Source organism: Sus scrofa, chromosome 13 (genome assembly GCF_054392235.1).
Source record: "Sus scrofa isolate SSC_HxYL_T2T_F1_AM1 chromosome 13, Sscrofa_HxYL_maternal_Yorkshire_Landrace_v2.0, whole genome shotgun sequence".
Classification (NCBI taxonomy): domain Eukaryota; kingdom Metazoa; phylum Chordata; class Mammalia; order Artiodactyla; family Suidae; genus Sus; species Sus scrofa.
In genome coordinates, this window is record NC_139395.1 from 213,426,080 (window position 1) to 213,570,258 (window position 144,179).

At 47.4% G+C, this 144,179-nt stretch overlaps 1 protein-coding gene across 4 annotated transcripts; it reads right to left on the bottom strand.

Moving 5' to 3' along the window:
* Window positions 1-16,791: 16,791 nt before the first annotated feature.
* RCAN1 (regulator of calcineurin 1) lies at window positions 16,792-116,369 on the bottom strand. Of its 4 annotated transcripts, none has more exon segments than NM_001243913.1 (4): window positions 16,792-18,584; window positions 22,152-22,311; window positions 23,952-24,125; window positions 26,870-27,079. In NM_001243913.1, coding segments are annotated over 4 exon segments (594 nt in total). In that variant the 5' UTR covers window positions 26,957-27,079; the 3' UTR covers window positions 16,792-18,411.
* Between the last annotated feature and the right edge of the window lie 27,810 nt (window positions 116,370-144,179).

Below are 144,179 nucleotides of genomic sequence, written 5' to 3' on the forward strand. Positions count from 1 at the left end.
ATTCAACCCCTAGCCTGGGAACTTCCATATACCATGGGTGTGGCCCTAAAAAGATAAAAAAAATTAAAAAAAAGAGTGTTTTGGGGGGACCTGGATCATACAGAGTTAAAGAAAAAGGAATCGGGTTGGATTATAAGCCATTCATTTGATAAATATTTATTGAGGGACAGACTTGCAGAATAGGCTTATGCTGAGCAAGTGCTGAGAAATTAGAGGCAAATAAATGGAAAGAGCTGGGGAACTGGCTGGGGGCTGGAGGGAAGCCAAGCCCTGGGTTCTAGATGAATGGGGTGAGTGCGGTGCTGCAGACCCAGTGGCTTTGCAGGAGCTGGAGCAGGGACACGTGGCTCTGATTGGTGGGACTGGCAAGTGGCGGGCAAGTCTTCCCAAAGACATGCTGTGTGAGCAGGGCCCTGGGGCACAGCTGGAAGCTGGGAAGTCAGAGACGGGCACTGCAGGTGAAGACAGCGGTGGAAGCATGGCAGGCGCGTCCAGAGAAACACAGGTGCCCTCCGTGTGCACAGTCTCTGCAGGGGGGGTGGTGGTGAGGGAGAATGCCCAGGGCAGATGATGCTCCTTCGGAGCCTGAGATAGGACTGTGGCATGAAGATGAAGGCGGTAGGAAGATCAGACACACGTGCTGGAAAGCTCAGCCCGGCTGTGGTGTGGAGAACGGATGGGGGCGCATTGCCTATAATAAAATCAGGAGTTCCCATTGTGGTTCAGGGAGTTAAGAACCTGACTAGTGTCCATGAGGATGCGGGTTCAATCCCTAGCCTCGCTCAGTGGGTTAAGGATCTGGGGTTGCCGCCAAGTTGTGGCATAGGTCGAAATGGCAGATCTGGCGTGACTGTGGTGTAGGCTGGCAGCTAGAGCTCCAATTCAACCCCAAGCCTGGGAACTTCCATATGCCGCAGGTGTGGCCCTAAAAAAGAAAAATAAATAAATAAATGAATACTAAAGAAAGAAAGAAAGTCAGAAAGATGGGGGTCTGATGGGGTTGGAGCACAAGGGGCATGTCCTAAAGATAGAAGAGAGAGACCAGGACTTGCAAAGTGACGGAAGTGGCGGATGAGGAGACAGAGCCTCCTTCCACAGCCCTAGCCTGCGTCACTGGGAGGACAGGGCGGAGATCTGGGGATATGGACCAGAAGTCAAGGAGCCCTGCAGGATATGCGGTTCTGGAGCTCCTGAGAGACGGCTGGACAGAAGAGTTTGTGCGGAGCAAGGAGCTGATCCACACAAGCGTGTCAAGACTTCCTTCTGAAAGAAGGAAAGCCCATCTCCAACGGTGAGAGACATGAACACACATCAGCCTGGCAGCCTCCAGTCCCTTTCTTGGGGGAATCAGTGACAGCCCAGGGATGGCAAGTGATGATGAGGAAGCTTTGAGCAGGTCCTATGCAGCTTCATACAACACCCCGCCTCGGAGCTCCCCCGGCGGCACAGACCGAGGAAGATGTGAGAAGGCCACCGGCGAATAGCAGCTTTGGCATCTGAAAACACTCAAAGACATCCACTCTAGCTTATAGAATATTTTTGTTTGTTCGTTTTGCTTTTTAGGGCTGCACCTGCGGCATATGGAGGTTTCCAGGCTAGGGGTCAAATCAGAGCTACAGCTGCCGGCCTACACCACAGCCACAGCAATGCAGGATCCAAGCCACCTCTGCGACTTACACCACAGCTCATGGCAATGCAGGATCCTTAACCCACTGAGCAAGGCCAGGGATCAAACCCGAAACCTCAGGGTTCCTAGTCAGATTCTTTTCTGCTGAGCCTCGATGGGAACTCTTCTAGAATGTTTTTAAAACAAAGACTGCCCCTAATGACACCACCACCTGGAATTTCAGGTCCCCTTTCTTCCAAGGCATTCAAAGAGCCTAACACATCACCTCCTGTCCAGGTTAGCTAATCAGTTTAACTCTTACTTTTGGTGTTTCTGGAAGGCCATCTGTGAGGCTTCAGGATAATCAAGCATTTGAATAGGATATATATCTTTTTGTCTATTTTTATTTTTTATTTTATTTTTTTAATTTCTTATTTTATATTTTTCTATTTTTATTTTTTTGGGGGGCTGCACCTGCAACATATGGAGGTTCCCAGGCTAGGGCTTGAATCAGAGCTGTAGCCACGGGCCTATGCCACAGCCACAGCAACACCAGATCCTTAACGCACTGAGCGAGGCCAGGGATCGAACCTGCATCCTCACAGTTGCTAGTCAGATTCGCTAACCACTGAGCCATGGGATAGGATGGGAACTCCCAGGATATATATATTTTTTAAACTCAGGAAATATGCAAAAAGTGGGGAAGCAGTCACTGGACATATTTATAAAAATATGCATAGACGTGAATGTGTATGATAAAAATGCAATCCAGCTAGAGGTCTTTCTTCACCCTTCTTTATTGATGTGCAAGTATATGCACCCAGGGTTCTTCTCACACATAGAATTGAGTTGTGTTCTCTACTACAGCACTGGTCTAGAGTGTTTATGCTTCACTAATTGTACAAAGTTAGCTAAGAGACGATATCAAGCAGAGACAGCGCTGAGATGAGGTCGGCAGCTGTAGCTCCAATTGGACCCCTAGCCTGGGAACCTCCATATGCCCCAAGTGCAGCCCTAAAAAAAAAAACCAAAAACCAAACAAACAAAAAGGCAAAGATCTTGACATCTGGCGGAATTGAAAGCCCTCTTATGGCCTAACTGCAAGTTCGCTCCCGACTCTGCTACTGTGGCTGAGCCCCTCCAGCCCCCTACCAAACAGCCCAGGCTCAGCGCCTGCTCACCCCTGAGTCGCAGGTTTCAGTTCCCTCCCAGCTGGTGGAATTGCTCAAACAAGCCCATCACATCCTTCCGGGGGGAACCAGGGGCCACCCCCACCCTCTGTTGGGTGCCTGCCTCCCGCAGCCCTGCTGGATCCCTCTGTTCTGGGTGTGACCCCCAGGTGCCCCGCCATGGAATGCTGCATCCCCTTCCCTGTGATCTCATTTGTCTGTCCTGTGTTGGGTGTTGTGTGTCATCCATCCCCATAACCCTGGGGCTGGAATGTCTCAGGGTGAACAAGGTGAAGGGGAGTTGATTAAAACAGAGAAGCAAGGGGTTGGAGGGATGCAAGGAAGAGGTCACGAGCCAAGAATGCAGTGGCCTCTGGAAGCTGAAAAAGGCAAGGATTCTCCTCCAGAACCTCCAGCATGAATGCAGACCTGGTGACACCAGTTTTTTTTTTTTTTTTTTTTTTTTTTGGTCTTTTAGGGCTGCATCCATGGCATATGGAACTTCATAGGCCAGGGGTTGAATCAGAGCTACAGCTGCCTACCTACACCACAGCCACAGCAACACAGGATCCGAGCCATGTCTGTGACTTACACCACAGCTCACAGCAACGCTGGATCCTTAACCCACTGAACAAGGCCAGGGATCAAACCCAGGTCCTCGTGGATACTAGTCAGATTCGTTTCCGCTGAGCCACGACGGGAACTCTGAGACACCTCGATTTGAGAAATCTGATCTCCAGAACTGTAAGATAAACTTGTGTGGTTCAAGGCACTGCATTTGTGGTAATTTGTTCCCAGCAGCCATAGGGAACTTATAGATCTGGTTTATCTTCTTCATGGCATCTCTCAGTATTAGAAGTTATTTAATACTTAAATAAGTTTAAATTTATTTATTTACGTGTTTACTGCCTAGCACCTCTCGCTAAGAGTGGACACGGTGTTTCCATCACCTCATCTCCAGCTCTGCCAACAGTGCCTGGCACTTCTGGGTGCTGAATAAATACTTATTGAACAAGCCTTAAATGACTTATAACAATAGCGCAATGGCCTCTGTGTGGTATTATCTGGGTTTCTACTCTGCTACTGGTTTTGATTATCATGGGAAGCCTGATTTTTAAAATCATAATAACTCTATTTGCTTATTTTTATAACAAAGCTTTGCACCAAGAGTACTGCATCCTTGGAAGGAAAAAAAAAAAAAAACTCACCCAAATTCATAGCCAGTCGGCCCAGAGTTCCCTAGTGGCTCTGTGGGTTAAGGACGGCATTGTCACTGCTGTGGCTCTGGCTACAGCTGTGGTGCAGGTTTGATCTCTGGCTCGGGAACTTCTGTATGCCACAGGCAGGCATAAATGCGTCATAAAAGAGGAGCCGAGAGATCTGTGTTTGAGTCAACATAGCTTGCAGCATACAGCAAAGGGATGGTTTGCAGGGAGCTCAGGTCCACTGGAGGCTGATGGCCCACAGGGGGCGCACAGGCTGCCCCAGAGGTGCCGGCCTTGGGCAGTCCACGTGGCACTGTGAGTCTGGCCCAATGGAGACATCATACCTCCTTTTTGAGGTTACACCTTACACCTCGGTATTAGTTTTCTAATTATGAATTACCACCAACGTGGACATTTCAAACAGCACACAGTTTTCACCTCACAGTTTCTGCAAGTCAGGACCCAGGTCTGCCGTGGCTGGGTCCTCTGCTCAGGATCTTACCAAGTGAGACCCCCTTGAGGTACAAGATGTTAGCCAGCACTGCGATCTCACCCAAGGCTCAGAGTTCTCTTGCAGACTCACACTGTTCTTAGCAGAACTCATTTCCTTGCAGTCGTAGAACCAACATCCCCTTTTCCAGCTGGCTCTTGTTGGAACTGCTCTCAGCTTCTAGAATCTGCCCTCAGGTGCCTGGCACAGAGCCCTCCTCTCAAGGTTTCCCTCTCCCCAGCCAGCAGGAAAGCCCCCTTGCAGCTTCTGGTCTCCTTTAAGGACTCACCTGATTAGGTCGGGCCCACCTAGGAGAATCGTCCTTTGGATTAACTCAAAGTCAGTTGAGTAGGATGCAGAGTTTTATCTGCAAAATCCCTTTTGCCATATAAAGCGGTATCTTCATGGGAATGAGAGCCCAGCATAGTCACAGGTCCTGCCCACACTCAAGAGGTGCCGGTGAGAAACCTAAGTTTCTCCATCTGGGCCAGTCCGCCCCTGTCCCCAACCCTCCACCCATATTCACAACTACCTCCCCAGCAATCCCATTCTCTCCAACCCCAGGAGGCGCAGCCACAGCTGGATTTCAGCTAAGCCCGGGGAACTCTCTTATGTCCGGGGACAGGGGAACTATCTCTTCAGACCAAGGCTGGCCTCCTGCTGAGCCCCCTAACCTGCCCAGCTCACCTCTCTGCCTCCTCTCCCATCCTCCTGGCCAAGTCAGCATCATGCCTGGATTCCCTGCTTTCTCCCTCTCCTCCGTGCTCTCTGAGTGTGTACCGCTCAGGATGGGCAGCAGGGGGCGCTGGCCGTGGCTGGCAGCAGGAGACTGACGCTCAGCCACATTCCAGGCTGGGCATTGGGCGCTCAGAGGAGGTGGGCTGTGCTTCTGCCTGAAGTTTTCTCTCCCCAGCCTGGTCTTTGGGGGGAGCCCCGGGGCGGGGGGCAAGCGCATGGACGGGGGCTTCCCTGTCGGCCGATGAGCACACCTCCCCCTGCATCCCTGTAGTAGAGGTGAGGCTGGAGGTTGTGGCAGAGTGGTCTCTATTTGAAGGGGGGCTATATTGTCCCTTTCTTGTTTCTGGACACACACACACACACACACACACACACACACTGCAGTGTTCACATCCTCAGTGGAAGCTTCTCTGCAGGGCAGTCTGGGGAACTTGGCTGAACTCTTTCTATCTCTTCCCTCTGAGCACACTTCCGCTGGGTGAGTCCCCTGGCCACCTCATTCTGGGTCCTTCACGACAGGCCACGGGGCATGTCTGTTTGGCAGTGTACCGGGGTCCCTTGTCCCTGGCTGCCAGTTTCCACCCGCCTGCAGGTGAGGGCCCTGAAATCTGCAAGGCCGGCACTGCGCCCCCTACAGGCAGGCCTTGCCTGGCGCCGTGACTCTCCTTCCTTCACCTCCCCTTTCCCTCCTCCGGGTCTCCATCACCTCCTGCAGCTGGAAGAGGTTGTGAGCGGGGCTCAAGCTCCTTGGGGTGAGCTTAGAGCAAAGCATGTCCTTCAACGTGCCCTTGCCACAATGCCTGAGTCTGGGCCCTTGGGATCAGGTGGACCGCCCGTTATCATTGCACATACAGCTTCCGTTTCCGGTCGGCCCACCCCACCCCCCCTACTTTGAAGGCCTTGGGATCTTTGCTGCAACTGCCCAAGATCGGGCATTAGGAGTGGGCCTGTCCTCAAAGCCTGAGCCTGTAAGGCCATCTGTGGATGACTTGCTTCTGCCTCTCTAAGAAGCATCACCCTTGGAGCATGGCAGGAGTGTGTCCCCCTTCAGATGCAAACACTTTGCTTCCTGCGGAGGAAGATTTATGCGGTAATTCACGATTTCCATCACTGCCTTGGGGACCCACCTGCTGCCTAGCCCACGTGGGACAACCCGTTGGGGTCATTTCCTGCCCTGGGTGTCCAGCCACCTTGATCTGTGGTCTAATTTCCTCCCGGAGAAGAAATCCAGTAGTTTCTAGTATTTGGGGCCCAAGGCAAAGGGCTGCAAATCAGCACCTGTGCTTCTTTTGGTCTTGTTCTGAGAACTGCGTAGAAATTAATAGCTTTGGCAAACTTGAATGGAAGGGAGTGTGTTTGGCACGTTGGTGTAACTAGCCAGTGCCGAGCCAGAGAGAGTGTAGACAAGGAGGTCAGAGATGAAGGGTCAAGGCCAGGACCAAGAGGGCTTCAGAGTTGGGTGAGGATTTTCGATTCCATTGTAAGTCCAGGCTGGGGGTGGGGGGCAGGAATTAGCTTCCTACTCCTGCTGTAACGAATTAGCACATGCCCGATGGCTTCATATAGCATTTATTCTCCTTCAGTTCTGGAGGCCGGGGTCAAAACCAGTCTCATTGGGGAGTTCCCATTGCGGTTCAGTGGGTTAAGGATCCAGTGGTGTTTCTGTGAGGATGTGGCTTCCATCCCTGACCTTGCGAAGGGGGTTAAGGATCTGGTGTTGCCAAAAGCTGTGACACAGGTCAAAGATGTGGCTCGGATACAGCATGGCTGTGGCTGCAATGTACGTCGGCAGCTGCAGCTCCAATGCAAACCCTGGCCCGGGAATTTCCGTATGTCAGAAGTGGGGCTGTAAAAAGAAACAACAGCAGCAAAAACAGCTACACTGGGCTGAAGTCCAGAGGTAGGCAGAGCCATATGTCTCTGGAGGCTGTAGAGAAGCATCCTCTTTCTTGCCTAGTCCAGCCTCAACAGCTGTATGTCCTGCATGCCTGGGTTCACGGCCCCTTCCTCCATCTTCAAAGCCCACTGTGGAGCCCCTTCAAATCTCTTTTCTTTTTTTTTTTTGTCTTTTTGTCTTTTGTTGTTGTTGCTATTTCTTGGGCCGCTCCCGCAGCATATGGAGGTTCCCAGGCTAGGGGTTGAATCAGAACTGTAGCCACCGGCCTACGCCAGAGGCACAGCAACGCAGGATCCGAGCTGCATCTGCAACCTACACCACAGCTCACGGCAACGCTGGATCGTTAACCCACTGAGCAAGGGCAGGGACCGAACCCGCAACCTCATGGTTCCTAGTCGGATTCGTTAACCACTGCCCCACGACGGGAACTCCCAAATCTCTTTTCTGTCTTCATCTGTCTCTGCTTCTCTCTTATAAAGACTCTCGTGATGACGCTTCGGGCCCACCTGGATAATCTTCCCACCTCCAAATCTTTGTATTTTTATTTATTTATTTTTTTAAGGCTGCACCTGCGGCATATGGAAGTTTCCAGGCTAGGGGTTGAATCAGAGCTGCGGCTGCCAGGCTGTCCCACAGCCACCACAGCAACGCCGCATCCTTAACCCACTGAGCAGGGCCAGGGATTGAACCCGCATCCTCATGGATACTAGTTGGGTTCATTATCACGGAGCCACAGTGGGAGCTCCCTCATGTCCAAATCTTAATCACACCTGCAAAGTTCCCTTTGCCCTCTAAGGTCATAGCCACAGGTCACAGGGATTAGGACCTGGAAATTTTGGGGTTCCACCATCCAGTCCATCAAACAAAAAGTCATGGCAGGGGGGCAGAGGTGGCAGTGAGAAAGGGCCTGGCAGGACCTGCTGTATTGTCAGCAGGGTTCCTCTGGTGATGTGAACGAGGACTGGAGGACAAGGGCAGGTGACCGCGCAGGAAGCTCTGCGTCACCCCAGGCCAGAGACCTTGGAGGGCCGGGTGACCTGAAGGAGGGGGACTCCGCGTGTGTTTTGAGCACAGAGGTGAGCATATTTGCTCATGGATTGGAGGTGAGGCAAAGAGGATGGTCAGGCTGGACCCAGGGCATCTGAGCTGAGCTGGACGAATGGTGTTGCCATGGACGGGGGTTCAAAAAAAAAAAAAAAAAAACAGGGAAGGAGGGACAGGTCTAAAGGTCCGGTGTGGAAATTAAGATGAAAAAGGAAGTTTGCATTTGAGCACATTTTGTCTAAATGAAAAGCAAAATGTGGGGTTCTCATTATGACTCAGCAGAAACGAACCCAACTAGTATCTACGAGGATGTGGGTTTGATCCCTGGTCCTGCTCAGTGGGATAAGGATCCAGCATCGCTGCAAGCTGTGGTGTAGGTCTCAGATGTGGCTCGGATCCTGTGTTGCTGTGGCTTTGGCGTAGGCTGGCAGTTGCAGCTTCTATTCAACCCTAGCCTGGGAACTTCCATTTGCTGCAGGTTCAGCCCTTAAATTAAAAAACAAAAACAAAACCAAAACAAAACCAAAAAGCCGGAGTAGAGAACAAAATGAAGTTTGCTCAGAAATCCACCTTTGGAGACTGGCTGGCAATTCAATGGAGGTCAAGGTAGGGTGCTCTTTCCAGGCACACAGGGAGCCCGGGACTCTGCCTTCCCCACTGTGAGGGTGTCTTGATCTACAGTGGCTGCCCCTGCCCCTTGCTCAGGCCCGCACAGCCCAGGCAAAGAAGAGCATCCTCAGTGGAAGAAGCCATTGACTCTGGCCATGCCGAACTTGGCCATGAGGGACCTTGGGAGAAGCTTCACACCGGGCCCTGAGACCCTCACAAAGACAAGCCAAGCTCTTCCAAGGTCAAGTCTCTCCTTTTATAGCCCCTCTTCTGTTTCTTCCCCCACCCCAACCCCATCATCTCCTGACCCCTGGCCTTCCCACTCCCAGCTCTGAGCACAGATTCTTCACTCTCTTTTTGACCTTGAAGCTTGGCCACCCACCAGGAAGACCCTGATCTTTCCAAGAGGGAAGCCCCGGGCCCCAGGACCCCAGGATATCTTGCTGACCTCATCTGGGAGCTAATGGAGCCCCATCTAAGGGGCATCTTATTACTCTGCTTTCCCGTTTTGGAAGGGGGAACTCTTCCCATTCTTTTCCTAGTGAGCCTACAGGGGTTTAAAAAAAGAAAAAAAAAAAAAAAAAAAAAAAAGGAAAAGAAATACATCCACCCAAAGGATAACCTCTCAATAGGTTCTGACCCCAGACTCGGTTCAGAGACATCGAGCAACTTCAGGGAGAAGGACACCTGTTTTGGCGAAGCCGCAAGTCCTGTGAGGGGGAAATCCACCAAGAATCGGGATCAGAGCAGCTCTCAGCCGAACAGAAAGACAAACCATTGATGACATTTGGCAGAGAAAACTTCAAGTAACGGATTTGAGGCTAAAGCAGCTCAGGGTCCGGGTACAGTCGGTTTAGGGAAGCAGCAGATGGGCAGCCAGATACCAGAGGAAAACGAGTCATACCTGGGTGTGGTTTTTAAGCCCGTTTCCCTGTCTGTCTGCCTCCTGGATTTGGCAGTTGCCCGGCATCTCTCACTAGCCTTAAAGCTCCCTGAGGAGGTCCCGTCGTGGCGCAGCGGAAACGACTATGACTAGGAACCATGAGGTTGCGGGTTCGATCCCTGGCCTCACTCAGTGGGTTAAGGATCCAGCCTTGCCATGAGCTGTGGTGTAGGTCATAGACGCAGCCCGGATCTGGCGTAGCTGTGGCTGTGGTGTAGGCCTGCAGCTGTAGCTCCTATTCAACCCCTAGGCTGGGAACCTTCATATGCCAAGGGTGTGGCCCTAAAAAGACAAAAAGTAATAATAATAATAAAGCTCCCTGAAAACTCGGACCAAACCCAAGCTAGGCAGGGTCTGCTCACCCCTCAGGTTTCATCATCCACCTTTTTTAATGTTTATTTTTTGCTTTTTAGGGCCTCACCTGCGGCATATGGAAGTTCCCAGGCCAGGGGTTGAATCCAAGCTGTAGCCTCTGGCCTACACCACAGCCACAGCCACACCCGATCCGAACTGCATCTGGGACCTACACCACAGCTCACGGCAACGCTGGATCCTTAACCCACTGAGTGAGGCCACAGATCGAACCTGCATCTTCAGAGTCTATATCAGGCTCTTAACCCACTGAGCCACAACGGTAGCTCCTCACTGTCCGCCTTCACATCTTTTCTCAGGCAATCTCCTAGTTTCCCAAATGTGAGTGGTCCCTTGGGCTTCCTGGGCCAAAGCTTCCAGTTTCTGATATTAGCAAAGGAAGCAAGCATCAAACTGAGGTGGTGGGGCGAAGGCTCAAACCACTTTTCCCAACTTCATGTTTATTTCCATGGGAACACTTCACATTGATGTCTTTATGGGTGTGCAGTATTTTAACAAAACAAAAACAATTGTATGTCACACTACATACAATTTAGTCTAGGTGATGTCTTTCCTTTTTTTTTTTTTTTCTTTTTTTAATTTTAAGGGCCGTACCTGTGGCATATGGAAGTTCCCAGGCAGGGGTCCAATCGGAGCTGTAGCTGCAGGCTACACCACAGCCACAGCAATGCAGGATCCAAGCCACGTCTGTGACCTACATCGCAGCTCAGGGCAAGGCCGGATCCTTAACCGCCTGAGCAGGGTCAGGGACTGAACCCACGCCCTCATGGATACTAGTTGGGTTCGTTACCGCTGAGCCACAATGGGAACTTCTGTCTTTCCATTTTTGATTATTCACCATGAAGATATTTTAAGGAACATCAATATACCTACTTGATGGTCCCTCCACAAAGCAAGTTTCTTGCTTTTTTCACCAGAGATCTGCCACCAAGACCAAAAACTAAAGCTGGGACTACTTTTACCTCATAAAAAGCACAAATTCAAGTTAACTCAATTAAAGAAATTATTTGGGAGTTCCCGTTGTGGCTCAGTGGTTAACAAATCCGACTAGGAACCATGAGGTTGTGGGTTCGATCCAGGGCCTTGCTCAGTGGGTTAAGGATCTGGCATTGCCGTGAGCTGTGGTGTAGGTCGCAGGCACGGCTCGGATTCCGCGTTGCTGTGGCTCTGGCGTAAGCAGGTGGCTATAGCTGCGATTGGACCCCTAGCCTGGGAATCTCCATATGCCACGGGAGTGGCCCTAGAACAGACAAAAATAAATAAATAAATTTAAAGAAAGAAAGAAATTATTTGGCAACTTAGCCTATGACAAAATCATATAAAAATAATAGGTTTTGGAAGGCATATAAACATGCAGATGTAACTCACTGTTTATAATGGTTGTTGATGAGCTTCTATTGCTTTTAAAGTTATCTCTCCATTATTCGTGGTGCTTAAATTTTTAAAAATTTCTGAGACAAAGAAGGATGAGCATTTGTGTAATCTGCAGGAAAAAATGCTTTAGAAGCTTCAGAAATAAAATCGACCTTGCAGAGACATAGCGGTTTTGTTTTATTTTGTTTTTGTTTCTTTTTCTGATAGTTCACTAATTTCAAATGCATCGTGGCAGATGTGTCTCCTTGGTCCGATATGTCACTGCTTCCTGATGAAAGTCTGATGAAAGCGTGGACTGACATTAAAGACAAGCTGAAATGAATTCCATCTGCCAGTTATAAGTGGATGTGTATATTCTTGAAGTAGCATATGGTTGGTTCTGAACATATGAACATTAGTCATATATTAAACTTTAGGGAAATAAATATGACCCAAGTTGATTTTTAAAGTTAACAGATTGTCATGGACATTTCAAGGTCTTCTAGAAAAGCTTCATGGGAATGCTCCCATTCTAATTTTGGACGTTGCTTTGCCTTGCTGTATAATACTGGGTTTTAAGAATTTTATGAAAGCTTTGCACACTTGAAAAATGTTTTTAGGAGTTCCCGTCGTGGCGCAGTGGTTAATGAATCTGACTAGGAACCATGAGATTGCGGGTTCGATTCCCTGGCCTCGCTCAGAGGGTTAAGGATTCTGCATTGCTGTGGCTCTGGTGTAGGCCGGTGGCTACAACTCCAATTAGACCCCTAGCCTTGGAACTTCCATATGCCGTGGGAGCGGCCCTAGAAAAAGGCAAAAAAAGAAAAAAGAAAAAAGAAAGGAAAATGTTTTTACAAGGATATGGTGAGAATCAAGACCTTCCCTCCCCAACTTTTGTCCATTAAGATGAACATTTTGGAGTTCCCGTCATGGCGCAGTGGTTAACGAATCCGACTAGGAACCATGAGGTTGCGGGTTCAGTTCCTGCCCTTGCTCAGTGGCTTAACGATCTGGCATTGCCGTGAGCTGTGGTGTAGGTTGCAGACGCGGCTCGGATCCCGAGTTGCTGTGGCTCTGGCATAGGCCAGTGACTACAGCTCCGATTCAACCCCTAGCCTGGGAACCTCCATATGCCGCAGGAGCGGCCCAAAGAAATAGCAAAAAGACAAAAAAAAGATGAACATTTTTTCCTTCATCCTAGTTTTTAAAAATGAAATCAACTTTACGGAGGCACACTTTACATAAAAGAAGATGCACTCATTTTAAGTACGCAGTTCGAAGAGTTCTGGACGAAGGTATATTCTTGTTTTACTGTGTGTTGTTGCTGCTACTCTTCTTCTGTTACTCCATCAAGAGATAAAACGTTTCCATCATCCGAAGAGTGCTTTCCTGCTCCTTTCTGATCACCCGTCCTCTAGCCAATCACCCTGGTTTGAAAAGAAAATTTTGAAAACCGAGTATTTTTTCTCTTCGTATTTATTGCTCTAGCCCAACACAATTATGTCTCCTTTTCTTTCTCTTTCATTCTCTTTGCTCCAGCAACCTGGCAGTTTGTTGAAGTAAAGCACTGATCTGCGTACTGATTCAACTAACTAGGGAGAGGGGAACATACCTTGTTCTTTTCTATTTTTTTTTTTCTCAGTAACCTCTCCCTCCTCATCCTCTGAAATCTCCATCCATCCATCCACTCACCTACTTACCCACCTATCCATCCATCATCCATTCTTCTACCAACCCACCTATCCATCCATCCATCCAATCTATTATTCATCTATCCATTCACCCACCCATCTATTCATCATCTATCCATCCACCCATCCAACTTTTGTTGAATGTCTACTGTGACCCACAGGCTACCAGGAATTCTGCCTCCATCTGATTTATGTTTAACAGGGAAAATAAAAGGCAGTACATATTACAACAGGGGAGGATGGGACACAGCAAGTGACACAGCAGGACTAGGTGGGAATGGTCCTCCGGGGGAAGAGACATTACTGATGGAGACGTAGGGCAAATATCAGTGAGTGGGGTAATTATTTCAGTAATATTTACTGAGCACAACAGGCTGGGCACAGAGGTAGCTGCTAGTGATTCAGACAGAGGTGAGTAGGGCAGACATGGCGCTGTTCTCACGGAGTGCATAGCATCGTGGGCTTAGCCCAGGCCGGGCTGGGGCAGTGGGATCATATTTTAAGGCAGAGGGAACATGCCTAATGGAGCCTGGGGAACAGAATGAGTTAGAAACACTGCAAGTTCCTTTGCAGCAACATGGATGGAACTAGAGACTCTCATGCTAAGTGAAGTAAGTCAGAAAGAGAAAGACAAATACCGTATGATATCACTTGTATCTGGAATCTAATACATGGCACAAAGGAATCTTTCCACAGAAAAGAAACTCATGGACTTGGAAAACAGACTTGAGGTTGCCAAGGAGGAGGGGGAGGGAGTGGGATGGACTAGGAGTCTGGGGTTAATAGATGCAAACTATTGCATTTGAGTGGATAAGCAATGAGATCCTGCTGCAGAGCACAGGGAACCATATCCAGTCACTTGTGATGGAACATGATGGAGGATAATGTGAGAAAAAGAATAAACAGATATATACATATATATGACTGGGTCATTTGCTGTACAGTAGAAATGGACAGAAACACTGTAAATCAACTATAATGGAAAAAATAAAAATCATAAAACATAAAAAGAAACACTGCAAGTTCCATGGGATGAGAGTATGAAGGTCAGCCAGGAGGGGTCCCTGATGGCCTTGAAAGAGAGCAGGGGCTATAGCAATCGCTTGGCTCTCAGTGGCCGTGAAGAATGGTCATCGAATCCTTAATCAGAATCTTGAAAGAAAGAGAAAGGTTGAATGTGGGCACTGCCTCTCCATCACTCGCAAATAATCTCCTCTGGCTTTCATAAACAGAGCCATGATTAAAATGACCTTTCACGAACAGCAGGGAGGGAGAGCTGAAGAAAACGAGGTATGTGAGAATAAAATCCATCTACCTGCTTGCCATGGAATTTTGGTGAGTCACAAGAGTGAGAATTTCAGATGTGAATTAAAGATTGCCAAGAGTGGTGGCGTCTTTGAAAAAAATTCCCCACATGTCCTACTTTAGAATCAGAAGACAGGAGAATTGGGGAAGGAAAAAAATGTATTTCTTATTTATAGTCCAGCTTCTTTCCCTGTAAAGGTTCTTCACAGGGTTCTTTAAATGCTGTTAAGTATGACATACCCTAGCTGCCAGTTCAGTTTTGCTTATAACATGTCCCTATAGTGTATTTAATCGTTTGCAATTAATATTTAAGAAAATCTATTTTTTTAATTTAATTTTTTTTGGCCATACCCTTGGCATATGGAAGGTCCCAGGCCAGGGATCAAATCTGAGCCACAGCTGCTGGGGCAACACCAGATCCTTAACCCACTGTGCCACAGTGGGAACTCCAAAATTCTATTTCCTTAGCAGTGAGTTCTGTGCAATTTCACCTGAAATTAAAGCTCTCTGAAAACCCAAATCTCATGGGGGTGCTCATTTTCACAACAATCTGGAAATGTAAAATCCTAAACGCTCACTGATGGCAGATCAATGTTGATAGCCCGAGTATTAATAGCTGCATGAAATATTATACCTCGCCCATCATTCATCACCTTTTGCTTGGATTTAGCATACATTTCCAGGGACTGATTTTCTTTTCTTGGATGGATGGCTCTAAGCTACCTACCATCAGAGGGGAAATATATTCTCTCAAAATCTATTTGAGGAGCATATCCAATCCATGGCAAAGAATGTATTCTGCCTGAGCTCACCTGTTTGGTGTCCGTCGTTTCGTGTTTTATGGAGCCTTCTCTCTAGCAGGGCTAGAGAGATGCATGAACCCTGGGCATGTGATTTGGGGCCCTTCATTGCCATCTGCCTGGTCACCAGACCGTGAGCATTTTTGGCTTCGGAGCTTCAGGTGAGGCTGCCCCACTCACCTCTCATCAGACATCATCTGTCAGGAGTGAGGCTGGCTATTGACTTGATTTCTACTCGGGGATCTGATGGAGCATCCACCTGTCTTTCCCCACTTGTGAAAGGGGACCTGCTGGAAAGCTCAGTTACCTGACAACACGACTTGACATTACTCCAGGGCTATTTATGAAATCCGGTCCTGGACCAGCACGCTGCCCAATCCAGCTCTGCTCAGTAGTGGCTCCTAGTTGTTCAACCGGATGGCAAATAACAGCACCCCACCACCACCACCCAGGGGGTCCATGATTGAATCAGCGCAACAATCACATTCAGCCAACCTGATGGAACGTGACTTTCCCACCACGTTTAAACTTCCACCACACGTAGCTTTAATCTGTGCAACTGCTCTTGCGGAATGACAGCATGAGGCTGCTCATGCAAGGAAAACGGGAGCACGTGAATTTTCATGGAAAAATGCCTGATGCTGATCTCGATGAAGATTAATGCCATTTGCTTGAGCTCAGCAGATGAACATGGGGTTATTTAGGCCTTTGAGGGTTGGTCAAGAACTCGTCACACTGATGATAAGATTTCCAGGTGAGGTTCAGGTAGAGGCTTAAAAGACAGAGTTCTGAACATAACCAGCCTTTGTAACTTAGTCTCTTCCGTGGACATCTTATCTCTTTTTTCTTTTGGGCTGCACATCGCTCCACTCCCCCCACCCTCATCCCACCCCCGCATGCAGATGTTCTGGGGCTGAGGATGGAACCCAGGCCACGGCAGTGACCTGAGCCACAGCAGTGACGATGCTGGATCCTCAACCCGCCGTGCCACCAAGGATCTTTGACGTCTTTTCTAACAGGAAAGACAACTCCTCAAATTAACAATCAAAAATGTTTAGTGGAGCTGCCTGTGAAAAGGGTTTTCATTAGAATATCATCTCCCTGGACAAGGGAAATATTCAGACTTCTGCTTTCAGCTTTGTCCATTTTCCCCTCCCCTAAGTGACACACGGTTACTGTGGGTGAACCATAGCAAGGAACTGTGATTATTATTTTTTTTTTCCTTTTTAGAGCTGCAGCGGCAGCATATGGAAGTCCCCAGGCTAGGGGCTGAATTGGAGCTTCAGCTGCCAGCCTGCATCACAGCTACAGCAATGCGGGATCCAAGCCACATCTGTGGCCTATGCTGCAACTTGCAGCAATGCCGGATCCTTAACCCACGGAGGGAGGTCAGGGATTGAACATGCATCCTCATGGATACTGGTCGGGTTCTTAACCCACTGAGCCACAATAGGAAGTCCCCAAAACTGGGAGTTTCTAAATTCAAACTGATGAATGAATGTATCCTTCTAAGACTGCAGAATTTGAAGGGGTCCCAGGTTGACCATTAGCAATAAAATGACAAGCGGATAACTTTTCCATAAAGAGCATATTGTGTTGATTTATTACAGAATGCAGTTAAAAAAAATATCTTGAGGTTAGCCTCTCCAGTTGAAAAGCACTTAACTAGGAACACTTGAACGCTATGCAATGGTCTCTCCCTCACCTGCCCCCCATGCCCCACCAAGTACTGTAAACAGGGTTTGGAGAACATTCGGTCAGTTTTCTTGATATGAGCAACCAAATGTATTTGCTCCTTCAAGAAAATCCTCTTCTGCATTTCCAAAGCATGCATTGTTACTTGGCGTTAGGTATTTCAAAGGGACAAATCTTGCTATGGTATTGTAAGGCCAAAACAGAATACCTATCAACCAGACATACACATGACACACCTAGAAAAAAATGACAGATGTTAACCTCATGTGACAGTTCCATCAGGGAGTAATGGGGAAAGGCACTGCATTCTTTTCATACCACCACACACCTACTATCCACTTCACATGCTTTGAGTTCAAGTCCCGTCGATCATTTGAAAGGCGTTTTCTACAACACAGAGTTCACAGGTAGGTTAAAACATCTTTCGTGATTCTTCCACTGCCCTATTTCTCACCCAAGTGCACAGCAGGTATGAATATATGTTACTAGCTTTATTTACAGGTTTATCTCGATGTTTTTGTAGGGTTCAAAAAAATTAGTTATCTCAGCTGATATTTTCCCCCCAAAAAAGGGGTTTTGGCTAATGATTCATGTATCTAAACCACCATATAAAAGAAAGAAATGAAACCAATTTATTGTCTGACCTAAAACATTGAAACATTTCTCACCCACTAAATGTTGGCAGTGAAACTGCTATTCTCTGCATTTGATAAGCGCAACGCTAGCTCGGACTTTCAGATCGACTTCTTTTGCAAAAGCACAGGTTCTAGGTTGCTTCGCAGAGGATGCTGAATGAATGTACTCCAGGTGTTTTCCCACCTGTGTGTGCTGTTGCAAAGACAGTCAGGAACCTGGAAAGGTGGACAGATATTTCTAATGCTTCTCTATCTTCCCCAAAGGTGCAAAACAACAGTGGCGTAACTCTATACACGAACAAAGGTTAGTTCCGAAAATCAGTAATATACATGCACAAACATTAGAACATGGAGGGGGAAAAAAAAAAGAAACACTACAATTTCCACACTGCCTTGTTGTTTTCACAACCTTTCTTGCACCAGATGCCTTGTGGCTTCCCCACGGTGCCTTTTCCTCCCAGGAGAGAGAGGGTCAATCCTGTAGGCTGGTTAGAAATTCTACAAGTCTCTCCCTGGACCCTTTGATCAACCTGCCCCTGGCGAAAACAGAACCTACCAGAAAAGAACAAGTACAAAACACTATCGTTATTGGTTTTCTCGAGACATTCCCAGATGTCCTTGCGGATCAACCCTAAACTCAGTGATTGGCTCAGGACATTCCCGGGAGCCACGAACAGGGACGGATGCGCAGCGTTGGAACCGGAAGACAAAGCCTCGATTCTCTTCTGAGCAACATGAACTGGAATTTCTGCCACAGCGCTCACGGCTGCCGCCTCCAAGGTTGTGACCGGCCACTTCCACAGACAAAGATTCCTTCTCGGGTGTTGGATTTGGAACGCTTCTTCGTCCGGGTCCCAGTTCAGCTTAAGTGGATGGGCGTATACTCTGGCCTCCTCGTCTGGATAATTTTGGGTTTGGGTCTCTTCATTCTTTCCATCTCGTCCTCGTCCTCGTTCTCCTGATCGCTCTCACACACGTGGACCACCACGCTGGGAGTGGTGTCGGTTGCGGCGTGCAATTCATATTTTTCGCCTACGGGGAGAAAATAATTGCAGAGTGACTCAGGCAAGCACCCCAGGGCCAAAAAGCAAGGGCAAATGAATGCGCATCAGAGTCAGCTGGGCTGAGCTTCTGTGGGCATCCGACAGGGGCTGAGGGATGCGGCCAGACACATGCTGGAGTGCTGTATCTTTGGGGCTTCATTATATGGCTCACCACAGTAAATGACTCTGCTTTCAAACACCCTTGAGTTCAGGCAGATGAAAGATATGGAAGGGATGTATTTTCTTTTTTCTTTTTTCTTTTTGGATAGTATTATTTGCCAAAATTTTTAAAAATTTTATTGGAGTATAGTTGACTTGCAATATTGTGTAAGTTTCAGTTGTACAGCAAAGTGAATTAGTTATACACATATCTGTTCCTTTTCAGATTCTTTTCCAAAGGAAGGATGTATTTTATTTTATTTTTTATCTTTTGCTTTTTACGGCCGCACCTGTGGCATATGGAAGTTCCCAGGCTAAGGGTCAAATCGGAGCTGCAGCTGCCAGCCTACGCCACAGCCACAGCAACTCGGGATCCAAGCTGCATCTGCAACCTACACCACAGATCAAGGCAGCTCGGGATCCTTAACCCACTGAGCGAGGCCAGGGATCAAACTCGCACCCTCATGGATACAAGTTGGGTTCATAATCCGCTGAGCCACAACAGGAACTCCAGAGGGACGTACTTTTAAATACACTTAGCAGGTCTACCAGGCCCTCTAAACGACTAAGGGGACTTTGCTGGTGTGATGCAAAGAGCACCTACTTAGGACAGGACACTGCATGAATAAAGGCGTTAGGAAAGGACCTCTTGAGCCTCCTTCCAGGGGCTCCTGCTGAAGTGCACAGCCCATGCCAGGGACAGGAAGCAGGGGGAGGCCCTGCATGAAGACACAGGTGTGCTGGTTGAGCCAGGTGCTCTGAAAACATTTTTGACCACATCATCCTTTTTCATACAACTATCAATCCCCTTGAACCAGGCGTGTCCTGCTCTGTGGTTCCATGTCCGCCTGAGGTCATCAGGTTCGGTCAAGGCCTTTTGGTTTTTTTTGTTTTTTGTTTTTGGCTGAATCTGTGGGCTTTTTTTTCTTTCTGCTTTTTAGGGCCACACCCGTGGCATGTGGAAGTTACCAGGCTAGGGGTCGAATCGGAACTACAGCTGCAGGCCTACACCACAGCCATAGGAAGGTGGGATGCAAACCTTGTCTGCAACCTATACCAAAGTTCATGGCCATGCCAGATCCCTGACCCACTGAGCCAGGTCAGGGATCAAACCTGCATCCTCATGGATACTATCAGATTTGTTTCCCCTGCGCCACAGTGGGAACTCCCACACCTATGGTTTATGGAAGTTCTTGGGCCAGGGATCAAATGCGAGCTGCAGCTGTGACCTATGCCACAGCTGTGGCAATGCCGGATCCTTAACCCACTGTGCCGTGGCTGGAACTCCCAGTCAAGATCCTTATATTCGTAAAAGAGGTGTTGCCTCTTCTCTGCCCCACACGTGAGACTGGCAAGTTATCGTAACTGTATTTGGGTGAATGAGCCTCAGCATGCTCAGGGGAAAAAAATCAAGGTCAGACAGATTCCTCAAAATGTTGGCCAGGATCCCCTTTCCAAATCCTTTTCTACCTGCCAAGGAGTCACAATCCAGAAGGCATGGATATTGGATCATGTTTGCAAAATCTTCGCAGGAGTTCCCGTCGTGGCACAGCGGAAACGAATCCCACTAGGAACCTACCCTCGCTCGGTGGGTTAAGGATCTGGCATTGCTGTGAGCTGTGGTGTAGGTCACAGATGTGGCTCAGATCCCACGTTGCTCTGGCTGTGGTGTAGGCCAGCAGCTATAGCTCCTCTTGGACTCCTAGCCTGGGAACTTTGATATGCCTGGGGTTTGGCCCTAAAAAGAAAAAAAAAAAAAAAAAATCTTGGCAATCTTGTCAGCTGAAGAGAGAGCACAGCTGAGATATGAAATACTATTCAAGTTCATTGCTAACTAGGGGCTAGGTGATCTTATTTTCTAAGAAGGCTTCTCAACCAAGCCTTCTGTAAAGAAGTGGGTAGATTCTAGAGAGTGAGGAATGTTCGCTGGCAGCCCCTCCTCGCTTCTCTAACATCCCAGCAGGTTCCAACCCTCGGCTCCGCTAAGACACCTTGGCTGGGAGGTGCCAGGAAGAGCACTGGCCACCTCCCTCTTGACCTTCACGCCATGATGAGCAATAGGTAATATGATGCTTGCTCTCCACCACAGAGGGAATTTCCATCAGAGCAATGTTCACAGAAATGTAATCTTTTCCATACGAAATTGCTGATGGTCCAAGAAAATAAAACCCTCAGTGAAAAGAACATCAGATTGCTGGTCAAGGAGAAAGCTGATGGTCTCAGCGCTTACTGCCTTTGCTCCACGGATAGGGCAGAAGGCGGGCTCCAACCTCTTCACCCCAAGAGCCCTCCCTGCACCTGTCAGCTCACCCCATCGGGGAGGACAGGACCCACCATTTTATTGTTTCCAGAAAACGTAGCGCGCACGGCCACTGAGCCAGGTGCTGTATGAAGAAGTCTTTTTACATGATGGTCTTATGTATTGCTTATAACTCCACTGGGTAATACCCATTTTCTGGATGAGAAGCCTGCCTGCAGCCAGAGTATCTTTCTTCCTAAATGCTCAGGCCTTTGTCCCTTCAGAGGACTGGAGCCTCTTCCCCTGGCAAACTCAGCAGCGGAGCCAGGGGAGCCCAGGGAGTCCAGGGAGGGGAGCGCCCCCCCCCCCCCCCGCATAACTGTGGTCCTCCCATCCCCCTCACACATTGAAAAGGGCAAGTGACAATCACAACAAAGGACACAGTTACCTTGACAAAAAATGTAGTGTATACAAGGAGAGGGGAGTTCCCTTCGTGGCGCAGTGGTTAACGAATCTGACTAGGAACCATGAGGTTGCGGGTTCGGTCCCTGCCCTTGCTCAGTGGGTTAACGATCCCGCGTAGCCGTGAGCTGTGGTGTAGGTTGCAGACACGGCTCGGATCCCGAGTTGCTGTGGCTCTGGCGTAGGCTGGTGGCTGCAGCTCCGATTCGACCCCTGGCCTGGGAATCTCCATATGCCGCGGGAGCGGCCCAAGAAATAGCAAAAAGACAAAAAAATAAACAAACAAATAAAAGGAGGGAAGTTCTGCTTTCCCTTTCCCAAATCCAACCTCTCACTCCCACTTGGAGCGACAGGAATAAGAGGCCGGGTTTTGAATCACCCACACAGGCTGTGCTCAGTGGGAGGGGAATGGGGTCAAGCGATGTGCCCGCAGGTCATGGTGCTTTGTCCTGTGGACCAGCTGGCATGCCTCCCTAAGAGAGGAGGCCGGAGGCAGGTGTGCACGCTCCTGGCGTGGGTTACTTTGATTCAGAAGAAAGCAAAGAGAGACATTTCACAACACACGTTTGCGCGGATCGCTGCTCAAGAGGTGGAAAGAGCCATGGAGATACTGCCACCCCTGTGGCAGGTGAGCCCCGGCCTTTCACACTATCCCCAGGTCGCCTTGCTCCCTCGCCACCAGAGGGCGCTGCTTACCTGGCCCCAGCTTGGAGATAGCATATAAAAGATCATAATTTATGACGGGAGTAGCGTCTTCCACTTGTTTCCAACCGACTGGCGGCGAGGCAGGAGGTGAGATCAGAAATTGCTTGTCTGGATTGGGTGGGGCCAGGTGGGAACTTCCTATGTGTAAAGTCTGAGGAGAAAGAGAAGAACAGGTGGATGTTTCTCTAGGGAAGAGTTGAAGCAATGCCACAGCACTTAATGACAGCCTGCAGAAGAAGGCACGAAGGACAAATCCATGTCCAGACAGCAGAACAGGTGCAGCCCAAGGATGAATGTAATACTGTTTATAAGGGGAGGGGAAGGGAACTTGGATTATGGGGCAAACATGATTAGAGCCCCCTCCCAGGACTGGGACTCCTGGGCACAGAGACTAATTATGCTTGCCCTAGACTGATGGAAAATACACAGAGATAATTTTAGTATAAATGGAAAAAATAAAGCACTGTGGCTGAGGTCAGAAGGGATCTCAGAATCGATTGCTTCCAGCTCCTCACATCTCAGAAGCATAACATACCACAGAAGCTCCAAAAGGCTAAGCGACATCTTTAAGATGACATCATTTTTGGGGGGCTGGGGCTGAGCCACCAGGGTCTCAGGCTTCCCTCCCTCTGGGGCTCTGAATCAAATGCCAAAAGTGAGGAAGGAAAAATACATCCACTTTTCAGGGCACACACTGAAAAGAATACTGATAAGGAACAATAACCAAGGTCCTTGTTTGGGCTTTAAAATTATACCAGTGATTAGAGGCGCTGTTGCGAAAGATCTTACGTCAAAACCTTCCTAGTTTGGATTTTCTTAGTTCTTTAGCAATGAACTTTAATAAACCAGAACAAGTCGTGGAGGGAGGGACTAAGTAAGTATTTCTATGAAACCCCACCATACACAGAAGCAAGTTTGCTCCCAAGGATCCAAGGTTGAAGCCTGCGCTTGGCAGTCACCACCACCAGGGGGCAGGGCATCTCAGCAATCGGTTAACCCCGGGAGGGCCTGCACTTTCGCCTTTTGGTGAAGTCAGGAAGCCCCTCTACAGGGTGTCTTCCAAACTGACCTGAGAACTCAGGGCCCCAGTGGGGTCTCTTTTACTAGGCAGCAGCATGCAGCATCCACGAAGCCCCACCCCTCCCACTGCGGACCTGTTAGATTCCTGTAACATCTTTAGAGGGAATTCTGAGAGCTGCCTAGACGGTGGATGGCTCATCATCAAAGGACCTGGTGGGGAGGGGGAGGAGCAGGAGAAAAAGCAGACATACCCCTCCTCCGCCCCACCCTGCGCCGAGGGTCCGGGGCCTGACCTCCCCTCCCCTGCTCCTTACCAGGAGGATTTTTTAGCACTTGCTACCTGCCAGGTGAACCTATTTTTTCCCCTTCAGGCAGGGCCAGGCCGCCGTGTGCTGATGCGCAGTCCAGGCTTGCAGACACCAGCTCTCTGAGAATGAGGGGGCTGCAGGGACCTGCACGCAAAGCCACAGGGCTCTGGCGCGGGGGTTCCAGGGTAGCCACGCCCACGACCCTGTGTTCTAGACCACCCTGAGTCGGGAAAGGCTCTTTCCCCATCGTCACTCAATCCAAGAAAGTCATTTGTGAGGTCACTTTCAAATGCACCCCGATGTCTTCTTAAAATAGGGGACATGAAAAGTTATTGAATAGAATTCTGCCCTTCTCGACATGAGTCCTTGGAGTTTGAAATCAACATACACATCCTCGATGTCTAAGCTACTTTAAGGTCAGAGGGAGAAGGGAGAAGCATGCCAACCAGTGACCTCCACTCACCTGAGCAAAATATAATTTCATTTCCTTTCCAAGAAATTCAGTCTTATGTAGTTGGAGTCTCGCATCTGCTGCAGACAAGGGGTTGCTGAAGTTGATTCTGACTCTTTTGAAGCTCTTAAAATACTGAAAGGTGATATCTTTGTCATATGTCCTAAAGAGGGATTCAAATTTGGCCTGAAAAATGAAAATAAAAGGAGTTGAAATTTACCTGCCTAGGACATTTGATTAGATGATTTCATTACATCATTTCTTATGAAGGAACTGAACTATGAATCATTTCAAGAATTTGACTTCTTTTTTTCTTTCTTTTTCTTTCTTTTCCTTTTTTTTTTTTTTTGGCCTCGCCCACAGCATGCAGAAGTTCCCAGGCCAGGGACCAGGCCAGGGACCAAACCCTCACCACAGCGGTGACAACTCTGAATCCTTAACCCATTGGGCCACCAGGGAACTCCCCTAACTTCTTTCTTGAGAAGACAGAGAGCCTGCCTTTACCCTCGGGGAAGATTCTGCCCTTTCTGCCCTTTTAATATAGGAGATTTTATGTGACAGTAGTAATGTTTTTTAGAATAATCCCCGCTACTATTTTTCTATTCGGTCGGCTACTTTTTAACTCTCTAAAATAATCCTGGGTTAAAAAAATGAACATACTGCAAATGAACCCATTTCTGCATGCTGGCTTTACCACGCATACTGATCGAGGCTAGTATTCTAAGAACTAGTGAACATCAAGAAACAGCATGAGCTCTTAGAATAGCCCCAGTTTAACAGTCAAAGCCTAGATTCAGGAGGGAGACTGTGGGCTCCTGGGAACAGCTCTGGGGAGTACTCCTTGGCCTGAGTCCTGGGTGGGAGTGTCTGTTGTGCGGGGGTGCTAGGAGGCCACTGCAATCTTTCCAACCAGAGAGGGAGTTGATGGACAGTCTGGAAACTTCCAGGGAGATTTTAGTCACTGTGTTTTCTGAGTCTTTTTTTTTTTTTTTTTTTTTTCCTTCAGGCTAAACACTGAGGACAGTGAGAGGCAGGTGGTGGAGGGTGGCTGAGAGCCTGGAGGGGGCAGGTGCCCTCTACCCAGGTGACTGGTGAGAGGAGGAGGAGCCACAGAGCTTCGCAGAGGGGAAGAGAGAATGCCCAACAAGAGGGGAACATCTTTGGGAACATCCAGCGCTAGAAAGTGGGGGAGCGGACGGCCCTCCCACAGCCCTGTAGTACCTGCTGTCTACCGCAGGGCAGGGCTGCAGGCAGGTCCTGCGTTCCCTGCTGGCAGGCCGTTCACCAGGAGTGAGACCAACTCACAAACTTTCTCTCTTCAAATATACTGGCTTTTCTTTAGTGGATGGAAACATCTGTGATTTTCCAACGAGGGGTGTTGCAGAGGCAAAGAAGAAGAAAGCAAGCTCGACAGATGATCAACCCGAGAGATTTCATCTGGCTGCAGGTGGCTTGTTCTCCCCCTCTTCTAAGCTGGGGCAAGTGTGGCGGGGGAAGGGTGTCTGTGCAGATTTGGAATCTCACACAACCTCATCCACGGGCACTGTGACCCACTGTTTCGTTTTAAAGTTATTATTCATAATTTAGGAGAGATGCCTTTTTTTTTTTTTTTTTTGGCTTTTTAGGGCCACACCCTCAGCACCGAAGTTTCCAGGCTAGGAAACTTGAAACTTGAATTGGAGCTACAGCTGCTGGCCTACACCACAGCCACAGCAACATGGGATCCAAGTCGGACTGCGACCTACACCACAGCTCAGGACAACACTAGATCCCCAACCCCCTCACGGAGGCCAGAGGTCAAACCCACATCCTCATGGATCCTAGTCAGGTTCGTTAACCACTGAGCCACGAAGGGAACTCCTAGGAGAGATGCCTTTGATGAATGTTCTTAGAATACAAGTCAGGGCCTAGGACCAGGACGCAAGAGAACCCACATTGTCTTGCTAATTTCATATTGCTATTGTACTGTTCTCTTAGAAAATAATCGTGTTTATTCTACTAACTGATACCTAGTTATGGTAGTGATTGGAGAGCATCTCAATTAAATAAGTAAATCAGTGATTTGACACATATAAAGCTAATATTAAATGGCTGGCTTTGTAGTATTTTTACCCATGCAACATCTTCTAATACTGGTTCTGAAACGCCAGTCTGGGCTTGCAAGCGTAGCACCCAGTGATGGAGTTAAATTTGATTAGCTTTGGATATAAAGCTATAACATGACCTGTGCCCTCCAAAAAGAACATACAGAATCCATTCCCTAGTGGTTGGAGATCAACTAGATACCTGCACAGCTACTGCTGAAAAATCTTACATTTTCATCAAATGAAGAAGAAAGCATCGTAATTAAAATGGCTAATTATATTAACTACCACCAATGAGAGCTGCTTCCCAGGAGGTACACTTATAAGTTATTTATCCAGTTTTATTATTTGCTATGGCTGCATTTTCTCCAGCGAGAGAAAGCTGGAAACTTGAAGACAGGCCGTTGTAATGACGGCAAACCCTCAAATGTCTTTACAACATTTATTTCCTAAGATAAAAATCCAAGTACTCTGAACTTCGGATGCCAAAGCCAAACGTTCTGTTCTTTGTCAGACAAGCCCTCCCTCCAAAGTTTACTTACGACCTGTACAGAATGACAAAAACCCAGTGCCAAAGGCTGCTTACTAATTAATTGGTCTGGAGATGAGGATGGTTTTTAAGCATTGAGAGCTTTGAAAATGCCATCACAGTCAATTCCTCCGGCAACACCTTCTGCTTTTCAAGGTTCAAAGTATTCTGGAGGACTTTCAAAACCCCAAAGCCACAAGAGAACCACCTACACCCCTCCCCCACCCCGCTCCAAACAAAGATTTCAGTTCGTACGTAGTCCCAGTTAACACACGCTTTGACAATGTTCAAAAACCACATGAGAGTAGAAGCCTTACCCTGGTTTCACTTTCGCTGAAGACATCACTGTTTGCCACACAGGCAATCAGGGAGCTAAAACTGTAGTTAAAGTTTCTAAAATGCATCTTGCTTTCTTAAGGTGAAAGCAATAGGCTCCCGGAGACGAGCTCCAAGTGAAGTTCCTTTACAGAGGCTGTGGGTTCTTTCCCCAGCCGGCGCTTATAAAGCATGAGGTCCAGCCCCCCCGGGGAAAAAAAAAAAAAAAAGAAAAAAAAAAGCTCCACTTCCAGAGCATCCTGTTTGGACACCAAATTCCTGAGTCAAGTCCTGCTTGCTCGCGGCAGACAGGGACAGAGTGTAAGTTTCTACTGGAAAGAGGTGACGTCAACACCTTAGTCATTTTCCCTATGCTAATTAACTTTGCTTGGGGAGGATGGAAAAAGAGCGGAGGTTTGCTGTGCAGCTGCTCTATCTACCCCTCTTGCAGCATAGTTTCCATTGGTAGTAATTCCATTCAGCCACTCAGTCACCAGGCTCGGCGGCTGAATGGGACGACCCTTCTTCAGATGGAAAATGTTACAGAAGAAAAGGAGGAAGGTCTTCAGCAGTAAATAGCAATTAGCCTCCAGGGAATTTTTAAGGCTTGGAGAAACCTGGAAACCACCATCTTGGCAAACTGTTTGAGCCCTGTAATTTTCTGAACCCTTCAATCACAGTTTCATATACCGGGGGGATTAGAGAAAACATTTGGAAATCTGTCTTGGTCAATGAACTCTGTTTCTAAAGAAGAAAGTGCAATTCATTTTGAAATAAGGTCTTTTTTGTTTCCTCTTCCAATTGAACTTTATTGGATGAATGTCCCAATTCCCCACTTGTACGCCCCAGTGAGAATGTGGGAAGAGATCCTAAGAGTATCACTGGAAAATCTATGACTGTAATTTGAGAACTAGGACTATGAACCACTTCGATCACTTTCGAACAGCTACTGAATTCAAAGATACCAAAACATTCTAGAGAACCTAGTCTCTGAAACTGAGAAAAGAAACATTAAGAGCTTGTCCTGTTTGAGAGACTCATAGCCTGAACATTTTCTGTTTTGAATAGGAAAAGAATAAATAGAAAGAACGTATGTTACAATTGAAAAGTTACCTTGGCTCGCCTTTTTTCAGGTTAGATGTCTGGTGGCAGGATTGCTGGTTCTTTTATTTTTAATTTTTATTTTTATTTTTATTTTTTTTTTTGTCTCTTGTCTTTTTAGGGCTGCACCTGCGGCACATGGAGGTTCCCAGGCTAGGGGTCTACTTGGAACTGTTGCTACCGGCCTGTGCCAGAGTCACAGCAATGCCAGATCTGAGCCTAGTCTGCAACCTAGAGCACAGGTCATGGCAATGCCAGATCCTTAACCCACTGAGCGAGGCCAGGGATCGAACCCGAAACCTCATGGTTCCTAGTCGGAATCATTTCCGCTGCGCCATGACGGGAGCTCCAGGATGTCAGTTCTTTTAAAAGGCTAAGACTTTCTTCCTCCCAGCTTTTTCTATTATTATTTGTTAAATGAAGTATAGTTGATTTAGAATGTCATGTGAGTTTCAGGTGTACTGCACAGTGATTCAGATACACACATACACATTTTTTACAGATTATTTTTCCTTAAAGGTTGTTACAGAATATTGAGTATACAGTTCCCTGTGCTATACACTAAGTCCTTGTTAGTTATCTATATTATATGCAGTAGTCTGTATATGTTAATCCCATTAAAAAGCTACAACTTTCCCGAGTTCCCGTCTTGGCTCAGTGGTCAACGAATCCGACTAAGAACCATGAAGTTGTGGGTTCGAGCCCTGGCCTTGCTCAGTGGGTTAAGGATCTGGTGTTGCTGTGAGCTATGGTGTAGGTTGCAGACGCGGCTCGGATCTGGCATTGCTGTGGCTCCGATTCGACCCCTAGCCTGGGAACCTCCATGTGACGCAGGAGCTGCCGTAGAAAAGACAAAAAAAAAAAAAAAAAAGCTACAACTTTCTGACCTTCCAAATACTTTGCAAGTTTAGGTCCCATGGCAGTTGGAGTCCCAGGTCCTTTCCCCTCTCCCCAACTTTATGATCACCTAAGCGCAGTCACGCTACTACTAAAAACAGTCACACTACTACTAAAAACACTCTCTAGTCTAGAGGCACACAGGGCCAGCTCTTAAGCTTCCAGAAGTTAAGTGGAATCCTGCCATTCCCCTTTAAAGATTAACTCCAAAGAATCACTGAAGTCAGCCAGTCATAAGAAGAATATATGCAATGGCTCTGAGCAAACCAGAGCATTTATCCCTCCATAAAAGGAAGCTCACCTCCCTGGATGAGAGCGTTGCTTAATCTCTGAGCAAGGTGCCCTGCTGCCAGCTTAGGGTTACGTAAGAGACCAGTTATGGTGTTTGCTTTACCAAATTACCTGTAACTCCCAACCCAAGAGATCTAAAGGCATGTATCCTAAACAAGTCTGGACCGCTGTGAATGAACAGGATGCGATGCCTCAAATGCCAAGAGGAAAGCTTCCTGCTGGGTGATGCTTGGTTCTGGGGACAGTGCGCTTAGATGAGCTGCGATTTCAGGGCAAAGCCTGGAGTGTGCCCTAGGTGGCAGCGGTGTGGGGATGGGAGGCTTTGCGGGTTGGCGGTGGGGGCGGGCACTGAAGGGAAAGGGACTGGCAGAAAGTGCATTCCACTCCCCCAGAGGGGCTGGAAACATCTCAACTCCCTCCGCTCCAACCCTCCTTTGCTGCTTCTGCTGGAGTCCACCTTGGAAATAAGGGTTAAAGGGGGATGAGAGGAGGGAGAAGAGGTGGATTTCACTGTCTCCTCCGCCCTTTCCTCCTCCTCCTATGAAAACATATAGCGTGAAGCTCCAGCTCAGTTGTGTGGGCAAGTCTGGAACATTCTATTCATTCAAGATGACACCACTGAACTCACTCAGATGAACAATTGTGGATTCACTGTACAGATGGGGGGGGAAATAAAGGAAGAGCGAGGTATTTGAAGATGGTTCCACTGTCTCTGCTCATAAAAATAAACGATCAATGACAGATCTTTCATCAGGCTGTCCAAAAAGCCTTCCAAAACATGGAATTCCGGACCCGCCTTTGACTTGATGGCCAGCTCCATCCAAATCCTGCTTGGTGAAGGTGAGTGGCTCCAATTCCAGATCAAGGAAAGGGGCTCAGAAGAGTGGCTGACTCTAGGGAGGCTGGATTGGATGCTGGCAGAGAGCACTGGGTCACCAAGTTGAACCCAGGAGGGACAGCACATACGGTCCAATAGCACAGGCCTCCTATGGCGAGAGAGATGGAGTGGATTGGAGCTGTCAAAGTATTGTCACTCTGGGTAGCACAGACCCTTTGCGGTGCTCCACGGCCCCAGCTGGCCAAGGGGACAGACACCTGTCCCTGAACCTAGAGGTACTTCCCCTCATCTGCCAATCAGACATTTATTAGGAATGTCCGCTCTTGGACTGTACGTCTCTTATACATGAACTTGGATGTCCTTCCAAACGTCCTATGGAAAAGACTTTACTTTATAAATAGCAATTTTTCCCACCGAGAATAAAAATGGATCCAAAGCAAGTGTTTAAAAAAAGTTGACTTCTAGGGGGAAAAAAAAAAAGGAGCTCCCGTTGTGGCTCAGTGGGTTAAGAACCCAACTAGTACCCATGAAGACACAGTTTGATCCTGGCCTCGCTCAGTGGGTTAAGGATCTGACGTTGCCATGAACTGTGGTATAGGTCGAAGATACAGCTCGGATCTGGTGTTGCTGTGGCTGTGGTGTAGGCTGGCAGCTGTAGCTCTGATTTGACCCCTAGCCTGGGAACTTCCAATTCCTTCGAGTATGGCCAAAAAAAAAAAAAAAAAAGTTGACTTCCCTATTTGTATATCCCTTGGAATTTGGGAGACGTGCACCTTCTTGATTCTCGTTTGTTAGCTGGATGTAAGTGATTTGAAGATAGCAGTGCCCACAGCAATGTCTCGCTAGAACGCTTGAAAAGAGTACTAAAAGTTGCACTTAGGCTGGTAAAACTGAAACCAGAGATTAAAGAAACAAAATGCTTTAGTCCACTGGAAGCTTTAAATGCTTTGCATTTCTTCCATTGATAGTATTAAAAATCTTTTTTTTTTTTTTTTTTTTTTTTTTGGCTCTTTAGGGCCGCACCCATGGCATATAGAAGTTCCCAGGCTAGGGGTTGAATCGGAGCTGTAGCCACCAGCCACAGCCACAGCAACGCAGGATCTGAGCCACATCTGCAACCTACACCAGAGCTCATGGCAATGCTGGATCCTTAACCCACTGAGCAAGGCCAGGGATTGAACCTGAATCCTCATGGATGCTAGTCAGACTCATTAACTGCTGAGCCAAGATGGGAACTCCCTATTAAAAAAATCTTAAATGAACCTCTCCCACCTGCATTTACCTCTTCTGGCTCCAAGCAGTTAGAGCATATTTTCATTAAGAAGTTTCTATTTTCAGTGAGGAAAAACTGAGGTTTATGTTGAAATCCACCATCCCCATTACAGCACTCCGAAAGCAGAGTGAGGATGATCTCAGCGTGCCCATTATAAACCCCAAGGAGTTTACAACTATGCCAAGAATGTGCCACCAGTGAAACCTTCTGCAAAGTGACCAGAGAAAGAAAAAAGGGAATTTTGACTTGGATGCTCAAACCAAAGCAGAGCCAGGAACGAGGAAATCTGCAAACGATCTCCTGGGAGGGAAACTGACACACCTGATTGAGATCAAAGATATCATCAGAGCATTTATCTTGAATGCCAATGAAACTTGTGGTTTCCTGGTGTTTTAGCTTCTGAGATAATGGGACAGCTTTGTTGTTATTTAATGCTAGCCCTTCCCTCTCTGAGGTGGAGCCTTGTCCCCCTAACCTAAGCTCTTAGACAAAACAAAAACAGCGGTTTGCTCTCTTGCTCATCTTTCTCGCTTCCCAGTCTACAAAGTGTTATTACTCCAGGGGACAGTTTTCGTCCTCAACTTATAAATGGGGTTACTACCTAGTTCAGGGTTGCCGTGGGGACGGAACAGTCTGACACAGGCAGGGGCCCAGCATGGTGCCCGGAGCGCAGTCAGTGTTTGATGCATGTTAGCTCTCACTTCATGGCTGATGATACTGAGGTTCAGAGGGGCACCCTGTGTTGAGAAGAGCCAGGACTCACCCTGGTCCTTTGGGTGCAGATTCCATGCTTGTTCCATGGAACTGTGCCGGCCTCACAGTGCCTTTGGTATTTCCCCAGCTCTGTCCTCTTAGTCCCTCTGGCATCTTGGATGGCTGTACCCTGCTGGCCAAGGGAGAGGTCCCTTGTACCACCCTCCACCTGGCACTCCCGCATGCTGATTCACGCAGAGCTCTGCAACCACCATAATACCTCTTCTTTTCTTTTTTTTTTTTTAATTTTAGGGCCACACCTGTGGCATATGGAAGTTCCCAGGCTAGGGGTCGAATCAGAGCTGCAGCTGCCAGCCTACACCACAGCCACAGAAAGGCAGGATCCAAGCCACATCTGCCACCTACACCCCAGCTTGCGGCAATGCCAGATCCTTAACCCACCGAGCGAGGCCAGGGATCGAACCCGGATCCTCATGGATACTAGTTGGGTTTGTTTCTGCTGAGCCACAATGGGAACTCCCACAATACCTTACAATAAGAATTCCCACAACAGAAAACACCCCAAAGCTGAGCCTGAGCACATTCTTCGCCTACTATAATGATTTCAGTGACTTCCAACGCTCCTTAGGTTAAAGGTGAAGGTTTTCACGTGGCATTCATCTGTTTGTCCACCTGTGCATCCATCCATCGAGCCATCTACCCATTTTTTCCTTCGCCCCAGCACAATTTCACCTCCTCATGGACACTAGTCAGGTTCTTAACCTACTAAGCCACAACAGAAACTCCCTGCCTTGTCTTTTTTAAGTGCCTACTTTTAGGGTGTGTTTTATAAGGTACACAGTGCAGGGTGTGTTTTATAAGGTGCACAGAGTACGGTAGAATTTGTATAAAGTTTACAGATGAACTGCTTTTATTGGCAATGTACTCAAAAGTCTTGCATCCATGAGGTTCATGATCCAAAATGTTTGGAGCCCTATTGTCTAAGCGGTAGTGTGATTCAATTCCCAATTTTCTGCTTTTTCATGACAATCATGGGCAAGAAAGAGAATAGGAACATTCTCTTCTTTCTGGTCTCTAACGGCATTTCCATTTTTGTTCTCTCTGGGGGTGATCAGGGAATGGGTGGGGAAGCAGTCCTGGGCCAGACCGGGCTCAGGAATTTATTGCTCACTGAATTGCTTTATTGCTGGTAAGATCTGCTCAGCAACAGGGAGCGGCCTTCATTTGAAAGAAAACATAGGAGTTTCCTGGTGGCTGAGTGGTTAAAGGACTTGGCGTCATCACTGCTATGGCTCTGGTTGGATCCCTGGCCTGGGATCAAACTTCTCATGCCGTGGGTGTGGCAAAAAAAAACAAAAAACAAACCAAAAAACAAAACCAAAAACAAGGAAACAAACAAAAAACTAAAAGAAAGCCGATAACCTTTTTTTGGTGACGGATTTGTAAAGTTCTAACTAGAACCCCTGAGACAAACTTCTCCCACCACAAAGGATGATGCCTACGGATTCTGAATCTGAACTGAGAACATGTTCTTCAATGAAAATCTTCTTTACGTCTAACAACCATTAATCTTCTGAACCCGAAGGATAACACAGAAGAAATGACATTAATATTGAACGTCAGCCCGGGCCATGTCTGATGCTTTGGAAAAAAACGGAAAAGCCTGAAATGTCATTTGATACTTTGCACGGAGTAGTACAAAGATGATGTACAAAAGATTTGTATGTCGGAGATAACACAGAACTTCCTATTACTAAATTTTTGAAAAAGTGCCCAAAATGATGGCTGCAATGGTGAGAATGCTAGACATCTGTTTTTAGCAGAATGACAATCACGCTCTGTTAAAGCTTATGGTGGAAAGAAAGAAAAAAAATTGCCATCATCCAAAGGAAATAAGAAAAGACATAAAGTAAAATAAAATAAAATATAAAATAACCAACAAATTGGGGGAAAGGCGGGAGGAAGAGGGTGTTCAAATTTATACCTTAAGAGAGAGGTCACGGTTCATCCAAGATTTCATCTTGTTTGTTAAATTCCATGTGCACTTGAAATCCCATTAACTCTTTTTTCCTTATTGCCTCAATCTTTCCTTAGTACATGGAGGTTAACCACCCCTCTGAAACTTCTTGGAAACGCACTGCTTGCAACGCTGACGATGGAGAAATAGCCATCGGCAAATCAGAGCAGTTCTTAACAGCCTGGCGACCGGCAGCCTCGGATGAAGGGAGGTAACAATTATTCTGAGAAGATGGGGGCCAAAGCCACCCTAATTAATCACTCTTGATTTGCTCCCTCTAGTCTGTCCCTTCCGGGACCCACCTTGCTCTAGTGACTGATTTTCACTTCCGCTTGGAAGCTGTTCTCAAGCCGGAGCACAAGCCTGTGGTGACCAAAGCCTGGGCAAGGTCAATTGTGCAGGGCGGGCTGGTGGCAGGCAGCCCCTATATTCATCAGTCCCCTGGACCTGGTTAACTTCCATTCCAGCTCGAAACAGCTTTCACTGCCCCAAGTCAACCCCTTTACATTCAAAGGATGAGTACAGCACAGGGAACTCAATCTAGTTACTCGTGATGGAACATGATGGAGGATAATGAGAGAAAAAGAATGTATATGTGTGTGTGTGTGTGTGTGTGTGTGTGTGTGTGTGTGACTGGGTCACTTGGCTAGAAGCAGAAATTGACAGAACACTGTAAATCAACTATAATGAAAAAATAAAATAAACAGAAATAAAATTTAAAAAGAGGATGAGTCCTACACGGTCGTGTGAACAGCAACAGAAAAGCCTTCTCCCTCTCCGTCCCTCCCTCTTCCACACTCATCTCGGAAGAACTGACACAACTAAACCCCAGCTGGTGTGTGTGCTGCCGTGAGGCAGAGGCCGGATCCTGTTCTGGTAGGTTCTCCTGGGGAACCTGGCGCAGAGCGGGGTTCCCGTAAACACCCCATCCGTACTGGTGAGTGACTAAACCAGAGGCGGAGGTCAAAAGGAGGAAGGGGAAAAGAAAGGCATCAACCCGAAATCAGAACCACTGGAGAGAAAACCCGGTTTTCAAGAACTTGGCGGTGCAGCGTTTGTATCCACACCCAGTTTTAAATCTCAGGATCTCCGCTCAGAAATCGTTTGTTTGCCAAGTGTGGGGAAGAGCAACGTATGTTTTGTGTTCCTACCTACTCTTTTCCGTCCCTACCCACAGGCCCTCGTTCCATGTCTGTAGTTGGGAAGTTACCAGGACGAGACCACAGCCTCTGCTGTCTTTCCACACTTCCATTTGCCTTCTTTGAGGATTATTTAAAAGTCTGATTAACAAGCCGCCTGAGAAAGTATATCCTGTCACCTCCATGCGGGTAACAGTGATTCAAAACATACTTTAAAAGCAAAAACACAAAGACCCTATAAACACAGAATGACTAAGACACCACCACGACTTGGATATTAACAGTCACCGTGGAAAACAAGACCTCGCCAACTTTGTCCATTAGGAAAATTGGGACATTGGTGTCATGTGACTTGAAACACACACACACACACACACACACACACACACACACACACACACACCTTTAAACCAGAGCATCTCAGAAGAGCTGCCTTCTTTCCATCAACTCTAGAGGGGCCAGGTCAGTGTACTGGTTGTGAACTGGCAGCCCACTATTCCCCTCCACCCCGAAGTTAAAAAGTTAGCCAGGGCGTTCCCGTCTTGGCTCAGTGGAAACGAATCTGACTAGCATTCGTGAGGACGCATGTTTGATCCCTGGCCTCGCTCAGCGGGTTAAGGATCCAGCATTGCTGTGAGCTGTGGTGTAGGTTGCAGACGTGGCTCAGATCTGGTGTTGCTGTGGCTGTGGTGTAGGCTGGCAGCTACAGCTCTGAAGATTTGACCCCTAGCCTGGGAACTTCCATATGCCATGGGTGTGGCTCTAAAAAGACCCAAAAAAAAAAAAAAAAAAGTTAGCTGCTAGTATTTTAAAATGTGGAAGTTTCACATAGAAATGGAATTTCTGGTTTCTTTGGGATTAAAGAAGAAAAAAAAAAAAAGGAAGATGTGGCAATTTGGGGCCCATGTAGCAATGGCTGACCCAGTGGCTAAGCCTGTGTGCTCTTCAAATACCAATGGCCTCATTGCTCCCGTATCTGAGTTTTTGGCCTCTGGCTTAATTTACTAAGTCATCAAAAATAGATTAGTCACTTGCTAGGAGCCAGACACGGAGAGGTAGGAATACACACCAAGTTTACACACTGTATGTATCCCCATGGCTCAGAATGTTCTGGGTCAAAGAATCTACTCCATATATAATACAGGGAGAGAGCGAGTCCCTCACTCCTTATACAGCAATTCTCTCTCTCTCTCTCTCTTTCTTTCTTTTTCCTTCCTTCCTTCCTTCCTTCCTTCCTTCTTTCTCTTTCTCTCTCTCTCTCTCCAAACACATTTCTTCGGGTGACTCCCCGTGCATTTGCAAAATGTTCCCTCCACTCCTGAAATTATACTGTTATGCAAGTGAACGGTGGGGACGTTATTATAGGGCCGACCTAGATTCCATCGAAACGCTTACAAAGCACAGTTGGTTTCTTTAGCAATCTCTAGTGAGACGCGATTGGGCCACACCAGGGAGGCGGACAGCACGGCTTGAGAAGCAGAACCTTAGCGCGCTTACAGATTTCTACAGAATTGGCTTACGATGATGGGATGGAGACAGCGGGGTTTCGGCAAGACCAACGTTCAATGACACGATTAGAAAGATAACCTGAGGGATTTCCCGCTGTGGCGCAGTGGTTAACGAATCCGACTGGGAACCATGAGGTTGCGGGTTCGATCCCTGCCCTTGCTCAGTGGGTTAAGGACCCAGTGTTGCCGTGAGCTGTGGTGTAGTTCGCAGACACGGCTCGGATCCTGGGTTGCTGTGGCTCTGGCACAGGCCAGTGGCTACAGCTCTGATTAGACCCCTAGCCTGGGAACCTCCATATGCCGCGGGTGCGGCTCTAGAAAAAGGCAAAACGACAAAAAAAAAAAAAAAAAAAAAAGATAACCTGAAAGTAATCTGAGGTCCCAGTATTCTTCCGGGTGAGGCTTTTAAAATAGTTTCCGGAAAGATCATTTTGAGAAGGCAGCGTTTTAAACTGCTCTTGTAAGATCCTCAGATACAGTTGGATCCATCTTCTGCTGAAACAACCCTCAGGAAGCAGGAGCCTGTCTTCATCCTTTTAAGAACCCCTCCCCTTGAGTCTGGGCTGCCCTGGCTCTTCCGTCCAGAGGTAGGTCGTGGTAAAACTACTAATTTCCGAAAAGGTGAAATTATGTGATCAACTGCTGGGATCTGCTGAGCCCCACTTCTGCTCCTGTAACCCCCCAACCCACCCCAAACCCAAGAGTCTCTGGCTGTTTTCAGACTGAGACAGAGGTGCTGCTGCAAGAGGTTTATTAGGGAGTTCTTCCGGGATCTACACCCAGGGAAGGAAAGGGAGGGAGAGGAGAGGGAATGGGGGGAGGGGAGAAAACAGGACTGGGCAGAGGGAGAGGGCCGTGTGGTCCAGCAGAAACCTTGCTGACCTTGTGGGAAGTTCTGAAGATGGGTGACCCGCGTTGGAGCAGAAGGGCTGAGCCTTGATATTCCCATATCGCTCAGCTCTGGGATAGGAGCTTACCACAAGAAGGCGGAGACTGGAGTTCTGGTTGTGGCTCAGTGGTTAACGAATCCGACTAGGAACCATGAGGTTGTGGGTTCGATCCCTGCCCTTGCTCAGTGGATTAAGGATCCGGCGTTGCTGTGAGCTGTGGTGAAGGTCGCAGACACGGCTCGGATCCAGCGTTGCTGTGGCTGTGGCGTAGGCCGGCAGCTGTAGCTCCGATTGGACCCCTAGCCTGGGAACCTCCATATGCCGCAGGAGCAGCCCAAGAAAACGGCAACAATACAGAAGGAAAAAAAAAAAGGTGGGGACTTAGGGACAGGGCTGTCAGCTGAAGTAATCCCTAAAGGGGGCAGCTGAAAAGAACAGCTGGGGGACAAATCCACTATCTCTGAAGGGACCTGGGTTGTGTCACTGTGTCCCTCAACAACCAATGAACCAACAAACAGCCGATGAAAAACCAACCAACCAGCCAGCCAATGAAAAACCAGCCAACCAACCAACCAGACCCAAAGTCAACAAGCTAACAAAACCCACATTCAAAGATTTGTAGCTGAAGTATCTCACAAATAGGACAGACTTTAAACTGGACACCATGAAAATACTACTGGGTCCACACCAAACCATGAGCTCCTCTCCGCAGACGGGAACTTCTAAAGGAATATGGTAGTGAGCCGTGTCATAAACTCAGTAGTTTAAACTTTCAGGGTAAACCAGATCAACTAAAACCCTGAGTATTTTCACCAGTCTCCCTCCTAGGAGTTTATCCCAAGGAAATCCTCCTGGCCGTGGGCTTAGATTCAGATGCAAATACAGATTCAGATGCAAATACAGTCCCTGCGAGGTCTTTTATGCAAATAACACACTAGAAACAAGTTAACCGTCCAGTCAGTGACCAGCTAATACCCATGTTGAATCCATTCAATAGACTGTAGAGTTGCTCACACCTCATGGGAAAGAGGTGAAAGCTATTTAATGACATAGATGTCACAACTTGCTGTCAAGAGGAAAAAAGCAGGTTACACAGCAAATTTTATTGTTGTGACTCCAATTTGGTGGAAAGAAAAACTACGTGTGTTTGTATTAAGAATGCAGAGCTCCTGCTGTGGTGCCAGGGGATCGGCAGCCTCTTGGGAGAGATGGGACCGGGGTTCCAGGGTTTGATCCCTGGGCTGGCACAGTGGGTTAAGGATCTAGTGTTGCCACAGCTGGGGCTTAGGTTGTGACTGTGGCTTGGATCAGTGTGGCCACAAATGAAAAAAAAAAAAAAAAAAAAAGGAAAGGGAAGATTGCAATGATCCCCTTTTGCCTTTCTTTGGACTTAACTAGAATTTCTACAATGCACATCTGTCACTTTTGTAATAGCAAAACAGCTTTCCTCTTTCCCCTCCCCTCCCCATATGTTGGACAGCAATGATCACAGAAACTGTGGTTACAGATACACGAGGTAAGGTTGAAGTTTAGTCGGAGAGGAAATCTACTTTTTTTGCATAGCAGTCTGGCACCATGACCTTTAATTCATTATGTACCATTCCCAAACATGATGGTTTTTTTTTTTTTTTTTTTTTTTTTTTTGGCTTTTTAGGGCTGAACCTGCAGCATATGGAGTTTCCCAGGCTAGGGGTCTAATCGGAGCGACAGCTGCTGGCCTACAGAACAGCTCACGACAATGCCAGATTCTTAACCCACTGAGCGAGGCCAGGGATTGAACCCACAACCTCATGGTTCCTAGTCGGATTCGTTTCCGCAGTGCCATGACAGGAACTCCTCAAACCTGGTGTTTTTAACTCATTAATATTTTAGAGTACCAACTGTTAGAAGAATCGCATTTCTTTACCTAAATATTTCTTTTTATCTTTTGGTCTTTCTGTCTTTTCTAGGGCCGCACCTGAGCGAGGCCAGGGATTGAACCTGCAACCTCATGGTTCCTAGTCAGATTCCTTAACCACTGAGCAACGATGGGAGCTTCTACCTAAATACTTTTAAAGACAGGGATTTTAGGAGTTCCCCTTGTGGCTCATCAGTAATGTACCTGACTAGTATCCATGAGGATACGTGTTCAATGCTTGGCCCTGCTCAGTGGGTTAAGCATCCAGTGTTGCCCTGAGCTGTGGTATAGGTCACAGACGTGGCTCAGATCCTGCGTTTTTGTGGTGTAGGCCAGCAGGTGCAGCTCTGATTTTACCCCCAGCCTGGAAACTTCCACATGTGCAGCCCTAAAAAAAAAAAAAAAAAAAAAGACAGGGATTTCATCAGAAAATATTTATTTTGCCTTTTCTTTGAAAAGCTCCTTGGTGGTCCCTTCATGGCTCAGTGGTTAACAAACCCAACTAGGATCCATTAGGATGCAGGTTCGATCCTGGGCCTTGCTCAGTGAATTAAGGATCTGGCATTGCTATGAGCTATGGTGTAGGTTGCAGCCGTGGCTCAGATCCCATGATGCTGTGGCTGTGGTGTAGGCCAACAGCTACAGCTCTGATTCGACCCCTAGCCGGGGAACTTCCTTATGCCACAAATGTGGCCCTAAAAGAGAAAAAAAAAAAAGCCATACACTTCCACCTTGTTCTTTTGGAACCTGGTCACCATGCTGTCAGGAAGCCCAAGCAGCCTGGGGAGAGGCCCACATGGCGAAGAACTGAGGCCCGAAGCCCAGGCCAAGCTCCCACATGACAACCAGCACACCTTGGTGGCCATATGACTGTGACATCTTGGGAGTGGATTCGCTGTCCAGCCAAGCAAACATGGCAGAGAGAAGAACCATCTCCCCACAAATTGCAGATTCATGAGCAAAGTACGTGGTGGTTGCTGTTTTAAGGCACTAAGTGCTGGGTGGCTTGTTTCCCAGCACTACTAACTCAACAGCCTTTCAGAGGTGGGCAGAAGTGACAGCGCCTTGTTACCGATCAGGCTTGGAAAGCACGTACAGAAGGACCAAAGTGACTGACTGCTGTCCCACCTGAGAGAAGGGGCCCTTACCAGGCACAGTGGAGTTAGACGAGGGGCAGGTCAGGGGGAGAGGGGGAGAGGCGGAGATGGAGACGTTGGCTTCTTGCCTTTTTTTTTTTTTTTGCTTTTTAGGGCTGCACCTGCCCCATGGAAGTTCCCAGGCTAGGGGTTGAATCAAAGCTGTAGCTGTCAGCCACAGTCACAGCAACACCAGATCCAAGCCTCGTCTGCGACCTACACCTCAGCTCACAGCAACACTGGATCCTTAACCCACTGAGTGGGGCCAAGGATCAAACTTGCATCCTCATGGATACTAGTCGGGTTCTTAACCCACTGAGCCACAGTGGGAACCCGTAGTTGCCATTTATATCAAGTGGCCTGCTTTGCCCCTGTCCATTGATGAGAGCTACATAACAGAGTGGGAAAGACACAGTCTCTGGAGCCAGACTGTCTGGGGTTGAGCCCTGGCATTGCCGTTGCTTAGCTGTGTGGCCTCAGGCAAGGTTCTTCACTCCCACATGCTTCGGTTTCCTTGTCTGTTCAAGGAGGACCATAATAACAGAACCCACCTCTGAGTGCGGTTGTGACACAAATGACCTCATGTTTACAAAGGGCTCGGCTCATAGAAAGTTCTGGGGAAGTCTCTGCTCTGTGCTCCACAGACATGTGGGCCTTGGGCATGAGCCTCTCAGACATCCACGCCCTAGTCCCTGAGACTCTGAACACATGACCTTACAGGGCAGAGGGGCTTGTGCAGGTGGGATTCAGTTAACAACCTTGCGATGAGATGGGAGATGACCCTGGATTGCCAGGCAGCAGGTGCTTCTAAGAAGCAGGCAGGAGGGTCAGGGTTGGAAGCAGAGATGGTAGTGATAGGAGACTGTGACCCACTTCTGTAGCCTTAGAACCTGCTAAAAGGCAAGGAAACAGACTTTTTTTTTTTTCCTTTTTAGGGCAGCTCCTGCAGTAGATGGAAGTTCCCAGACTAGGGGTCAAATCAGAGCTGCAGCGGAGGTCTATGCCACAGCCACCGCAATGCAGAATCTGAGCTACGTCTGCGACCTCCAAGCAACCCACGGAGTGCGGCCAGGGACAGAACCTGCATCCTCATGGATACTAGCCGGCTTCTTAACCCACTGAGCTACAACAGGAACTCCAGGAAACAGATATTTGATGATAGGCCCCTGAGGTGGATTTGAGAGTCTGGCATCCAGCACTGTGAGACAATAAGATCTGTGTGGTTTCAGGCACTAAATCTGTGGTAATTTGTTAGAGCAGCAGTAGGAAACTAATCAGATTTTAACCTTGAGGAAGGTGGCTTTATAGTGCATGGAGCAGAGAGAACGCAAGGAAGAAGATGGGTTTGGGAATCAGTAAACCGTCTCTTTATTCCTCTTCTCCTGACTTAGCCTTGGTGGGGCATTTTCTCATTCATCTTAGCTTATGGAGCAGCCAAGTCCCAGCTCTGGTCTGGGTGCTGGCTCCAACCCCCTCTTGCAGGGGCTCCTTGGGCAGCAGGTGCGGACCAGCAAGGGCACAGCGGTTACACACGGCCAGAACCCCTCCCGATCACCTTGACGTTGCTTCTGATTGGTTGGGCCCACGAGATACTAGTTGCTATAAACTTTGAACGTTACCTCTAGACTTAAAACACTCAGTGTCCTATTTGTAAATTAGGCACAATCTAAGCCGAAGGCGGTGCAAGGAGCCAACACAGGTAAGTCGTTCTCTGGCAATGCCATTTCCAGAGCAGCAGCATCTCTTTAGCTGGGAATTTGTTACAAGCGCAAATGTTCGCCCCACCTACTGTAGCCGGCAGAGTTCTAGAACGGCCCACAATTCCCTTTCCTAGCGGGGAGGGGGAGACGGGGGTGGGAGGCATGCCGGGAATAATCCCCAGGATGACGGCCATGACGAATTTTACCCATGACTAGGTTCTGTTACACCGCCCAGTTTGTGCAAGGGAGATCAACCGGACTGAGCCCTTGAAAGAGACCAGGCTTTTTCTGAAATCAGGGTTGACATGAGAGAGATGCCTGGTGGCTGGCTGGAAGGAGGAGGGGACAAGTGGCAAGGCTGTAAGTGGCCTTCAGGAGGGATGACAGAAAACGGGGCTCTGCGTGTTGGCAGATGCAGACTCTTGCCCAGCCGCCAGAAAGGAAGGAGCCCAGCCTAGGACTTGATTCCATCCTTACACAACCTGGAGCAGAGAAGCCAGCCGTGCCGCACCCAGACTTCTGACTACTGACCTGTCAGCTAATAAGCGGGTGTTGCTAAGCCCCTCATTCTGTGGTATTCCGTTACGCAGCTAAGAATGAATTTACTGAATCAGGAGCTCTGTGTTTTAACAAGTCTCCAGGTGGCTGGGATCACGTTCAAGTTTGAGTAGCTGATGCACAGAAAGGGCCCACCCAGCACAGCCGGGCACACTTAGGTGGGTGGGTAGCAGCTGGTGTTGTACCATCTATCATATAGTCCGAAGATCTTTCTGCTTCTTTGTTGCCTCTGAAAACCTTTTGAAAAGCACAGAAGAGAAACCACTTTCAGGCTGGCCCTTTTCAGGTGTAAGATCAGATTGAGAACCTGGACATTCTGCATACACCAGACAAGGGCGTGAGTCCCCCCCTTCCCTTTGCCCACGCAGACCCCTCCACGCAGCTGGAGGGAATGCCCAGAAAGCTACAGCAGAAGGAAAGTCTGAACAGAAGTGGGGCCAGGGAAGGGGGACCACATCCCATCTTCCCATCTTCTGAGAGGCTGCAAGCAGGGGCAGGTTGCCCAGAGTCTTTGAAACTTTAAAAGCAGGACCTACCTCCTAGGGTGGTTGTGAGGCTGCAGCAGGAGAAGCCACGCCCAGGGCTCAGCACAGCACCTGGTACAGGGACATGGAGTCAGGGTGAACAAGTCTGTGTTTGTTCCCTTTTCCATTGTCCTCCATTCCATCCTTTTGGCATCCTTCTCACTTCTCCCAGTTTTTTTTTTTTTTTTTTTTTTTTTTTTGTCTTTCTAGGGCTGTACCCAAGGCATATGGAGGATCCCAGACTAGGGGTCTAATAGGAGCTGTAGCCGCTGGTTTACACCACAGCCACAGCAATGCCAGATCTGAGCCTCGTCTGCGACCTACACCACAGCTCACATCAATGTAGATCCTTAACCCACTGAGCGAGGCCAGGCATCGAACCTGCGTCCTCATGGATACTAGGTCAGATTCGTTTCCATTGAGCCACGATGGGAACGCCTTTTGACTTTTTTTTGATGAGTGTGAGCATGGTTTATCTTTCTCCACCCATTTATTTTTAAGCTATACATGCCATTTATGGTTAAAGTGGATTTCTTACAGACAATATATGGTTGGTCTTGTTTTTTTGATCCAGTCTCCATTTCTGTATTTTTTTTTTTTTTTTGTCTTTTTGCCATTTCTTGGGCCACTCTCGCGGCATATGGAGGTTCCCAGGCTAGGGGTCCAATCGGAGCTGTAGCTGCCAGCCTACGCCAGAGCCACAGCAACTCGGGATCCGAGCCGCGTCTGCAACCTGCACCACAGCTCACGGCAACACCGGATCGTTAAGCCACTGAGCAAGGGCAGGGATCGAACCCTTAACCTCATGGTTCCTAGTCGGATTCGTTAACCACTGCGCCACGACGGGAACTCCTCCATCTCTATATTTTAATTGGTGCATTTGGACCACTGGTGTTCAGAGTGCTAACTGGCTTGGTAAGATTCATGCCTAACATATTCATTACGACTTCTCACTCTTTTAAACATTTCTGCCCATTTCTCCCCCACCCTCCCCTGCATCCTTCTTTCCATCTCTCTGGTTGGTTCCTGAGTCACCCCCCACCCCTCTTTGCTCCTGTAGGACTCCTTCACTGTGGGCTGTCCTGAGGGTCCTGGGGGAGGGCAGCATGTGTGGATGGGGCTGGAAGGCCCGCCCAGTCTCTGAAAGAGGCCCCACAGACAGGACCAGGAACACAAGGAGGTGGACACGTCTTGGGGAGGATGCTCGAGGGTGAGCCTCAGAAAATGTGCTGTCTCACCCTCTTCTTTGAGACATTCCCAACCTGGGAGTTAATCAAGGGCCTGTCCATCTCTCCATGTTAGCACTTCATTTTTTTTTTCTGTCTTTTTGCCTTTTCTAGGGCTGCTCCCGCGGCATATGGAGGTTCCCAGGCTAGGGGTCTAATCAGAGCTATAGCCACCAGCCTACACCACAGCCACAGCAGCTCGGGATCTGAGCTGAGTCTGCGACCTACACCACAGCTCACGGCAACGCCGGGTCCTTAACCCACTGAGCAAGGCCAGGGATTGAACCCGCAACCTCATGGTTCCCAGTTGGATTCATTAACCACTGAGTCACGACGGGAACTCCCCATGTTAGCACGTCTGTGGCCTCCATTCACTCAAAGGAGAAAACACGGCATGGGGACCACGTGACCCGCTACCTCTTAATGCAGGTCCTGCCCTCCACAAAGTCCAGCTCTGGCCACTGTCCCGGTTCATCTCGGCGGCCCAGGTCAGTCTTCAGGTCTCAGGACCTGTCTCGGTGCTGCTCTTTGCTCTTTGCCTCCCACGTCTGCTCCGGGCTGAGTCCCACTTGAAGAACAATTTAAACATCACTCCTCCCCGAAATTGGATTGTGATGATCATTACACAACTACAGATGTGATAAATTCATTAGGTAATAAAAAAATAAACAAATAAAATAAAATAAAAATTAAATAAATATCACTCCTCCCAGAAACTGCCCCCGCCCCCCAGGCAAGGCGAAGTCCTCTATTAAGCACTCCTTTTCCTTCATGGCCTGTGTGACAGTGGTAACGGGTCCAGGTCTTAGGGCTGGAAAGTGATCTTCCTGCTGCCTGCCATACTGCCACTGCTAGCCCAGCTCCTGGCACTGGGCGATGGCTCAAGGACCAGCCCCTGAATGGCTGCGTGAATTAGTGATCGTGTTGTCAACTCCAAAAAACTGATATAAAAAGAGGAGTTTATAAAAAAGAAAACAAGAAAGAAAAAGGTAACTGGCACCTTTTAAAACTGGTAAATGAGGAGTTTCCATTGTGGCTCAGTGGGTTAGGAACGTGACTGGGATCCATGAGGATGCAGGTTCGATCCCTGGCCTCAGTCAGTGGGTTAAGGATCTGGCAGTGCCACAAGTTCAGCATATGTCACAGACACAGCTTGGATCTGGCATTTCTGTGGCTGTGGTGTAGGCTGCCAGCTGCAGCTCCAATTCGACCCCTAGCCTGGGAACTTCCACATGCTGCAGGTGTGGCACTAAAAACAACAATACAATAAAATAAAATAAAATAAAACTTGTAAATGAGTGAATTGAGGAGAATCTGATTTTTGGGTATCAGTCACCAAACATCCTTTTCCTTAGTCACTCAACAAGCATTTTCTGAGCATCTTCCCTGAGGGACCACACTCGTCCCTGAGAGAGAGCAGGTGAATGAGACATGTTCTCAGGAAGCACCGACTTTAGGTCAGAGTCAAAAGCACATATGAACTCCAAGATCCACCCCTGAAGGCCAAGGGCAGTTAGAAAGACGGTCGCAGTGGAGACATGACTTTATGTTGATGAAGCCTCTTCTCTGGCCCCCTGTCAGTGAGAACTGCTGGGACCACATTTCCCGGGTTCCGCACCCGCCATCGGGGGCAGGCGGACTGGCCCTCTTTGGTTCAGCAGCCCTGGTGAGAGCAAAGCAATGTCACGAGGCAGTGAGAGCAAAGCAATGTGTCACGAGAGCAGCACCCCCCGCCCCGCCCCCATCCCAGCCTTGTTACAACATCACCTCGAGTTTGCTTCGTGCTCCGGTGGGGAGATTACAGCATTACACGGCGGGCAGTGTGGGCCGGTCAGCACGTGCCACCCACCCTTCCAAAGCCCGGCTGGAAGAGTCTGAGCACTGGCTTGACATTTTCCAACCAGAGATTGTGTCAGTGACGTGCGTGATCGCGGGTTCCCACAGAAGACTGATCTGAGCCCTGACTAAGAAGGCCATTTGGAAATGAGGAAGTGTATCTTGGGCTCCTTGTGGTTTCTGATGAAAACTGCTGCAATGTGGGGCACGGGTGAAGGAGCGCCGGGAAAAGAGCTGTGTGTGGTCGGCACGCTCTGCTGAAGGTGGGGCGGTTGAGGGGAAGGTCCTTTAGGTCCTTCCTGAGTCCGTGAGCCACGGCGTCGCTCAGCGTTTCTCACGCTTTTACACTCATGACACTTTGGATGCAACAAATTTTCCTGTGCGGTCCTGTCCTTTGCATCCTAGGCTGTTTCACCAGCCCCTTCCCATGTGCCAGCAGCTCTCTTCCAGTTTTTGCTGCAACCCCAGGGTCTCCCATGGGTTTGCAAACATCCCTGGGGAAGATCATGACCCTGGGATCTAAAATCAAGCAGGTGTGGAGTCCCCGCTTTGGCTCAGTGGAAATGAACTTGACTAGTATCCATGATCATGCAGGTTTGATCCCTGGCCTCGCTCAGTGGGTTAAGGATCCAGCATTACTGTGAGCTGTGGTGTAGGTCAAAGATGTGGCTTGGATCTGGTGTGGCTGTGGCAGTGGTTGTGGCTACAGCTTCAATTCAACCCCTAGTCTGGGAACTTCCATATGCTGCAGGTGTGGCCCTAAACAAAAAAAGAAAAGAAATGACATAAAATCAAGCAGGTTTGTTCTCACATTCTAAGAACAGCTCCAGGATGCCAAACACATTAATTTAATTGCTTGTTCAACAGGAAAGAATGACCTCTTCTAATACAGAGCTCCTTTGAAACGCATCCTTTTAATGGGTCCAGAGGAGAGCCTGTCCCGGTCTCAACCACTCCATTAAGCACGTGGAGAAATGTTGGGAGATTTCAGTCCATCTGGAATAAGATGAAATCCCTCAGAGATAGGACACGCTATTTGATCATTGGAAGGATGGTAAAAGAAAGTGATTTACAGAGGAGTTCCTATCCTGGCACAGCGGAAACGAATCTGAATAGGAACCATGAGGTTGCAGGTTCGATCCCTGGCCTCAATCAGTGGATTAAGGATCCAGCATTGCCGTGAGCTGTGGTGTAGGTTGCAGACATGGCTCAGAACCCTTGTTGCTGTGGCCGTGGCAGAGGCCTGCAGCTATAACTCTGATTGGAACCATAGCCTGGGAACCTCCATATGTCTCTGGTGTGGACCTGAAAAAAAAAAAAAAAAAAAAAAGAGAAAGAGAGAGAGAGACAAAGAAAAAAAAGTAATTTACAGAAAGAAAATGGATAACAGCAAACATTTCAGTGACTCAGAAAACGCCTAGAAATCACGTCAGGTGAAAGTTTACTTTTTCTATTAACCCCTCCCCCAAAAACCCCCAAAACTCTACCTAATAATAACTTCCCACTACAAACATTTGCTGGCACACTGAGAACCTACTAAATTCCGGCTCTAAGGGTGATCTTTTAATTTTTTATTTTTGGTTATAGATGTTCCTGGGCCAGGGATCGAACCTGAGCCACGGCAGCAAGTTGTGGCTCTAAGGGGAAATGACATAAAAATCCTGACTTGACATCTTTGTTCACAGTTTCTTCCTTACCGTTAGGTTTTGTTTGACTTATTTATTTATATTTTCTTTTTAGGGCTGCACCTATGGCATATGGAAGTTCCCAGGCTAGGGGTCTAATTGGAGCTGCAGCTGCCAGCACCAACCACAGCCTCAGCAACGCCAGATACGAGCCACATCTGTGACCTATGCTGCAGCTTGTGGCCACATTGGTTCCTTAAATTACTGAGTGAGGCCAGAAATTGAACGGGCATCCTCATGGATACTAGTTGGGTTCTTAACCCACTGATCCACAACAGCAACTCCTAGGTTTTTTTTTTTTTTTTTTTTTTTGTCTTTTGTTGTTGTTGTTGTTGTTATTGTTGTTGTTGTTGCTATTTCTTGGGCCGCTCCCGCGGCATATGGAGGTTCCCAGGCTAGGGGTTGAATCGGAGCTGTAGCCACCGGCCTACGCCAGAGCCACAGCAACGTGGGATCCGAGCCGCGTCTGCAACCTACACCACAGCTCACGGCAACGCCGGATCCTTAACCCACTGAGCAAGGGCAGGGACCGAACCCGCAACCTCATGGTTCCTAGTCGGATTCGTTAACCACTGCGCCACGACGGGAACTCCAGGTTTTAAGTGTAAGAACGATTTTCTTTGTTTCAGACTAAGTAGACTTCAACTTAACATCATTTACTGGAATAATCGAGCATTAAATTATTTGAAAAATCCCAACAACACTGCTAATATATTGTCAATCGGCGTGCAACTACTCTTTGTTTAAAAAGCCAATGCAGGGAGTTCCCGCGTGGCAGGGAGTTCATGGTTAATGAATCCAACTGGGAATCATAAGGTTGAGGGTTGGATCCCTGGCCTCGCTCAGTGGGTTAAGGATCCGGCATTGCTGTGAGCTGTGGTGTAGGTCGCAGACACGGCTCCGATCCCGTGTTGCTGTGGCTGTGGTGTAGGCCGGCAGCTACAGCTCTGATTAGACCCCTAGCCTGGGAACCTCCATATGCCGCGGTGAGGCCCTAGAAAAGACAAAAAAATCCAAAAAAAAAAAAAAAAAAAAAAAAAAGCCAATGCAAAGAAGGTGCCACACACATGAACATGAAAGAAAATTCATCATAGCTTCAAAGCAAAACTGTCCTTGTAGTTGGAAGATAAACACAGTGTTCCCAAATACTACTGAGCAAGAACGTTATTATAACTCTGCAGCTCAGAAAGTAGAAGTCAGAGGGCTCGAGCAATGTCTAGTGTACCAGGAACTGAAGAATAGGAGGAAGCAGGTTCAAAATGGCCATGGGTTTTTCCCCGAGATGTATATTTTACAAGAAATGTTTGATTCCATTTTAGATATGGAAAGAAAGTGTGTTTTTCCCATGAAAAGGGGAAACAGGAAACGTATAAGTAGCTGGCCCTATTACTATGTCCAACCTGGAAAATTAAAAAGGTGGAGAGAATGATTAGTCATATGAGCATGACTTATTAAAAATGACTTTCAGGATAAAGTCCCTTTCAGGAACATACATGCATGAGGGAACATTTCCCAAAACCTGACAATGGGACCCTTTTATTCTTTTTCTTTTGCCATGCCCAACCTGTGGAAGTTCCCGGGCCAGGGATCAAACCCAAGCCACAGCAGTAACCCCAGCCTCTGCACTGGCAATGCCAGATTCTTAACCCGCTGAGCTACAAGGGAACTCTGGGATCCTTACTTTCGAAAGACCTACTCAGTGAGCAAGATAGTGGGTTTGGGTGGAACCCAAAAAGTCATAGAAGGAGTCCACCAGGCTGCAGTCATGCCACCTCGACAGATGAGCAGTGGTGTCTGGGAGGGACACAGGCCCCAGCACCCAGGCATCTCAGCAGTCTGGGCCCAGGGGTGGGACTCTCCCAGCTGAGCTGAGAGACCAGGGCATCTCCAGGGGAGCCAAGAGAGGAGCTTTCATGGGTGATACTTCTCCCCTCATCCTCTCCCTGCCAGGCAGCAAATAGTCCCTAGGAGATAGAAAATCTGGAAAAAACAGTCCCGGAAGGAAAAGTAAACGTTGTCACGAAGAGGTCAGGAGAGTAAGATAATAAATTAAGTACCTTGCACACTGCTGTGGATTGAATTATATCTCCTTTGTTTGAATGCTGCAGCCCAAACTCCCGATGGGATGGCATTAGGAAGTGGGGGCTCTGGGAAGCAGTCAGGTTGAGATGAGGCGCTGAAGGTGGGGTCCCCATCTTCAAGCCTCGCCACGCAGGCAAAGAGAGTTGCCAGCAGAACCTGTGCCAGGCCGGCCCCTGACCCCAGACTTTCCAGAATCCAGGACCATGAGAAATATAAATAGAAATAATAATAGAAATAAGAGAACCTGCTTCAGCCACCAAGACTATGGAGCCCGAGCTAAGAAGACCCCTGTCACTCAGGCATCTTTGGAACCAGGACTGTGAATCAATGTCTGTGGTTTCTAAGCCTATGTTCTTAAGAACTGTTTTCTCCCTTTGACAGAAACACTGAATGAAAGCATTCAACACGCTTTAATTAGCGGTGGTGCACTGTTTGCTTTCGAGGGTGACATGTGACATTTGTTTTGCAGGGTTAGATGTGAGCTGGAAAATTGGACATCTGAAATTAACATATCAATAGTCAAATCAGTTCTCTTAATAAAGGGACATCTCTCTGATTTCTGTAAAAGCTCTTTAATGACCTCTGAAACTCGGACAGCTGAGTTTCCGAATTTAAACTGGGAAAGTGAAGGTTTCAAAAGGGTAAAAGTGATCAAAAAGGTTCAGTCAGTACCTGCTCAGGATTTAAATTCACTGCATGACTGAAAAGTGTGAAATATGAGCAGAGTCCTTTTTAAAACACTGAAGTATAGTTGTTGTACAATATTATATAACGTACAAGTGATGATATAGTGATTCACAATTTTAAAGGTTATACTCCATTTATAGTTTCAAAATATTGGCTGTATTCCCCGTGTTGTACAATCTACCCTTGTAGCTGATTTATACCTAAGAGTTCGTACCTCTCACTCCTCTACCCCCATCTCACACCTACCCCTATCCTCTCCCCAGTAGTAACCACTAGTTTGTTCTCTATATCAGTGAGTGTAGTGTTTCTTTTCTTTTCTTTCTGGCCGAACCTGAAGCGTATGGAGGTGCCCAGGCTAGGGGTTGAATTGGAGCTACAGCCGCTGGCCTATGCCACAGCCACAGCAATGCCAGATCCAAACTGCATCTGCAGCCTACTACACTGCAGCTCACAGCAACGCTGGATCCTTAACCCACCGAGCAAGGCCAGGGACTGAATCCGAATCCTCATGGATACTGATTGGGTTCTTAACCCGCTGAGCCACAACCGGAACTCCAAGCATAGTATTTTTATTTTTATTTTATTTATTTATTTATTTGCTTTTTAGGGCCACACCCACAGCATATGGAGATTCCCAGGCTACAGATCCAATCGGAGCTACAGCTGCAGGCCTATGCCATAGCCACAGCAATGCCAGATCCAAGCTGCGTCTGAGACCCACACCACAGTTCATGGCAACGCCGGATCCTTAACCCATTGAACGAGGTCAGGGATCGAACCCACAACTTCACGGTTTCTAGCTGGATTTGTTTCCCCTGCGCTACAACAGGAACTCCCAAGCACAGTACTTTTTAAATGGATTTATTACGATATAATTTAAATACCATTGTGGTACTTTATTTTTGGCCACACCTATGGCATGCGGAAGCGCCCGGGCCAGGGATCCAACCTGCGCCACAGCAGAGACTCAAGTCACAGCAGTGACAACCCTGGATCCTAACCTGTGAGGCCACCAGAGAACTCCATAATTTAAATACCATCATGACACTTGAAAAATTGTTGTCTTTAACTCCATTGGGATAAAACTGATATTCTGCTTAACATCGCTGGAAAACATTACTCATAGTAATTTAAAAAGCTGTTACGAATGTCTCTATCTCTCAGTAAATCTACTAATAGGTTGGCAGAAGAAGGTTAAATTCTGTCTTGATGCCATCTAAATAAAACTTTCTTCTAAGTTTATATTGTAAATACAAGCAAAAGACCATAAAAGTATAAAGCAATTACAACGAAATGCATGCTTTCCCTCCTGAGCTTATTTTTTGTGCTTGTTTCCTATTTCGAGTAGGCTGGATGGTTTCGCCGGCTTATACTGCCCACAAACTGTCCTGTGGTTAACAGCCGGAAGAGGGACCATGAGATTTCTTTTGCCAGATGCTGGGATATGACCGAATAGTCATGTCTGAAGTTCTCCTTTATGGCCTTCTCTTACTCATGCTTTTTACCATCTCCATCCTACATGATGAAAGAGAGTGCCGTGTCTATGGCCAATGACTAAGGTACCCTGTCCGGGCATGCTCTGTTTGGGTCCTGGCATCTTCTGACTCAGGCTGTCAGCGCCATTCGGAGGTATCGGGCAAAAGTTAAGAGTCAGACAGCCAGCAGCCCCATGGCTGTGGCCACCTGGGTTCCAAAAGGCAAACACTCAGAGTTCCCACTGTGGCTCAGCGGTAACGAACCTGACTAGTATCCTGAGGATGCGGGTTCAATCCCTAGCCTCACTCAGTGCATTAAGGATCTGGTTTTGGCGTGAGCTGTGGTGTAGGTCACAGATGAGGCTCGGATCTGCATTTCTGTGGCTGTGGGGTAGGCTGGCAGCTACAGCTCTGATTTGACCCCTAGCCTGGGGACTTCCATATGCCACAGGTGTGGCCCTAAAAAGAAAACAACAAAAAACAACCCCAAAAGCAAAATCTTACCCTGAGGGCACTTTCTAGGACAGCCTATAACTTTGTATAATTACAATTTTTATTTCTTCATAACAATGTTCATTTTCTCACCTGGTGGTTTAAACGTGTTTACTACGTGACTCGCTGTGGTTGCTCAAAATCTGCATTAGTGGTGGGTGCTTAAGACCCCCAAAGGACCAATTATGGACGTAAACTTGGCAAATTAATACCCTTTCCTGGCCAGGGTGGTGCTGATGCCCCTGGTGTTAAAACAGGACTGCACAATACAGCCTTGCTTCCAATATACCTAAAGCCAAAAATGAGAGTTAACTCCACGCCTGGACTCTCCGGCAGCTACACAGGGTGGAGGAAAATAATGGAGGACTAGGAGGTCCGTAGCCTCGATGGCTGACATTCTTCTGAAATGCATTCACTCGTTGGTTCATTCATTTGTTCACCCATTGGTTGAAGATCTACTTTGGACCAGGTGCTACCTATGCCAAGGGCTGGGGCCCAGCAAGGATTCCATCGTGGTTCCTCGAGGAGCTGGCTGGCCCACAGGGCAGACCATGCTGACCCCAGGAGCTACTGAACACAGAATCCAGGTTGTAATTCTGAGGGCCGGTCCTCAGAGGTCTTGAGGGCACAGGGCAGCACATGGAAGGCGAGGCGGGCAGTGAGGGAGGAGGCACAGCCAAGACCCTGAGGTGGCAAAGGTCTATGCTGTTACCTGCTGAGCATCCCAGGTGTCCATCCAAATCTCTCTTCCCCCAAAGGAAAACTCTTCCCAGTGGCCTGAAGCATCACTTAAAGAATGGGGTGTTGGTGTGTTGTTGCAGTTCTTACCTCCTCGGTAAAATTCCAGATCTGCCATCTCCCTGCTAAGACGATAGCCGAACCATTCTTTTTGTTTGTTTGTTTGTTTGTTTAGGGTAGGGCTGCACCTGTGGCATATGGAAGTTCCCAGGGTAGGGGTCTAATCAGAGCTATTAACTGCCGGCCTAGACCACAACCACAGCAACACCAGATCCGGGCTGCATCTGCAACCTACAACACAGCTCATGGCAATGCTGGATCCTTAACCCACTGAGCGAGGCCAGGGATCAAACCCACGTCCTCATGGATACTAGTTGGGTTTGTTTCCACTGAGCCACAGTGGGAACTCCCAGAACCATCTTGAAAAGATGGAAGGACTGCAAAATATCTAAGCCTTAGAAATCCTTGTGTACTTCCAAAGTGGTTTCCATGACCTTTGGTTATGGGCTGAATTCTTTCTCCTCCTAAATTTGCATGTTGAAATCCTAACCCCCTGGTATCTTGGAATGGGACCATTTTTGGAGACAGGCTTTTAAAGAGGTGGCGACCATTAAGTAAGGCTGTTAGGGTGGGCCCCCATCCTACAGGACTGCAGCTTTATAGGAAGAGGAAATTTGGTCACACAAAGGGACACTGGGCGGGGGCACAAGACAGAAGAAGGACCGCATGAAGACACAGCAAGGAAGCGACCATCTATAAGCCAAGGAGGTGGGCCTCAAAAAGAAGTCACCTCCTGCTGACATCTTGATCTTGAACTTCCAGCTTCCAGAGCTATGAGAAAGCAAATTTTTGTTGGCCAAGCCACCAGTCTGTGATATTTTGTTAGAGCAGCTCTAGCCTAGCAAACGAATACAGCCCGTAACTTAAAGAGTATGTAACCAGGAGTTCCTCTTGCGGCTCAGTGGTAACGAATCCAACTAGTATCTAGGAGGATTTGGGTTTGATCCCTGGCCTTGCTCAGTGGGCTAAGGATATGGAGTTGCCGTGAGCAACTGGGAGAAAATGATTAGGCAGAAAAGTCACCCCTGGAGCGCACATCTGGCTACCTCCAGACCAGTTTAGTGGTGTGTGCAGAGCTTTGCCATTTATCAGATGAAATTCACATCCTGCCATCGCCCGTACCAAGCTGTCAGCCAGTCATTCATATATGGGAAACCACAGAACTCTCTCATGTTGATAAAGAAAGATAGGCGACCCTATGACAATGATTAAACTCGCTGTTTCAAATGCCACATTTTTGGCAATCATCTGGAATGGGGCTTTTTTAAACAAAGACCTGAGGAAAACTGTGGAAAGGCTTTCAAAGGCACCCACTACACTAAGGGACGCCATCAAGGAGGGTGCATGCGTGCCAATAGGAACTATTTTTACTCCTACATTCTCAACACTGTTTCTTTTCAAACCGGCTGTGTGAGAGGTTGCTGGCCGGCTTCTAACTGGAAAAGTCACGGAAATGTACCCTTGCAGAAAAGATCTATAACAGTTTCTTCCTTGGAAAAAATAATGACAAACCCTGAATCATTTCCTAGGATCTTAAAATAATGATGTCGATTTGCTGGTTGATTTGAAAATTCCGTGGTCATAAAATAACCAATTAAAGGTCTAATCTATTTGCATCAGGCGCCATCAAGGGAAAAGGAGGCGGCAGAAAAGAGCTCTGACACTCTGGCTTGACAATTCTTCTGCGAGTCCAAGACCCATGTTCTGGCAACAGGTGGTTCTGAAATGCAGCAACTGCTGGAGTGCCTGGGCTAGGCTACAGCCTGGGAGGACATGCTTTCTTCTTTCTTTAAAGCAGCTTTGAGGAATTAAGCCTCTCCAAGCTTCACTCATAGAACGTCTAGTGTTTCCCTGTTGGCCATTGGTTGAAATCCCTTCTTCTGGACTTTCTGTGCTGTGCATGTTGGAGGATGAATTCAAGTGGGCTCTGAGAAAAATCTTAAAATGAAGAGTAGAGCTCCTGGGTCCCAGGAGAAGGCTCAGATGACCAGTGGTTCTACTTTATTTATTTTTTAATGGCTGCACATATGGAAGTTCCAGGGCCAGGGATTGAACCCAAGCTGCAGCTGCAAACTATGCTGCAGTCCTGGCAATGCTGGATCCTTAAACCTACGGTGCTGGGCTGGGGATCAAACCCATGCCTCTGCAGCGACCTGAGCTGCTGCGGTCAGATTCTTAACCCACGGCACCACAGTGAGAACTCCAATTTTTTTTTTTTTAATGGAAGAGTTCTAGAAATCTTCTGCATACTTAGAAAGAGTCCAGTCAGTGGAGAAAAGTGAGGAATAACTAGACCTTTGCAAGGCAGGATCTGGGGCAGGTCACTGTGTCTGTGCTCAGAGGATGCAGTGCAGTTCTAGATACTTGGTGAAGAGGGCAGCAGGGGACTCCTGCCCTGTGCTTATGAGTGTTTCTCCATCCCGGGGTGTTTCCCAGGTCTGCTGGGGATAGGTATGAATGTGATGTAAAGACACTCGAGGTTGTGGACACACAGGGGCTGTGCAGGTATTAGCATCAGGTGGTGACACCTTTTAAGGCTTGGCTTCTTGCTAACTCTTGCAGGCATAGTTCACTTATACAGCGCTGGCCTGGATGCCCCAGACACCCCCAGGATGGTACTCACAGGGTGGCCCTGAGCCAACAGCACTGGCCTCCCCTGTGAACTTGTGCGGAATGCAGGATGTCAGCCCCACCTCAGATCCACTGAAGCCAAGTCCACATTTTCACACAATTCCGCACATGCTGCCTTAGTCTGTCCAGGTGGTAACACAGAATACCACAGGCTGGACAGCTTATAAACAACAGATGTTTATTATTTCTGACAGTTCTAGAAGCTAGGAAGTCCAAGATCACAGTGCAAGCAGGTTTGGTGTCTGGTGAGGGCCCAACTTTCGGTTCATAGTGGGCTGTCTTCTCACTGTGTCCACGCCTGGCAGAAGGAAGGGCAAGGAGCTCACTGGGATCTCTTGGATAAGGGTCCTGATCCTATTCCTGTGGGCTCTGCCCTCTGACATAATCACCTGCCAAGGGCCCTGCCTCCTAAGACCATCACACTGGCGGGTAGGATTTTAAAGTGTGGATTTCCTGGGGCACAAGCATTCGCCTGGGCACCCAGTGAGGTCAGAGAAGTGCTGGTCTAGCGTGGACGGGGAGGATGGATGTGCTGCTTATTACCATCTGATGGCTAAGCGATACCTTGAGACAAGAACATTAAACTGTCCTGGGTTAACTTGCGGATGGATAATTCTCCATAGGACTCTTGCCAGCTGGCCACACAAAGCCAACAGGCAAACCTGGTTTACAGGATTCTTCCAGGGGAGTGTTTACCAGGTTGCCAAGGGCATCAGAGTCAACTGGACTTTCACTGACGTCCAATGGGGAGTTGAGAACTCACACACAAGCTCCATTCTTTTTTTTTTTTTTTTTTTTTTTGTCTTTTGTCTTTTGTCCTTTTAGGGCTATGCCCATGGCATATGGAGGTTCCCAGGCTAGGGGTTCAATTGGAGTTGTAGCCGCAGGCCTACGCCAGAGCCACAGCAACACCAGATCTGAGCTGTGTCTGTGACCTACACCACAGCTCACAGCAACACTGGATCCTTAACCCGCTGAGCAAGGCCAGGGATCGAACCCACAACCTCACGGTTCCTAGTCAGATTCATTTTTCCACTGCACCATGACGGGAACTCCCATGCTCCATTCTTAACCGGATTATTCCATTAGATATGCTTGTGTGTGTGTGTGTGTGTGTGTGTGTGTGTGTGTGTGTGTACACACACACACTATGTATATATAAATTTTATACACACACACACAAATATATAAGAATTCCCATTGTAGCTCAGGGGGTTAAGAACCTGACTAGTATCTATGAGGATAGGAGTTCGGTCCCTGGCCTCGCTCAATGCGTTAAGGATCTGGAGTTGCCACAAGCTGTGATGTAGGTTGCAGAGGAGGCTCGGTCTAGCGTTGCTGTGGCTGTGGTGTAGCCTGGCGGCTTCAGCTCCAATACAACCCCTAGCTTGGGAATTTCCATGTGCCACAGATGTGGCCCTTAAAAAGAATTTTTTTAATATATCCATCTCTATATATATCCATTTCCCAAGCTGTAATTATCAAATGCATATGGACCTACAGAGCCTGACTTGGTTACTTGATTCTAAGTTACTTATATTGCCAATAAAACTACAAACTTATTTCCCTCCATGTTTAGTTTTAGTGGTTGGTTATATTTTCAACATTTTCCTCTAGAGATACAGTTTTATGAAATTTACACGATCCAAACTTTTAATCCACTCCACTTCCACAAATTTTTCTTTTCCCTTTAACAGGATGACAGAAGGCCAGATCATACTGCAGTGTTCTGAGCTTCAGAGCTCCTTTCTAAGGCACAGCACGATACAGGGAGAAGCAACACTCTTGCTGACTTTAAAAGGCATTGCTTCATAAGCAGTGACCCCGGGAGCATTAGAAACGAGAGAAAAAGGGGAGTTCCTGTCGTGGGGCAACAGAAATGAATCCGACTAGGAACCATGAGGTTTCTGGTTCGATCCCTGGCCTCGCTCAGTGGGTTAAGGATCCAGCGTTGCCGAGAGCTGTGGTGTAGGTTGCAGGCGTGGCTTGGATCTGGCGTTGCTGTGGCTGTGGTGTAGGCTGGCAACTGTAGCTCTGATTAGACCCTTAGCCTGGGAACCTCCAAATGCTGCGATGCAGCCCTAAAAATACAAAAAAAAAAAAAAAGGAAAGAAAAAGAAACGAGAGAAAAGGGCACATGACACCTGTTTGTAGCAGTGACTCTGTCGAAGCCAATTGCTCTTCTGAAGTGACTTGCAGCCCCAGCAGGCTTTGGGGTGAACGTCTGTGCCCCCATGGAGTGGGAGAAGGATGGAAACCCACTGGAGTTGACAGCAGATCAGATGCACAACTACCGGAAGGGCCATGCTTTCAGTGCACGATACTCTTCGATTTCATCTCAAAGCTTATGATTAAAAAAAAAAAAAAAAAAAGGCGCCAGGTGTTTGGAGCATTATGCCACATGATTTATAGCACATAAAATCATGGAAAGTCACACCACTTCCTGATAGCACACAGCTCATGTTGGCCACTGAAACCCTTCTTCTGACTAATTCATTCCATGCTGCAGTTTTCCACAGCTGACTCATAACCGTATCCTACTTTTCTCATTTCCTGAAATGATTCTGATGAAGGTTATTCCACATAAAAAGTGGAGTGATATATAAAATCCAGAAACTAAAGTACAATCTAAGGATCTTAACTCCGAGTCCCAAGTAAACTTTTGGTCATCATTTCCTAAGATGGACCGTGTTTCTGGGTTTCATAAGGACGTCCTATACTCCAGCAGACGAGCCTGTAGCACAGAACTGGGCTTACGATCAAGAATGACTGAGTTCAATTCAGAATCAGACCCACTTGTAATGAACCGAAGAAGCTATAAAGTAAAAATCTTTTCAGAGGTCTGAAATCAAGATGATGCATGATGACAGTGCAAAGGGGATTAGAAGCAGTAGAGACCCTTCTGTTTTGTAAGATGGGATCCTTGTTGTGCTTATATTTAAAAGAATATTTCGAAATTTTTTTTATTTTTTGGCCACCCCATGCCATATGGAGTTCTCGGGCCGGGGGTCAGATCCAAGCCGCAGCTGTGGCAACGCAGCATCCTTAAACCTACTATGTCAAGCCCGGGATTAAACCTGTGTCCTGGAGATGCAGAAATGTCGCCGATCCCATTGCGCCACAGCGGGAACTCCCATTTCAATATGTAACCACTGCTTTTTTTACATTATTACCAAGAGGAACATGGAGTGCTTTAAACTGCCTCGATTTACCTGTGTTTTAAGGAAGATAAATGCAAAAAAAAAAAAAAAAAAAAAGAAGAAGAAGAAATCTCTTAGAAACAATGCACATTTCAACTCTTCAGTTGGAGCTTACTGGAGAGAGTAAACAAGCCAACTCTTCACTGTTTATTTCTCATGCTCGTCTTTTATCTTTGAGACTTAGAATTATTTTTATTTTTCTAAGTTAGCATCCTGAAAAGTATGTGTTTAGATATGAAAATGTGAAAACATTCTGAGTCAGGCAATTACTTTTTCCTAAACATCATCCTTTTATTAGACACACTCAGCGTTTCTAATACGCACGAAAGGAGTCCTCTTGCGGTAGTGGGTAAGGATCTGCTTTGTCGGTGCAGTGGCTTGGAGCGCTGCGAGGCATGGGTTTGATGTCTGGCCTGGGAATTTCCACATGCCAGGGGTGCCCCACCCCTCTCCCCGCCTGCCCATCCCAAATAATACCCACTGAGGAAATTTTTTTTTTTTTTTTTGGTCTTTTTGCCTTTTCTAGGGCCGCTCCTGCGGCATATGGAGGTTCCCAGGCTAGGGGTCTAATCGGAGCTGTAGCCACCAGCCTGCACCACAGCCACAGCAACGCGGGATCCGAGCCGCGTCACAGCTCAGGGCAACGCCAGATCCTTGACCCACTGAGCAAGGCCAGGGATTGAACCCGCATCCTTACGGATACTATTCTGGTTCATTACCACTGAGCTGCAACAGGAACTCCGCTTTATGGTATTTTAAAGCTATGGGGACCACCTGGGACCTATGGGTAAGGGTAATGGCCATTCAACCAGCTATGCCACTCGGACCCCTCACGCATGCCCCATGGCTCATTCCAGCCACCCCTTTCAGAAGCACTATCTCATAACTCTCTGTTTTTATTTCACCTATGAAAAGATAGATGCAGATCATGTGATTTCCCAAGGCAGGGAATGACATAAGAGAAAGACCGGAAATAAAATCCAACCCAACGCTGGGAAAGCCCAGCCTGCGGTTTTAACCATCATGATGTACTTGGTTCCAAGCCTGGGGAAGATGCTTAATATGAATAACATATTAAGATGCATATGGTATCAGGTGGTGGGCTTTTTAAATTTCCAGACAATTTTTTTTTTTTTTAGGAGATAATAAAATCACCTTCTATGGAGGTCCCCAAGCTAGGGGTCGAATCGGAGCTGTAGCTGCCATCCTATGCCACAGCCACAGCAACGCCAGATCTGAGCTGCATCTGCAACCTACACCACAGCTCACGCAATGCCAGATCCTTAACCTACTGAGCGAGGCCAGGGATTGAACCTGCGTCCTTATGGATGCTGGTCAGATTTGTTTCCACTGAGCCATGATGGGAACTCCAAATTTCCGGATAATTTTTAAAAGGAAGAAACACTGAAACGACTTTCCGACTGAACATACTTAAGAGAAGAGAAAGGTGGTGTCCATTTTTCACATGAGAAGAAGACGCATTTAATACCCTTGGCAGCCAACAGCGGCCACAGCAGCAATGAGAGGAGGGGAAAAGCAGCCATCAGAAATCCGCAGCTTGCTTACTACCAAGTCCTGGGCTAGGTACTCAGCATCTGTTCTCTCTTCATCCTCAACTTCTCTGTGAGAGGCGCTATCTCTTTTTCACAGATGAGGAACCCCGGCAACATGTCACGCCTAATTCTCTTGGATGTTTGACTTGGAATCAGAATCTAAAGCAAAGCGATAATGAAATTGTACCCAGCCTGACACAAATTCTTCAGATAGTGAAGAATGATCCATCATACCCGGTGGCAAGCTATGTTGACAAGATCGAGGCATCAAGGAGATGCCTGCGGTCCCATGAATTACAGAGGAAAAAGCCTAATTCTTTTAATGCCGCGGACAGTTCACGAGACATTTGGCCGGTCTGTGGAAGAGGTTATACCATGCGGGTGACCTGTACTGGCAGACTCACGAAGGAACCCGCTCGAGAAAGGCACAGATCAAAAGGTTTGCGAGAAAGGCACAGATCAAAAGGTTTGCGAGGCTGGCGCCCTTCAGTAAGAAAGCAGGCCTTGGGCTCAGGCCCTGTTTTTCACCTTATGAGCCACAGCCACCTCCCCCTCCAGCAAAACACTGTGTGGGAGGCTCAGATTGACTGATGGGCTGGAATGATCTAGGAAAGGCATTATCAAGAATGATCAAGAAAGGAAATTCTCACGAAAAATCCTCTGATTCTTTTTTAAGATTAAGGCAGGATTGGACTGCTTATTTTAGACACAAATCCCCCAAAGAGTTAAACATTAAACTTCTAATGATCACGATATCATCCACCTTTTCTTTCCTGTTTTCCTACAGAGAACCTGGCTATCTAGGGATACTGAAGAGCAGAGGTTTTCCTCTGGGTTCCCAAAGAGCTGTGGTCGCTTAGGACCCTGGTCCAGGAGTCAGTTTTGGTCTCTCGCCCAGGCTTCGGCAAAAACAAGCTGTGAGGCTCTGGGCAGGACATTTCACCTCCCTGGACCTCAATCTCATCTGTTGCAAAACTAACGGTAAAGGAGCTCTAGAAAGGTGACAGCCTGGACGGGAAAGATCATTGTCACGTATAACATAATTCAGCTTGTGTAACAGAAGAAGCCGTGGGAAAGCAAGGCAGGAGACACTAACACGCAAGTGTATTAATATCTGCGCTAATGGAGCACTATAAAAACATTTCGCCTGAAGAGCCAAAATAAGCTTCCAAGTAATCATCATAATTTTTTGAAAAGATCATAAATTGCTGTCATCCTAGCCGCATGAAATTCCCATTAGAGTCACCGGAAATTGTGAGAAGGCAAAGATGGATCCATGTAGCCTACTTTATTCCAGGGATGATTGGAAAATTCGTACAAGGTCAGGGTTAGGGGGAAAAAAAAGAAAGAAAACTTGCCTGAAAAATTAAGCAGTGTCAGGACGTTTAGTACAATCTGATTCATAGCACAGGATTCTTTCTGTAAGAACTCTTTTTTTTTTTTTTTTTTTTTGGCTGTGCCTGTGGCACGTGGATGTTCCCAGGCCAGGGATTGAACCCATGCCACTACAGTGGCCCGAGCCAATGCAGTGACTAACCCCAGATCCTTAACTTGCTGCACCACAAAGGAACTTGCTGTAAGAATTCTCATCCAGCCCTGTTTGTTTTGGAGAGTGGCTGGTATGGTCATGACGGATGAGTTCAGACAAGTTCAAGGTAACAAGCTCCATGATGAATCCTATTTTGTCGGTGTTTCTGGAACTCATAGGCAGGGAGAAGATAAAGAACTTGTTTGTAAGGTACACAAACGTCCTTCCGGTAGTGGTCTCATCAGCCTAATGCTTTAGATGTCAGCTCGCAAATATTCCCTTGTTCCAGTGGATTAAGTCAGAACATCCCGGAACTGGGTCCTGAAGAAGGTTCTGAAGATCTTCTGTGAAGAGAGCTTTGATTTTCCAGTTGATTATGCAGGCTCTGACTATAACCATTCGCAGTTACATTCAACCTCCACTTTGCAGTTTACAAGCCTTTTCACATGTACTAACTCATTTGAGTTTCCTGAAATCCTTGAGAAGACACAGGGGAGGCATTTGTATCTTTACCTTTGCAGAAAGGAGGCTTGGTGAGCTCAGATCACTCGCCCAAGGTCAGGCACGTCATGCTGGCAACATCGACATGCACGTTCATGCCCTCTGACTGTATGCAAGAGGATGGCTGTGCCCAAATATATATTCTTGTAAATCCTTAAGGTGGGACCAGAAAAAAGGCACAGCTGGGGAAGAGGCACATGCTCTCAGATTTCTGCAATGAGTCAGTAAACACGTCCTAAAAACATTGATTGGTGAACTTGCTCACACCTTAGGATCTGAACTGAGATAGGGTGAAGACCAATAAAAACTGTTCATCCTAAATTTATCTCTCTCTCTTTTTTTTTTTTCTTTTTCTTTTTAGGGCCGTACCTGTGGCATATGGAGGCTCCCAGGCTAGGGGTCAAATCGGAGCTGTAGCCACCGGCCTACATCACAGCCACAGCAACATGGGATCCGAGCCACGTCTGCAACCTACACCACAGCTCATGGCTATGCTGGATCCTTAACCCACTGAGCGAGGCCAGGGATTGAATCCGCAACCTCATGGTTCCTAGTCGGATTTGTTTCTGCTGCGCCACAATGGGAACTTCCCAAATTTATCCCTTAATCCCAGAGGTCAGGTTCTAGACATTCTTTTTTTGCGGGGGGGGGGGGGTGTCTTTTTTTTTTTTTAGGGTTGCACCATTCTATTTAAACAGTAAGACTAACAGGATTCTTTCTCTTTTTTTAGGGTCACACACACGGCATGAGGTTCCCAGGCCAGAGGTCTAATTGGAGCTGCAGCTGCCGGCCTACACCACAGCCACAGCAACTGGGGATCCGAGCCACATCTGCAACCCACACCACAGTCCACAGCAATGCCAGATCCCCAATCTACTGAGCAAGGCCAGGAATCCAACCCACGTCCTCAAGGATACCAGTCAGGTTCGTTAACCACTGAGCCACGATAGGGACTCCAGGTTCTTAAGGTTCTTAAGCATTCGAGCACAAACCTCCCAGTCCACCTAAACTATTAACAGAGGTGCATGATATATATAAAGCATGAAGAGCATGCTTTAGTCTGAAGGTGCTGGCTGATCAAGGCACGTGTTGGCATAAACGCAAGCGACCCATGAAGGAGCCAACAGCAAAGCCCCCACACTGGAAGGAGCTGGAAGTTCCTGTGGGAAGGCTAGTTTTAAAACTCCTCCATGGAGAATGCAACTCAAAACTACAGTGAGGTATCACCTCACATTGGTCAGAATGGCCATCATTAAAAAGTCTACAAAATAATAAATGCTGGAGAGGGTATGGAGAAAAAAGAACCCTCCTATACTGTTGGTGGGAATGTAAATTGGTGTAGCCACTATGGAAAACAATATGGACGTTCCTTAAAAACCTAAACACAGAAATATCATATGACCCAGGCATTCCACTCCAGAATATACATTCACACAACCCCAAAACACTAATTTGAAAACACACGTACCCTCCAATGTTCATAGCAGCAGTATTCACAACAGCCAAGACATGGAAGCAACCTAAGTGTCTACCAACAGATGAATGGATAAGGACGTGGTACTTATATACAATGGAATACTACTCAGCCATAAAAAAGAATGAAATAATGCCACTTGCAACAAGATAGATGGACCTAGAGATTATCATACTAATAAGTCAGACAGAGAAAAACAAATGTCATGATATCACTTATATGTGGAATTTTAAAAATTGATACAAATGAACTTATTTGCAAAACAGAAAGGGAGTCACAGACTTTAAAAACAAAAACTTATGGTTACAAAAGGGGAAAGGGTGGAGAGGGAAAAATTAGGAGTTTGGGATTAACATATACACCCTGTTATATAAAAAATAGATAACCAACAAGGACCTACTGTATACCACAGGGAACTATACTCAGTATCTTGTAATAATCTATAATGGAAAAGAATCTAAAAAAGAATACACACATATATATGTGTGTATATATATATGTATGTGCATACATATATAACTGAATTGCTTTGCTGTATACCTAAAACTAACACAACACTGTAAATCAACTACATTTCAATAAAAATTTTTTAAAAAGTCCTCTGTGACTTGTTCTATGTAGGGATACCAACCTAGACTTCCACAGAAAATTAAAAAGCAGGCTCTTCTTTGGCCACTTCTCCATCTTTTACATTTAGAAGAGACAGGTGATGGAAAATAAGCATCAAAATTGATGAAAAAGAACAGAAGCAGACAACGCAGGTCCTTATCGATATTCATCTCAAGGTTGTTTTTTTATGGGGCATCCATTTACTGGAAAAACATCTTTTCAAAAGGAGGGTTGTTGCACAGTTTTCAATGATGAAAATAGGGTTTTATAACGGAAACTATTTTGCAATTCTTTAATAATTTTAATACTTAATATAATAATTTGAAATGTACCAGAAGAAAATTGGGTTAAAGTGACAACAAAAGCAGTGTGTCAAAAATTGCAAATACTGACATGATTTCACAAAGACATGAGAAGAAGGATATATCTGTTCAGGAAGCAGAGGGCGCCTGGGGGAAGCTGCCTAGAGAATTAATGGTGGAATAAACAAACAAAAAAAAGAGTCACGTCCAACAAAGCCTCTCTGAGTAGGGTTAAAAACTAATGCGCTAAAACCATCATGGGTATAAATATAGGATAAAAGTTCCCTATCTATGCCATTCTCTCCAGCACCAAGAAAGTCTTTTTGGTAAGTGGTTAGTTTAAAACTTTTATTTTTAGTACCAAAAAAAAAAAAAAAAAATCAAAGTATATTTGTAAGCCACAGTGGTTGGACTGTGGACTATTTTCTGTTTTGTTTGTTGGTTTTTTGGCCATGCTTGCAGCGTATGGAAATTCCCGGGCCAGGGATCAAACCTGTGCCACAGCAATGACCAGAGCCACTGCAGTGACGACACTGCATCCTTAACCCACTGCGCCACAAGGGAACTCCTGGTTTGACTATTTTTTTAATGTTGGAAATAGTGACTTGCTTACATAACCTATTTACTCTAGATACTATTCTGATGCTCTGCATGTAAACAATAATATGTTTGGATAGTTTCCTTTGCCTCGAAGAGTTAAAAATATGGTTGCCTTTTCTGCTTGGCTGGTTTGAATATTTGAAAGCAGAATTGCAAGAACGAGCCCTCTTTGGAAAATGTTTCCCTCTTTCTGGACTCTATTACATACAAGTTATTAGTTACCTGAGTAATGTGTTTATGACAAGAAGCTGAACAGGAATTCATACACAGTGTCAACACCAATAAAACTTGAATTTTAAGTCAGAAATATGCTGTCCATATTGGCCCCATGTCAGCGGGACGACAATAGGCCTACTGTTCAAAAGAGCTGACGCGCACTGGGCTGGCTCCTGGCCGCCTGAATTTTCCACAGGCACGGAGAATTCAGGATTTGGCTTCTTAAAAGGCTCAGGATCCTATCTTTTCCAATTCAGAGATCTACCCAGAAAATTCCACGTCGTTTATCACTCCAACGCACCAGTGCTCTTCTCCACTGCATTTTCTTAAGTGTGACTGCGTTAGCCCAAGTGGGGCCACTCCCAGGTTGGTCTCATATTTTCTGTGATGTCAGGCAGAACAAGCACTTCAAGAAAAGCTTACCGGGAGCTCTGTGAATTCCATTAAGGAGGCACATAAAATAATCATCGTGCTCTGTTTCCCTCAGGGGTAATCTCTGGCTGTAAATCAATCAAGACTTCCTGGAGCCCTGATTTCATCTGCAGTGACATCAGTTTGGGAACATTCTCATGCTCCTGAAAAATCAAATTATTCTCGGTTCCATAATGACCCCTCCGAATATTCTGAATATTTGGCCACCACTAGTTGAATACCTACTACGTGCCAGGCATTCCCAGGAAAGCATGTTTTCTAGGAGAGGCAGACACACAGGTGGTTCTGGAAAGGCACAGGACCATGCCCTGGGGACGCTCCCCAGAGGGCAGAGGGATTACGCCACGCCACGGGTGGGAGAGCAGGAGGGAGGATGGCCCAGGCCAGCTGAGCCCGCCTCCTCCCTCGGGGTTCTGATCCCTGACACGTCTAGGACAGCAGCAGCACCTTGGCGTGACAACATCAACAGACTTAACACTGCGGAACTGAGCTTTAAAAAAATAAATAAATAAAGATAACAGACCTGAGTCTAATCACTTGGAAACATCAGACAAATGCAGACTGATCACCATTCTCGGAAATGATAGGCTTGGTACCCTTCCAAAATGTCCAAGTCCTGAGTGTCCAGGAAAGACAGAGGAGCTGTTCTAGACCAAAGGGGACTCAAGAGATAGGACAACCCCTTGCCACGTGTGAGCCCCAACGAGATCCTTTTACTCCAAAGGATGTCACTGGGACAAATGGGGGACTTTGAAAGGAGTTTCAGGATCACACGGCTGTAACGCTTCAGTGTTAGTGTCCTGATCCCGATAGTTTCATTGTGATTACCCAGAAGCATGTCCTTGTTTTAGGGGACATTCTGCTGTATTCCCAGGTGCTGGGCATCGTTGGCAACTGCTTTCAAATAGCTCAGAAAAAAAAAAAAAAGCTACTTGGATTGAACCTGTGACTATTCTATGAGAATAACTACAATAACAATAATAACCACAAAAAAAGAATTACAGGTCAGGCCTATGCAGAAGTTCAACGCGGCACCATCACAGGGGGGTGTTGGGGCTCTGGGCCACCCAGAATTGAACCCTGCCTTCACTCTGTGCATTGCAAAATCACCACCCTGGGCAAGATATTTCATCTCCGTGTGCTCTGGTTTCTCATCCATAAAAAGGGATGAGAACACCTGGGGACCAGCTCATGTAGCTGGTGTGGGGATTCGATGGGAGACCCGTGAAGTGCTCACAAAGCTGGCGCCACTGTAACAAGCGCACGTGTTAGTGAGCTTATCCTTACCCCAAAGAGTCACAGATGCGGCTGATGGTGCCTCCGTGCTAATCCTCTGCCACCAGCTTGCCTGCTACCTTTGTTACTCTTCTGCTCCACTTCTGCTGGACAAACAGGAAGGGACGTCTTCCTTCAACCTTTTTTGTTTTTTAAATGATTCCACATCTTTGCGACATGTGGAAGTTCCAGGGCCAGGGATCAAACCCAAGCCACAGCAGTGACAACACTGGATCCTTAAACTGCTGGGCCACGAGGGAACTCCTTTCAACGAACTTTTTCTTTTTAATTTAATGATTTAATGATTTTTATTTTTTTCCCCTTATAGCTGGTTTACAGTGTTCTGTCGATTTTCTACTGTAGAGCAAGGTGACCCAGTCAACAAACCTTCATCTTAACTTCTAAACTTGCCTCAGCATGGGGCTCAGATCATCAGCATCACTGCCATCATTGCCATTGATTCATACGTCCACTGTTTTCAGGGAAAAAAAATGCTGGAGGACAGACCCTTGCCTTTGTAGAACTAACACACAAAGCAGAAAGCCAACTGGTTTGATATTAGCTATTACAAATCTAAGAACTCACTGTAGACTCTAGTGTAAAACTTAACTTGGGGCTGATACTGGCACAGTACTTCTGAGTTGAAAGCCAGGATTTACTGGCGTTGATGTCGAAAAGGGACTCAACCTTTTCAGAAATCAAGTGGGAAATAGGCAGCCAGTTTATATGGTCCATAAGTCAGTCTGTGATTCCATTTCAGGGAATTAATTCCTATGTTTAAAAAAAAGACAAATGGCATAAAGATGTTTGTCAGTGCTGTTTGTGATAGAAAAGTATCTGGGGAAATGCTGCAAAATGGGGGGCTTGTTGGAGTTCCTGTCGTGGCTCAGTGGTTAACGAATCCGACTAGTATCCATGAGGAAGTGGGTTCGATCCCTGGCCTTGCTCAGTGGGTTAAGGATCCGGTGTTGCCATGAGCTGTGGTGTAGGTCGCAGACTTGGCTCATATCTGGAGTTGCTGTGGTTGCGGTATAGGTCGGCAGCTACAGCTCCGATTCGACCCCTAGCCTGGGAACCTCCATATGCCACAGGTGCGACCCTAAAAAGACAAAAAGATAAAAAAAAATGGGGAGCTTGTTATCTGCAAGAACAAACAGCTACTATTCACTGAGCGCTGGGTGCAGGGTGCTGATTTATTAATGCCATGGGCTGGGAGGCGTGAAAAGGCAGAGACCTTCCAGAGCAGCATGGAACTTGGCGTGGCTCGGCATACACAGTAAGGTGGGAAGGCTCATGGCACCCGAAATAAATTAAGAAATGAAGCCAGAGAGGCAAGCAGGGGCTGGATCAAGCCTAGGAAGGATGTAGACACCGTTCAGTAAGAACTGTGAGCCCACCTGAAGGAAGGGGAGCAGGTCTGTGACTTGGGAAGTCCACTCTGGTCACCTCAGAGAGCTTTGACTTGAATGGAGAACAGAGGTGAGAGGGCAGAACAGGCCGGAAGGTGGGGCAGTGGCCAGGGGGGAGGTGAGGAGGGCCAGGACTCGGGCAGCAGGGAGGGGATGTATACACATGAACAAATGGCCAGTGGATAAAAGCAGAATACAAACCCAGTTAAGCTCACCACTATGCAAAATGCGGGCTTCTTCACCGAAAAAGATGTAAAAATGCAAATTGAATATGATATTCACTGGTGTTCTTCTGAAAAGTTTATGAAAACCTCGTCATCGTAACTATACATATTTATTATTTTATTTTATTTTTTGACTTTTTAGCACCGCACCAGCAACATACGGAGGTTCCCAGGCTAGGGGTCAAATCAGAGCTGTAGCCACCAGCCTATACCACAGCCACAGCAATGTGGAATCCAAGCTGCATCTTCGACCTATACCACAGTTCACTGCAATGTTGGATCCTTAACCCACTGAGCAAGGCCAGGGATCGAACCTGCGTCCTTATGCATGCTAGTCCGATGCGTTTCCACTGAGCCACGATGGGAACACCCATATTTATAATTTCAAATTCAAGCCCTGACCCCTACTTGTCACTGACGATTACCCAAGTATGGCCTGTGGACAGTGGCTAATCTGCAATCATATAAGGACAGAAACTGGGGGTGTTTAGAAACTTTTAAAGCAATTTATCAAAAAAAAAATGTGCATGTTTGTTGTTGCATCTAATAATAAAACGTTGAGGCTTGTGTTTTGTTTGTCTTCCTGTTCCACTTCATTCTTCTGGTAATTTATTTTTATTATGTTGTATTTATTAGTTGGCAAGAGGTGGGAGATGGAAACAAAGCAGGTCATTTTCACTGACAGTTTGAGAAATGCTGGTTGAAAACACACTGCACAGATGGGGGGGGGGGCTCTCAGAGGCTGGCGTGGTCAACGCGGGAGCCTGTTCCAGCTGGCAGTTGCCTCCCAGCTCCTCCACCCCCCAATCTGGGCTGCTGCTCCATTTACACGGTGATTGGGATGGCGAGGCCTCAAGTCTGGGGAAGAGGCCCATACAGACCTTGGAAGTGGATTTGGGTCATTTGGGGAGGGAGCTGAAGGGTCCTGGGTACCCAGAATGTGGTGTTAATGGAGAAGGGTAGGGTCTGGGTGGGCTGTCCCCTTGGGGCCACGGGAATGTGGACAAAGGAGGGCTGGAGTGGGGAAGCACTGGGTCCAGGGCCGGTGCAGCTGCCAGGGTCCGTGCGGTCCTGATTACAAAACACAAGCACCACCAGACTTACCCCATCCCACCCCAAAAGAACATCATTCCTTTCTCCTCTAGCATCTCAGTTACAGCCAACGAAACTCTCCTTGCTTCTCCTTCCCTGCTTCTTTTCCTTTCTTCTTTCCCAGTGTATGCACACAAGAGCGCAAGGCACGCGGGCACCTGTACCCCTGCGCAACCCAGGTGCGCATGCGCAAGGGCGCACACCCACTGGTCTGGACCAATCACTGCTTCCCTAGAGCAGGAATCCATGAGAGCGCGTCTGACCCACAGGACCAGAGAGCCTCATCCTCACACAGAAAGGCGGCCGAGGAGAGATCAGAATCCCGCTAAGCACCCTCACTTCAGTGTTCCTTGACCTAAAGGCTTTAAACTACAAATCTGATAGATGGAATGGCTTTGTTTGGCACCCCTACACCACCCCCGAATTTCATTATGGTTTGTTGTGTGTTGCAATTTGAGGCTGTGTAGGCGCAAACCAAATGCGTCAATGTTAAAGAAAATTCTGAATACTTGAAAAACTGAGAACACAAGCTCTAAGGGGCTTCCATCTGTTAGATAAAGGTGACCAAGCATTCAGAACAATCTCAAATTAACTTCGACACGTAAAACTTCAGCCTCGTTCCTGCTTAGGGACATCTTTGCGAGGTTTAAACCTGCAGCGGAAGACAACTCTAGCAGGTACAGGCTTCACCAGAATTTCCTACTTCTTGCTGCTGTTGCTGGTGTGATGAAATAGTAACATAACAGGAAAAAGAGGGGAGGAAGAACAAATCTCTCTTTTGCCATTGGTATTCCAGAGTTCTGTCCCACGGACAAAAGATAATCGCAGTGAAACAGATATCGTCCTGTCTTTCGTGCATTTGGTTGGTTCTCACGGTCAGGACCAAATTCCACATGACGGATAGCTGCACAGAAGGGGCTTGGCTCTGAGAACCCGGGAGGTGTTGGCAGATCTGTGGGGCAGCATCCACCAGGATGTAAGCCTTCCACTCAGAACGAGAGCGCCAGCTTTTGGCACACCGCAGTCCATTAAAGGAAGTTTGATATGCACACAGAAAGCCGACCTCCTGCTTCAGCACTCCTGCGGGCTGCTGCAGCCTTGGCTAATGTGTCATTGGGCCCCTCCCAATGTCAGAATTTCATCTTGAAATCTAGACACTTTTCTGTGCTCACATTAGGCAGGATAAAGGGCGAATAAAAACACTCTATATTTGATGCAGTTCCTTCCCGGCCAAATCCATTGAAAGACTGTGCTAACGTAATCAGATTGGCGGCTAAAAGCTTGACCTTGAGTCAATGATGTGAAGTTGCAACTCAGTCTAAAAAGTGCATCTGCTGGTGGGGAATGGCAGTAGGGCCAGGAACGAATATGTGTTGGTGCTGCCTTCGTTTCTTTCTTTTTTTCTTTTCTTTTCTTTTAGGGCTGCACCCATGGCATATGGAGGTTCTCAGGCTAGGGGTCGAATTGGAGCTATAGCTGTGGCCTATACCACAGCTCACCGCAACGCCTGATCCTTAACCCACCAAGCAGGGCCAGGGATCGAGCCCGAATCCTCAGGGATATTAGTCGGGTTCATTACTGCTAAGCCGCCACAGGAAATCCCCCTACCTTAGTTTCTTCAGTTACAGCACATGGGGCTCCGTGGGTGGGTCTCCCTACATCAGTAGGAGGAATTCCATGCTGATCACATGTCGAGGGTGAGTGGTTCTGAGCGGATGGGAACTTTGCTTGTCTAAGTGACCATGCGCTGGTTCAATCCCTGGCTCAGACACTTCTTCATGCTACAGGTGTGGCCAAAAAAAAAAAAATTTTTTTTTAAATTAACAAATACAGAGTATTTTTCTTAAAAAAATACTGGTTTAGGAAAAATACGCTCTGGAGAAAATAAAAGAGAACAAATCAACAGAGGGAATAATAATTTAAAACAGAAAAAGGATAAAGGAAGAAAAGGAGAAAGAAAAAAGAAAGAAAGGAGGAAGGAAAGAAAGAGATTGGGGAGAGAGGAAGTGAGCGGAGGGAAACCAAGCAAGCTTTTTGGGCTCAGGAATTCTCCACAAGTCTAGGTGATGGGTTTCTGCTTGTAACTCCCATGAATTCAAGTATCGGTGGTGTAAGAGGCCCTTGGGGGAAAAAATCCTAAGAACAGGATGTAAATGAAAACTTCTTAGGCAATAAGTATTTAGATGATGGAGTAGCATGGCTGGCGTCTTGAATTAGCACACTACCACTTAAATGTGCAAAGCTTTTTGTCCACGTGCGCCATGTCTCATGGCTTCAAACTCTTTGGGAAATCATGCTACAGACTGCTTTCATCTATAACTTGTTTGGCTAATGATACAGCTCTGTCCTGTGATGGTGGATTCGGTCTCCCTCCCTTTCTTTCCTTCTTTCTCTTTTTGGAAACTTGAAACCAAAATTTGGCACATGAAGTACATGATCAACCTAGCAACATTATTATAAGCCAAAAATAGAACGCAACCATAACCCCCATCTAATTTTCTCACGTACCTAGTGAACTTGCTCCAAACATGAAACTCAAAAGAAGACCTACAAATTACTTTCAGTACAGCACTAGAAAATGCTATGTTTATAGAGATTTACATGACTCTGTATAAACACACACACACATATATATATATATATAGAGAGAGAGAGAGAGAGAGAGTTCCCTGCTCTGGCACAGTGGGTTAAGGACCCAGCACTGCTGCAGCTGGCCTGGGAACTTCCATATGCTGTGGGCATGGATGAAACAGAAAAAGAAAAAGAAAAAGAAAAAAAAAATACACATATATATATATATATATCCCTTCCTCAGTCACAGACTCAAGCAAGCTGCAAACGTGCACAAAAATTCACAAAAATGAATCGTGATTTTGAAGAGATCTCAGAGGGAGGTTGCTCTGTAAATGACTGGAACATGTTCAAACATGCCAAAACATAGTTTGATTTTTCTGACAAAATTCTCCTGAAAAAATAAAAATAAATCGCCACTTAAAAGTGGTCATGTGTATTCTATAAAAATTAAACTTACAACTACCTCTTGAAAATACGTCTTACGCCAAAACATGAATGCACTTTCAATGAATGAAATCAAATTTCCCTAATAATCCCAATCAATTCATTTTAAATTAAAACTAAACAGAGAATAAAGATGCAATTTTAAAATGACCTTCCAGTGAATCACTAAGACATTTAATTTGGTAATTTAAAACAAATTGCTTCTACTCGCATGCCTAACAAAGACCCAATTTAATTATCACTAACATAACTGGCGAGTCAGAAAAGGCAGAGAAGGATCACCGTATTGCAAGAAGAGCCCTCTCCCTCTAAATCACGAGGGAAACACCCAGACGTTCCCAGGATGGTGGGCTGGAAAATCTTCATGATGTACCTGCACTTTAACTGAAGGGCATATATGCATCTGTGGGACCCGAACATGAGCAGTTAACTCCCAGGTGACTAAGAGGTTTCCTAAGAGCCTCAGATTAGAACCCCCCCTGAGGTATCTCCTCTCACTCTCGTGAGGCTAGAATGTCAAAGGTCTGGACTCACCCACAGCCCTTTCCAGTGCAGAACCTGCTGCTTCTCCGTGGCAGGAAACAGCACAGTGGCCAGAACACAGGGGGCCCGGGTGCAGTTGCTGCCCCACTTTGGGCTTGGTTTCATTAACATAAAATTAGGGGAAATCCTGGGAATCTGTGGCCGATGGTGCAGGAGGTGAAGGGGACTTGCCTCGGGGCTCCAGGGCAGACCCCCCTGTTGCACGAGGGAACAGGTGCACTTCCATCTATGTGTTGGGTTTGGCGGGAGAGTTCATTTAAAAAAGGTATTTCATTAAAAACAAAAGCACACGCACACAAAAAAGAGAAATCCCAAATTTCAAGAAAGGTATCTACCAGCTTCAACATTCTCTCTCTCTCTCTTTTTTTTTTTTTTTTTTTTTTGCTTTTTAGGGCTGCACTCTAGGCAAATGGAAGTTCCCAGGCTAGGGGTAAAATCGGAGGGACAGCTGCTGGCCTACACCACAGCCACAGCAACTCAGGATCTGAGCCGTGTCTGTGACCTACACCACAGCTCACAGTGATGCTGGATCCTTGACCCACTGATTGAAGCCAGGGATCAAACCTGCATCCTCATGGATACTAGTGGGATTCGTTTCCACTGTGCCACAATGGGAACTCCCAAGCCGCTTCAACATTCTAAAGGCCACGAGAGTGGGTGAATTTGACTTATCTAGATTCTGCTCCTAGATCCAAGCTGGAAAATTCTGCAAGTGAGCTGGCATGACTGGTTTTATGATGGTGACCTAAGGATAATGTTTGAACATGGACTTGATGTAAGTGAAGAGACTATAGCAGAGACCCTCCAATTTGGGGACCAAAAGTTCCCAGCTTCCTTTTGGCCTCGGTTCATCCTGGGACAAATTTCGGCATGGTGACAGTGACCGAAGGAGGGGGGAGGGACACAGAGAACCTGAGTCAAGATTATTGAGCTCATCTCTTGTATTTTTTTTTTTTTTTTTTGTCTTTTTGCCATTTCTTGGGCTGCTCCCGCAGCATATGGAGGTTCCCAGGCTAGGGGTCTAATCGGAGCTGTAGTCACTGGCCTATGCCAGAGCCATAGCAACGCGGGATCCGAGCTGCATCTTTGACCTACACCACAGCTCAAGGCAACGCCAGATAGTTAACCCACTGAGCAAGGGCAGGGATCGAACCCTCAACCTCATGGTTCCTAGTTGGATTCGTTAACCACTGCGCCACGACGGGAACTCCTCATCTCTCGTATTAACATCACTGATGGAAATACTTTGCCTTGGTTGAGTTCTCTCACTGATGTCCCGTTACCATGCTTGCTGCCAAGTTTCAATCTTCTCCTGCTCACAGCCCCTAATTATTGGACATTATGAAGCCTGGTCAACTTGCCCCACTACAAATACATGCTATGCATGTCCTCAAGGCTTCTGGATCAAACTTACATTCACCATTTCCTGTGTCAGCAATTTCATACCTTTTCAGACCCTTGAGTCTTCAGTCTAAGTAGATGACCTCAACTTCTACTTTATAAGATCATCAAGGCCAAGAAACTTGAATCAAGTTCTCTTCTCTGTACTGTAACATTTCTCTGTATCTTGACCTGGCTTTTTGGTTACCATGTCAACAAGAAGCATCCCTTCTCCTTGCCAAAGAGAAAGGCTTCGTTTGTTCTCTCAATTCCGTTCTGTTCTCCTGCCTCCCCCAGGGCCTGACTCAACCTTTTTTTGCGGGGGGGGCATACCTGCAGGATAGGGAAGTTCCTGGGCTAGAGGTTGAAGCAGAGCTGCAGCTGTCTGCCTACACCATAGCCACAGCAACACCCGATCCAAGCCTCATCTTCAATCTACACCAGAGCTTGCAGCAACGCCAGGTCTTCAATCTGCTGAGCAAGGCCAGGGATCAAACCCACATCCTCATGGATACTAGTCAGGTTCTTAACCCACTGAGATACAACTGGAACTCTCTGACTCCATCTTATAATTACTCCTACTTGTAATTTTTGTTGTTGCTGATACAGGAGACATTCTTTCTTTAATTAGCAGGAAATTGCCAAAATTACCTGTGTCATAAAAACATAAAGATAGAAACTATGATAGAGAGCACCAATTTAGGAGACCTGACATTCAATTCCGAGGATTCCAGAAAGAAGAGAAATAAATGAAGGGGAAGAGATTAGCTGCGCGCGCGCGCACACACACACACACACACACACACACACACACACACAATTCCTCAGGTCTTAAGGAGATGAATCTTCAGGTGGAAAGAACTCACCAAATGAAGACTACCATGAACAAAGGCCTACACGTGGGTGTCAGTAAAGCATTTCAGGATATTGAAGACAAAGAGAAATGTTTGAAGAGGAAAAAAAAAATCAGTCACTTATAATGGTGCACGAGTCAGAGTAACATCAGCCAACTTAGACCCTAGAAGACCATGAGCTTTCTCTGAAAGTTCTGGAGACAACAATGTTCACTAGAGACTTCTATGTGCAGGGAAACTAGCCCTCAAGTGCAATGGTTAAAAAAAATATTTCAAGATATCTTCAGGAAATCAGACAACTTACTTATTTTTATTTTTATTTTTTTAATCGTTATTTCCCCAATAGTTTTTTTTTTCTACTGTACAGCATGGTGACCCAGTTACACATACATGTATACATTCATTTTTCTCACATTATCATGCTCCTTCATGAGTGACCAGACATAGTTCCCAGTGCTACACAGCAGGATCTCATTGCTAATCCATTCCAAAGGCAATAGTTTGTATCTATTAACCCCAAGCTCCCCAACTGCCCCACTCCCTCCCCCTTCCCCTTGGCAACCACAAGTCTATTCTCCAAGTCCATGACTTTCTTTTCTGTAGAAAGATTCATTTGTTCTGTATATTACATTCCAGATATAAGTGATATCATATGCTATTTGTTTTTCTCTTTCTGACTTCTCTCAGTATGAGTCTCTAGTTCTATCCATGTGCTGCAAATGGCGTTATTTTTTTTTTATGGCTTAGTAGTATTCCATTGTTTACATATACCATATCTTCCTAATCTAATCATCTGTCGATGGACATTTGGGTGGTTTCCATGTCTTGGCTATTGTGAATAGAGCTGCAATGAACATGCGAGTGCATGTGTCTTTTTTAAGGAAAAGTTTAGACAATCTACTTTTTATTGTCTCTTTGGGGAGGAGGAGAAATTAACGTGAATGAAGTTCTGCAGAATGAAGGCATAAACCAGACAAGAGAAAGTTATGGCATCTAGGAAACGCTGGGTCCAAAGCAAGGAAGGAGTGAAGAAAACTCCCTGGGGTGGGAGCAGGTAAACCTCGGATCTTGAGAAGAGCCAGCCCAGAAGGGAACACATAAACAACATTCGCCATCATTTGAGAAGATGCGAACACTCGTGACTATGACAAACTGGGACACGTGGAGAAAACAAAACCATAACAGAAACTCTAAGGAAAATAAAAGACTCTTCAAGAAAGTCAGGTCCAAATAGGAAGTAAAGCATAACATGACATGATTTAAAACTGGCAGCTCTGTGCATGTATAAAAGGCGTTTCCATTTGCTTTTGACACTAAATACATTCTCTTCGAGTGCCTCTTGGTCATGAAGGTGGACCTACTTAGAAGCAGTTGTAATCCTCACTAACTGCTTGGCCCAGCATTGAGGAATATCTCTATAGCTATAATAGCAGAAACCCTCCTTACTGAGTTACAGGTTTTCAAATCTATGAATAAAACATGCGCAATGGATGTCGCATAGAATATAAATGTAAACCACTTAAAAGCAGAAGCATGACTGCTCGAAGGTGGAATTGGACAGGCGTCTGCACATCCACAAGAAATGACAGGAAAGGGAAGGTGGAGAGTCTTGATTCCAGAATTTGAGAGGATGGGCTAAAACTGGCCAATTTACATCAAATGAGTTTTCCAACAGCATCATGGATCACTCTTTACCGAAACTGGGAGGCTTTTCAGACATGCCGTTGGAGGGAACCTGCAGCAGGGACCTGGCCTCTCGGTGCCATCACGCCTGGGTGGCCCAGGCCCACTCAGTACGGATGGAAATGCTCCACAGAAAAGCAAATGCAGCCCTGGACCTTGTCCCTGCCTGGAACCACCCACTCAACTTGCTAGTGACAGCATTTCCTTCTTCCCTCTTTTCCTCTCCTTTTTTTCCCTCCTCCTCTCCTCTCCGATCACAGAGCTTCTTGTATCTGCCAAACATTATGACTGAGATGGTTCTGTTCTCAAGGTGAAGCCATCTTCAATAAGGTTACACCTAGAGCCTGAAGACTCTGTGCCAGAAGGTGACAGAGAGGAAGACAGAAAGGAAAAGTGTTTTCTAAAGGCACTTAACAGAGTTCCCTGGTGGCGCAGGGGGTTAAGGACCTGGCGTTGTCACTGCAGTGGTTCAGGCCACTGCTGTGGTGTGGGTTTGATCCCTGTCCCAGGAACTTCCATATGCCACGGGTGCGGCCTTAAGAAAGTTCAATCATGATTCTATCTGTGGTCCCCCCAGTTCCTGTTTCTATCTCCCAAGTCCAGGATGGTTCTGAACCATCTTTTTTTTTTTTTTTTTTTTTTTTTTTTTTTAAGAGCTGCACCTACAGCATATGGAAATTCCCAGGCTAGGGGTCGAATCTGACCTGCAGCCACCGGCCTAGGCCACAGTCACAGCAACACCAGAGCTGAGCTGCATCTGCGACCTACGTACGATGCAGCTTGAGACAACATCTGATCCTTAACCCACGGAGCAAGGCCAGAGATTGAATCCACATCCTCGTGGATACCAGTTGGGCTCTCAACCAAATGAACCACAACAGGAACTCCCTCTGCCCATCTTTATCAGAGAGGACAATGACCAAGACCTCGAGGCCAGCAGGCTCACACCTGCACCGCCCTGCCCCTGGCCATGCCCTCTTCCTGACCTGTTCTTTCCAGCAACAAGAACTGGGGCCTCTCCAAGGGCAGGGCTCTGGCCACCTCCCAGGCGAGCCGGTGACGAGGAGAAAAGAGCTTTTGGGACTCCATCCAACTTGAGACAAGAGAGCTGCAGGTGGGCGGCTGTTAGGGGTTCAGGCTCCACGGAGTTCTCCTCCGCCTTCAAATCAGGCTCTGACTGTTCGGGTGCTCTTAAACCCAGCCTTCCTTTTAAAGGAAGAATGATGAATTTTATCAAAAATAAACCTCAAACCAGCCAGCAAGTATAGTCTTTAGGAGAAACCAATTCCAGCAGGTTGAGAATAAGGCACAGGCACTGCGGGAAGTCTGCACTTGGCGGGAAATGCACATGAATGCTTTAAACTGGGCAGATTTCCAGGGGGTCTAATTGTTGCTCGGCCGGAAATCTACTGTAGTCAGATGAATTATTTAATACACACGAGCAGGTGGGAGAAGACCCAGAGATACTTAATGAATTATGATTTCCCCTTTGGGTCAATTCTATGACTTGGTTTTTAAAAGACTTGCTACCTCGCTCACTCATTCATCAAGCACTTTTATTTGGGGCCGTGCCTGCGGCATGTGGAAGCTCCCTGGGCCAGGGATCGAATCCGTGACCCAGTAGAGAACAGAGCCACAGCAGTGACAATGCCAGATCCTTAATCTGACAGGCCACGAGGGAACTCCTCAAACACTAATTAATAACATACAACATAGCAGGCAACTGTGCTAGGAGCTGGCAACATCAAGACAGTTTCAGGATACGGGATGAACGGTCAACAGGGACCTGCTGTATAGCACAGGGAATGCTCCCCAATATTCTGTGATAACCTACATGGGAAGAGAAAAAGAATGGGTATGTGTATGACTGAATCACTTCATTGTACAGCACAAATGACCGCAACATTGTAAATCAGCTCTACTTCAATAACACTTTAAAAAATGAAAAAAGACAGTGTTTTGGTTTCTTCACTTAAGACCAGGAGTTAGTTGGGAGAGTCAACCTCCGCTAAAAGGCTCTTTGGGAGAAGCAGGCACAGAGCACAGAGGATTTTTAGAGCAGTGAAACTCCTCTGTACAATCATGGTGGCTACGCATCGTTATCCATTTGTCCAAACCTACAGACTGGACAACACCCAGGGTGAACCCTAATGTGAACTATGGACTTTGGGTGATGACGTGTCAATGGAGATGCATCGGGTGTAAGAAATGCTTCACTCAGGTGGGGGATGCTGATAATGGGGAGGTTACGCACATGTGGAGACGGGGTTTACAGGAAACCTCTGTCCCCTCCACTTACTTTTGCTATGAACATAAAAACTGCTCTAAAATTGAAAGCCTATCTTTTTAAAAAAAATTTTAAACGCTATCAGAAGGACTGGAAGGGCCTGCTCGATGCAGAAGAGGCAGGTGAGGCATCCCAGGATCCATAGCATCCTGTGCTCTGGGGACCCCAAGCGGTTCTGCGCCCCTGCCTTGATGAGCTGTTAGGGAACAGCAGGGACAGGGCAGAGACAGAAGCGGGGGCAAATGAAAGGCTTTATTTGCAAAGTAAGGATTTTGAAGTTTTCCTTATTGACAAAGGACGAGTGTGAGAGAGTTATTAAAAGCAGTGCAGTGAGATGACTGACAGGTCTTGGAACGGTCATTCAGGGGCAGACCGAAGGAAGCCTGGAGGTTCCGGGAGCCGAACAGGAAGACTGGGTAGGAGGCTGATGCAGTAACTTGGGAAAGAGGCAGTTACAGGGAGGAGAGGAAAGTGAGACAGACAGAAAGTGGCTTCAGAGGTGAAATCTACAAAACCTTCAGCTGCATAAATGAGGATGGGAGAGAAGGTGGCAACACTTCCCCTGTTTCTGGCACAAACAACTGAGTGGATGCGAGGGAACATCAGAGGGAAGGCAAGTTCAGAAGACAATGGCCAGGGTTTGGACACACAGAGCTGCGAGCATCCTAGTAGAACATTCCCTGGGGAGGTGGAGAGCTCGGTCTGCAGCCTTGCAGACGGGGCTGGATGCATCAGTCAGCAGATTCTCAGGTGTGATGGAAGGGGAGGAGGAAGCTGAGGCAGCTTAGGTCCTGAGGACCACCCACATGGAGGTGATGATTCAAAAACGTGAAGAGTCACACGTGTGCGGTAGACAAGGAGGCATAGATGATTTTACCTTGTGCTTGACCCTGTATCTCTGACTACCTACCTCATGATCCCTCCCGACCCAATATATAGAATTTAAGTAAGCAAATAACACCATTATATGAGTACCAAGGGCGGGTGCAATCTGGAAAATAAATTTCTCCCTAGTTGATCTGGCAACAAGTTAGAATAGTAGATTGAGATCCTTCAGAAGCGGGGAAGGATGAAAGAAAGACCTCAGAATTATTTTGCAGGAGGAAATGAAGAAATGTATCACATCAGAGGTCAGCAGCTCTCCTGCTATGACTAGCGATTAGCCAGAACTCCTGGAAGCCTGAGACAGACGAAACTACAGATTCTTATCATCTCTCTACTGAGCCATCTAAGTAATAGATAATCGGTGCCCCATCCAAAGCCTACTGGATAATCACTTTTTTTTTTTGTCTTTTGTCTTTTTAGGGCTGCACCGCGGCATATGGAGGTTCCCAGGCTAGGGGTCGAATCGGAGCTGTAGCTGCCAGCCTACACCACAGCCACAGAAATGCCAGATCTGAGCCATGTCTGTGACCTACACAGCTCATGGCAGCACCGGATCCTTAACCCACTGAGCGAGGCCAGTGATTGAACCTGTGTTCTCATGGATGCTAGTTGGGTTCGTTAACCACTGAGCCACGATGGGAACAGCTGGACAATCATTTTTAAATGGCCTGTTTAAAGTACTACAGATGTGGAGTCCCTTTGTGTCTCAGGGGGTTAAGGATGCGGTGCTGTCACTGCCGTGGCACAGGTCACTGCTATGGCATGGGTTCGACACCTGGCCTGGGAACTTCCACATGCCATGGAGGTGGTCAAAATGAATTAATTAATACAAATAAAGCACTAGGGATGGAATGTACAATATTAATACAATTAATATATAATTGACACTGCTGTATGTTATACATGAATATTGTTAAGAGAGTAAATCCTAAGAGTTCTTCTCATCACAAAAAAACATGTTTTCTTTTCTTTTCTTTTGTATCCAAATGAGATGACGGATGTGCACTAAACTTACTGAGTAAACATTTTAAGATGTCTGTAAGTCAGATCATGATGCTGTACAACCTTAAGCTTCTACGGTGCAGCATGTCGATTATATCATAACAAAACTAGAAGAAAAAAATGTTTATTTTTTATTTTTCATTTTTCTTTTATGGTCACACCCAGGGCACATGGAAATCCCAGGCCAGGAATCAAATCCAAGCCACAACCGTGACCTGTACCACAGCAGCAACAATGCCAGGTCCTTAACCCACTGCACCACAGTGGGGACTCCCAAGAGAAAACATGTTTTAATAAACTAAAATAGGTCATTTAGCTGAAGCCACAGACAAGTGACGTTCACTGTGTCCAACTGAATAGGTTTCCTGGGTGGGTGGCTGTCACAGGGTGGCAGGTAGATTGGACAGACCAGCTCTATTCCAGGGCGTGGTGGGTCCTGTCTAGGCCCTGGGGAGGTGGCCTTGCCCAGGGAGGGAGAAGGCTTTCTAGAAAGCCCCACAAGTAACACTTCCTAAGGGTGGGGAAGACTCTCCTGAACCTGATGAGTCCTCTGAGAGGTCCACCCTGGCCAGGGTGACTTTGCAGGAGCCTGAGGCCATTACAACACGTTACCCAGAATCTGCGAACCACACCGTGGCCACACCCCTCCGCTGGCCACGCTGTTGGGCTACACTCACACTGATGCCCTGGGAAGAGCAGGACGGGGTTCCCAGCCCCAATGCCAACGCTCAACTAGTTGTGTGACTGCGGGGCGAGGTCACCGAGCAGCCTTTGGGCCTCATGTTCTTCTCCCAAAGAACAAAACAATAAGCAGACCAAACAAAAGACCCCCAAACCAAACACATGAGAATAAGCAGGATTTGTACTTAATGACTCTCGCATGGGGGTCCTTTAGAGATTTTTAGGCTGGTTGTTTAGGAACTGTTTGGGGAGCTTGCTACACATGCAGGGCTAAAGGCAGAGGCCAGATCACACAGGCTCTGGGCCTGGGGTGGTTCTGGAGCATTTGGACTTTTCAGAAACTCTCTAGGTGATTCTGATAAACCTCCAGATTTGGGAACTACTGGATTACATGATTACTATGTTCCAGCTCTCACACCCTGTGACCCCTTCCAACCTCAGGCAGGGCAGTTGCATTACTCAGATATCACTTATACTTGCTACTGAGTAACTCTTTGCTTTACAGCAAACAGAATAAAACAAAATTAGTCAGGGGTCCTAAAATAGACCCATCTCTCATTTCCCTTGAATGAATTTTCTAAAAGTGAAACAGAATGTCAGCAGAATGTCAAGAGGAGGGAGGTGGCGGGGTGTCAGGTCCAGAGCCGTGAGCTCTAATTCCACTCCGGCCACTGGTTTGCAGCGATGACCCCGAGCAGAAGATTTTTCTTTTTCTTTTCTCTTTTGAATTGCCTTTCTGCTCTGCAAAATGGAAACAGCAACCGCCAATCTGTCTCCCAGGGCTCTTGGGAAGAATCCGTGTGGAATGTGCTATCAATCTCACTCTTTACAACTAACACGAGGCATCAGGGGACACAGGGGAACATGTCACACTGCATTACTTTCAAACCCAATTGCACTGCAATTCCGTCGACAGCTTAAAATAAGAAAACCCAACGGAGAAATCTCAAGGAGAGAGGAGGAGGCCCTATTGGCTCTGCTTTCCCAAGTTAAGAGTCCAGCTTTAGGACAATGAGAGCCAGCTTATCTATCCTCAAGAGTGCTGGAAACGGCGACCAGTCTACGGCCCGGTCAGCCGTTGCAACTTCCTTTAGCCGAACGTGCTGGCATTCACTCTGATACAAGCAGGGTCAGCGGCACGGATGGAAAGAATGACAGTGTGTCCTTCCATCTTCTTGAGGCTCCGGCTGATATGGAAACCGGTTGGCGCAGGCGGCAGTGGAAAGTATGAATCCATTCTTGCCTGGGGGTGAATGACTGGAGAATAATCAGATCGGGGCTCGAGTTCAAATATCACTGTAGTCCACTTGACGGGCCATTATCCAGGCACGTCCTCTGGGGCTGCAGGGATTATGCGATGCGATTCTAGGTTGCTGGAGGGACAGTGCTTGCAAAAGCGGGAGGGGGGGCGGGGGGGGGGAAGAGCTTCTGAGAAGTGAGTGGTAAGGCAAGGCGGGGTGGCCTGTGCTCCTCGCCTCCCAAGAGCCCGGCAGGGCTCTGGAAGCTTCCAGAGCCACTCTCAGGGGTGGGAGCCTCACTGTGATCCTAAGAGGTGTGCGAGATTTGCCCCACTTTATGGCTGAGAGAACCCAACCCCCCTGAGATTAGATGACTTGATTAAAATAGGTGGCACAGAGCAGGGACCCCAAGTCCAGGCCCTTGGAAATATCCCACCATGCTGCTTGTATCACATTCACATGGGTCTAAAAGATCATTGTGAGTCAAGAGAAAGCAGAGCAGAGTTCTTGCTGTGGCTCAGCAGGTTAAGGACCAGACATAGTCTCCCTGAGAACGCAGATTTGATCCCTGGCCTCACTCAGTGGGTTAAGGATCCAGCGTGGCCTCTAGCTGCAATGTAGGTAGCAGATGCAGCTCAGATTTGGGATTGCTGGGGCTGTGGTGTAGGCCGGCAGATGCAGCTCTGATTCTACCCCTAGCCCGGGAACCTCCATATGCTACAGGTGCAGCTGTACAATTAAAAAAGAAAAAGGAAAAAGCAGAGAAAGGCCAGCAACACAGGGGATGCTTGTGAGCAGGGCAGTTAAAGAGGTTGGAGGGGAGTTTTAGGCCAAAACTACAACTATGGCTTTTAAACAAGCCCTAGGAGAAGAACCCTGAAAACAAAAGCACTGAGCAGGGAGTCCAGAATTCTAGGCCCTTCTAGAGACAAGCCCAGAGTCTCCCCAGTGATGTCTTGTCTTTGTGGGAAAGAGCAACTGGACATGCATCCAAGCTGGGGAGTTGAAGTAACCACTGTGTTTGGCCCTCCCTCATAATTTGTTTGCAGTGTCTTTGAATTGAAAGATACCTATTCTTAGGAGTACCCATGGTGGTTTAGTGGGTTAAGATCCTGATGCTAACTCCGTGAGGATGTGGGTTCAGTCTCTGGCCTCGCTCAGTGGGCTAAGGACCCAGCATTGCTGCAAACTGAGATGTAAGTCACCGACGCAGCTCAGATCCCAAGTTGCTGTGGCTGTGTTGTAGGCCAGCAGCTGCAGCTTAGATTTGACCCCTAGCCTGGGAACTTTCATATGCTATAGGTGTAGCTGTAAAAAAGAGAGAGAGAGAAAAAAAAAAATAGAGTTTCTGTTGTGGCTCAGCAGTTAGGAAACCTGACTAGCATCCATGAGGATGCAGGTTTGATCCCTGGCCTCGCTCAGTAGGCTGTGGTGTAGGTTGCAGACATGGCTCGGATCCTGCATTGCTGTGGCCGTGGTATAGGCCGGGTGCTACAGCTCCACATGGAACCCTAGCCTGGGAACCTCCATATGTCGCGGGTGTAGCCCTAAAAAGACAAAAAGACCGAAAGAAAAAAGAAAACAGGGGAAAAAAAGATACCTATTCTTATACCCCAATCAAATCAAGTTGCTGTTTCTAGGTCTCTTGACTGCCTCTGCTCAGAGCAAGGACAGCAAAGAGTAAAGGCTTCTTAAAAAAGGAACAAAAATGGACATCTCAAAAAGTCAAAAAATGAACTGACATTGCTCTTAAAGATCTTTTCAATCTGAGAAAGTCTTAGTCATACCCCCTCTTTCCAAGAACTTGAAGTTTCCTCACGGAAGAAGAGGAAGGAGGAGGAGGTGGAGGGAGAGGAAACTGCCTCGCCTGCAAGCCGCCAGCTCTCCTCGAGACCTCTGCTAAATTCTGAGCCTGGAAGCCGAGCGCCCCAGACAGAAAGGGCGGCCACTGCCAGGCGGCAGCCCCATTGTATGCGGACAAAAACCCCCGAGCGTGAAAAGTCTCTACAGCTTATAGGACCTGAAAATATTAAACCCAATCGGGATATCTCGCATGACAGTTTCAACAGGGTACTAATGAAAGAAAAAGTTAGGAAGATGGGAAGTGGCCTTTGTGGTGGCTGAGTGTGACAGCAAGCTGGGCAGCTCCCCGAGGCTCTGCTTCATTCCTGCAAAGCGGATGCACCTCCATTAAGGTCCCAGAATTAGGAAACAGACTGTCTGTGACCTCCCAGCTCTGCATTTGTTACCAAAATGCCAACAGCGTTACTCTCCTTCAAGCCGGAGGGCTCATTACCCTTGCAGGTAATTTCTCAGCTAATGCGGTGTAGCCCAGGTGGAAAGTTTCGTCCTGTGGCCACTTTGGACTTGAAGAGGGGGTGGGTCTGTGCTCACTGGCAAAGGCGCTCTGCCTCCTCAGCCTCTGGCTGCAGGTTCCTGTGAGCCCCGAGGAATTCCAGTCCCCATTTCCTGCCCATTCATTAGCAGGCGCTGTTCTAGGTGCTGGCATCTAGCGATCAACCATATGACATCTCTGGGAAGCTTATATTCCAGCACAGACGGGAAATAAGCAATCATGGACCCGGATGTCACAGGGCGACACAGGCCCTGAAGACAAGGAGGACAGATGGGCAGGGTGGGGGGACAGGGGCTCAAGGAGGATCCTGGAGGTGACATCCGGGCAGAGAGCTACGAAGACAGGGAGAAAGCCACGTGCAGATCGGGAAGAACGTTCCAGGACTCCAGGCCTTTGCCGGGGGAGCCATGCGTGTCACACTGGAGAAATAACAAGAAGGCCAGTGTGGTGGGTGCACGGCTGAGACAGAGACTGGGAGGGGAGGCAAACGGGGGCCAGTTCACGCTCAGCTTCATAGGCCCAGGAGAGCATTCTGCCATTTGCACTAAACGTGCTGGGATGCAGCCTGAGAATTCAGAGCAAGAGAGTGACGCAATTTGATTTCTGTTTTAAAACACCATGTGGCAAGTCAGTGTTCCAGTGGGGGCAAGGCTGGAGGTGTGCATTAGGAAGCCCTTGCAATAATCCAGGCAATCCCCAATGCTGGCTCAGACCAGGGAGAGGGTGGTGGCTTTGGAAAGCAGGTGAACTCAGAACACCTTTATTTTTTCCTTTTTAGGGCCGCACCCTCGGCATGTGGAAGTTCCCAGGCTAGGGGTCCAGTCGGAGTTACAGCTGCTGGCCTACGCCACAGCCACAGCCATGCCACATCCACATCTGTGACCTACTCCACAGCCTGTGGCAACGCCAGATCCTTAACCCACTGAGTGAAGCCAGGGATCGAAGCCGTGTCCTCATGGATCCTAGTTGGGTTCTTAACCCACTGAGCCACAATGGGAACTCCAGGACACCTGCTGATGAAACAGCCAGAGACCTTGCACCTGGGCTGGATGTGGAGGTGGGGCAAGCTGCCAAGTGGCTGCCATTTGAATGGGTATTAAAGACAGAACACCTGTTGCTTGTTTTAGTGCCAATAAATTCCTGCAGATGCTTTTTTTCCTCTGGCTTTACTGAGGTCTGATTGACAGTACAAGTTGTTTAAGGAGATGAACTAATACGTACATCCAGTGTGAAATGGTTACTGCAACCAAGCTAATTAACACATTCCCCTCTTCACACAGTGACCGCCCCCTTTTTCATGTGTGGGGTGAGAACCCGAGATCTACTCTCCCGGCAAAGTTCAAGCATACAACGCAGCAACATCACCTAGTCACCACGCTGTACGTTAGGTCTCGGGAACTCATAACTGAAAGAATGTTATCATTTGACCAACGTCTCCGCATTTCCCCCAATTCCTGATAACCACTGCTCTGCTCTGTTTCAGCTGGAGAACTAAGATTACCCTAATAAGGCGATGGGCTGAACCGTGACCCCCCAAAATTCATATGTGGAAACCCTAACTCCCAGGACCTCAGAATGTGACTGTACTTAGAGACGGGGCCTTTAAAGAGGTGATTAGGGAAAAATGACACCCTTTGGGTGGGGCGCTAACCCAATCTGACTGGTGTCCTTATAAGAAGAGGAAATTAGGACACAGACACGCACAGAGGGGCGGTCACGTGAGGGCACAGCAAGGTGAGGGCACAGCAAGGAGCGGCCCGTCTGCAAGCCAAGGAGAGAGGCCTCAGGAGAAAGCAAACCTGCCGGCATCTTGATCTTGGACTTCCAGCCTCCAGAACCAAGAGAAGACAAATGTGTGTTGTTTAAGCTGCCCAGTCTGTGGTACTTGGACATGGCAGCCCTGGCTAACTAATACCCAGAGCCTCTTGCTGTTCTGAGCCTCTGTAGGTCCCTGACAGGTGTAACCGTACTTTACAGAGATCCCGTGACAAGATCAGCCACTGCAGAGTCCTGGAGGCCGACCGTCATTAGGTCTAGTCACTTACGATGGGGCGTGATAACGTGCCAAAACAGAATGTGTTCATGGATGTGTAACTGGGTCACCCTGCGGTATGTACAGCAGAAAAAAAGCTGTATTGGGGAAATAACTATTAAAAATAATAAAAGTAAAAAATAAATAAATAAAAAAGTCAACTAAAAAAACCTAACCCCCCTCACATACCACATACAGACACCACACAGACATACACACACTCACACACACACCACACACACATACAGACAACACATATAGACACACATACACAGACATATGCTCACACACATCACACACATATACATATACTTACACATATACACACATACACACTCACACACACAATACATGCATACATACAACATACACACATGCATACACTCACAAACACACAATACACATACACACATATACACATGATCACATCATACACACACACATACATACGCATATACACAAGTCACACTCATACACACTCTCACACATACACACACAACACACACACATACACACACTCACACCCACATACAGATTAGGAAGTCTAACCAAGAGCTACCTATTTATTCCCAATTATCTTAGGACAACTTTTCTTTGAACTTCTTGCTGAAGGGCGCCGTGGACTCCCGAGGAAAGGGCTGCCCAGAGATGGCCCGCCGGGCCCCTGGAGTGCCTGGCCCACTGCCCACCACCCTGCAATTACGTGTGGGGTGGCACCTTGGCCCGGATTCTAGACGCAGCAAGGCCACACCCTATGTGAGGTCATCTCTCTCACAGTCCCCCCCCCCAGCTCTCAGGAGATATTAAGAATCCAAAGGGAAGCCAGAAACTCCACTTGAAACATCTATAATGCCTCATCAGCGATGAATGCGTCAATCAGCCTCCCAGCAAAACAACGATGAGAAACGAGCCTTCCAACATCACGGTGTTTCTTCTTCCTAGGGTCTTTGTAAGAAAACAGGTATCACCATGGTTTTTAAAAAATTGTACTTGGTAAAAATAAGACTTCACAATTATAGTGTGTTCCTGTGGAAAAAGCCCTCAAAAACATCCTTCTTGCAAAAGGGTTTCTTTTACCCACCTCCTCTCCTTTCATCGCTGACTGCAGTGGAAAATTACATTCCCTACGAAATATGATCCTGCTGATCTTAACACCTACGAAAGTTTTCATCAAATTGCTAGGTGAGCTGATGTAATTAGGGACAGGCAGGGAGAAAATTACAAAGGATGCATCAGTCCAAAGGAGGTAAACGCTAAAAAGATCACAGGTTGTTTTTAACTTGGGCTCGTGTACTTACAAATTTTAAAAAAAATGCTCACAGACCAGGCTTCTTCAAACCACTGCAGAAGCAAGTACCTGCCTACTGGGGGTGGGGGTGGAGTCTTTTCGAATAAAACTTGTGCGTTTTCTAACTTTCACCAGGGGATTCCTAAGAGCAACCTGAATCCCAAATGACAAAAACGAAAGGCACACTAACCACTAGTCCCTAGGGCCTCAATGTAAAGGCGTGACATTAGGAATAAAAGGCAAGAATTATCTGCTATCTAGGGTCATGCTTTGTTTTTTTTGGTTGTTTGTTTTTTAGGGCCACACATGGATGTTCCCAGGCTAGGTTTCCTATCTGAGCTATGGCCACCAACCTACACCAGAGCCACAGCAATGCTGAATCCAAGCCACATCTGCAGCCTACACCACAGTTCATGCAACACCGTATCCTTAACCCACTGAGCAAGGCCAGGGATTGAAGCCATCAATATGAGTCAGGTCTGTTAACCACTGAGCCAGGACGGGAACTCCCCAAAGTTTTTTTTTTTTTTTTTTTTTTTTGGTCTTTTTTTTTTGCCTTTTCTAGGGCCGCATCAGCAGCATATGGAGGTTCCCAGGCTAGGGGTCGAATCGGAGCTGTAGCCACTGGCCTACGCTACAGCCACAGCAATGCAGGATCCGAGCCACATCTGCAACCTACACCACAGCTCACAGCAATGCCAGATCCTTAACCCACTGAGCAAGGCCAGGGATCGAACCTGCAACCTCAGGGTTCCTAGTCATATTCGTTAACCACTGCGCCACGACGGGAACTCCCCCAAAGTATTTTTAAATTAAGGTACACACTTTTTTTTTTAAGGCATAATGCTGTTGCACACCGAATAGACTACAGTAGTACAAACATAACTGAAACTAGAAATTCCAGGGACTACCTTTATTGCGGTAATTCACCATAGCTGTGGTCTGGAACCCGACTCGCACTGTGTCTGAGATCTGTCTGTCATGACATCTCTCCTCTGAGCTCTGCTTCTCTGGAGAACCTGACTAACCCAGAAATCCAGCCAACACTTTCCCATCCTTCCCCATTTTTCCCTTGTTCACCCCTTCCTGAGCACGCTAGCCTCCTGCATGAATGCCTCACACTCTTTCCGCTGAGGCCTCTGCACCGGTCACCCCCCGCAGGGCCCTTACCCTGCTCTTTGCACCCCTCAGACCTCAGTTTCAATCTCCCTCCTTGGAGAACCTTCCGGGGCCCCCAAGAAATACCCCCTGGTCTGGCCCCTCACGGCTCCCCATTTGCTCCACGCATAGCAGCAGCCATAATCTACAGCCAAGACCTTTATAAGGGGTCCTCTGTCTCTGCCATGAAAACGTTTACTCCTGGATGGCAGAGGCCTGGCTCTGTTTCTCCCTGGGCCTAGGGACACTGCCAGAAGCATTCTGTAAGTACCAGCTGGACGAACAAATGCGTGCATAAATGAATGAGGATCCCTCCCCACGAGCTGCCCACTTCAGGACTGATCCCAAAGAGGATGAGAAGAGAAACCTAAGGGAAAACATTCCAAATCCCCTTTCTGAATTGCATCTCTCTCTCTCTTTTCTTTTTTTTTTTTGCTTTTTACACCTGCACCATATCGAAGTTTCCAGGTTAGAGGTCCAATCGGAGCTACAGCGGCCGGCCTACACCACAGTCACAGTAACATGGGATCCGAGCCGAGTCTGTGACCTACACCACAGCTCATGGAGATGCCCGGTCCCCAACCCACTGAGTGAGGCCAGGGATGGAACCCACATCCTCATGAAGACTAGTCGGATTTGTTTCCACTGTACCATGACGGGAACTCTCTAAACAGCATCTTTTCAACTGAGTCTTTTCTCCGCATTATCGCGACACACATTTTTTTCCTGTTAACAAACCTCTCCCCACCCAGCCCCTGATCAGCACCTGCTCCTACAGGATTCCGTATTCCAGGCCACTGTGACTTTAGCTGGCATTTCCTCCTCCGGTAGAGCCGGGGCTGAGGGCTGATCTGCTCCCGTGTGCAAGGCCACAGAGGAAGGTCACAAAAGGACTAGAAGACACGTTTCCTCCACTTGAGAAGCTAGTGACCTCATGGATAAGAAAAACTGTGTCTTTATTAAAACAGAAAGTCTACCCAGCCAATTAGACCTGTATAATAAAGTGATCAGAACGATTGGATTTGGATGGTCTAGAAATTTCTGCAGCTGATAATATTGTTATGATCTAGGGGATGATAAGGATTTGTTTATAGTAAAAATGCATCAAGCTGCACCCTTTTATTTATTTATTTTATTTTTTTCTGCTCATGGCATATGGAGTTCCCAGGCTAGGGGTCGAATGGGAGCTACAACCGCCAGCCTACACTATAGCCACAGCAACATAGGATCCGAGCTGCATCTGTGACCTGCACCACAGCTCAAGGCAACGCCAGATCCTTAACCCACTGAACAAGGCCAGGGATCAAACCCACATCCTCAATGGATACTGGTCAGATTCATTTCCGCTGAGCCACAACAGGAACTCTGGGGTGGGGACTCAAATGTGACGTGTTCAGAGACCACGAGGAGGAGTTCCTACTGTGGCACAGCGGGTTAAGAACCTCACTGCACAGTGGCTCAGGCCCCTGTGACGGTTCTGTTTCTGGTTCAATCCCTGGCCCCTGGCCCAGCGCAGTGGCTTAAAAGATCTGGTGCTGTGGCAGCTGCAGCTCGGATTCAATCCCTGGCCCGAAAACTTCCATATGCCACCGGTGCTGCTATAAAAAGAAAAGAAAAAAGAACACAAGGAGGCAGTGGCGAAGGACTGGCCACCTCAGGGACACCGCTGGACTCTAGGGACAGGGGAAACCCTGGCGGGTATGAAAAAGGGATGGAAGTTAAGGCTGAGCTTCAAACACAACGACTTTGAGACTCAACAGAGCTTAAGTCATTTAAATGCACTGAATTCCAGTTTGATGAACTGATCTACCTAAAGGGTTGGAGATTCCCCACAAGCTGGGTCTTAGGAGTGTCAGGTTTATACCCAAATGGCCACTAGTTTACACGGGTTGGCAGAAGGTGCCCTCATTTGATCCGGCCCTTCGGCCCTTCGGCCCCTGCACCGCCCCCACTACAACACACGAGGTTACAGAGCAAACCGCAGCAAGACCAGGATTCGAGCTGTAAAAAAGTCATCAAATGTGTAAGGAAGCATTTTCCCCACTCCCTGCTAGGCTGGCAGAGCCCTCTGTCTTTACCAAATCTTCCTTATCAGATGAAAGGAAAGCCATGCGGAGTCAGAAAACCTGAGAAAACAAGCCCAACTCACTCGAATGTCTGAACTTTCATTCTGGAGAGAAATTCCGCTTACTGGGGGCAGGGGGGACTCCCAGCTTGGGCATCAAGACAAGCCAGGACCCCCACTTCTGGCCCCGTCCGCAGGGAGCTCTCCTGCTGGGCTTAGGCCCACTGCCTAGGGCACAGTCTTCATTATTTCAGGGTGTTGTCATCCACACACACGGCCACACCCAGCTGCACTGTCCCCTGACTGGCTAAAAAAAGATTTGATAAAACCCAAGGATCAGAATTTAGGCTGCTGTTATTCTGAATACAAGGCAGGTCAGGAGGTGATTAAAGTGGAGGGGGGAGGTGTCGTTTTCTCAGCACCAGGATTAGTTGGCAAGTCAACACGATGGGACAGTGTATTCCTATACCCACCCACCAAATCCCTGGCCGCCTTTACTACCCAAGCCACTTTTCTGGGGCCATCTGGGTGCCTGTCATTGTACTACACGGGGACCCACGGCCTGTAGGAACACAACCCTTTATCAAGAACCCACTGATGTGCGTGGCCTTAAAAAGTGAACAGAGGAGTTCCCCTGCAGCACAGCGGCAACAAACCGACTAATATCCATGAGAACATGGGTTCGATTCCTGGCCTCGCTCACTGGGTTAAAGATCCTGCGTTGCAGTGAGCTGTGGTGTAGGTTGCAGACGCAGCTTGGATCCTGCATTTCTGTGGCTGTGATGTGGGCCGGCAGCTGCAGCTCCTACTCAACCCCTAGCTGGGATCCTCCAAGGGTGCAGCCCTTAAAAAGAAGATTAAAAAAAAAAAAAAAAAAAAAAAGTGAACAGAACCCAATCATCTGTCGCTTGTGTTTTCTGATTCCACGAAGAAACATTTCTCAGCTTAGGCCAGACACCCCTCTGCGGACCTGGTGATTAATGAGAGACGTCAATCTGCAGTTACAGGAAAACTGCAAAGGCCTGACTTGATTGCATTGCCAGGAAGACCTGGGAAGGGGCTTGGGCACTGACTCTTTTAAGAGCACATGGTAATGTGAAGACAGCATCGGGCCCTGGGCTTGGAGCAGGCACAGGCCTTCCATGCACAGAAGACCCACGATCACGGTTCCGTGCCATCGCAAACACACGTTGGTTGGCCTCCACACTGACCGGAGCTAAACTGTCCCTCACTTAGATTACAGTAAAACTTTAAAACTTAACCTGAGTGTATCCAGACTGGGACTTCATGTGACAGTATCAACCTGGCTTTAGTTACAGAGAAGTTTGTTATGAGATGGTCTCATGTGAAACCTGATGACAGACGTAATGGCGAAGTGTCAGGATGTTTAAGTCAAAAATGCTCAGATACAGGCTATTTCATATTCCGACATCATGCTAATTAGCCCTCCCCCAGCAACCACGTGCCTAGGGAGCGTGCTTGTCAGACACGGCACAACCTATTTTTACTGGATGCAAACCTCACCCTTGCTGCTCCGATCCCCAGACGCGTCATCCCAATTTATAAAATAATTGAATTGTTCTGAATAAGATTTGGCTGATGACACAGGCCGAGGCACCACCCAGCATCACAAGCTTCCTTTTAGGGAAGTTATGAAGGGACAGTAAGCAAGCTGGCATTTGGGCTGTCTCTGCGTTACTGAGAAGTTTCTCAAACACGAGCCCACTCCGCCTCGCTCAGGGGAAGGGGAGGGAGCTAGAGGCAGCCAGAATTGGAATGATGGCATGGGCTTTCCAGATTGAGGACCTGGGCCTCGACGAGTTACGGGGTGGGCCAAAGGGCCGCAGCCACCTGGCACCTAGAGAAAAGATATGTGTGGTTTTCAGAATAGGAAACAGGTCTAGCAAATACACAAATGGGGAGGTGTCTGGCAAACTGAGATGAAAAGCCTTGGGTGTTCTCTCCATGGATGCTCTGGGTCAGTTTCTATATTCCTGGGTCTTCCCACCGAATACCTACGAGCAGCCCCTGTCCTTCCTTTGACAGACACATATGGATGGAAGGTTCCTGCTGGCAGGCCCCAGGCTGTGGGGCAAGGTGAGCCAGGTACAGCCCTGCCCATAAGGAATGGGTCAACAGACTAGAGGACTGGTTTATGCCCTGGGGGACCACTGCCCCAGACAGACACAGGCGTCTGTAACATGTGCAGGGAAAAATCTGCCAGTTGACACTTAGTTTTTACTGTGAGGCTGGAGGCCTGGGGACTGGACAATGTCTGCCTTCTCATCCTCACCCTCGTATTCAGCATGAGGGGCACGTGGTTATTTTCCAAGGTGTTGCAGGAGAGAAAAGGGATGAAGAAGATGTTGCCTCTCGATTGATGAGATCAGAGGAATTTTTCTGTCCTGATCCTAGAATCAGACAGCAGACCTGCCTAAAATAAACAGCCGAGCAGCAGCGGAATAGGCCAAGGATATGAACTAGCCAGAGGAAATGGCCTGGCGGAAACAGAACAAGTCAACAGGCATGGGCGGACGGAACAATTTTATAGCCAGAGACAGAGCTTTAAAAGAAAGAAAGAAAAGAAAGAAAAGAAAGAAAGAAGGAAAAGAAAGAAAGAAAGAAAGAAAGAAAGAAAGAGAGAAAGAAAAAGAAAAAAGAAAGAAAAGAAAAGAAAAGAAAAGAAAAAAGTTCCCATTGTGGCACAGCAGAAACAAATCAGACCAGTGTTTGTGAGGATGCAGGTTCCATCCCTGACCTTGATCACTGGGTTAAGGGTCCGGCATGGCCGTGAGGTTGTAGGTGGCAGACGCGGCTTGGATCCCGTATTGCTGTGGCTGTGGTGTAGGCTGGCAGCTGTAGCTCAGATTCAACCCCTAGTCTGGGAACTTCCATATGCCGCAGGTGCGGCCCTAAAAAGCAAAAAAGCTTCCATGGAAGAAGAGCAGAGAGGTGCCCTTAGAGCCCCCTGAGGTCAGCTGCTACTTGGTGGGCGATGTGAGGGGCACAGCACCAGACAGAGTCCAGGGCCTGAGATGGCAGTGCCACCAGGTGCCTGGGGAGGAGCCATGTTTGGAGTCAGGGCCTCGGGTGTGGTGTCCAAACCCCAGGCAGGCTACTGGTCTGCACGCCAACTCTCCTGGCCTCAGTGTCTTCATGCAACGTGTGGACCTTCCAGGGAGGCCAACATCAAGTTAAGTGAGGGATCAGGTCGGAGAGGCGGCGGAGGATGGCAGGAGGGCCTTAAGGTATAGGACAGCCCGGGTTCAAATCCTGCCCCCACCCCAACATAGCAGTGTAACAAGCAGCAAGTTCCTTTGCCCCCATATGCCTCAGTCACTCCATCCATAAAATGGGGGCAATAACACTATCTCCCTCACAGCATTTGTGTGAGGATTAAATCCACCCACCTTTCTTTTCTTTTCTTTTTTTTTTTTTTTTTGGTCTTTTTGCCATTTCTTGGGCTGCTCCCTGGGCATATGGATATTCCCAGGCTAGGGGTCGAATCGGAGCTGTAGCCCTACGCCAGAGCCACAGCAACACGGGATCTGAGCCACGTCTGCGACCTACACCACAGCTCACAGCAACGCCAGATCCTTAACCCACTGAGCAAGGGCAGGGATCCAACCCGCAACCTCATGGTTCCTGGTCAGATTCGTTAACCACTGCGCCACGACAGGAACTCCGAAATCCACCCACCTTTCTAAGCACGTCCAACAGTGCTTGGCACACTTGGCCCACTTCAGCCCACACACGAGTCCCGTGCTATGGGGACCGGCACGTGGCAGGTGTTGAGTGGACGAATAAGCGGTCACCACAGCCATTTCCCTTCTCTGGGAGCGTTCAGAGGTGAAAAGAGAGGGTCATGAGGGGGAGAGGGAAAATTACCCAGGTTTTTTTTTTTTTTCTTTTCTTTTCTTTTTTTGTGGCTGCACCTGAGGTATGTGGAAGCTCCAAGGCCAGGGATCAAACCAGAGCTGTTGCAGAGACAACGCTGTGTAGTTATGCTGTAGGCCACAGTTTAAAAGCTCTAAGAAAAGTACTCCAAGACTTTCCTGACCATGAAACAAACAAGCAAAACAAAACAAAACAAAAATGGAACGCCACCTGCAGAAGGAAAAGAATCCTAGAAATCTTGTGTTCAGATCCGGCTGAGTTTGACCTTTCTAGCACATTAGTGACTCTGCTACCCTCTTCCCACCTGAGGAGCTGACTTCTTAGCTGGCAAACAGGCTCACACACGCCTGCACCTGCACTGCTCCTGACACCAACATGCTGCCTGGACAAGCCTGTGAGCTGGCGTCCTGATGGCTCCAACTAGGTCACTGGGGCTGGAGCAGCTGCCCCCAGGGGCCTGGGACCCTGCTGTCACATACACTGGCCACCGATCAGCTGAGCTGACGTGGTGACACATATGTCACAGCCAGGGAAGGGACTCTCGGGAGTTCCCCAGTGGTCTAATGGTTAGGATTTGGTATTTTCACTGCCACGTCACGGGTTCAATCCCTGGTCTGGGGACTGAGATCCTACATCAAGCTGCTCCATGCACCAGCAAAATAAATAAATAAATAAATCGTAAAAAAAAAAAAAAATCTCCGGGGGCCACTGGTGTAGCCATCAGCAAACACACTCAGGCAGCACTCTCAAACCTGCCTGCATGGAGAGCTCCCGCTGAGGGGGGAGGTGGACAAGCCTGGAGGTCACTGCCCTCAAAGTAGAGAGAGCTGTCACCTCTCCCCTGTGATGAAGAGTCACCACTCATGGAGGGTGGGTGTCCTGCTGAGCTGGGCCCTCTGACGTGCTCCAGCTGTGGACTTGCATGTTCTCCTCCGAACCCTGGGAGGGGGGCGTGATGACGACCCCCCATCTCCCAGGTGGGCAAGCTGAGGCTCAGAGAAGGTGGTGTGAGTGGCCCAGCTGTGTGGGCAGAGCAGCAGAGCTGGGCTGTGGCCAGGTGGGCCAGCAACCCTAACCGCTAAGCCCACCAATGGCCTTTGGACAGAAAACCGCTAAGTCCATCAATGACCTTCAAACAGGAAACCCCTAGGCCCACCAATGGCCTTCAGATAGGAGGCAGGGTCTTCCTACCAGCCAGAAAAAGCAAAGAGTTCCTTCCAGGGTGGGTCCCTTCTGCTTCACTTGAATGAGTGGCTGGAAGGGACAGCTAAGGAGGACACCAGCAGTGGCCCCGAGTGACTGACAAGGAATCCCCCTGGGCTGGTGAGGCAGGAAGAATTCTGGTGACTCCTGAGAAATGCCGTGGAAGCATCATTACTAAGAGGCCTCCTTCTATGCTGGAGGCCACCAGCCAGGACCTTCTGGAAGGCTCTTCTTTCTTTCTCTCTCTCTTTCTTTTTCTTTCTCTCTTTCTTTCTGCCTCTCTCCTGCCTCCCTCCCTTCCTTCCTTTCCTATCCTCTTCTTTTCGTTTTTGATCGCCCCACAGCACATGGAGTGCCTGGGCCAGGGGTCAGATCTGAGCCACAGCTGCGACCTAAGCGGCAGCTGCCGCAACACTGGATCCTTAACCCACTGTGCCGGGCTGGGGATTGAACTTGTGTCCCAGTGCTCCCAAAATGCCACTGATCCCACTGCGCCACAGCAGGAACCCCAAGGCTCTCCATTCCTTATCCTCCTCTCCGACGCCCTGACTCACCAGACTGAATTTTCTGAAGTTTTAGACACAGGAGTGAGGAAAAACAGCCCACTGTCTTTCTGGAAGCACAGATGTTCACAATCTTTCAAGCAAAAGGACTAGAAAATATCTTTGAACTGAAAGGGCATCCCTGAGACACGGTCCCCAGTGGTGCTTTAATCCCACCAGCGGAGAAGCCAGACACAGAACCTGGACAAACAGCCGTGGAGCTTGGCCTCCCAGGTCCATGGCACCTGCCCTTATTGGGAGAGAACCTTTGCCTTGCAGAGCGAGACAGCGCAGCCGAAAACTCCACCTCTGCACCCGCCCTGGGGTCAAGCCAGGCTCAGTGGGGCCAGAATATGTTTGCTGGAGTTATTAGGTCTGTCTGCACACACTGGGAACTGGGTTGTCACTTAAAGAAGGGACTCGGGAAGCGGGGAGAGTCAGTCACAGTGGGAAAAGCTCAAGGCAAGAACAAGGAGCCTGTCTTCTCGCTTCAGGTTTTTTTTTTTTTTTTTTGTCTTTTCTAGGCCTGCACCCGTGGCATATGGAGGTTTCCAGCCTAGGGGTCGAATCGGAGCTGTAGCCACCAGCCTACCCTACAGCCACAGCAACAGGGGATCTGAGCTGCATCTGCGACCTACACCACAGCTCATGGCAACGCCGGATCCATAACCCACTGAGCGAGGCCAGGGACTGAACCTGCAACCTCGTGGCTCCTAATCTGAGCCATGACGGGAACTCCTCGCTTCAGTTTTAATTATGAGCTTGCTTTGTGATTTGGGGCCAATTTCAACCTCCCTGGGCACAGTGACCTGCCACTTGGTCCTTTCTATGCCCATGTCCTGTCCTTTCAGAAGAAAACTGAAGAGTTGGGGCTGCCCAGGTCTGCAGCTACTACTCACATGTGGCTATTTAATTAAAATAAATGTACACAAGCTTAAAAATTCAGTTCCTCAGTAGCACTAGCCACATTTTATGTGTGCAATTGCTTGTCAGGATTTAAATGAATTAAAATGAAATAAAATGAAAAATTAGGCCTCCCAGTCACACCCACATCTCAGATGCTCAGCGGCTACTGCACTGTGCAGACATGGAACATTTCCAGCCACATGGGGGTTCCACTGGCAGCGTCGGGACTGTGCAAATGCAGCCACATGGTTCAAAGAATGTTCTTGAAAGATGTGGCATAAATAAACAAGGGAACACTACTCAGCCATAGAAAAGATGAAACCCTGCCATCTACAAAACATCACAATATGGATGGATTTGGAGGGTATTATGCTCAGTAAAATTAGTCAGACAGAGAAAGGCAAATTCTGTATGTTTTCCCTTATACGTGGAATCTGAAAATTAAAACAGGAGTTCCCTGGTGGCTCAGTGAGTTAAGACTACAGCGCTGTCACTGCTGTGGTGTGGATTTGATCCCGCACCAGGATCTTCTTGGGAACTTTCACATGCCATGAGTGAGAAAGAAAGAGAGAAAGAGAGAAAGAGAGGAAGGAAGGAAGGAAGGAAGGAAGGAAGGAAGGAAGGAAGGAAAAAAGAAACAAAAAAGAAAAGAAAAAAAAACAAATTACTGACTATAACAAAAAGGAAACAGATCACAAAGAAAGCATTTACACTACATTTACAGCTATTCACATATGTAGATTACATGCAAATATCACCTAATTTAATGTAAGGGACTTGAGCATCTACGAATTTTGGTATTCGCAACAGTCGTGGAACTGGTTCCCCATGGATATCCAGGGAGGCTTGTATAACGATGCTGCTTACAACAGTGCTTGTAATAGGAAACAACACAATGACATCAAACCAATCCAGAAACAACCTAAATGTCTATCAACAGGAATTGCTGGTTAAATTACATTACACTCTTATAATGAAATACCAGGCAGTCATCAAAACAAATGCAGTCTACTGGAAGACGTCTGCAATACTTTAAGAAGGCAGATAGTAAAAGAGTCTCTGCAATATGATATTTGCAAACACATACACGTGGTACCTACAGCATATCCAAGAAAGAGTACATGTAAAACTTAGAGGTTATTTCTAAGAAACAGGTTGAGAGAAGAGGATGAGGAATGTTTAACAGATGCTTTCATTGATTTTTATGACCAAATATAAGTTTTATAATGGGCTACCCTTCAAACCACATAGCAATCTAGACCAATGTGCTAACTCACAGCTGGTACTCAGCAAATGTTTGTCAATATGGGGGGTGAACTTCAGAAAGTTCCCCTTGTGCCATTAAAGACCCTTATGCCAGCAGCGCATACACATAACACAATGATGGCTAACTTCTTGCTAACATCAGCTTGTAGGCTGCACTCTCTGGCTAGAAGACCGGAGAAGGGCTGAGTAATCCTGGAACCAAAAGCATGAAGAAACAGCTCCAAGGACGATGAGCCCAGATCAGACAATGCTAAAGCCCCTTGATCTGCTCTTCAGCCCCTACTGGTGCCACCCTATGATGTAATCATCTGGAATGACTGATCTGGGGACAGACACTGAGTGACATGCTGCTCGGGGATAAGAACTGAGGTTTGAAAGATTGGTTCATTTAATTAAAAGCACAGCAGGCCACTGAGTATTAAGAAGCCAGCATGCGCTTCATTAAGGAAGGTCATCTTTCCTGGCACGATCTAATGGAAACCAGGGCAGCGCTCAGAGAGAAGATCACAAGTTGATTCTGCCCTCTTAGGACAAGATAAGGCAAAGAATGACCAGCTCCCTTCCATCAAGGGTGCTAGAGGCTGGCTGGTAGGTGGAAACTTAGCAGATGACAACGAATTTCTGAAAAGGTCTGTGTGCCCTGCAAAAGACACTCTAAAAACAATGAGACGGAAGGGAGGGAAGGCAAGGGATGAGAAAGCCAGAGGAAAGAAGGGAGCTCGGAATGGATGGAGGGGAAAACCTCACCAGCCAACATGACATTCTTTTTTTTTTTCCTTTAAATTTTTTTTTTTAAATTTTATTTTTACAGCCACACCTGTGGCATATGGAAGCTCCCAGGCTAGGGGTCGAATTGGAACTGCAGCTGCTGGTCTACAACACAGCCACAGCAATGCCAGATCCAAGCTACCTCTGCAACCTACACCACAGCTCACAGCAATGCTGGATCCTTTCACCCACTGAGCGAGGCCAGGGATCAAACCTGCATCCTCATGGATACTAGTTGGGTTTGTAACCCACTGAGCCACAATGGGAACTCTGATATCCACTTTTCAATTACAGGATGTTTTAAAAAATTGTTCTGGGGAGCCTAGGATTTCTTATCATCATCAATAATGATTCTATGTTCTAGATAACCGTAGAGAAATTGGTAGCAAATCTCATTCATGTTAAAACATGATTTTCCAAGCATTATAAGTGATAACAAGCCATGCTAGTTTTCTGGTTTAATACATCTCACGACAGTAATTTAAATGCTCGGCAACACATAAGCCTGTTACTTTCATACATGTTCACGGACACACAATACACTATGTTAGTGTTTTACTTCCACTGCTGCACAAATACGTATTACGTGCCTACTATGTGGCAGGCACTATTTTAGGCACAGGATTACAGCAGTGAGCAATATAGATGCTGTAATCTTTGCATTTTAACAATTATTTAAATAAAGTTGCTAATGGTACAAAGCACTTACTACAAGCCTGGTATTATTCTTAGCCCTTTATGTATATGCTCTCTTTTCACCTTCACAACCCCACGAGGCAGGAACTTCTATTACCCCGTTTTATAAAGAGACTGAAGCACAGAGAAGTTAAGTTACTTGATCAAGGTCACATTGGTGGTTGCTGGCAGAGGTGGGATCTAAATTCGCACTGACTTGGCTACTCTAGAGGGATATAGATATAAACTAACCCTGATGCAAGGGTCTCCAGGCCAGTTCATGAACTGCTTATGACCCAGTGAGCTTTCTGATGAGTGGTCTGTTTTTAGGAGTTTCCATATGGCTGACCTAGACCTGAGATTGGCAGCTTAGGATGAAAAACTAGTTGTGTGAGCAGAGCTAAGGGCTACCAGAATTCCCCACATTCCTGTAGAATACTGTCACTACATGGCCTGGCCAGCAGGTAATTCTGGAATCTTCCAATGACAGAGGTTCATCACATGGGTCTGGCAACCTATGCACCAGCCCAAGCTTTGCCTTTTAAAAGTCATCTCTGTAGTAACCTAACAGCTGAAAATAACCTGATAGCTCAGAAAATTGCCCTTATCTCTGAAATGAAGTGTTTGTTTCACCTGAGTGAGCTCTCCCTTTATATTTCTTTGTGCTGATAATCTTGAGTCACAGTCTGAGTAAGTTACAACAAATATGAGTGCAGGACGCAGAATGTCACAAACGTGTACCAGGCACAGGTGGAGGCGGGTCACTCCTGAAAGCCAGCACAGCAACCCCGCTGCCTGTTTTAATCCAAGGAGGTCCCATCACCCAGCACCAGGGAGGGTCTGCTCAGGGAGGTGGCTCTCACTCACCTGGGCTTTCTGTTGAGGGAATGGAGTGTTTATCGTTATAACAGCCTCCTCTGCCTGGAGCGACTGCTCCCTTCTGAAAACGCAACCGCCGGTCTCCGTTGCAGAACATACGGGAGGCGAGCTCCCCCTGGTGGCGGGCGCAGGTGTTGGCGGAGCCCCGGACTAGCTCTCAGGGCACCGCTCCCTCTGCCCCTCCAGGAGGAAGGGCCATAGATACTCTGCTCTTCGGCGGCCCCCTAACGGTGGCGCCGGGGACAGTTCTGCCTGATTTAGCTGAAGTCGTTCTGCGCGGGCTCTGGGTTCTTTGGGTGGAGTGGGAGGTGGGACAGGGGAGGACACCATTTCAGAGGAAATCAGATGAGCAGTGTAGCCAGTGGGAGGGTTTGGAGAAAGGAGACCATTGAGTTCTAGTCCGGCCAATATCTACTGAGCACCCCTGAGAAAATGTCATCACCGCGCTGAGCCTGGATTCCTCCTTGGGGAAATGGAAGGCGTGGGCCCGAGGGCCTTCCTGCTGCGATTCTGTTGCTGCGCCCAGAATCGGATGCCCAATTGCCACTGGCTTCTATGTGATTAGCTTTGCTAAGAAAGACATCTTTGTCTATAAAATGGGCCAATAGAGTATTTCCCTTAGAAGGTTGTAAGAAGGATGAAATGAGGTACATTAAATATTTGGCAAATGGCCAAGTGCTAAATAACAGATTGCTTATAATGAATTGTATAATTACTAACTACATATATCATTTATCACCCAAACTTCAGAGTGAGGGAGGGTACTACTAGTTAACCGTCCCAGGGTGACAGGCATGAACCAGATGAACACACTGGGACATAGAGAAATAAAAATCAATTTTAAAAAATTGCTATCAAGAGATTTGGAAAAGTCCCCAATAATGGACAAACTTTAAAAAAAAAAAAAGTTTCACTCAAGTGTTCTGGCTTTGTGAGGCTCCATCTTTGGCGAACCATCAAATGGCACCTGGACAGAATCTGACATGGGTTCCTCTCTAATCAATGAAATTTCCAAGACCAATTATAGGACACAAACGAAACTGAAATTTACCTCTTCTCTCTCACCAACAGGCAGACAGACCCCCCACTGATCAGAGCCTCCCACTGACCAGCACCGGATAAGGCAGAAGTTGGGGTGAGAAAGAAACCAGTAATGTCACCCCCAAATATGCCTCTTCTGACATGTTATTTGGAGCTGAAGGTAGTTACCAAGCAGCACATGTAGGAAAGCTTTTTCTCCTCGCCCCCACCCCCACCTCTTTTCTGCCTAAAGGTAGGAGGTAAATGCCCCCTTTAAAGCAGGTGACTCCAGACGCTTACAGAGGAATATGCTAACGCATCCCATTAGCTTCCTCCCACGTTTACTCCCCCAGTGTGCAGCGGTGTGGAACCTGAGGCTTTTCTCCCTTCCTCCAATTTATTCTTTGTTGAAGAAGCTACATAAGCCGAGTCCCAAGCCTCCACTGGCGCTGGGGGTTCCCTGCCTGCCATGCCCGCCCACGTTAATGACGATCTGTTTCTCTCCTGTGAGCCATCTTTTTGTTAAAGCCACAAAATAGCTGAAAATAACCTGATAGCTCAGAAAATTTCCCTTATCTCTGAAATGAAGTGTTTGTTTCACCTGAGTGAGCTCCCCCTTTATATTTCTTTGTGCTGATAATCTTGAGTCACAGTCACAGCTGAAAACCTAGGATGGGCAGAGGTCGAGTCTGTCTACCCCACAGATGGGAGGCTGGGATGCTGGATGGAAGTCCTGGAATCACACTAGGGAATATTCTCTTCCTGAGCCAACTCCTGCTTGGAAAAGTCTGACCGAACACATGGCGGGGTGGGGGAACAAGGGGCAAACGCGCTGTGCTCCACTGGTGGAAGAGCCGCAAGTGACCTCCCCGAGGTGACCCGGCTCAGCCCGCTCACTTCGCAGAGGCAGCAGCTGAGGTCTGGGTGAATACCTTGCCCCCAGACTTGTGGTTTATTATGGATCTATTAAGCTCTCTGGTCATATTTATGTAACACACACAACAAAAAATTGTGTGACTTCCCTGCTGGCTGGGAAGCTCCATGATGGGAGGATGGTGTCTGTCATTCACCAAAGGCTGCCCCCCCAGCTTTCCCCCCCGACTCTGACCTCATGGTGACTGTGGGGTAGGAGTTACCATCCTTCTGCAAATGGGGAAACAGGGCCTGGGAAGGTCGACTGCCCAACCCGATGTCCCACGGCCAGCATTGCAACCATCAATCACACTGCTCAGAACACAGCAGGCTCTCAGAAGTATCTGTTGAATGAATGAATGAATGAATGAGTGAAGAGACAGAGCTAGGACTCAAATCCAGGTCTGTCTGGCTCCAGTGCCCAGGCAACACCTTCTGTCTGAACACAAGAATAGCATCAGGGCTTGGAGTTCCCACTGTGGCTCAGCAGGTTAGGAATCCAACTAGAATCCATAAGGATTTGAGTTCGATCCCTGGCCTCACGCAGCGGGTTAAAGATCTGGCACTGCCTCAAGCTGTAGTGTAGCTCATAGAAGCAGCCTCAATCTGGCATTGCATTGCATTGGTTGTAGTATAGGCCAGCAGCTGCAGCTCTGATTCAATCCCTAGCCTGGAAACTTCCATATGACGCAGGTACAGCCCTAAAAAAAAGAAAAGAAATGTATTATCGGCACTTCCGCTGATAGCCAAAAGCACTCAAATAAACCTGTTAAAGATGAACGGCTGACAAAACAATAGATGTGTAACTCATCTGAACCTCAGTTTCCTGTGGATAAAAGAACTTCCTTCATAGAGAAACAAACCCTAGGGTTTAAATAAGACGTGAAAATTTTGTGTGCATCACTGCATACTGTAAGATGATTGCGGCACAGGCTTTGGGGTTGGTTAAAACAAGGTTTGAATCACAAGTACTCACTGGCTATGTGACCTGGAACTGGTCACCTGGCCTCCCCTGGCCTCCGCTTCCACATCTATAGCATGGGAATAATAACAGTGCCTCTTTCATAGAGTTCTTGCAGAAAGATGACACGATATATATTACACATAAAGCACTTCACAGTAATGAATGGAACCTACTATCTGTAGAGCAAAGCAGAAAATTTAACAAAAAAAATAGCTGATAAAATAGGAGTTCCCTTTGTGGCTTAGTGGTTAGCAAACCCGACTAAGATCCATGGGGATGCTGGTTTGATCCCTGGCCTTGCTCAGTGGGTTAAGGATCCAGCGTTGCCATGAGCTGTGGTGTAGGTCACAGAAGATGCTTGGATCCCGAGTAGCTGTGGCTGTGGCATAGGCCAGTACCTACAGTTCTGATTCACCCCCTAGCCTAGAAACCTCCATATGCCTCAGGTGTGACCCTAAATAGACAAAAGACGAAACAAAAATTTTAAAAACTTAAAAAAATCCAAAATTACCTCTCTGAATTAAATAACATTTTTGTCTTTTAATTCTGAATTTAGACCAACCTCAAATACCTCTTTCTATGGTGTTAATTATGATTACACATGGGAACTTCATATTGCACCTGCTGAAATTAGTAATGAAAGGAAAAGTACTGAACCTTCCCAACAGAAAAAAAGGTTTAGTTTCCAAGGCTTTTGGAAATGTAGTGGCTGACAGCCTTTGCTACAAACCTATCAATGAGGTCTTTTATGTTAAGTAGGGGAGTCTAAAACTGTATTCTTTTATAGAGTTGAAGCTAAGAAAAGAAAAATCCCTTAATAAACATTTCTGAACATTGACTGCTGTAAGTCAAAAAAACGTACAAAGAAAAAAAATGTCATAATAGTGACTTTGGGAGGCAGGCACCTTGGCAGAAGCCCCCTCCCCCCTGAGTGTGAGCTGCACTGACTGACTCACTTCTTTTTTTTTTTGCTTTTCAAGGCCGCACTGGTGGCATATGGAGGTTCCCAGGCTAGGGGTCAAATCAGAGCTGCAGCTGCCGACCTATGCCACAGCCACAGCAACATGGGATCTGAGCCACGTCTGTGACCTACACCACAGCTCACGGCAACACTGGATCCTTAACCCACTGAGCGAGGCCAGGGATCAAACCAGCATCTTCATGGATACTAGTTGGATTGCTAACCTGCTGAGCCACAACGGGAACTTCTAATGAGGAGCATCCAGTGAAAGTGGTAGACTATCACTCTGAGATCCGGCTACTACAAGACTGTGAATTCCGTTCCATCTTGCATACCCTTCCTTGCTCTGATGGAAGCCAGCGGCCAGGGTGGGAGCGGCCTTACGGAGAGGCCTGTGTGGCAGGAAATTGAGGGAGGGCTCCAGCCAACAGCCACTGTGGACCCGGGGCTGTCAGTCCAACAACCCACTAGAAATGTAATCCTGCCCGCGACCATGGGAGTCAGTCTAGGAGCAGACACTCACTCCCTTCAGCGGAGCCATCAGAGGCTTGGGGCATGTGGACATTCTTGGGCCAGGGATCAAACCCGCTCCACAGAAGTGACAACACTGGATCCTTAACCTGCTGAGCCACCAGGGAACTTCAGATCCAATGAAATCTTTCGAGGTTAAAAATATAAAGAGGAGTTCCCACTGTGGCACAGTGGGTTAAGGATCCAGCATTGCTGCAGCTGTGGTGTGGGTCATAGCTGCGGCTTGGATTCCATCTCTGGCCCTGAAACTTCCACACACCACCAGTATGGCCAAAAAAGAAAAAAAAATATATATATATATGTATATATATGTAAAAATACTTATATATAACCTACTAAAACAAATATAGTAAAAGATTTCTACAGTGATTGAATCTACATAACATTTCCTTCCACGTCAACGTATGAGTTAAGGTCATTAATATTTTCCTGATGTCACATTTTGAAAACGTTTCTGTTCTGTCCAAGGACTTCCTACTGCCACGGACCATCAGTGCCCAGAGGACTCAGCAGAGCCCTTTGCTGTCTCACGAACTGTCAGCATCCCTGTGTTTCAACAATTAGTATTTACAAAGGAAAATATGTGCCACCACAGCTGAGCTGTATTTCAAATGCCTGGCATTCCCTCAGCCCTCGAAATGAGTCCTAAGGACTGTCCACAGAAAACGTACACTCGGGAGCCTGTTCCCCCCACCCCCCAACATACGCACAGCCGTGGGCACAACTGCCATCACTGTCACAGCAGGGAGGTGTTCACAGAACTGGGCAAACAGGCCTCGCAGTGGCATGTGGGCAAAAGAGTGGACTGTCTCACCTGATGGCATTTTCAGAAAGGAAAGCAAGACCACAGCCTGAAATATAAACACTGGAATCAAACAGCCTCTGTTTTAGCTATTCTGTTCTATCATAAAGCCCTTTTTTTTTTCTTTTTCTTTTTTGGTTCCCTTGTATATCTTGGGGCTTGAGGAGTCTATGGTTGTTAGTAAGAACATTGAGAGTACTGCTCCTGAAGAAAAAAAGAATGCCTCGAACAGTGGTAGTGCCTGCAGGTTGAGCAGAAGAGAGAACCAAACCCTTGCTTGGGAGGGTGAGGAGGGATCAAAAGAAACTCACAGACTCTAAAAATAATAATTGTAATACTTACATATATGGACTTCTGACTCTTAAATTATATATGTAAATATATGTGTATATACACATTTACATAATTATATATGTGTGTGTATAACTATATATATACACACACACATATATTATTTAAGAGTCAGAAATTCTAAAAGTTGGGAAATAGTGGATAACTTCTAAAGTAAGCTTTGCACATACAGTACACTGTCTGTGGCTTTTCTTTTTCTTTCTTTTTTTTTTTTAATGTCTTTTTAGGGCCACACCTGTGGCATGGGGAAGTTCCCAGGCTAGGGTTCAAATTGGAGCTGCAGCTGCCAGCCTACCCCACAGCCACAGCAACTGGGCATCCGAGCTGCGTCTGCGACCTCCACCACAGCTCACGGTAACACCGGATCCTTAACCCGGTGAGCAAGGCCAGGGATGGAACCTGTGCCCTCATGGATACTAGTCGGATTCATTACAACCACAACGGAAACGCCAGGCTTTTCTTTTTTTAAACTTCCAACATTCTAAATGTTCCCAAATAAATCCAACCATACCATATTGGTTTAACATCGCTGCACACTTACGGGGGCTTAAGGGGGTTTTATGCCTCATTGAAGTTTGAGAACCCACGTGCCTGAGACACTCAGATGAAAAGTGAAAATGACCCAGGATGGCTGGGAGTTTACGCTGTCACAGAACCCAACTGTTACTGTCCTGCTGGATTGTCACCTTTTACAACGTGCTGCCACGGAGGGACGTGATGGGAACAGGCGGATACACAGCCAAGCGTTTACCACCTTACAAGCGGAAACTATGCCTATCAGCTGGGCCACCCTGGACCTTCAAAACTTTTCGATCATCAAATTACTATTGAGTGATAGCTTCTCTACCGAAATACGAGCTTTGGGAGGACAAGGCCAGGGCCCCGCATGTTGGGGGGAGCGAGCAGCAGTGAGAGGAGGTGTAAGAGGGCTCGGAGGTGAAGTCAATGCTCTTACCTCCCGAGTCACCCGCCCAGAGGCTGGGCTGTCCAGTTGATGCCAGTCATCCTGTTTGCAGCCACAAGGTCAACCACGCTGGGCAGGGAGGCACCAGAACAAGGGCCTGCCTCTCCTTTCAGCCTGGAGGAAATCAAGGCACCAGATCTGGCCGAGCTGCAGGTGGCTCATTCAGTGATACGACAAAGACTCTGGCCGGGCCAGACCCCTGCTGGCTAGACCACGGTCCCCAATCTTGGCTCCTGGGCAGAATCAGCAGCCCATTCTTTCCAGGCAGTCCCCCAGCCCCTGAGACCAGAACTGGTCTGGAGTGGCCTGGGCATGGGAGTTTCTGGAACTGCTCAGGGGTCTTTACTGATAACAAAGAATTTAAGGACACCACTCAAACTCCACCCGTGCCTGTCAGAATACCTTATGATAGTAAAAGAAATTCCTGGCAGTATCACAAATCTTCAGTGGGCATTTGTTTTAAGAAAGGTGAGTTGCAGAGTTCCCGTCACGGCTCAACAGTAACGAACCCAACTAGGATCCATGAGGATGTGGGTGTGATCCCTGGTCTTGCTCAGTGAGTTAAGGATCTGGCGTTGCCGTGAGCTGTGGTGTAGGTCACAGACTCAGCTCAGACCCCACATGGCTGTGGCTGTGGCTGTAGCACAGGCCGGCCACTGCAGCTCCGATTTGACTGCTAGCCTGGGAACCTCCACGTGGCGGCTGTGGCCCTAAAAACAACAACAACAACAAAGAAAGGTGAGTTTCTTCACTAGAGGAGCACATTTTTCTATGATTAGGCACTTCCCAAATTAGCCTTCAGGCAAAGCTCTGTCAATCAAATACACACTCATGTTTCAGACAACAGAAAAATGGTGTTTGCTGCCATTACTCTATGGAACTATAGCTACTGCCTGGAAACTAACAGAACATTTCTTGAGAAATCTAAATTTGTGGTTAGCTTGGTCGCAACTGAATAAACTCTCATTCCAGGGAAACAACGAGCCAGTGCCAACAACCCAAAGCACATGTAATTACTGATTCAAAGCCCTGCTTTGCCTTCTCAGGAAAAAGAAAAAGGTTTGCAAAGAGAGGACAGTAGCGGAATACGCTCAGCCAATATTTATACGACAAAAAAATAACCTTAACAAAAGTGTTCATTCATTTGTAATGGTGTGAATCCTCTAACGAGATTACTTGAAATCAGTGGCATAGAGTTTTTGTCATTTTTTTAGGCAAACATTTAATGAACATGTTAATTATCAATTATTTACAATATTGATGATGATCCAGCCAACAAAAACAAATTGTACGCATCAGACCCAACTGTTGGAATCAGACATCAGGCTTCCAATATAAATTCCTGAACGAACGGGTCACACAGTTCAATTTCGATCCTTCCACTTAAGAATAAGGTTGGAGAATAATATGAACATATGCAAAGAAACTGACAAGTCTCTTATCTTCACACCATCTGCTACCACCTGGATGTCTGTGTTCTTCCCAGATGCATATTTTGATGTCCTAACCCCACCCCCAACCCTGTGATGGTTAGCTGCGGGAGGTCATAAGGTCATGCAGGTGGGGCCTTCCTGATGGGATTAGTGCCCTTAGGACACAGCTCCCTCACGCCTTCCACCATGTGAGGACATAGAGAGGACACAGGAGATGGGGGCCCTTCCCCAGCCGTGCTGGTCTCCAGAACTGTGAGAGATAAGATTCTGCTGTTTATAAGCCACCCAATCTGCAGTATTTTGTTAGAGTGGCCCTCACAGGTTAAGACACCATCACTTGGCCAGGTGGCCCTCCAACAGACCAGTTAGAGAGGTGGCATGGCCAGACCACCAGCACAGGGATTTTTGTCGGCAACACCGTCAAAGGGGTCAAAGATCCGCCTGCTCTGAGCTGAAGCGAATCACATTTTCATTGATACCCAAAGGTGACGGGCCAGCCTTAAGGAAGAATGGCTGTCAAACTAATAATAAATTATTACTTATTATTTCTGTGAAATCTCAGAAGCCACATCTTCCCACCCAGAGAGATAGTTTTAGAAACCATCTTTCTGGAATTCCCATCGTGGCTCAGCGGAAACAACTCTGACTAGCATCCATGAGAATGCAGATTTGATCCCTGGCCTTGATCAGCGGGTTAAGGGTCTGGAGTTGCTGTGAGCTGTGGTGTAGGTCGCAGACGCGGCTTGGATCTGGCCTTGCTGTGGTTTATGGTGTAGGCTGGCGGCTACAGCTCCGATTAAACCCCTAGCCTGGGATCCTCCACATGCTGTGGGTGCGGCTCTAAAAAGACAAAAATAAAATTTAAAAAAAAAGAAACTATTTTCCTACTGGAAGCCTTACTCATGGTCTGCAGGACCCTGTGGATGGGCAACCAAGACACAGAGCTTCCCCTGCCCACATTCTGAGGCGCCTGACCCCCAAACGAGGACATGCTCTGCTTTGTCTCCAACATCACCCCCCAAGTCCAAACACCTCCATGGCTTCCCCAACAACCAAAGCCAAGGGCCTCCTAAGGGGCCTCCTTGCCTCCTTCCCTCAAAGACACTCCCCACCTAGTTTTGCAAGTAGAACAGCATCCGAATCCCTACCCTGGCCTCCCAGACTCCCATGGAACCGTCCCCTGGCTGCATCCAGCCTTGGCCACCACCTCACTGTGCCCTCAACAGCTGCGGTTCATCCCTGGAACCTCTGTCTCTGCCATTCACAGTGCCTGAACGCCAGCCACACAACATCCACACGAGGCGCTTCTCCCTGCCAGCCAAGTCCAGGCTGTGCCACGCGGCCTTCAGGGGCCACTCAGTCTAAAGAGGCCCCATGCTAACCCTCTCTGGCCATCTTCTTTCCCTGCACTGATCCCAAATCCACCCTGCCCTCCTCATCCCTCTCTGGGCCCTGGAGGACTCAGCCCGCCTGCGGACTGCACTGCTTGGGCTCCTCTGCCTTCTGGATGCCAGCTGGGTTCTGCCGATGAGATCAGAAAGCTGGGGCAGGCTGGGGTATCTCTCCTCTGCTACTCCCTGCTTCAGCCACTCAGTTCTGCCCCTTCAGGCCTGGAGCTTCCACCAGGAGGCCCCTCTCCCAGGGGTTCCAGCAACACTCCTTCCTGCCAGGAGCATCCAATGTTCCTGGCTGACTCCCTTAGTCCTGCCCCAATTAACCAGTTCTTCAGTAAAAACTCTTAGGAGTCCCTATCGTGGTACAGTGGAAACGAATCCAACTAGGAACCATGAGGTTTTGGGTTTGATCCCTGGCCTGGTTCAGTGGGTTAAGGATCCTGTGTTGTCGTAAGCTGTGGGGTAGCTCACAGATGAGACTTGGATCTGGCTTTACTGTGGCTGTGGTGTAGGCTGTCAGCTGTAACTCTGATTAGACCCCTAGCCTGGGAACCTCCACATGCCGAGGGCGCAGCCCTAAAAAAGCAAAAAAAAAAAAAAATTAAAAGACCAAAAAAACAAACCTCTTGAACCACCAGTGTCCCTGTTAGGCCCTGACTGAGCCGCCCCAGTCCCTGTCCTCTGCTTGGTCACTCTCTATCGTGGTTTCCTGCACACCTTCTCCACTGCACTGATCACCAGCTGAAATTACCTTGTTCACTCACTTTTATAAATTGTCTATCTCTCCCTCAACCACGAGAACATAAGCAGGAGGCTCATTGTGTTCGCCTCTCTATCCACTGGGCCTAAAACAGTGCTTGGAACATACGAAGCATTCGATAAACAGTAAAAGAAAAAACTGTAAGAATGAGTGAATGACGGAATGAGTGAATGAATGCTAGCCTGTTGCCTCTGCTCAAAACCGCACCTTATGAGAAAGCCCTTTCCTGACCATTTTCTGTAAAAACAGCAATCTCCCTACTCCCCTCCACCCCATCTTCTAAGTCCAACTTTTTCCTTCGTCACCATCACCACCTGACATATTTGTTTCCTTCTTCGCCCCCCACCGGTGGCATGTGGGAGTTTCCAGGTGAGGGATCGAACCTGCGCCACAGCCATAACCCAAGCTGCTACAGTGACAATGTCAGATCTTTAACCTGCTGTGCCACAAGAGAACTCTACCTCCTGACATATCTCGGGGTGTTTTTGTTTTTGGCCATTTAGGGCTGCAGGTGCAGCACATGGAAGTTCCCAGGCCAAGGGGTGAAGCAGAGCTGCAGCTGCCGGCCTACACCACAGCCACGGCAATGCTGGATCTGAGCTGCATCTTCAACCTAGACTGCAGCTTGCGGCAACACTGTATCCTTAACCTGCTGAGCAAGGCCAGGGATTGAACCTGCATCCTCATGGACAATATGTCGGGGTTCTTAACCTGCTGAGCCACAACGGGAACGGGTTCTTTGTTGTTGTTTTTTTGTTTCTTGTTTTTCATTTTTGTTTTTGTCTTTTATAGGGCTCTAACCATGGCATATGGAGATTCCCAGGCTAGGGGTTGAATCAGAGCTATAGCTGTCAGCCTATGCCAGAGCCACTGCAACGCCAGATCCGAGCCGTGTCTGCCACCTACACCACAGCTCACGGCAATGCTGGATCCTTAACCCACTGAGCGAGGCCAGGGATCGAACCTACAACTTCATGGTTCCTAGTCGGATATGTTTCTGCTGCACCATGACAGGAACTCCTGATATTTATTTGTTTATTGTCAGTTTCCCCCAACAAAAATGTCAGGCCTGAACGCAGGAATTGCTGTTTTATTCACTGCTGTGCCCTCAGAGCCCAGAACAGTGCCTGACTCATAGCAGAATATGAATATACACACTTGTTAAAATGAAAAGCTAGCAGAAAGGGCAAAATTTCAGACAAAGCAATTTCACGATGGTCTCCAACACTTACAGGAAAGACTGTAAAACTGAATCGCTAGACACCTGAGCAAACAAGCAGTGTCTGACATAAGCTGATCTTGCTCCTTTAGAATGACTGCCTAGGACCCTTAAGAAATTGAGACTTGATGCTGGACTTAGTCTCAAAAACAGATTTTTCGAATAAAATGAGTGAGACCTTGTATTTGTGCCAATTGTTGCTTTAGAAAGCACACACGGAACCTTATCTAAGCATACAGCCATTGTAAATCCTTTCTGAAAGTAGATGAGTATTTATATTATAAATAAGAGGAACTTAAGCACACCATTCTCTCTCTGTTCCACAGTCCTGTTCCTCTTGGCAGCGGCCTTCAGCTACAGTTCATTGACAGTATATGCAGACTCAGAGCCAAGCACCAAAAGCAGCACTTTCGTTGACAGCTGCTCTCCTAATGGGGCACAGCTCTCAAAGACAGGCTTTATTCTCCAATGCCTAAGTGGTCCAAATTTTATTCTCTGCACTAATTGCTGATTCGAAAGAAATTCGTCCTCCCTACCACCAGCAGTTTCTCCTACCTGCCCCCTCACACTCCAAAGAGTCTATAAACCATGGGCTTGGGGGGAAAAAAATGCAACTCCCCATACATTGAGTGTTCCTGACACCGGCTCTCCTTCGGGGAGCAAGATTCCTGAAAAATATCCTAAAGGCCTAAAAACTGGGTCCCTTCCCCTCCCAACCCGTTCGACCAAAACTGGCCAAGCGCAGGATAATGAGCAACGGCGGATCCTCACCCAAACATTGGCTTTCCTTCCCGGAGTGCAGATTGAGAGAGAATGCCGAGACGCCGTCCTATTTATGAACAGTGAGTCACGTCGCGGCTCAACGTCTGTTTCCTCCTCCCTATGAATGAGGCGACCCCCTCCTCAAGGGAGTAAATGCTTGGCACGATCCAAGCCCAAGGTGACGGATTGAGCTCCCCGACCACTTGGGGAACTAAGTCATCCCCCGATTCTCTCCGACTACGTCGTCCCCCTCCCCACCCGAGTGAACACCCAGGGGTAGGGGCGTCGCTGGGAGGCGGTCACCAGTCCAGGAGAAAGGGGGTCCCCTGAAAAGCCCCAGGGCGGTCTGCGCGGGAGGCCTGGCAGGTGCTTGGGACCCGGGATCTCGGGGAGCGCGCCCCCACCCCAACCAGGACAGAGGGGGCCGCGGCCAGGCATCCGGGGACGTCGCCGCGTCCCCCAGGGTGGCCCCCCGCCCCGCCGGTGACACGGGCTGGAGAGGCTACCCCGGGCCGACCCGGACCGCCGCTCTGCCTCCTCCCGGCAACAAGTGTCTGCCCTCCACCCGACGGCCCGCCCCGCCCGACCCTCACCCGGCACAGGCCGTCCACGAACACGCGCGGGTCCAGGTGGCAGGCGATAGTGGCGCTGGGCAGGTCCTGCAGGTCCACCTCCTCCATCTCGCAGTCGATGAAGCTCCAGTCGCCGCTGCCCTCGTCGGCCTCTGCCGCCCCCGAGAAGGGCGCGAAGGGCCGCAGCGTCACCCCGGGCTGCGCTCGCGCCTCGGCAGCCTCGGTCGCAGCCCCGAGACGCGACCCGGCCAAGCCGTCCTCCATCCCCGCTCCCGCTCCCGCTCTCGCGCGCCCCCGCCGGCTGCACGGGCTCGCGCGGCTTCCTGGCGCTCTCCAGTCCGCGGACTCCCGGGGTAACCTTCTCCCGCTAGCGTCACAGCCGGCGGCGGTCACCACGGCTCCGGGAGACGCGGCTTCCGCGCGCCGGCCCCGCCCGCCGCCGTTCACCTTGGTGCTCCGCCCGCCCAGCCCTAGGACGGATTTTGTTGTGGGCCCTTTAAGGCCGGCCCCTGCGGGTCATTGTGCCCCACCCTCCAGTAGAGGAAGCCAATAAATGATAGGAATTCTTCTCACGTGGTCCTCATTCTGCCGCCCTCAGCCTGAAGCCTCGAAGCGGCCATGTTGGTTAGGGGCAAAGGTCTCCTCGATCCAGTTCCGTTTTTAAGACAGAGGCCGGCTGAAGGCGCCGGGCGGTGTCTTCGGTGCAGGGATAATAGCTGGAGAGGTAGCGCTTTTGTGGTTCCCGTGAGGTGACGTTTTTTAGACACACAGGCCAACTTTGGGGGAGATATAGTCCTGGCTATGGCTCCCTGGACATGGGCAAGTGGTTCAATGCTTCCCTTATGTTGTCAGATATGGACGCAATCGGAATTGAACTAAACAAGGATAACAATACCTTACTTTTAGATTTTAGCTTACTAGTCATTATAATTGTTCAAAATTTATATAATCAGAAATACATTTTTGAGTAACCACTATGTACTGTGTGCAATAGGAGACAACAAAAGAAATAAAACCTTGGGAGCAGAAATGAATGCGACTAGGAACCATGAGCTTGAGGGTTCGATCGCTGGCCTCACTCAGTGGGTTAAGGATCTGGCATTGCCATGAGCTATGGTCTAGGTCGCAGACTAGGCTCAGATCTGGCGTCGCTGTGGCTGTGGTGTAGGCTGCCGGCTACAGCTCCCATTGGACCCCTAACCTGGGACCCTCCATGTGCTGCAGGTGTGACCCTAAAAAGCATTAAAAAAAAAAAAAAATCTTTCCCTTTGAGGAGTTTATAGACCAAAAACAGTGGTCCTTGAGTAAGTGTCTCCATCCTCCCTCTTCCTCTCCCTCCCCTCACCCTCCCCTTAACCCCACCCCTGCAAAATAGAATTCCTTCACCATGAAAGGCAATGTGGTTTAGTGGAAATCTGGGTCTGAATTTCAGTTTTGCCATTAATTACTTGGACAAGTAACCTAAATCTCAGTTTCCTTACGTGAAAAATAAGGCCATATATGGTAAGAATCCATCAAGGGCCCAATAAATGGCAGTGGGGTTTCTGTGTGGACCTCTTTGGAGAATGTGAAGGTAGACCTGTATTTTCTTCTAAAGTAGGCTTACCCTCTAGTTAGGGGCTGTACGCGGTTATAGTACAAATTTTATCCAACTCACAGCTGAGATTTATTCGGAACCTGCCCTGTGCTGTGGTTGTTGTTACGACAATCTCAGTGCAATTTGTGCCGTCTAGGAGTTTAAATCCAAGGGGAGTAGTGATGTCCACGCAGAGATAACTAACTCGTAAAATAGAATGTGACGTGAGGCTCTTGAGAAACTGGAACGATCCTGTATTGCTGCTGAGAATGTAAAACAGTGTAGACACTTTAGAAAAACAGTTTGGCAGTTCCTCAAAAAGTTAAACAGAGAGTCGTCACATGACCCAGCAATCCCTCTCCTGGGTATAGACCCAAGAGAAAGGAAAGCCTATGTCCACACAAAAATCTGTATGGGAAGGTTTGTAGACCCATTATTCACAATAGCCAAAAAAAGAGAAATAACGCAAATGTCCATCAACTGATGAATGGGTAAACCAGATGTATGTCCACACGATGCAGTCAGATTCTTAACCTACTGCAACACAGTGGGAGCTCCAGGAATGAAGTATTGACACATGCCACAATGTGGATGATACTTGAAGTGGAGCGGGGGAGGGGAGTAACTGCCAAAGGGTACAAGGTTTCTTTGGGGGTGAAGAAAATGTTGTAAAACTGGGTCGTGGTGGAGTTCCCATGGTGGCTCAGCAGAAACGAATCCGACTAGCATCCATGAGGACGCAGGTTTGATCCCTGGCCTCGCTCAGTGGGTTAAGGATCCAGCATTGCCGTGAGCTGTGGTGTAGGTTGTAGACATGGCTTGGATCTGACCTTGGTGTGGCTGTGGTGTAGGCTGGCGGCTACAGGTCTGATTCCACCCTAGCCTGGGAACCTCCATGTGCTGCAGGTGCGACTCTAAAAAGGCAAAACAAATAAAATGAAATAAAAAATAAAATAAAATAAAATTGGGTTGTGATGATGTTTATAAAACTCCATGAATACACGATGCTTCACCAAATGGCACTTTGAAGGATGAATTTTATGGTATGTGAATTGTATCTCAATGAAGCTGGTATTTAGGAAAAGGAGAATGTGACAGAGGCCATGAGGACTTAGATGAAGTGTGGCGGAGTGGATGACATCACAGAGCTGAAAACTCGGAAAGCGCAGCCAGATAGTCTGAAAAAGGGCATGAATGAAGGGTAATGAAGGGCATGAGGCACCAGTTTTGAAAAGTGGCGCCCAGGGAGTTCCCTGGTGATCTAGCGGTTAGGATTTGGCACTTTCGCCACTGAAGCCTGGGTTTGGTCCCTGGTCTGGGAACAGAGATCCCACTTCAAGCTTGACGAGCCCTCCCCCCCCAGAAAAGAAAAAAAGTAGCACCCAGCTGACCTGTTGCTAGGTGGGTCTGTGCCGTCATCCCCCTTAGAACAGCAAACTCTTTCAGTCTTGGCTGTCCCTAAACCACTTAGGGCAGGCACTATGGGCCTGGTGGACAAAGCATGGGAAGGAAAGAAGCTGAGCAGAGAAGAAAAGAGCACTGTCCATCGGTCCACGGGTCCATCAGTCCATCACAAATTTACCTTCGACTCTGGAATGCAGTGAGTCATCACCATGACAACGTCACGTTGGATTTCCTCCCAGGCATCAAAGTAAAGAGCATCCTTGTGTGGCTACTTGTATGACACCAGTCACAACATCAGTTTCCCTGGCTGGCTCCTAAATAGTTAACGGGATTACACCTAAACCAGCTTACCTGGTTCTCACAAACAGTTATGATTATTCAAGATTCTCAGAACTGAGGCTTGGAGAGATGGGATGAGCTTCCCACAAGCAAACTCGCAGCAAATGTTGAAGCAAGACACTAATTCTGCTCTCATTCCAGCACTGCCTCTGCCCTTGGGACTATAGGTATTAGAAAAATGGAAAGAATGACAACAGGGAAAAATGGTGGAGAAAAGCAGAGGAGAAGGGGAGCTCCCACTGTGGTGGAACAGGATCAGCGGCATATTGGGAGCATTGGGACTCCGGTTCCATCCCAGCCCGCACGGTGGGTTAAAGATTCAGCGTTGCCATTGCTGCAGCTGTGGCACAGGTCACAACTGTAGACTGGATCTGATCCCTGACCCTAGGAGCTCCATATTCCTTGGGTTGGCCAAAAATGGAACATAAAAATAAGTAGAGGAGAGGGGAAATCAAACAGAGAAAAAGAAGGGGAAAGATAGATTGAGAGCAGAAAGAAAGAGGTGCTGGCAGTTCCAAGTGAGGATGCTGGGAAGAGTGGGCTGGCAGGGCACACCCTCAAAGACGCAGGGCCAGCGCTAGGCGTGCTGCTTGAGAAAGAGAGAGCTCTCAAAATATCAGCGAAGTGATGACACTCTCAATAAAGAGGACTGGTGGCATGCCTTCCACATCTGGGTGTTGTTAGCCATAAGAAAAAAAAAAAAAAGAAAAGAAAAGAAAAGAAAAGAAAAGAAAAAAGGCAGACCCTGGAGTTCCCGCTGGGGCACAGCATACCAACGATCCAGCTTGTCCCTGTGGATCCCATCTGCAATCCCATCTGGTTCAATCCCCGACCCAGCACAGTGGGTTAGGGATCTGGTGCTGTGGCAGCTGTGCATGGTTTGAAGCTGCGTCTCGGATTCAATCCCTGGCAAGGGAACGTCTCCATGCTGTGGGGATGGCCGGAAAAATAATGCACAACCTAAAAGCTGAGAATGATGTTTTATTTGGCAGACAAAACTCAGGGCTTAAGCCTGGTATGCAGGGTCTCATGACTCTGAGTTACGCCTCTGAAAAGGGAAGGGAAGAGCCAGAACTGATAAGGGTTTTTGCAACAAAGACCAGGTAATTGGAACTCCAAAGGATTGCTGTTTATTAAAGAAAACGGGACATCTCAAGTTAATGAACTTAGCACTTTTTTTTTTTTTTTTTTGTCTTTTTAGGGTCACACCTGACGTTCCCAGGCTAGGGGCAGAATTGCAGCCTCAGCTGCCAGCCTGTACCACAGCCACAGCAATGCCAGATCCAAGCTGCATCTTTGACCTATGCTGCAGCTTGTGGCAATGCCATAGCTTGTGGCAATGCGGGATGTTTAACCCACTGAGCGAGGCCAAGGATTCAACCCACATCCTCGTGGATACTAGTCAGGTTCTTAACCTGCTGAGCTACAATGGGAACTCCTAGTGCTGTTCTATGTATGGGAAAATGCAAGAGTCTGGGCTCACTGAAATCATTCCTTGAACATGCCCTTAACCATCTAGGGCCCAATTCTTTCCCATTCTGAGTCCCTGGAGGGTGCACCTTTGGGTGTGGCTGCATGGCTTGATGGCTACGACATCCTCTGATTAAACTTATTCTTTGGGAATTCCCATCTTAATAAACCTGACTAATATCCATGAGGACGCGGGTTCGATCCCTGGCCTTGCTCAGTGGGTTAAGGATCCGGCATTGCCGTGAGCTGTGGTGTAGTTTGCAGACATGGCGTGGATCTGACCTTGGTGTGGCTGTGGCATAGGCCAGCAGTTGCAGCTCTGATTGGACTCCTGATCTGGGAACCTCCATATGCCACAGGTGCAACCCTAAAAAAGACAAAAAAAAAAACCTTATTTTTTGGCTAAAGTTTTTTGTTTTTTGTTTGTTTTGTTTTTGTCTTTTTAGAGTGGTGCCTGCACCCTGTTCCCAGGCTAGGAGTCAAATCGGAACTGTAGCCACTGGCCTATAGCACAGCCACAGAAACATGGGATCTGAGCCACCTCCGCAACCTACACCACAACTCACTGCAGTGCCGGACCCTTAAACCACTGTGCAGGGCCAGGGATCAAACCTGCACCCTCGTGGATACTAGTCAGGTTGGTTACCACTGAGCCACAATGGGGACTCCTGGCTAAAGTTTTTCTATTGACAGAAGGCAGGCAGAGGACAGGGGGAGGGGGGAGAACCATCGGGTTCTGCTCCGTTTCACTACCACCTCCCATTCCTCTTCCTCCCCTCCCTCGGTGTCAGCCATCTAGCTACAGAACACAGACGGCCCAGAAGGCGAAGAGATGCTCAGAAAGCCACATTTGGTTATTTCTGTTCTTAGCACCTCTTAGCACATCTAAGGCAGCCCAGTTATGCAAACATGCCTGTGTGCCGATAAACCAGCCTATTCATTTGCCAGGTGGGAAAGTTTCACTGTAGGACACTTTCAATCACTTCCGATTTTGTCTTGGAAATTGAAGGGGGCTGTGAACAGCAGGCACCCGTTGAATGCTTATTAAATGAGCCAAAGGCATTTCTGCACATTCTGCGAAATTATAGACATTGAGAAACATATTTAAGAGAGAAGGCAAATAACTGACTTTCTGAGCGTTTGCTATTACAAAGAATGAACTTTTCCAAAGACTGCTCAAGTGAGTAAACCCTTTAAACCCAACTGAAGGTTTCTATTTTATTACCTCCTATAAAATGAATGAACATATATGCTATGTCGGTGGTGGTGGTGTTTTGGTTTGTTTTAGCGAAAGGAATATTTTTCCCTACTCAAGGTTCATTTTTAAACCCCCCTCTTAAAAGTCCCTGAGTTTTATGAGTTCCCGTTGTGGCGCAGCGGAAACAAATCCGACTAGGAACCATGAGGTTGTGGGTTTGAACCCTGCCCTTGCTCAGTGGGTTAAGGATCCTGCGTTGCTGTGAGCTGTGGTGTAGGTTGCAGACGCGGCACGGATCTGGCATTGCTGTGGCTGTGGTGTAGGCCGGCCGCTGTAGCTCCGATTAGACTCCTAGCCTCCATATCCCATGGGTGCAGCAAAAAAAAAAAAAAAAAAAAAAAAAAAAAAAAAAAAAAAAGTCCCTTTTTTTTAATGGTAATATTCCCTGTTTTTTACAATATATCCTTGTAGCTTGTTTTATACATAATAGTTTGTACCTCCTTAATCTGGTCGTGGTTCAGTGGAAATGAATCTGACTAGCATCCTTGAGGATGCAGGTTCCATCCTTGGCCTTGCTCAGTGGGTTAAGGATCCAGTGTTGCCACAGCCGTGGTGTAGGTCAGCAGCTACAGCTCCAATTCAACTCCTAGCCTGAGAACCTCCATATGCTATGGGTTTGGCCCTAAAAAGACACACACACAAAAAAATCTGTTAATTTGATGGTCTTCTGGTGCTTTTTTCTTTTCTTTTGGGCTACATCCGTGGAATGCAGAAGTTCCCAGACCAGGGATTGAACCTGTGCTGCAGCAGCGACCAGAGTCACAGCAATGGCAATGCTGGGTCCTTAACACACTGTGCCACCAGGGAACTCCGTCTGGTGCTTTTTAAATCAGAAAGCCAGAGTTATAAGTTAGGCTTTGGGGGAAATATTGTAATTTGGTCACTTTGCTTTCCAAGTTTAGAAAGAAAATTCACTGACTTCTACATTCCTCAAGTTCTTTCAAAATTGTTTTTTTTTTTTTTTCATTAGCCACGATCAAGTGGGATTTATTCCCAGGTTGCAAGGATGATCCATCATCCTCAAATCAATCAAACAAATTGATTCATTGTTAATGTTCATTTTCATTAACAAAATGAAGGATAAAAATCATATGCTTATCTCAACAGATACAGAAAATGCACCTGACAAAATCCAATATCCATTTATGGCAAAAACCCCCAATAAAGTGAGCACAGAGGAAACATACCCCAGCAAAACAAAGTCCAGACTCAGTGGTGAAAAGCTGAAAGCTTTTTCTTTTTCTTTTTAAAATCAACCTTATTTCCTTTTAATTGCCACCCAAAAGAAATAAAAGGGGAAAACTCTCCTCCCCAAAGTGGCTACTGTAAATAATGCTTCTGTGAACATTTTTATACAGGTTTTTTGACTCACAGATACATACATTTCTATATGTACATAAAAGAATGGGATTGCTGGATGACAAGGTGTTCAATGCTCAACTTCAGCAGATTTTGCAAGAAAAACTTGCAAACTTTTAAAACTTTTGTCAGTTTCTACCCCATCAACAGTATATGAGGAGTTCCCTAGTGGCACAGCAAGTTAGGGGTCTAGCACTGTCACTGCTGTGGCCTGGGTATCTGCGGTATAGTTGATTTATAATATTGTGTTAGTTTCAAGTATAGAGCAAAGTGACTCAATTATATATATTTTCTAGATGATTCTCCATTAGAGATTATAGATTATAAGATATTGAATAGGGAGTTCCCATCGTAGCTCAGTGGTTAACAAATCTGACTAGGAACCATGAGGTTGGGGGTTTGATCCCTGGCCTCACTCAGTGGGTTAAGGATCCGGCATTGCCGTGAGCTGTGGTGTAGGTCACAGACACGGCTCGGACCTGATGTTGCTGTGGCTCTGATGTGGGCCAGCGGCTACAGCTCCAATTCGACCCCTAGCCTGGGAATCTTCCTATGCCTCGTGTGCAGCCCTAGAAAGACAAAAAGACAAAAAAAAAAAAAAAAAAAAAGATATTGAATATAGTTTCCTGTGTTATATAGTGAATCCTGTTGCTAATCTATTTTATGTACAGTAGTTTGTATCTGTTAATCCCACACTCCTATCTACCCCTCCCCCTCCCTTTCCCCTTCGGTAAACATTAAGCTTGTATTTTATATCTGTGAACCTCTTTCTGTTTTTGCATCTGGATTAATTTTTCTTTCTTTCTTTTTCTTTTCTTTTTTTTTTTTTTTTTTTTTTTTTTTTTGCTTCTCTGGGCCACACCTGTGGTATAAGGAAGTTCCCAGGCTAGGAGACAAATCGGAGATGCAGCTGCTGACCTATATTATACCACGGCCACAGCAATACGGGGATCTGGACCACATCTGTGACCTACACCACAGCTCATGGCAATTCCGGATCCTTAACCCACTGAGCGAGGCCAGGGGTCGAACCCGCATCCTCATAGTTACTAGTCGGATTTAATTAGCCTTTCCAAGTTTAGAAAAATTCACTGACTTCTACATTCCTCAAGTTCTCTTTCAAAATTGTTGACACTCATGTGGCTTTTCCATGAGTTAGGATTCTTCTGGTTGCAAGTAACCAAAATCCCTAGAGCAAGTTTAAATTAAGGATATAGAGCATCTCATGGAGCCAAAGGCAGGAAAGCAGCCAGGCCTTGGGAAAGTTCTAGAAGATGGACTTCATCAGCTATCCAGAAGCCATGCTGACATTTTGGGCCACCTTGAGGCCATCAGATATGCATCTGGGCATTTTCCGTGAGTTCTCATCATTCAAAATGTTTCCCTTTGTTTTAAGCTAAAATGATCTCTTCCTGTAATAGCATCATACAATCGCCTTACAGCTCCAGAGGCTATGTAGATCTGGTCTAAATTCCAGTTCTGTCCTTCACTTATTATTTCTGTGGCCTTGGGGAAGTCACTTGACTTCTGAGTCTCCAAATCCTCTTGAGTATCTAGGATACAAGATGAAAGAGCTTTCTTTCAGAAGAGTTGCGGGAGGCGTTCCCATTGTGGCATAGCAGAAAAAAATCTGACTAGTATCCATGAAGATGCAGGTTCGATCCCTGACCTTGCTTAGTGGGTTAAGGATCAGGTGTTGCCATGAGGTGTGGTGTAGGTCACAGGCTTGGCTGGGATCCTGCATTGCTGTGGCTGTGGTATAGGCTGGCAGCTGCATCTCCGATTTGACCCCTAGCCTGAGAACTTTCCCATGCCACCGGTGTGGCCCTAAAAAGCAAAAAAAAAAAAAAAAAAAAAAAAAAAGGATTTGCAGGGGCTAGAGACCTGGTCCAACGTCAGCCTGGCACAGAGGAGGGGCTCAGAATGGAAGGATTATAATTTTAGTCTTGGAGACCCCCTAATCCTCTCTGTTAAATTCTTCTTCTTCTCCTCCTCCTCCTCCTCCTCTCCTTCTTCTTCTTCTTCTTCTTCTTCTTCTTCTCCTTCTCCTCTTCCTCCTCTTCTCCTCCTCCTCTTCCTCCCCTTCTTCCTCCTCCCCCTCTCCTCCTCCTCTCCTTCTTCTTCCTCTTCCTCCTTCTCCTTTTTTCTTTTTTGTTTGGCTGAAACTGTGGCATACAGAAGCTCCCTGGCCAGGGATGGAACCCACGCCACAGCTGTGACAATGCTGGATCCCTGTCCCACTGTACCACCAGGAAGCCCCAAGACTTTTAACAGTGGGATAACGAGGAAATAGATCTTCTCATCTGGCCAACCTCTGGGGAATGAATACTGGGACAGGGGCTGAGTCTAGAGACCAATTCGTTCTTACGATTGTTACGAGCTCTCCATTAGCTTGTGAGATGGATGGTACATTAACAACTTGTCTCACTTCATACCCAGTCTGTGGACAGTCTGTCCTGGCAAACCCCCTGAGGGTTCTGGGTCTTGAGATCTAGAGGATGTCATCACTCTTCCTTTGAGGGGCTGAGGAAGGACATCGCTGATGCCTTTCCCAGTGCCCGTGCTCAGGGATGGTTTTTGACCACTGGGGTGGGTTCCTTCTTTGATTTTACCCCATGCTGGAGGAGCCACATCTTTCTTGCTTAGGACACCCAACCATGCCTGGCGTGTTGTGTAAGGCAGCTTAGTCCTCATGACCTCATCAGGATGGGGGCTAACGTGATAACACCAAGCCAGCCTCCTTCAGGCCTGACCTCCCCATGACTTTGACTCTGGGGACTCCCATTCTCATTGAGATGCTGGGGATATGGTGGTATGCAAACAGACAAAAATCCCTGCATTTATGGAGTTCCCATCATGGCTCAGTGGTTAATGAATCCGACTAGGAACCATGAGGCTGCAGGTTCGATCCCTGGCCTCACTCAACGGGTTAAGGATCTGGCATTGCCATGAGCTGTGGTGCAGGTTGCAGATGCAGCTCAGATCGTGCGTTGCTGTGGCTCTGGCCTAGGTCAGCGGCTACAGCTCCGATTCGACCCCTAGCCTGGGAACCTCCATATGCTGTGGGAGTGGCCCTAGAAAAGGCAAAAAGACAAAAAAAAAAAAAAATCCCCACATTTATGAAATGTACTTTCTCTTGGTTGTTGTTGGAGGGGAGGGGTGGGCAATAGAGGAGAGAAATAAAGAATAAATATAAATAAATATAACATGTAGATGTACAGTGATAAGTACTAAGGAGCAAAAGATAAAGCAGGGAAGAGGAATTGGACATTGCGGTGGTGGTGGGGGGGGGTTCTGGGGAAGGGTTTTCAGCTAGGTCAGCCAGGGAAGACTGGAGAAAAGGAGAGAGCACCATGCCCACTTCCAGGCAGAGCATTCCAGGCAGAGAAGCATGTGCAAAGGCCCTCAGGCTGCAGCTGCTTAGTCTGCTGACGGAGTGGTTTGAACGCCACTGTGGCTCGGGTGAGTGATCAGGGCACTGAGTAATGTTGAGGTCAGAGAGGTGAAAGCCTCTGGTCATAATGGGCTTTGTAGGGCTCAGGGAAGACCTTGGCTTTCACCCCCATTGAGACATGGAGCCGGTGGAGGGTTTGAACAGAAAACAGCTAACGTGATCTGCTAGTCATGACTTCTTATGATGATCAGGATGCATCACTCAGGAGCTATGGGCACAGTACGCTGTGGGGGGACAAGGATGGAAATGGAAAACCAGTCAGGCAGCTATTGCAATGGTCCCAAAACGATGGGGACTTGGATAGGGATGGGAGACTGGAAGTGATAACAAAGTGGTAAGATTCTCTCTGTATCTAGAAGGCTCAGCCAACAGGATTTCCTTAGTGTATTATTTTCCTATTGATGCTGTAACAAAATACACAAACTTAGCGACCCAAAAAACACGGAAAAATTATTGTATTGTTCCGGAGATCTGATGTCAAAAATGGATCTGCAGAACTGTGCTCCTTTAGGTTCTAGAAGAAAATCCATTTTCTTGCCTTTTCTGGGTTCTGGAGGTGACTAAATTCCTGGGCTCAAGGTCCTGCATCGCTCCACCCTCTGCTGCCACCATCACATCTGCTCTGACCCTGGCCCTTCTGCCTCTGTCTTAGAAGGACCCTTGTGATGGCATTAGTTCCACCCAGATGATCTAGGACCTTCTCCCAATTCTCTTATCTTAATCACATCTGCAAAGTCCTTGTTGCCTGAAAAGTAACATAGTCACAGATTCCTGGGGGGCTTTTTTGGTTTTTGGTTTTTTTTGCTTTTTAGGGCCGTACCCTCCGCATAAGGAAGTTCCCAGGCTAGGGGTTGAATTAGAGCTACAGCTGCCAGCCTACGCCACAGCCACAGCAATGTGGGATCTGAGTTGTGTCGGGGACCGACACCCCAGCTCACCGAAAAGCCAGATCCTTAACCCACTGAGCTGGCCAGGGATTGAACCCGAAACCTCATGGTTCCTAGGCAGATTTGTTTCTGCTGAGCCACAACAGGAACTCCCCATATTCCTGGCTTTTGCATGTGGACTCTTTGGGGGGATGTTATCATATCTGCCACACTAAGAGAAAGATGGGGCTCGAGTAATTACAAGGTTTATGGCTTCACAGCCTCAAGGATGGAGCTGCCTCTTACTTAGATAAAGCAGACACGTGGGAGTTCCCATTGTGGTGTCTCGGAAACGAATCTGACTAGTATCCACGAAGATGCTAGTTTGATCCCTGACCTTGCTCAGTGGGTTAAGGACCTGGCGTTGCTATGGTTGAGGTGTAGGCTGGCAGTTTTAGCTCCGACTCGACCCCTAGCCTGGGAACTTCCATATGCTGTGGGTGTGGCCCTAAAAAGCAAGAAAAATTTTTAAAAAAGAAAAACATTTATTTGTGAATTATCTGTCTCCCCAACTCTATTCATAATACATGGGATACATATTATAAAACACAGACAGAAATAGGAATTTTAGAAGTATAAGAAAAGAGAGAGAAATACAAATGTTTATTGGTTTTTGTTTTTTTTTTTTTGGTTTGGTTTTTTGGGTTTTTTTGTTTAGTTGTTTGTTTTTGCCATGCCCTCAGCATGTGGAAGTTCCCCTTCCCCTTCTTTTTGTCCCTCTCTGCTTGCTTCTCTAAAAATATCTTCATGCCAGTGTTTGGTGGGCATCTTTGTAAGGCACTTGTCTATTTCCATGAGGGTTCATTTAGTTGAAAGCTAGGCAATATAATCTGCAAATACACTTGATGGGAATCTGGGATGTGCGGTAACAGCAAATTTCTGGAATCAAGGAAAGTCTGAGGAGTGGCATTAAACATGCCACCTGGAGTTCCAGGTGGCCCATCAGGGTGCTGAGTGCACCTGCATGACACCTGCCCGTCTGGCTCCTGCAGTGAGGGTGTGCACCTGGGTCAACGCACATGGCAGGTGGACAGCGCACAATAGCCTTTCTCCCTTCCTTGCTTCCTTCCTTTATTTCTCTCTTACTCTCTTTCCTTCCTTCTTTCTTTCTTCCAAGAAGGAAACCAATAAAACAGAAGTCCCGATATTTTTCACTCACCCCAAAGAGTGACCTTGAACCAGAAGGGCACATAAACAGAATGGACAAGAAACACCAGAAACTTCTAGGAATCAGGCATCCAAATAAGGACCACCGCATCCCCTCCCCCCATCCCCCCTCCCCCACCCCCAGTAAAGGACGGTTCTCCCCTGACCCTGACTAAGGCCTGAGTTGTTCATGCAAAATCCCTAGGAAGATGCTCGTTCAGTCTCTTTTATCGAATACGGGGCTCATACTGCATTATAACACTTCACTCTTTTCTTCTCCAGTGAACATGAAGCCCCCTGAGCACAGCAGGGGTGGGGGGTCTCCTTGGTCCCTGCATAATGCCAGGGACACAGGTTTCAATATTCAGCCGAAAATACAGCAACTTCCTGCAATTATCTGTGAGGCCCCAACCCAGAGCACTTGCTACCTGACTGCTGAAGACAGGAATAGGTGATTGACCACATCCCTGCAATAATTGGAACAGCACTTTTTTTTTTTGGCTCTTTGGCTTTTCTAGGGTTGCACCCGAGGCATATGGAGGCTCCCAGGATAGGGGTCGAATCGGAGCCACAGCCGCCCGGCCTACACCAGAGCCATAGCAACGTGGGATCCAAGCCGTGCCTGCAAACTACACCACAGCTCACGGCAACACTGGATCTTTAATCCACTGAGTGAGGCCAGGGATCGAACCCTCAACCTCATGGTTCCTGGTAGGATTTGTTAATCACTGAGCCACGACGGGAACTCCAGGACTAGCCCTTTTTAAAAAGGTGAAATGTGAGTTCCCCTTGTGACTCAGCTGTAATGAATCCAACTAGAATCTATGAGGACAGGGGTTCATTCCCTGGTCTCCCTCAGTGGGTTAAAGATCTGGCATTGCTGTGAGCTGTGGTATACGTCACAGATGAGGCTTGGAGCCCATGTTGCTGTGGCTGTGGTGTAGGCCGGGAGCTGCAGCTCCAATTCGACCCCTGGCTTGTAAACTTCCACATGCCTTGGGTGTGGCCCTAAAAAGACATAAATAAATAAATAAATAGGAGTTCCTGTCGTGGCTCAGCAGTTAACGAACCCAACTAGCACCCATGAGGCTGCAGGTTTGATCCTTGGTCTTGCTTAGTGGGCTAAGGATCCAGTGTTGCCGTGAGCTGTGGTGTAGGTCACAGATGCTGCTTGGATCCTGCATTGCTGTGTCTGTGGCGTAGGCCGACTGCCACAGCTCCGATTGGACCCCTAGCCTGGGAACCTCCATATACAGTGGGTGCATCCCTAAAAAGGACAAAAGACAAAAATAAATAAATAAAAATACATAAAGACATAAATAAATAGGTGAAATGTAGTTGATTTACAATGATGTGATAGTTTCAGGTGTACAGCAAAGTGATTCAGTTATATATGTATAAAACTGAATATATATATATATATATATATATATATATTCTTTTTCAGATTCTTTTCCATTATAGGTTATTATAAGATTATAAGATACTGAGTATAATTTCCTGTGCTGTACAGTAAGTCCTTTTTGGTTATAAGGCACATTTTTTTTTTTTTTGGCCACATCAACAGCATATAGAGGTTCCCCAGCCAGAGACTGAATCTGCATCACAGCAGTGACTTAAGGCACTGGAGTAACAACACCAGATCCTTAACCTGCTGTGCCACAAGGGAACTCCCATTTTCTTTTATTTCTAAGAAGAAATATTTTTCCTTTTATTACAAGCATTTACCTGAATTTTAAAATTTGGCTTTGTTCCGAAGCAAGTCAGAGGTCATTGCATCCTCTGAGTGTAGACACTACATAATGTGTTAAAGGTAGAGGAATACCCGTCATGGCGCAGTGGTTAACAAATCCGACTAGGAACCATGAGGGTGCGGGTTCGATCCCTGCCCTTGCTCAGTGGGTGAAGGATCCGGCGTTGCCATGAGCTGCAGTGTAGCTTGCAGACGCAGCTCGGATCTGGCATTGCTGTGGCTGTGGCGTAGGCCAGCAGCAACAGCTCTGATTAGACCCCTAGCCTGGGAACCTCCATAGGCCGCAGGAGCGGCCCTAGAAAAGGCAAAAAGACAAAAAATAAAATAAAATAAAATAAAATAATAAAATGAAACAAAATAAAATAGAATAGAATAAAAAAGGTAGATCCATTTCCTTGTCCATTGAGTGACGGGGCATTGGGGGGGGGGACACTCTTTTACATAATGGAAGTTCCCTTCACAGGCCTCCTGTGGCTACCTCATTTCTATTTCAGGAAGAATCAAGATTTAACTTAGAAAACTGCTAAAGCCTCGATGTGGTCGATGATGTTATGGTGAACATGTTCAAAGCATTCCTTACAGTCAGCCAGCTCTCGGCTAAAAACTGCCTAATCAACCACAGTCTTACACACGATCTAGCAGTTGTGCTCCTTGGAATTTGCCCAAATGGGTTGAAAACATGTTCACACAAAAACATGCACGCAAGTGTTTATAGCAGTTGTATTCATAATTTCCAAAATTTGGAAGCCACCAAGATGCTCTTCAATAGCTGAGTGGATAAGGAAACATTCAGACAGTGGACTATCATTCAGCAACGAAAAGAAATGAGCTCTCAGCTACAAAAAGACATGAAGGAAACAAATGCATAGGGCTAAGTGAAAGAAGCCAGTCCGAAAAGGCTACACACTGTATGATTCCAACCATATGATATGCCGAAAAAGGCAAAGCGACGGAGACGGTAAAAGCCTCAGCAGCTGCCAGAGGTTGTTGGGATGATGAGTGGGCAGAGCATCAAGGGTGTTTAGGGCAATGAAAGGATTCTGAATGATGCTGCCATGCGGGCTACCTGATATTATACAGTTCTCAAAACTCGAGGAGTGTACAAGACAAATGGTAAAGGAGTTCCCATTGTGGCTCAGTGGTTCACGAATCCGACTAGGAACCATGAGGTTTCGGGTTCAATCCCTGGCCGGCTCAGTGGGTTAAGGATCCGGCGTTGCCGTGAGCTGTGGTGTAGGTTGCAGACGCGGCTCGGATCCCACGTTGCTGTGGCTGTGGTGTAGGCCGGCAGCTACAGCTCCGATTCGACCCCTAGCCTGGGAACATCCATATGCCGACGGAGCAGCCCTAGAAAAGACAAAAAAAAAAAAAAAAAAAGGACAAATAGTAAACCCCTGTGTAAAGTATGGACTTTAGTGAATAATCATGTACCAATACTGAGTCATCAATAGTGACAAATGTACCTCCCCCACATGTTAACAGTTTGGGAAACTGGGCTGTGAGGGGGTGATCGAGTAATAAAAAGGACTCTCTGTATTTTCCACTCAATGCTTCTGTAAGCCTAAAACTGTTCTAAAAAGATAGTCTATTAATTTTTTTTTTCTTTTTAGGGCTGCACCTGCAGCATATGGAGGTTCCCAGGCTAGGGGTCTGATCGGAGCTACAGCTGCCGGCTTACACCACAGCCACAGCAACACAGGACCTGAGCCACGTCTACGACCTACCCCACAGCCCAAGGCAACGCTGGATCCTTAACCCACTGAGAGAGGCCAGGGATCAAACCTTCGTCCTCATGGATACTAGTGAGATTTGTTAACTGCTGAACCATGACGGGAACTCCTATTAATTTTTTATAGAATTGCCTAATAATATGGCCATAAAACATCTGATTTAAAGCAAGAAACCCAAGTAAACTTGCCAGAACACACTAGTTGCCAATTGGACCTCTCTGGGATAATATTGGAAAACGCATGTCAAAAGAATGATTTGGGAGTTGCCGTTGTGGCTCAGTGGTTAACGAATCCGACTAGGAACCATGAGGTTGTGGGTTCGATCCCTGCCCTTCCTCAGTGGGTTAAGGATCCAGCCGTTGGTGTCAGCTGTTGTGTAGGTCGCAGACGCGGCTTGGACTCCGCATTGCTGTGGCTTCAGCGTAGGCCGGCAGCTGTAGCTCTGACCAGACCCCTAGCCTGGGCACCTCCATGTGCCGCGAGTGCGGCCCTAAAAAGGCAAAAGATAAAACAAATGAACACACAATCAAAAAACCAAAACATTGTGAAAACAAACTCCTGCTTCTGTGGAGAAAGCTCCTAGGAAGGTGCGCTGTAAGGGACAGCAAACCAGGGAAACACTGCCACCTAGTGGTAGAAGACAGATTTTTTTTTAAAAAGTGGCGAGTTTCAGCTGGGGTGCACTGGGTTAAAGACCCAGCGCTGGTCTCAACTGCGGCTCAGATACAATACCTGGCCTGGGAACTTCCATATGCCGAGAGTAGGGCCATAAAAAATAAAAACAAACCAAAAAACAGGGGGTTCCCATTGTGGCTCAGCGGGTTGTGGACCTGATGTTGTCTCTGTGAGGTTGTGGTTTCGACCCCTAGCCCTGATGGGTGGGATCAGGCATTGCCACCAGTTGTGGAGAACATCTCAGATGCGGCTCAGATCCAGCATTGCTTAGGCAGTGGTGCAGGCTGGCAGCTGCAGCTCCAATTTGACCTCTAGCCTGGGAACTTCCATAGGCTGCATGTGCAGCCATAAAAACAAAACAAAACAAAACAAAAACGTGGCTGTGGTTTGCACAGGTCATATTCTGTGATGTTGCCACTAGCACCGGGGAAGGGCCCATCTCCCTTTCTAAAAGCTGGGAGAGAGAAGAAATGGGGGAAGAGGAAAAGCAAAGGAGAAAAGGGTGCCCAGGTGGTCAGATACCTAGCTTTTTCCCTTTTTTTTTTTTTTCTTTTTAGAGCTGCACCTATGGCATACAGAATTTCCCGGGCTAGGAGTCTAATTGGAGCTGTAGCTACTGGCCTATGCAACAGGCACAGCAACCCCAGATCCGAGCCTGCATTCTACACCGAAGATCACAGCAACTCTGGATCCTTGACCCACTGCGTGAGGCCAAGGATCGAACCCACACCCTCATGCATACTAGTCAGGCTTGTTACCACTGAGCCGCAGTGGGAACTCCAGGTACCTGCTGATTTTCCGTCAAACAGACCAACCTCAGCAGAAGAATCACATCTGGAGAACCCAGACACAGACAGAGATAAGAGTGACTGCAAAGGCATCACAGGGTCTGTTTGCTTGAAAACATCCCTGCCATATGGCACAGCCTGTACACACTGCTTCATGTTGATTGCCATGGGCTGCAACAGTCCAAACCTCAGGGACACGCCTCAGCCAGGAGACATCTCCTGGGAGCGCCTGTTCTGGGCCGGGCACTGATGTGGGCACTTGGGGGGAATGTTATGCTCAGAGACTCCCCTTGTCATCTGGAAACAGGCCACCTTCTAGCCCTCCTCCTGGGTGCCAAGAGAGGCACCCCTTTGACCATGAACAGGGAGTAGGAAGGGAGAATTTGGTGGGAGGCTCTGGAGTTTGGGGAGGGGGAGCCTGGCCGAGAGAATGTTTAGAGGGATGTGAATTACCACGTGCAGGGGAGACCCACAGTCAAGAGGCCAGGAGGCAGCAAAAACAAGAAACAGCCGACCCCTGACTTGGCTTCAGGGTGCAGCTACAGCAGTGTCAGCAGCCCCTGCTGGGACATTTCACTCATTTTTTTGCCTTCTTTTTTTTTTTCTTTTTAGGGCCACACATGCAGCATATGAAGTTCCCAGGCTAAGGGTCAAATCAAATCGAAGCTGTAGCTGCCGACCTGTGCCACAGCCATAGCTGTGGATCCGAGCTGCTACAGCTGACAGCAATGCCAGATACTTAACCCACTAAGCAAAGCCGGAGATCAAACCCACATCCTTATAGATACTAGTCGGATTTGTTACTGTTGAGCCACAACGAGAACTCCCCTTGCTGGAACATTTTAGATGGTTAAATGGGTGACTGATTCTAGGCCACTTTGCTTCATCGGAGGAAAATTCCTATTACTAGTGGACTCCAGGCAGAGTTTCAGCCTCTGTTGCTCCTTCCTAGATGATATCAGTCTGTCCGTTTCCAAGGGCTGCTGAAATGAAGTCCCACACATGTACTTTCTCACTGTTCCAGAGGCTGGAAGTTGGCAATCAAGGTGTCACAGGGCAGTGCTCCCTCTGAAAGCTCTAGGGGAAGCTTCTTCCTTGCCTCTTCCAGCTGCTCACAGTTCTAGGCATTTCTTGCTTGCGGCTGCATCACTTCGGTCTCTGCCTCCATCCTCATGTGGTCATTTCCTCTGTGTGTCTCTGTCTTTAAATCTCCTCTCCTATAAAAACACCAGTCCTGGAGTTCCCTTTGTGGCTCAGCGGAAACAAATCTGACTAGCTAGCATCCATGAGGACGCAGGTTCAATCTCCGGCCTCGCTCTGTGGGTTAAGGATCCGGCATTGCTGTGAGCTGTGGGGTAGATCACAGACGTGGCCTGGATCTGGCATTGCTGTGGCTGTGGCGTAGGCTGGTGGCTACAGCTCTGATTTGACCCCTAGCCTGGGAACCTCCGTGTGCCGCGAGTGTCTCTAAAAACAAAACAAAAAAGAAAAAAGAAAAAAACTAAAAAACACCAGTCACTGCATTAGGGGCCCCTAATCAAATAGGCCTCTCCTTAACTTGACTACATCTGCAAAGACGCTGTTTCTGAATAAGGTCATATTTATAGGTGCTGAGAGTTAAGATTTCAACATGCCCTAAAAGCCCCATCATCAACCCGTCACTCGGGGATAACGGCTTCCACTTATGAATTTGGAGGAGAGGGAACATAGTTTATCCCATAGCATAGACTGTAAGCTCCTTGAGGGCAAGGACGGTGCCTCATTCATCACTGAACACCTGATACACTGAGTGGCAATAAATACTGAATGAATGAATGAAACAATGAGGATGTCGGAAGGTGCTGGCTAGATTCTTCCCAGCCCCTGTAGGAGCTGGTGTGGCAGGTGAGCCAGATCTCATTTATTCTTTCCAACCTGATGCCAAGAGGCTATGCCTTTCTGCAGAGGCTAGAGAGGCTAAGACTGCATTTGCCAGCCTGCCTTGCAAACCGGGCTCCAGACTCAATTTAGTAGCTATCGATTAGATGCGGCCAGGAGAGACTTGAATTTGGAATGGGATCAGGTGCACAGAGAGGTGGTGGCCTATTTATTTTATTTATCTATTTGCTCGTGCAGATCTAGTAAGTGTGGAAAGGCCACTCCAGGTGTTCTGTCCCTGGAGGCAGAGGTTCCTGGACTGTGCAGCTTGCTGATTCCAGAGCTTCCTGCTTTTCCATGCTTATATCCTAATCTTAGAAGATGCCGCAAGACTTTTGAGAGGACAAAATCAGCCTCTCGGAGTTCCCATTGCGGCGCAGCAGAAAGGAATCTGATCAGGAACCATGAGGTTGCAGGTTCCTTGGATCCTGTGTTGCTGTGGCTGTGGTGTAGGCTGGTAGTTACAGCTCCAATTTAGACCCCTCGCCTGAGAACCCTCATATGCTGTGATTGAGGCCCTAAAAAGAAAAAAAATCAGCCTCTCCTACCCTTTCCTCTGAGGGGCTCTCCTGTGAGAGTTGAATAATAATTTAAAGAAAGCGTCATGTCGCCGTCATACCAATGATTAGCTGCCTTCCCTAGGGGTTGGAACCCAGAGATGACAATCAAAATAAGCTACCACTGAGAAACTCAGGAATGTAGAAACAGCCTGGGAAGAGAGGACCCTTGGAGTTCCCATCGTGGCTCAGCGGAAACAATCTGAATAGCATCCTTGAGGATGCAGGTTCCATCCTTGGCCTCGCTCAGTGGGTTAAGGATCCGGTGTTGCTGTGAGCTGTGGTGGAGGTCACAGGCTTGGCTCAGATCTAATGTTGCTGTGGCTGTGGCTGTGGCTGGCAGCTATAGCTCTGATTTGACCCCTAGCCTGGGAACCTCCATAAGCAGTGAGTGCGGCCCTAAAAAGCAAAAAAAAAAAAAAAAAAAAAAAGAAAAAAGAAGGAAAGAAGAAGAAAAGAGGACATTTTAGGGAACCTAGAACCCCTCTCCTTACCTGCAGGTCCCACCCTGGCGTGAGGAACAGGTGCTATCTCTTAATAAATACGGGTGTGTTTTACTGTTTCCTTTTTTCGTTTAATGCGATCCCCTGGAAACTATTCCTCAGTAGCATAGGAACTATTCCGCATTCATTTCTACATTGTGCATCTGGGCCCTGGTTTATTTAACCACCTTCTAACTTATTCAACCAGTTTCCTATTGACGGCCATTGGGATGGTCCCAGCCTTTTGCTCTTAAAAACAATGCTTCCGTGAATGGCCTTGAGCGTCTATCTCCATTCATTTTGTCAGAATATCTTTGGGAAAGACTTCTAGAAGTAGGATTGTTGGGTCAAGGGGCAAGTGTGTATATAAATTTGCCAGGAGAAATCCTCCTCTGCAGAATTAGACCCTTGGATTCATACATTTCTGTCTCTTTCTCTTAGGTGGTTTAGCCAGAAGCTCTAGGTTTGGACGTATTGTCAAAGTGTCCCACTGAGTTAGAAAAACAAAACAACCCATCTTCTCCTCTCCTTTTTTTTTTTTTTTTTTTTTTTTTTTGTCTTTTTAGGGCTGCACCTGTGGCACCCAGGCTAGGGGTCATATCAGAGCTACAGCTGCAGGCCTACACACCACAGCCACAGCAACTCAGGATCCAAGCCACCTCTGTGACCTACACAGCTCACAGCAATGCCAGATCTATGACCTACTGAGCAAAGCCAGGGATCGAACCTGCATTCTCATGGATGCTAGTTGGGTTCTTTCACCACTGAGCCACAACGGGAACTCCCCCCATATGTCTTCTTTACTCTCACATAGAACACATCACTTTTGACACTTCCGGTCACCAAATATATGGGGTTTGCCCCCAAACCAAGAACTTCCACCACACCAGCTGAGTGTCCTACCATTTCACCCAGTCCTGACACTGTTGCCTGGAGGGGGTGTTGGACCCTACAGGTTAAGGGCTCAGTCCCACCAGACTCCCCCCGCCCCCCCACTTCAGATGTCCATGCCAAGTCTAGGTTGTCACCTGTACTTCTGACCTGTCGGCTACAGACAGGTTCCTCCAAACTCCTCCTCAGGTTCAATTAATTTATTAGAGCAGCTCCCAGAACTCAGGAAACCAGTTTAGTTGCGTTGACAGGTTTATAACAAAAGGATACAATAAAGGACAGAGATGAACATCCAGATGGAAGAGGAGCGTAGGGAGGTCGAGGTAAGTGGGAGGGGCAGGGTTTCGAAGCCCCCTCTCTACGACTCTCCTGGAAGCTCAGAACTACCTGCTCTTGGGATTTTACGGAGGCTTCGTCATGTGGGTGCAATTAAAGGTTAACTCCATTTTCAGCCCTTCTCCCTCTGAAAAGAATGGGAGATGGGGCTGAAAATTCCAAGCTTCCTATCATGGCTTGTTCTTTGCAGTCAGAGTCACCCAGGAGCCATCCAGGAGCCCACCTAGAGTGGCTTCACTGGAACAAAACACACGCCCATCACCCAGGCAATTACTAAGGTTTCAGGAGCTCGGAGCCAGGAACCAGGGGCAGAGACCCACCACTTAAAAAAAATTACAATGGGAGTTCCCGTGGTGCCTCAGTGCGTTATGAATCTGACTGGTATCCATGAAGACATGGGTTCGATACCTAGCCTCACTCAGTGAGTTAAGGATCTGGCATTGCCGCAAGCTGTAGTGTAGGTCGAAGATGTGGCTCAGATCTGGTGTTGCTGTGGCTATGATGTAGGCTGGCAGCTGCAGCTCCGATTCGACCTCTAGCCTGAGACCCTCCATATGCTGCGAGTGCAGCCCTAAAAAGCAAAGAAAGAAAGAAGAAAGGAAGAAAAAAAGAAAAAAAAAATTATGATGACAGGCTAAGCTTTTAGTTCCCACTACAGGTTTATTCCATGTGTCTATGAAACAGAGTCCTTATTAGGTATGAAAACAAGCCAATTTGGCTCCTTAATGACTAGGCACTTACAAAGGTGCTCTAATGCTATATTTTCAGTGTAAATGGCTGGCTGCTTTGGCATCATTAAAACTTTCACACTCTGGGAGTTCCCGTTGTGGCTCAGCAGTAATGAATCCGACTAGATCAACGAGGATGTGGGTTTGATTCCTGGCTTTGCTCAGTGGGTTAAAGATCTGGCATTGCCATAAGCTGTGGTGTAGGTCACAGACATGGCCCGGATCCCCTGTTGCTGTGGCTGTGGTATAGACCAACAGCTGCAGCTTCAATTTAACCCCTAACCTGGGAACCACCATATGCCACAGGTCAGCCCTAAAAAGCAAAAAAAAAAAAAAAAAAAAAGAAAAGAAAATACACTCTCATGCTCTGAAATTATTTCAGTGGAAAAAGTTCATGCTGCCCACAGGGCAAAGAATTCTGCTGCCAGTGTCCCCTGATGGCATTACACTTCCCCAAGCCCTGTAGAAAAGGGAAACATCCTCCTGAGCTGGACATTGAATTTCCTTCTGCATCAAGTCCCCTGGGCTTATTCCCATGGCTGCAGCCAGGACTCTGCATCCTCTTTGCCTCTTACCCCCTCCAAAGAGAGCCAGTGTAGGGCCAGCCCTGGAAATACAGGAAGGGTTCTGAGTCCATTTATCTGAGGCAGGCCAGCCTGTCTGATACAGACAGGTGCTTCATAAATTCCATGGACTGCCCCCCCCCCAAAATTGGGGAGTTTGGGCCCCATGATCTGGGGCTTTTGGTAGCAGGTCAAGGCTTCAAATTCCTTTGGAAGTTGATCACCTGCCAAAACCCCGTTTACAGGTGAACGTGTCCTGAATAGAGGACTTATACACCTCAGATATATGATCCACCTTCCTAATGAGCCAGAGGCCTCTCAAAAGGCTTGTAAACGGACGGTGGCAGCAGTGGAAGAAAACAGGAACCTTGACCTCGCAGAGCCTATGGGTACCAGGGAGGGATCAGGTGATTGATTCATTCAAAAGCTTCCCTGTAGAATAAATGCATTTCACAGGTCAGCCCTGGAACAAAACAAGATTCACTGAAACCAGACCACACTTGGCTTCAGGAAAGATTCAAGGGAAGGTGGAGGCTTTTAAAAAGAAATAAGGTGAGTGTGCATCAGCCAGGTAAATTTCACAGGCAGCGGGTGTCAACCCATGTGATGTTCTGACAGTGATGCCACTGATTTATTGAGAGGAAAGGTCATCAGAAAAATCAAATGTTTACAAATAAAGTTCAGAGGGATAGAAATTTGGAAATCTGCATCGCTAACCTCTTTTAAAAAGATTAAATATTATTTTTGAACTGGCAACAATAATTTTTAATATAAATTTTTATATATATAATTTTTTTGCTTTTTAGGGCCACACCCACGGCATATGGAGGTTCCCAGGCTAGGGGTGGAATCTGAGCTACAGCTGCCGGCCTACACCACAGCCACAGCAACACAGGATCTGAGCCGCATCTGCGACCTTACAGCACAGCTCACAGCAACACCGGATCCTTAACCCACTGAGCGAGGCCAGGGCTTGAACCTGAATCCTCACGGATACTAGTCAGGCTCTTAACCCACTGAGCCACAAGAGGAACTCCCAATATTATGAATTTTAAATGTGAGAAATTGAATGTATAGGAATAGTCAAACCCTTCTAAAAATGTATTCAGAGAAATGACCCACTTCCACCCTCCTCCCTCCCCTAGTAACCATATGTGGTTATTTTTCCTGTGCTGAGTTGCCAGTGGCCCTAGTGGGCGGTACCTGTGCCTCTCTGGGAAGGTGGGAAAGGAAAGAAGAGATGGGCTGGATGAACACGACATTCCTCTCCAGCTCCGGCCAGGAGGCAGCACCTTTAATCCCCTCTCTGGAGTTTCCGTTGGGGCGAAGCGGAAAGGGCTGCTGTGTTGCCGTGAGCTGTGGTGTAAGTTGCAGACACGGCTTGGATCCCACATTGCGGTGGCTGTGGTGTAGGCTGGCAGCTGTAACTCCAATTCATCCTCTAGCCTGGGAACTTCCATATGCTTTGGGTGCAGCCCTAAAAAGCCAAAAACAAACAAACAAACAAACAAACAAAAAAAACAAACAAAAAAAACAAACCAAACCCAGCTCCTTTCCAGAGGAGCTGTGCCTGTCCACACTTTGCTCCATCTTCTCAGAGATGATTTATTTCCCTGGCATACTTTCTGTTCTGGGATTTTCCTCTGCCAAATGCTCTCCCCCCACCCCCGCTTTTTTTTTTTTTTTTTTTTTTTTTTGGTATGTGGAGTTTCCCAGGCTAGAGGTCTAATCGGAGCTGTAGCTGCCAGCCTGCGCCATAGCCACAGCAATGCCAGATTCAAGCTGCATCTGCAACCTACACCACAGCTCACAACAACACCAGACCCTTAACTCCCTGAGTGAGGCCAGGGATCGAATCTGCATCCTCATGGATACTAGTCAGGTCTGTTAACCACTGAGCCATGATGGGAACTCCTTTTTGGCTTATTTTTTCTTGCCAGCTAAACCTCTATGCTTTTTTCAGGTATACCAGAGACCTGACCAAGCCTCACTCCACGTGGTCTATCCAGTCCCAAGTTAAGGTGGGGCACTGTTTCTTTGCACCCCCAGCAGGCGGCCATCTCCTAATGGAACATTCCATCCACAGAAGATTAGATAAAGAAGATGTGGTACATACACACTGTGGAATATTATTCAGCCATAAAAAATGAAATAATGTGGCGTTCCCATTCGTGGCTCAGTGGTTAACGAATCCGACTAGGAACCATGAGGTTGAGGGTTTGATCCCTGGCCTCGCTCAGTGGGTTAAGGATCTGGTGTTGCCGTGAGCTTCGTTGTAGGTTGCAGACGCGGCTTGGATCCCCTGTTGCTGTGGCTCCAGAGTAGGCTGGCGGCTACAGCTCCGATTCGACCTCTAGCCTGGGAAACTCCACATGCCATGGGAGCAGCCCAAGAAATGGCAAAAAGACCAAAAAAAAAAAAAAGAAATAATGCCATTTGCAGCAACATGGATGGGCCTGGAGATTATCATACTAAGTGAAGTAAGCCAGGCAGAGAAAGACAAATGTCATATATCACTTATACGTGGAATCCAATTTAAAAATGATACGAAAAATCTTGGTTGTAGGGTAGAAACAGACTCAAAGATTTCAAGGTCAAATTTAGGGTCACCAAAGGGGAAACCAAGGTGGGGGGAGGGGTGAATTGGGAGGAAGGGGTTGGTACATGCATATTACTGTATAAAGGGGAGATAACTAACAGGGACCTACTAGTTAGCACAGGGACGTCTATCTAATGTTTTGAAATAATCTATAAGAGAAAAAAGAATAGAAATATGTAAACATGTATACATATATATACACATATTGATATATATAACTGATTCACTTTGCTGTACATCTAAAGCTAATACAACATTGTAAATCAACTATACCTCAATTAAAAAAAAATTTGTTACCCCCGTGTTGTCATTGCTTGGCTAATTGTCTGAAACCTCCAGGAGAGTGACTCCCCAAGGCCAAGGGTATGTGGCTTTGTCACCCCTGTGTGCCCTGCCCCAGCACAGTGACTGGCACACCAGCAAATCTTCTGGCATATCTGCTTGATATCTCCACACACTGGATGGTACCAGGCACGGTACCTGCCTCTGAAATACTGAGAAGGGTTAAGGTCATAGGATTAAGTTCACAGACTCTGGAGCCAGGCTGTCTAGGTGCATTACTGGGCTGTGGTGCTTTCCAACTGGGTGCCCTTGGACAGAATACTTAGTCTGCTTAGGCCACAGTGTCTTCATCTGAAGGCTGGTAATAACCGTATTTACTTTAAGAATTATTATCAAGGAGTTCCCGTTGTGGCTCCATGGGTTAAGAACCAGACAGAGTGTGTCCATGAGGATGTGGGTTTGATCCCTGGCCTTGCTCAGAGGGTTAAGGATCTGGCATTGCCACAAGCTGTAGTGTAGGTCGCAGATGCGGCTTGGATCTGGTGTTGTGGCCATTTGTTGTGGCTAATTTGACCCCTAGCCTGGGAATTTCCATGTGCTGCAGGTGAGGCTGTAAAAAGAAAGAGTTATTATAAGCACCATGTGAGTTAATATATGTTATATACTTGAGGCAATACCTGGCAGACAGCACTAGATAAACGAGTTTGCTCTTAGAGCTGAACACTTAATAGAACTCACCCGCACTAAGGGGATAAGGGAGTTGATTGGAGGGAGACAATAGGTGTTGGGATAAAGATGGAGAGAGAGGGACGGCTCCAGCGTCCTGATGCCAGTAAAAGAGGAAACCAAGAGCCTGGAATTCTCAGGAATAACATTAGGACCTTGGAGAGGGTGCAGAAGAGGGTAGGGAGGTTCCAGAAACTCACTCATTTCACAAGAATTTATGGTCTGTTAGTTTGGGGTCCAGGAAAGAAGAATGAAACTCTTTCCTCCTCTCTCCCCTGGACTCACATGAGGAAGCTTCTCTGGACACCTAATCCCCACTTATCACCGTGTTTCCACGAGAAAAATGCATCTCGCTTTCCTCCCTTCTGGCTTGTCATCTCGTCCATTAGAAAAGACAGAGCTGCCAGTTATATAAAACCATGGTGATTTCTTGTTATCAGGCATTTGGGTGAAATGGAAAATGGAAATACGCCTTGGGGGGTATTTCTAACTCTCTACACTTATGTCATTGGATACTTAACCAAAATCTGAACTGTCTTCTTAAAAAATTTGAAATACCGTTGTCGTACAGTATTACAAAATCTGAATTCCTCACCCACATTTTCAGTTTTGCATTCACAGGTCTGCAGCCAAAGAGAAGTCACCAGGTGTGGTGTCAAGTCTGGGTTTTAGTGTCTAGAGGGGAAATGACTTCAAGCTTCTAAACAAGGTGATCACGGCTTGCGGAGAAGCCAAGAATGGGAACATTTTCTTGATTCTTGATCCTGCGTCCATCGGCTCACACTGACTTTTACTGATTGTTTGAGCTCACTCGGTTGGGGATGCAATGGAAAGAGACATTATTTGGAAGCTGGGCAGTTAATTTGGTTGTTTCAACAATTACATCAGACAGGCAGGGAGGCAGGCAGACAGCAAATATTTGTCTGACAACTCTGCAGGGCACCTGGGACAAGGCAAGGGTGGCCTGCGGTGGCGGGGGGCTGGTGGAGGGGTGGTTCCCAGGGTCACCTGTCCTGTCTGAGACACCTGGGGTCAGACCACTGGTTCTGCTGATCTCGGAGAGACAGCAGTGAGTGATGGCTTGGAGCGAGAGCTTCGTTTTCTTTTCTTTTTTTTTTTTTCGTTTTCTTTTTAAAAAAAATTTTTTTAAACTGTTATTTCCCCAATGCAATTTTTTTTTCCTACTGTACAGCATGGTGACCCAGTTACACATACATGTATACATTCTTTTTTCTCACATTATCCTGCTCCATCATAAGTGACTAGATGTAGTTCCCAGTGCTACACAGCAG

Bases quoted from the DNA above. Each gene is read 5' to 3' on its own strand.
- RCAN1 (XM_005657146.4), bottom strand. From the start codon at position 116,192: ATGGAGGACGGCTTGGCCGGGTCGCGTCTCGGGGCTGCGACCGAGGCT. The intron at 24,126-115,949 runs GTGAGGGTCGGG...TTCATTTTTCAG, and splicing joins TCGTGGACGGCCTGTGCCGG to GCCAAATTTGAATCCCTCTT. The intron at 22,312-23,951 runs GTGAGTGGAGGT...CTTTCTCCTCAG, and splicing joins TGAAATTATATTTTGCTCAG to ACTTTACACATAGGAAGTTC.